The sequence below is a fragment of the Seriola dumerili genome, unplaced genomic scaffold, assembly GCF_002260705.1.
Source record: "Seriola dumerili isolate Sdu_G_001 unplaced genomic scaffold, Sdu_1.0 BDQW01000219.1, whole genome shotgun sequence".
In the NCBI taxonomy this organism is placed as follows: Eukaryota; Metazoa; Chordata; class Actinopteri; order Carangiformes; family Carangidae; genus Seriola; species Seriola dumerili.
This window is the reverse complement of record NW_019174474.1, coordinates 5,164,046-5,279,260: the sequence shown is the minus strand read 5'-3', so window position 1 is coordinate 5,279,260 and position 115,215 is coordinate 5,164,046. Positions and strand designations below refer to the sequence as shown.

Sequence of the window (115,215 nt, the reverse complement as noted above, 5' to 3'; positions counted from 1 at the left end):
AACCTTTCCAGGACAACAGCCAATTAGATCCAGCAGAGCTTTAGCCCTGAGATAGTAAATTGTTGAAAATATTCTACCCTATGTCTTTTCTTTTTTTTTTTTTTACATTTGATTGCCATCTACAAATCAGCACCTGTTTTTTTTCAGTCACTCTCCCTTGTTCATGTCGTCAATGCTCTACACTCCTTTCTGTCCCCCTCTCACTCCTTTATTTAATCTATTTTTCCATATCACAGACATCTCAAATCGCAAAGCTGTTTGTAGTGTTAAATCATCCTGCAGAAGCGACAAGTTTTACTTCATTAAGTTGTGGCAGAGTGCACTGCTTCGCTGGAGAGTAAGGGTAAGAGTCTGTCCTCGTGGGCTCTATCAATAACCATTAAGGATCCTCTCTCATTAGACCAAACCTCATAGGCCCCCGGGGCTTGAGAAATGGGCCCTGCCATGTTACGTGACGGAGTACGCTTAGATGGCATCACCACTGTTTGGAAATGTAAATTGCAATACTTACTTTCCCCTGCGGATGATTGCCACCAGTGCTATGTACACAACTTTATTCTCATTCAACCTGTTTGCTTAATCAAGAAGAACCTCACTCCCCTATCAGCAAACCCCAGTTTGCTCCTGAGCTCCTCCCTTTTCCCCCTCTCCATCTTTTCTCACACACACACACACACACACACACTCTCAAACCCATTCAGCGTATCCCAGCCACTGCAGTATGATTATTCATATGGCAATGAGGCTGGATCAAGCTCGCAAGGCTGCCACAGCGTGATGGGAGTGTTTCCAGATGATGACTTAGGAGTCCTGCAGCTTCTCTGCCAAGAGCAGGGAATTCAAACTTAATCAGGGCGAGGACCCCTCCCTCCTCTATCTCCCAGAGAGCTCCATGGGGTTGAGGCCAAAACGGGAATAGAATGAGAGAGACAAAAGTCAAAGTCTAGGCAGCATCATGCACACTCTCTCCTTCTGTTTTCCTCCCAGGGAGCCAGAGGTTTTCTCCCTTGAGCGATGGGTTCATTTTAGGGCTATTGGAGAAACTTTTCTTTCTCACTCAGGGAGGACACATTAGTAAGATTAGCTTTGTTCTACTCTATCAGCCCTATCTTAACTCTTATCTCTCCCACTTTCTCCCTCACACACACACACACACACACACAATGTTCCAGACTTCCCCACACCATGGCTGTTGTCTATCCATCACCCATTTGCACAGCCAGTGTGTTTCACTTAAGCCCAGACAGTGAGCTCTGCAGCAGGCATCCCAGCACTCAGCTCATCCCTGTCCACAGACCATGGTCACACCAAGGGGAGGAGGCAATGATCGGTCCTGATCAATAATACATCGACTGCATTAAAGCTTATGAATAAGTCATGGACAGAAAGAACCCAGTCGTCAGACACACACACATACACACATACACACACACACACACACACACACACACACACACACACACACACACACACAGTGAAGAGTGATCTTTTACTTAGGCCAGGGAAGATGAACAGACAGAAAAAGAGAACAAAGCAAGGGCTTTAACTTGTAGGGAATTTATCACTTACTCACTGACATTTTGTTGCATGTTGAAGCTTCACTCTGTCTTTTCTGTCCCATCCGCTGCCATTCTCTCTCTCCCTCTCTGCCTCTCTCACTCTCAAGTAATGGCCTTTTTCCTGTGGGTAGAATAAATAAGTTATTACATCCATGTGTCCTAAGGCTTAGCACGGACCGTCTGAATATAAATAGTTCATTTGCCTCCATCGTAGAGGCCTTTCTTTGTGCCATATGAATATATTTGTAATTACTTTCTGTTTTTTTTTTTGTTTTTTTCTTTACGAAGAGCAGGGTGACTGTTTTGGTTGACTGGAGATGCAAGATGAAATTGCCTTATACAAATAAGTCTGCCAACGTTTTACCCCAAACACCGTCTCAGACAGGAAGGAGCTGAGTGAGAGCGCAGGGCTTAGCTCAATGCAGCCTTTAGTGTGCTGTGCTGACAACAAAGAGTGAACAGCCTGTGTGATGCTGTAGACAATTTGAATACTGAGTAAAACTTGTGTGGTGGATGAAAGTGCAAGTGGTAACTTTGCCAAGAATGTGAATGGGAACAACACTTTTGAATAATTAATCTCTCAGATAATATAACTATACAGCAAGTAACCCCGTTCGGTGTGTGTGTGTGGGTGTGTGGGTGTGGGTGTGTGTGTATACGCTTTGTCAAGCATTATCATTTATTTTGGCAGTCAGTAAGATGGCACTTGATGCCAAGGTGTGTGATTATGTGTGTTTCCGTTGTTGCCACTAAAAGTTTTGTTTATAGCTTGACCACTATGGACTCCAAAGGCAAACAAGGCTTCCGCTTATAGGTACAGGTGTGCACATTCACGCGTGCACACGTTCGTGGCAGCTCTTTGATGAGATGCCCTGTTGTGAGTTTGTGTTGTGGTGATGTGCTCCTGGAGGAGGTGCAGGAGAGGAAGCGGCTCTTTGTTTCTGCCAGCAGAAGTGTGTCAGACAGGAATACTCAGGGAGCAGGGCTCAGAAAGATATCGCTGCTTACTCACTAACGTGTAGGATTTTTCTCAAAGATTGTGCTGCCTATGACAACGGTAGGGAAAGTGAGACGTCAGAGGTGGAATAGTGTTGAAGTGAGTGTGTTGAGTGTGTGAGAGAAGAGGCAGAGATGGATGGAAATGTTGCCTTGTCTGAGAGATAGGAGATAGAAACACACACACACACACACACACACACACACACACACACACACACACATACAGAATATCATCAGATACCACACACAAAATCAACAGGTTAATCTGGATTTTACTAATTAGCTACTAAGAAGAAGGTTTTCCTTGAATCAAGGATTCTGTAGAGATATTTTCTGATTCTTTCCTCTGGACAACATGATAACCTTTTAATTCAGATATCACATGATAGATTATTAAATAGATAGAAAATTATTACTTTTCATTTCACTCAAGTTTTTAGAAAATATAGTTTGTTTCAGCCAGAACTGGTGTGATGAAACTGTTTGGTGAAGGAAGAGGAGGTTGGGTTGTGTGTAGTTAGCAGTTTTAGTTAAGTTTAACAACTATGAATAATAGAATGCATCTGACAAAACATTTGCATGCATCCCTGTGGGGGACCCTGACAAATGGCTAACCACATTCAACCACTGAATTTAGTTTGAATGCACTAAATGTAAAATATTAGATGTTCTATATGGCTTCATAAACTTTATATATGTTTTTAAAGCTTCAAAGTTTATTCTGAATCCTGGAAGCAGCAGATGTTGACAGTCCCCAGAGGCTGCATCCCAGTACCTGTGATGATTCCTGCGGGGTTCACATGAGGTTCACTTTTGTGGTTTTGAGTGAAATGTATCACCAGCTATGGGATGGATTGCCATGAAATTTTGGTACCCACCTCCATGTTCTCCTCCTCGAGATGAATTGAAATAACTTCAGAGATCCTTTAACTTTTCATCCAGCACCACCATCAGGTCTAAGTTTTGATTTGTCCAATACTTCGCTTTATGACCAAATAACTGCAAACTAATCACATTACCTTCGGCATCAGCTGAACTTTGTGTTTAGTGCGAATAATGTGATGTGTTAGCATTTAGTACAGCCCGACAGAGTCAAACATGGCTCTAGGCTCTAAGTCTTGTTCTAAGCACATTGTGGGAGTTTTATCTTTTTTCATACCTTTGCTCTGAACACTTTACATTCAACTAAAAGTTATAAACCTTCTGGACTGAACTGACTTTTTAGCACCATGGCTAACTATCTCATCTCACTTCTGACTGCTCTTAGAAGCTCTCCAGTCGCTTTACTCATGGTATACTCTTTGTGTGTTTGTATGTGTTCTGCCAATCTTCGTTGTGCTCGTCTTAGAAATGATTCATTCATTTTGTTAACCATTCGTGTAAGAGCAAATACAAATTACCTTTTGCTCCAATGGTTGTCATGAACCACTCTCCCTCCAAATGTTATAACCAGTGAACAAAGCATCTGTGCTGTGGTTACATGCTGTCATTGCTACTTAAAGGCCGACATACACACACGGCTTTATTTTGTGATAATTGCATCGAATCTCACCCTGAACTAGAAGTGTCCCTAATATCATTTTTAAACCAAAAAACTCAGGCAGTCTGTCATAGCAATTAACTTGTCCTTCTTCTCAATTTTGTGCTCTATAAAACTGTATGACACCAGCGATTTATGTGGAATAATCTCTTTGTTGAGCCTTGCTCTGATAGATGACAGTAAATTCATTTCAAAAAATGCAAACTAACTGTCCAAGGTCAAAGGAAGTGACTGTTTTAAAAGACACATTTGAATGGCGAAATGAAATGGCATAACTCTGAAGCGCATTCAATCTCATTGAATTAAACAGCAACCCTATACAGTTAGTGTGTGTTTACAAAAAGCTGACATACAGTCTTTTGAAAATGGATGTGGAACTGAACATTCAGGGGGAAAATCGTAATAAGAAAGATGGAGGGGGGGAATGAGAGAAGTTACAGGAGAGCTGCTTCTGAGGGAGGAGCAGTGCTCTATCACCCTTATGACATTGTCCAATTAGAGCATATGATTAGTGTAGACTGTCTCCAGTGAAAATGAATCTATCAGCTCGGCTCGGATTGCTACAGGTCCCTGCAATTTAGCTACCACTTTGTCTCTGTCACCGCAGAGCTGCTAATATAAAACCGACAGAATGGATGATTTCTACTTAAGGCGTAGCTTGATTGAAGCTGATTACATTTCACAGAGGTTTATTATATTTCCATAATATGTGCGCGTGGTGTAGGGTGTGTGTGTGTGTGTGAGTAGGTTGCATGTTTGTGTGGCTTCATGCGAATGTTTGTGAAAGGAAGGACTGGAAATGATGGGATATGTCTTCTTAATGTGTTTTGTCTCTTCCAGGCTTCCAGAGCCGAGGGCAGACCCCATCGACCCACGGGACTTTGATGACAATGATTCTGGACCATCCATGGACCACGCCCCCTGATTTCAGCGACACCAGACTCTTCCTACATCCAACTGTCCTTCAATGTCTGCTTCAGCCAGCCATCAGCCCCTTTGAGCTGTCAGGCTGGCCCTCGCTCTGTCAGCCTTCCCCCTTTTACCACCCCCTCCCCTCCCGGCGCCTGCTGGCAGAGAACTGACCTTGAAGAAGGCTGCGGTGACAAATATGGATGGCCATGTCTTTTCTGCTCTCAAACTTTTTTAATTCCTCACTCGCTACTAACTTTCTTTAATTGAAGCACACAAGTTATGTGCAATCAATTACCATCAGGCTCAATTTCCACAGCCAGTCAGATCCTTGGCTTACTGGTGAGCCTGGCTGACTCAGAGAGGAAGCCCGGGTAGGCAGCAGAGCGGAGCATCTGTTAAGCCCAACAGATGTCAGGAATGGGAAATTCGGTGACATGGTGCGCTTCACTCTTCATTTATTCGCAATATCATTTCGGTTCTGTTGTTTTGACAAACACTGTGGCCGCTCGCAGACATAGAAAGGGAACATTTGTCAGATGCCACAATGCCTTACATCGTTGAGAGAATATATTATAAGAGCTGTTCTGGGTATGATATTTTTATTGTTTTAAAAAAAAAAAAAAAAATACAGGAAATCTGTGTCTCTAGCTTCTGATCTTTAATGTCGTCTCTGATGCTTTCCATCATCCCGTTGCGTTCACCCCTCCTTCCTCTACATCCCCTGCCTTACCCGCTGATTCTTTATGCTTGTAGATTTGGCACACTTCCTTTTGTGCTTGTCAGATCTATTATCAGAAGCGGGGGACATTTTGACACCTATTGATTGGTGAATGTTGCTGAGTCTTTGTTAGGTGAAAATCGAACTGTAATTTGACTGTGCAAAATAGCACTCCGCAGTATCAGCTCTCTGTGTACTGTAATGTAAAGGCTCATTACTCCTGGCCAATCTGCAGCATATGACGGATTACCGTCCGGACAAGCATATGCACTTTCTACCTTGACCCGCTCAGCCATAGCTTGCATTCATGATGTACCACCGCAAGTCTGTCTGTATCAGCAATTTGTTTTAATATGATTGATTCTGTTGCCTTAAATTTAAAATTGAAAGCTGTGTCACCCATTATACGTGGGACATGTTTGACAACAACATGACTTCACCACACTAAGATGCACTGAGAGTTGTATACTTACCCAAGGGAAATGTTGTTTTGTCAACAGCCTATTGAAATAACTCCAACAGCTCATTCGTTATTCCAGTGTAACAACAGACAGACAGCAGTCTGTCTGTCTGATGTTTCCTTTTGTTTTTATTTGTCTATTTTTTTCTTAAATCTATAAATAAACAACCTGTTTTTTAGATTGGATGCTGAAGAAGACATTCATATTTCTACTTTAGGAACAATTCCTGCATTATCTGTTTCTTGCAAAACACTACAAACACCTGAAAACCATCAGTCATCCTAGACACTATTATCAGAAAACCTTAAAGGCATGTGACGATGAATGGAGACAGGAAGAGAGATGAAGTGGTGTAAAGCGGAAATTCAGGAAGGCGAAGATTTCGGGTTTTCTTTCATCAAAATTCAAAGCAGCAACCCATCAAGATAGGACTGGGAATAGGAGGTTTGGGAACAAAGGGGGGTGATGGAGCAGGAGAACTCTTTAGGGTCTGTGCTTCTCTAAAGATGCATTTAAATGCAGACTGGTTTCACGCCTACAGACCAAGACAAGCCAGAACCCACTTTTCATCAACTCACAGCCACAATCAGAAAGCCTTTGTCTCACCCCCGCTCATTTTTCTTTATCACTTTCCTTCTCGGATTCACACCATGCGGCACACACTGGTCTCAGACCTGCTCTCTACCTGAGCTGCTTCATCAAGCCAAGAATGCTTCCTCAGCATGTCCAGTCTCCCCACATTGAGATATTGACCGAGAGAAACTCATTTAGCCGGTGGTCATTGCTATCTGGGTGGTAACACATCTGGGGTTTGCATTCTCTTGTGAGTTTCCCTTTACAGAAATAATGGGGCTTAATGATTTACCGCAGGAGGCATTGATCCTCAACATTCACTAAGCTACTGCTGACTGACCAAGCACCAGAGCACTCAAACCCCTTTAGAGATTTTTTTTTCTTGTGTATGTTTTAGTGTGGCTGCAACTAAATTGATTTAAGTTAGCTGTGAGGAGGCATAGCCATATACAAGCTCCCGTGCTATCAAAGAGAAGCTGGTTTCGGCGAATAATCGTTATCCCGTCATCTGTCGTGGAGTCCAGCCTGATCAAAGAGATAATAACAAACCTAAGGGGGGGGGGCGCACAATGTGCCTGTTGTCTGGGGAGGAAATGGAGAGGAGAAGATTGTCTGATCTCATTTAGCCAGGAAGACCACAAGGTTCCCTTTTTTTCCACACCCAATTACACCTGCTCTTCCAGGTTCACTTCACTGAACATGTTCACACAGAGGCACAAAGATGTGCAAATAAACACAAGCACATCCGTAAGACCTCCATTTTACTGATGGGCAAAAAGAGACTATTGGTGTATTTGTATTGACATGAATTAATTGCTTCATGGGTTGTGAGATTGAATTAGCTACGTGACATGCTTGCTAGTGGTGATGCAGCTTTGATTGCTGCCTTTAATAGAGCCTATTTCTCTCTGCCATCATTTAAAAGACAGTTGGAGGCTGTGGTTTCACAGTAATGGAACAGCTCCACCACCCATCAGCCCACCATGACATGCCTTAATGATTCTGTTTATTAGCATGCAAGAGAAATAGGAAAATTCTCTAATAACAGACCACGTATTTCCCTAAGACATATGTATGTATGTGTGTGTGTGTGTGTGTGTGTGTGTGTGTGTGTGTGTGTGTGTGTGTGTGTGTGTGTGTGTGTGTGTGTGTGTGTGTGCTGCATGTGTGTCTGTATGTGTGTGCTTCTAAGTATTTGTGAGGATGAGCATTAGCCTGTGAGAAATGACAGTTTATCTGCAGAGACCCACACCTCCGCCCTTGCTCAGATTGCATGTTCTTGTACCATTCAAGAGAATGTATTGCTTGTCTCACAGTAAATGCACTTTCTTATTCATCTTTCCCCTTAGCCCCTTCACACACACACACACACACACACACACACACATACACACACAAAGGAAACAGGCAACCATCAAGGGATGCTAGCCCCAAACTTTTACATTTTCCACCATTTGCCTTGGTTTTAACTACTCGCACGTAACAAAAAAGTGATATTTCATGATTGTTCTTTACATTTTTTGTTTGTATTCTTAGTCACAACCTGCACAACCACCTCCAGCTTGTCTCCATCTCATTTACTATGTTCAACAAAAGGCTAAAGTGAAAGAATAGAAAATATGGGAAGAAAAAAAAAAAATCTCTTCTCAGTTGTCGATTTTTGGCTCATATGAGATCCAGTCGATGAGATTGTGGCAACACAGGTTGTGGACCATCTCAGACTGACTGACAGCAGGCATCTGTCAGAGGTGGCAGGTACAGACAGCTGTCTGGCAGCCCTAGCTCATGAACAATGACTGGGTGGAGACGAGACGGGCCAGGGAATCCATCTCTCCTCTCGACAGCCTCCATCACTCTTACATCCCAGAGTCAGCCAAGACATCTTAGGTCCTCTGTCTCTAACCTCTGTGCAATCTTTTCCTGTCTGAACGTCCTACTTGGACAAGTAAAGAAACTGTAGAGTGGGTAGGGAAAGGAGACTAAGGGGATGTTGTGATCAAAAGAGCAGCAGGTGAACAGGCTCATACCAGGGTTTAGAATGAGGATTAGAGTTTAGAATTAAGTTTGCGGTGGAGAGACATAAAATTGGTCACATGCAAGGTAATAGAGATGGGGATCACGATGGGTTGGATGCAGTGGAAAGGAACCGGGATGCTTGGTTTCCTCCAGCTGATAATGGAACGTGCCTCAATAAAATGAACATCCCGCCTAGATAACACCCAATGCGCTTCCTTTTGCGAGCTGTAACACATTATGCTCCCTCTGTCACAGATGTGATGAATCATCCACACAACAAGGATGAATGTTGAATGTAGAGGAGTGGGCGGCAAAATATAGCATTTACAGGCTGGCTCTGCAAAATCTCTGCCCAAAGGTACGTGGAAGCAAAAACAATATATGTCTATAATGTAATATCAAGACAGAATATTAAATTTTGTTGACACAAATGTGTGAGTGTGTATGACATCCAAATAAGATGTATTACATTAGAGATGTGAGGTGTGAGTTTCTATGTTTCACAAAAGTTTGACATCCACCCACGCTCGCTATTCACTAAAACCCTGCCAACCTGACTTGATCCACTCTAGTTTTCCGTCCCATCTCTGCGTCGCTCCCCATCCCTCCTCATGCCTCTCATCATTCATGCTGTGTACACAGTCTGTCCCTTTCTGGTTGCCCAGGCTCCTCCGGAGCTTGTTAATTGCGTTGGTGACACAGGTCTGTGTGTGAAGCAGCAGTAGTAATTGCTCTGGCCTGGCCTGAGAAGAGGAAGGGGTGCGGCCGTCTGGCCGCCGGGTCTGCCCCAAGGCTACGAGATTAGATACATGCTTCCATGTTTGATGAGATGGATAGCATTAGCAGTTTTATCAGGGACATAACTCGTACTGCTGCCCTAATTAGGTTTTCTATACCTCACATACTGTATAAATGTGGTATATGTTTTTCCTTTGCTGTTTAGTTCACCAGTGGCTGGAAAGCACTTTGTACAATACTATGATAACCTTTAAATTACTGCTGGGACACTGCATTATCCATTCAGTTTCTTTGTTTCACATCACCCTTATACAGCGAGATCAAATGCCAGCACTTTGCATAATTTGTAGACCCAAATGCACAAGAGTGGCAGACTTAAATGCCTGCTGTTGTACAAATAGCTTTCTTGCAGTTAGTAGCTTCGTGTCAGTGGCCCCCATTCATCAGGCTGCTCTGGGAAAGACTGTAGATTCTACCCAGCATATTATCCTAAATAAATCGAAAACAGCATTCGGAGGGAAAGCAGTGAAATAAATTGACCATTTATATATAAAACACCCCAAAATGTTGCAGTTTGATTTATGAAAGAAAGGCTTGGCACTGGAAAATACATAAACCTATATATATATATATATATATATATATACACACACAGTTGATGTTGAAATTTATTCTAGTACATGTTGATGGAGCTGCTGTGTAGTTTGGGTTCTGGCACAGTTTCACTCACTTGCAATGTGAATGAGACCTGGCACAGTAGCTCAGTGGTTAGCAGTGTATCTTCGCAACAGGAAGCCCTGGGATTGAACCCTTCCAAGCCCGAGTGGGATGTGTCCTCAAATAACAAGGTATTAGGAATGTACCTAACTTTACCGTTGACCAACACACCGGCCTTAGGACTGGATTTGGTTCCTTTGGGGCTGTAACACAGCTGCCCACTGCTGCTAAGTACTCTGCATGGGTCGGATACAGAGGACAATTTCCTCACAGTGATTAATGAAGCATAACATAAAAGGTGTTGCTTCAGTTGCTGCCAGGATTAGTGAGAATGTAAGAAGCTATTATATTATCACTCAGCTTTGTTTTAACTAAGAGGTAACTCCAGCATACTTGTCTTGAAAATTAGATATGCAAATGTGAAATTATAACCTATCATTCCATATCCTTACCATTCTCGGCTGTATTTCACAGTCTGCCATACAGTTCTAGGCACCCTGTAGTGTGGAATAACAAACTGAAATTTACATGTACTTGTTCAGCAAGTCAGGAGGAATATGCCAAACACCCACCCAGAGAGAGGGAGAGAGAGAGAGAGAGGCGTAGAGAGCTCGTTCATCTCTTGCGTGAAGCCTGCGAGAAGTCAGGTATGTAGAAGTTGCTTTTCTTATTGTGTTAGATTAAACAGTTTGAAACCAGTCTGGTACAGTATATGTTTGCTTGACATGACTCAGGTTCATGGCCTGTAGAATACAATGGCTGTTTATACAACCGTTAACCAGGTTGTGGCTTCGTGGGTGTGCCCTGATATCAGCCAGTGCTCATGGGTTACACTGTGCAATCAAACATTTAAAAAAAAGAAAAATAGCAGCCTATAAAGCCAGGAATTCTAGTAGTTATCGTTGCACAAATCAGCCACTTTGCTCTTTGAAGTTAGTGTGAGCAATTTCCAAGCAAATGTGATTGTGATTTGCATGGTCATTTGTAAGATCAGATTTGATTGTACAGAAGTAACAATGTGCTCTAATGCTTCTCTCATAATATTTTCTAGTTAGATATACAACACATTTATTGTTGTATTGTATATAAATTGATGTATACTACAAAGTGTTTTCACAAGAGCATTATTTCTTTATGACGGGCAATGGCTTAGACAGCGAATTAGAAAGCATATATAGAAAATAGACATGCGGGAATGTAAATAGCAGTAAGAATTTGTACAGTAAACAAGATTTTATCCATGTAGTTCTCTAATGACATGTTGTATTACTCTCTGTCCTTGTACTTCCCTCCTACACAAAATGTTTCTTCAGCCGGCTCCCCATGGTGACCGCTTAATCAAGATGACAAGCATCTTAAATATCAGATCCTAATTCGATGCAGTGATGATAAGATATTAACTAAACATGCACTCTTTTATATATTTCCCAAAAAAAAAAATTTCTCTCCCACAACAAGAGTTTTTTTTTTTTCCCTCCCTCAACTAAAACCTCCTCTCAGCTGGAAGTTCTGTAGAGCTGAATACAAAAGGAGAATTACTACGTGAATTTATTTGAACCTGTTCAGCCTCTTCTGTCATAACCACACACACAAACATCTCTCACTTTCCTGTTTTTTCTTGATGTGTCTGTCACCTCTTTGGTTGTTGATACTCCGAGGCACCTTACACGTATAGAACCGACACTTGCAGGTGTGGCAGATTTGCTAATGACCTCTGTTCAGCAAGACGAAGAGACTGAACCTTCTGCCTCTGCAGCAGCATCAACACCTCAACACTTCCTCTGCATAGAAATCCAGACATTGCTCATGATAGTGTTGCTGAGAGACTACAATCAATAGTCTACAATGTTTGATAGTATTTCTAGATGGCTAATACCGTAGCCCATAAACTCCCAATAGACATCTGTTCACTACATTTTAAAAAGCATGAGCCACAAGAAGAGAAATCAAAAGCAACGAATGAGAAATGGTGATTTTTTTTTTTTTTTTGCTTTTACCAAGGGAGACTGATGGATTTCTCCTAAACTGGAGCGGCAAATTGTCAGAATGGATATTTCACTCTGTTATGTTTGTGATGTTGCTTCTCCTTTTTTTTTAAGGGAGACAATATAGGTGTGGTCTCGTGGGGTGACATTTTTTCTGCAGCAAAAGACAGAGCTACATTACAGGCAGAGAGACGCATAATAAATGGCGTGTGAACTGAGGTGCAGTTTGAAAGGCAGGAAAAGTGGAGAAATAACAAACCGTAAACAAGGCATGAGGCCGATTCTGCGCCCGCATCAGAATGCTGTTTCAGATGGAAAATGTCATGTGATGCGTAGAAAAACCGAAAAAGCATAAATACAGGTGTTATTGCATTCAAGAATCGGGTTGAGTCAATTTCCTTTACCAGTTATAGGCAGCGATATTTCTGCAGGTACCACAGGAGCGTGTATTCATTCAATCATCCTTTAGCATTATTGATGCATCATGTATTTGCAGAAGAAGAAATGTGACATGGTACTTAACAAATGGCAGACAGTGGAGTGGAGATGGAGCAGAATAAAAAGTAATTGTATTCTCCAAATTGATCGCAGTAAACTGACACATCAGGGCTATAGTGAAACAACGGTGGGAAGCGAGCTTTACTTTCAAGGCTAAGAAGAGGCTGTTGTTGAATTAAAATCATGGATAATACACACGGCAGGACAGAGAGGATTAAACGTGTTTGTATTTTTCACTCAGGTCCACGTACGCCACAGGAGCCCGAAATCCTGTCTTTCTTCGATTTCATTGTCTCTCCAAAACAGGCTAACATCCATTAGCGCTGTGGCAGGCAGGGGATTGAGATGAATGTGTTCCAATTTTAACCACCCCTCTGAGTGCCCTGCAGGGTCTCACAGTATACAGGAGGACTGTGAAGTGAGAGCTAGAGCCATCCCAAGGTAGCTTGGACTGTTCCTGAGTGGCCTTACGATCTCTAACTGTGGGTGGAATACCAAAAAATGCACATCTATGAATGCTTTCTGCCTCCTCTCTCATATACACACAGACTGTATCCCCCTGGGAAGACTCCACCAACAAAGGTCAGTCTCTATGAATGTATCACTTCAGATGTAACCACTCCATTACCATGGGCCTGCATGGCAGATAATGGGCCAAAAGATGGCAAGCGAACAGGCTCACTGCGAGACCCATCTGATAACACAGAGGGAAAGAAATAACCAGCTTGTCTCTGACAGCCAGTATCTGTTTATCCACACTGCACTTGAGTCACAGTCTCACTGTATACACAATCTTTTCCTCATGAAAGCTTTGTGTATGACTGAGTGGAATAATGAGTGGATACAATAAAAGCTTCTCCTCTCCCCCATATTTAACTTCTACTTTCCGTCTTTGGTGATGATGTTATGAGCATCTGGCTGCCAATCAGAGCGGTCATTTAACCCCGTGCCGACTTCACCACACTCGGACGCCACAAGTTTTTGAACAAGGACTGACTTTAACCATGATATATGAGTTGCCATTAAGATAATAAAATGGCCGCCTGATTAAACGAGCTTGCAGTCATGTTAATTGTTCTCATAAGGTCAGGCGCTGCATGTGTCTGAGCCCGGGCACCACCAAGCAGTGGTATTTAATCAGACTTTCTCAATTAAATTATCCACAGGGAAACAAAGATGGAGGCCAGCGCTTACTGCTCCCTCCTGACATTTATAGGACACGCTGGGTCTCACAGGGATGTTAGAAGGCAGTTTGTCACCCCATCAAATGTTATGGAGGGTGGATTCCTCCCCAAAGTTCTTAAAAAGTCATCATCACAAACACCTCATGTACATAAATAATCCATTTTAAGTGTGTGCAGTTAAGCCATTGTATTAGCACTGTACAACACACAAACATGCACCGACACTCCCCCTTTTTCCTAAATGCTGGATTTGGCTTTCCCCTGCCGACATGGTGAGGTCCCCCCCCCCCTTTGAGGATTAGAAACGATCAAAGCTATGCTCATTCCACGTTCCCATTTCCTCCCCTACTAACAGCAGGCAGGAAACCCCCATCGGCCCACACACACACACACACACACACACACACACCTCTGTATCAGCCAGCAGGGTAAGCTTCAGGCAAGCAAGAGCAGGCTGGGAGATACACATCCAAATACTTTATGGAAACTTTCTACTACTGCTCATAAATTCTCAAGATGTTTCAGTGTGTTTTGTTGCCACGTTCTGTGATTGTCAGGGGACTCGTTTATAGGTGAATCATGTTGCATTTCTACCTTGTTTTGAATTTGAGCAGCTCCCTCCATGTCACTCAGTCAGAGACATATTTATAAGTTATCTCCACACTTCAAAAGATGTCCTATATTTCAACTATGCTCCACTTTTCCACTTGCTATTGTTTAGATGCATCTGATGGCCGCCCTCTTTTGCAATCTCAGTGTGTCAGTGCTGGCTGACATAAATATACATATATATATATTTGTGTGTGTGCAGACTGGCATCACCCTGTTACTGTGTGTCACAGTCCCGTAGTTCCTCCCATCCCACAGTGGTGATTCTAATGAGAGGTCGCCCAAGGCAAGGCAAGAGAACAGAGCGATTTATTTGTTCGTGCGTGTCTGTCAGTGTGTCAGCTATGTGTGTGGATTTCTGTCTGTGTGCGTGCCAATAAATGAATCAGAGATGTGCAGCGAGAAAGGGGTTGATTTTTGAATGTGAACATTTCCCGTGGTGCTTTGGGGCTGGGGTCCAGCAGCAGTAGGCACTGAGCTGGTAATTCTTCACCCTGTGATCAAAGGCCGGGTTCTCAGCAAGCTCCCCTACCAGCCTTTCTCCGTTCCCCTTATTTTCCCTTCCCTCCCATCCCCTCGCTGCTCCAATCAGAGCATAGAGCAGCCAGGCGTGAGTTATAACCCCATGGCAGTGTTTCTTATTATCCCTGAGTCTTGCAGATCTTACTGGTCCCTCCCGACTGGTAAGCCCGCTCACTGTGCAGACTCTTACCCCTACAACCCCAACTACCACCTCTCATGGTAAATCTTCATGGTCTAGCTGCACCCGGACTTAAACAATTTCTTTCAGTTCTGGCCTTTGTGGAAACCTTTAGACAGCCCACAGTGCTGCTCCCTCTCACCATGGACTGTTTTAGCCTATTGAACAGTTTTGATCTCCACACATGATGCAGTCTGTCATGCCCTTGACAAAATCTTTCTTAACACCCATAACTTTCAGTTTAGTTAAGATATTTCATGCTCCCTTTCCTCCTAACCCCCTTTTCAAACACCCATCTATATTTATGCACTTGACTGCTGAATCTTAAGTATGAACCAATTCTTTCTTCCCTGTTTGCTCCAACTTTCTTTTGTTCTCAAATGCTGTTCACTGCTCCTTCTATTCTAATTCACACTTCAATAGCTCACGCATGTCACTCACACATTGCCGTTATGTATATTCGTTCATTCTGGCATCTCGTAGACACGCAGCGCTGTTGTAATATTCTCAAGGTTACCTTCAATGTTACCCTCCTGCAAATCTGGGTCTTTTTATCTGACACAAATATAGCCTGAAGCACTGAGCAGTCTGATGAAAAATGCAGAATAGGGCCAGGGCATGGCGGGGAGGCAAGGAATGAGTGGCCCACTTTGGCCCATAAAAAAAAACACCTGCGACAGTTGGTGGTCCACTAAATGAAGGCAGCCTGCGGGTGTGAGCACTGGGCCAAACCAAAATGACTGCCATGAAACAGGCCAGGCCTGCTGGGAGCGCTGGTGCCTCTTTTCATCGTGGCCTCACTCCATCACACGACCTTCTGGCCCTGATGCTCTCATATCTCCTTCTGTTTTCCTCTTCTATCTATCTGTCTTTCTCTCTCTCTCTCTCTCTCTCTCTCTCTCTCTCTGTCTCACACTTGCTGTGATATTCCTACTCCCTCTATTCTTCAATATTTTATTAGATTTTGTCTGTGTTGTTGGTCGTGTGTGCCCAGACTCACGTACAATGGGGAGTGAAGCAAAATTGACAAGGTTCAGTTCTTTAATTCTGTTCAATGCCAGGCCCATTTTAATGTCGCCTTTGATAACCAGTTATTGACTTTAAAGTGAACACCCTTTTTGATAGATGACACAAGCAACACCTTGGAGAGGCAAAAGAAAAAGAGATAGAATTCAAGAGGTAGACATTATGCACCCAACACACAACACACTGTTTTTTTTTTTTTTAAAGCATGTATTTTACAGTGTATGGATGCAGGATATGGAAGGCTAAGGTGGCGTATATGAGCTGCTAAACCAGGAGGGGTTTTGACTAAAAAATCATCTTTCATTTCATTTCTGATCAGTAAACAGTTTTTTTTTCTGATCTGATGCCTCTACTCGCAGGACAATTTTGCTTTGTCAGTTCCTTTGAAAATGATGTGACCATGACCATGAAATGTGCCTTTTTCTGATTTGCCCCCTTTATTGCTAAACTACTTTGTTAATGTTAAAAGAAACCCATGCTCAGTGTTTAGAGTCGGGGTCACCACTTTGACACACGCCCAATTGATCTCCTCTCGCAGAGGTTTTGCATGGTTTTGGATGGATTGCCACAAACTTTAGTGTAGACATTCATGGTCCCCTTAATGAACCCTTAAGATTTCCCTTGACTTAGCACCATGAGGTTAACCATTTTGGTTTCGTGTGAAATGGCTCATCAACAGGTGAATGGCTGGGCGATAAAACAATCTCAATAATTATCATGAAAAAAAAATCCCACAATAATGATGATGATGAACTGGTGAATGATTAATCATAAATGTATCTGTTCTACATCTGGGCCAAACCTCATCTGCACAGTCCAATTACTCTATAACCCAATTAGGCTTCAGCAATATGCGTACATAGTTGACACATGTAGGGCACAAACATGAACGCATACACATTGTGGGAAACATAAAAATGAGCAACCGTTACATGGAAATTGTGCCGAACAGAGGTCACACAGCACTGGTGATTATGACTGCTTTAGATCTTTAAAGCTGGATGAACAGCAGAGTGATGTCTATTGTAAAGTATGCAGGCGACCTATGCCGACGAAGACAGGAAACACAACAATTCCAGGTACCATCCTGTCGACTACACAGAAAGCTGTGCTCTGTGGTTCCAAGCTGGCAGTAGCACCCAGGATCGCAAACTCGCCTCTTATTGTGGTGCAAGTTCAAACCTAATGAGTTATGTTTATATTCAGTGCTATTTACTAAAATACTTTTTTGTGTATGCTTGAGGTCAAACATGTGTTGAATGCATTTCCTTCCTAATTAATGGTATCGATAATTATAGATATTGGTTATTACGAAAAATATATATTTTTGGCCGCCTCACCCAGCCATAGTTGAGGGGAACGTTACATACTTTATATTGAGGTTCCCAGACGATGAACCCTATGACTTTGGCGATCCCCTGTCAGGTCAAAGTCTTCAATTATCCAGTAAAATATCTTCACATCTACTAGATTGATTGGCACCCAGACAGTCTTTGGTGACCCCCACCCCCACCCCCACCCCCTGCTTTTCATCTGGCATCACCGGCAGGCTGACAGTTTTAGTTCAGCGTGAAATGTCACAATAGTTGGGTTTCAGTGATGTTTGATACAGACATTTATGCTTCGCACATGATGATATGTAATGACTTTGACTATGCCCTGACTTTTCATCTAGTGCCATCATCAGGTCAGAATTCTAATTTGTCTAATGCTTTGGTTTATGACCTAATACCTGTGAAACTAATTACACTCCCAGCAGCCTCAGCTCTACTCTATGCTGCATGTAGCTCAGAGAGCCACTGTGCCTAAACAGAGCCTCACAGAGGACAGTCTCATTCTGACATGCTGATGTGCTGAATCTCCTCTCTCTAATTAGCCATTGTTTAAACTCAATTGGAAATAATTTAACCATTTAGAGTGACAATTATGATTGCATATAAGCAACTGTTTACTTTATATTCGGCCTAAAGAGAGGGACAAAATCTGTGTGATGCAGCCCTGATGAGTGCTCACAGTTAGCCTCCGTCTACTAATTACGTGTGAGCATAAAGTGCCCGTTGCTCAGCCTGACTCGACCTTGTTTAAGGCTGTTATTTAGAAATGCCACCACCTGTTGTTTAGAAACCAGATGTGATGATGGACTGCTGCGGCCTTGAGGGCTGATTCACCAAAGAGAGTAGTCCCCAGTAAAACCACTATGTAGTTCTGTTTTTCCTATGTATGTATTACTGTTATGATGGTGTGAATGTAAATCATTACATTTAATTGATAAAATATTATTGCTCATAGTGGTATAATTAACTTCTGTATTGAGGGACCATTATTACTTCTGAAATTTACTAAGCTGGTTTTAATGAACATTTGCCATTAACAGACACAGCAGTGGAAGCAACAAGCTTTTATTTTACTAATAAAGCCCAGGGATTGATCTTATTTTCTTGATATTCACATCCCTGTATTCTGCCTTTACAATAATGTTATGCTAATGCTAATTTTGTTATTATCATCCTTGGGCTTTGCACTTTTATGTGTAACTCATTCCAATCAGTTTGTCTAGATTAATTAAGAAAGTAATTGTTGGTGCTTCAGGCATTTCTCACTCAAATGGTTATTGGTCCCTGTGTCTGAAATCCTAAATCAATGTCTGTTCCTCATTTGATTCTCAGCCTGGGCCTTATAGATTGACAGTCACACACACACACACAGTCACACACCAACAAGCAACACTTTCAACCGCCCTCTGAAATCAATTGTCGATGCCTATCTGATGTCCCTGTAGTGCCGGCAGGCAAGACATCAACTTTGTTAACTAATGTCAAAGGAACAAGGCATTGATCACATAATTGAATGATTATTCAATTAATGCATTTGAAGGAGCATGAAGGAGACTCTCAGTGAACATGAGTGAGGGCCAAGTTCTGCAAGTATGCATCAATATATAACTCAATATACAACTATTTGTATTTGTGTTTGTTTCCATACGACTGGTCACATAAGCCTGGATGTGAGTGTGTGGTGTTGTTCACAGAGAGGTTGTGTGCAGCTCAGAATATTCGCCACCAAAGTCAACTTCTTAATGGGTCAGCAGAAACATTTGCTAAAATTATTAACGTGTTGTCCCTTGTCTCTCACATCAAGGGGCTGACACACACACACACACACACACAAACAAAGATGTCCTTCACATCGGAACACTGGTTATTAAATGTAAGATGAATGTCAAGAGGCTCACACCAGAGAGTGAAACAGCCACTACCAGTCCTTTAGGGGCCTTGGCATTTCAAAGCTACCTCGACAGCAGTCTGACATGACAAGGACATGTCATCCTGAAGCTCTCATGAGTTGTATTATTGCTCTCTCTCCCCCTCATTTCACCCACTTGTTAGATAGAATGATATATCAGCAAAGCTCTCGGTGACACTGGACTCAGCTACTCTCATTTACTTTCAGAAATACGCTACAGCTTGCATCAGTAATAAGGCAATACCTTTAGTATTAAGGAAGATTTTGTTCAGCTACATTTTTCCTATCTCTTTCTATTATAATATCTCCCCGTGACTTTTTCTTTTATTCACACACCTTCTGTTTCACCTTCATTTCTTGGTTTCCTCATCCACCTCCATGTACTTTTCTTGCCCTTGGCTTCCTTACTCATTCTCCTTCCCGACTTGCTCTGTAAGTGTTGTTTTCTCTCTCTACACCCACACATACACACACTCACAGAGACTCCCTTTGTGTTATGCGTTCCCTTACCTCTCTCTACATCTCTGGCTGAATCTCACTCCATCTTTCTCTCAAAGCCACCACTCACCCACAGACAAAGTCACCCCCCCCCCCCCCCCCCCCCCCCCCCCCTTCGCCAATCAGATCGTCTCACTACCTCAGAGTCATTTTACAAATTTGGCCACTAATTGGGTTTCTCCTGCGATTAAGTCAATAACAACCTTCATATTAGAGTTTAATGTCCCCTAATGAGTCCATTTGTTGGCCGGCGGCTAATTAGGTCCAGGCTGTTTATAGATAGCCTGAACTAAATGATGGGCATTACTGAAACACTGTGTGTCGATCAGTAATGTAGTTGAGCCCATTTCTGCTTTTAGCTTGTAGCCTACAGAGCCCCCAAAAACAGATTATACCGTTCTGGTTCATGGATCCGGCTGTATAATTTGTGAGACAGCTCAGCATTAACATTAATGATAACTCCAGGGGAGCAGAATAAAATCCATTTAACATTGACTGACAAATCTTCTTCCTCCTCAACAAGCATTTAGTTTTATTAGTGTTGATTGTATTCAGGATTTGCATTGAGGAGACTTCTGTCTCCTTTTGTTAACTCTGGCAATCATTAAAATATTCATATCTGCCAACTGCAGACTTTTTCAAGAGTGGTTACGCAGTGCACTTGCACAACCATCTACCATCAGGACTCATCATAACAGACTGAAATACATAAGACCCTACAGGCAATAGTGGAAGGGGGGGGGGGGGGGGGGGGGGGGGGGGGGGGGGTATGAGGACAACAGGCCCCTGCAGAAGCTATCGAGCTGGAATCTTTGACAAAGTTTTAACAGATCCGACTGACATGCCAAGACCCTCCCCTGGAGTTTGAGTCTGCACGAGGCTTTGGCTTGATAAGGCAGTGTGTGGATGAATATAAAGTGAGCTGGAAGAGTCTGATATTGGGACTCATCCCAATCATATGCCTCCAGGTTAGCACACTATCAAAAGGAGGGGTTTGTTTGAAGCGAGGTTGTCTGTCTGCACACAGCTGCAGTTCTATGATAAAGAGGAGAGGTTTGATAGGTGAAGCCTCCTGTCCCTCCATACCGCTCTCTGTCTCTCTCTAATTCAGTTCAACTTAAATTGGCATGAAAACACCAACATGAACTATCTTCCGTACTCTCTCCCTCATCTCTGTATGTACGCTTTGTGGGTCAGTGCCTGGACAGTGCTTTATTTGAGTTGTTAAATATTAAATTCTTCACCCTGTGAGGTTACTATAGAGCCGAGTTTGTATAGGAACACCAGAAATACAATGGAAAAGAAGGAACTGATCTCCGTGTGTATATTTCCCATTCTCTGTGCCAACACCAAAAGTTCTTTCATGCTTTGATTTTCTACAAGTATTTGCCTCTTTTAAGTTTCATCAAGGCAAACCATCTGTGAAAAGATTGCTCTAAACAGTTTTCCCCTGTGCCATCTGCTGCCTCCATATCTAATTTTTTTATAGTTTCACTTTTTAGTTCCAAAATATTTTCATTTCTACGGAAAACACAGTAGGCCTAAAGGGTTTCATCACATTTCTTAAAGAAAGTGCCATACACTGACTTTATAGCCTTTTTTGTGCCCACTTGCTATTAAATATTAGGTTATAACATTCTTACAATATGGGCTAGTATTGTTTACATCATCCAAATGATGTGATTCACAGTGAGATTATTATCATTTGTTAATGCTGCTATCTGTTACCTTTCGCATTTTTTTTTTTATTAATCTCATACAAAGTTTGATCAGTTAGTTCTGAATGAATCTATAAAACGTCCTCATCCAAGCCGCCATACTCAAATCAAGAAGTTTGACCGTCATTTTGTAGTTGGAGGTTTTGTCCTGGCAAACCTGTCCCCAGTTTTATTTTTCTTTCCCTTTAAGTGGCTGAGATAACCGTGCAGCTGTTAGCTAACTTTGCTCTGACCAAGTAACGGTGGAATCAAATAACTCCCGGTTTTGCTGGAGGAGACCGTTAACGGTCCCATGCCCGCAGTTTGGAAACCGCTGTCCCGGAGTGGCCGACCTCTGCTCTCCGGCTCTCTGCCTCCGACTCCGCCTCTCTCAGCACCAACACACGAGCGACTGACTCCCCCAGCCAGCCTGCCGCCACCCCGAAGCCCCTTACAGCTCCAGCCTGTGTAGCCTCCCCCCCCCCATTTCCCCAAACCGGACTCTGCATCGCTGTCCCAACGCGAACCCACCCACCCACACCTCTCACGCGAAATGCACGTCTGATTTTTTATTTTCCGGAAGACACAAAAACAGAGTCAAACTTGAAAAGTACAATAGGAAGGAGAAGCTACATCGGAGAAGTTTTTCCTCTTTGCCCACAAGCTTTTGGCCCCGCGGCGGGGCAAGACAGCAAGGGTAGGCCGGGAGGGGTGAAAGGAGACCATATGATGTGGATCTGGTACCTTCTGCTTGGTTCGGGGTCAGGCTCAAGGACTGTTGGTAAGTTTTGTTTTTTTTAAAGCACACGGAAACTACTGTTGTGACGGCGCGGACATGCTTCAGTGTACGGGTGGGTTAGAGGGAGGAGGGGGAGGGAAGGGGTGCAATGTAAAATCTGCTGGAAGCCTACAGCTACAATGCTCTGATATTTTTTCCTCTTCGGTGAGTTTGCTCTTGAACTTATTGGAGCAACCTGTATGAAAAGAAGTTATCCCACTTCTCATTTCCATCGACTGAACGGCTTTTTTTGTCTGTAAAATTGGGAACTGGAGCAGCCGGAGCAGCAGTTTCAGAGTTTTTCGTGCATGTCCAATGCATTGAACTGAGTGCATGTCCTCTTCACTTCTGTGTGAGAATATATATATATATATATATCCTTTTTGGTTACAGACACCCATATCATCCACTATTTGTTTTACAGATATGAGGTTGTAGTCTCCTCCGGGCTAGGTTATGACCGAGAGGTTGTTGACAGGGCAGTGTTGACAAGTCAATCTGTTCTCCAGCCCCGCCATGGCAGCTGGGGCCCTGTGGAGGACACTTCTGCAGGAGTTTATACATAGGACAGCCAGTTGGCACTTTACCCCTTTTAACCATGCAGCTGTAGCTTTGAGCTGGTATTCTAATAAATAGCATCTATACACTGATTACAGTGTGCTGAAAAACTGTACTGCCCATCCCAGTGGTGGTCTGATAAGTTAAAGAGTTAACTTATCAAGCATTAAATTTAAGACTTGAGGCCTACTATTAACGTCTTTTATGGGACCTTTTATTGAGTGTATCAGTGAAAGATGCCACTTTTTTGTCAACCTGCTTTGATATAAACTCACATCTACAGTATATTGTGTGTATCCTGATGTGCCATATTGCAGGTGCATTAAATGGGAATAACTAAAAAACACCCTCTTCATACCATAGACCCGTTTAACAGAATACATTTAGACATGTCACAGTAGGAAACACACAGGTGTAAATAATAATAAAAAGTAATAAACAAGCACAAGAGCCCTGAACACTTGATTTTGAGCACAGGAAACACACACCTAGTTAGTGTGTATTTTCCTCCAAAAGGCACCGGTTTAACCACATGCATATGAATATGAGTTTGTCAATGTCAGCGAGAGTGAAGTATAAATATCATTATATTAGGTGTGGAGCAGTGATTTAGCCTGTGCTGCCAAACCCCACCCTCGTTTTCTCTATGGGAGAAAAGGAGCTTGTACACATGATTGATGTCAGAAATTTTCTCCCAGAATATTACTGTAGTTTGTTTACTTCAGTACTGCTTACGTGTTGTCAGCTTTGAATAAACAAATTGTGCTTCGTTTTTTTATTAGCTCGTAGCCTGACAAGGATAGTAATAATGTCAGCTAGACTTTGTGTTATATTGGTGTCCAGGTCTGTATATCAGTGAGAGCATAGATATTACCAGCCAATTTTGTAGTCTCACAGGACATTACTATTGGTTAGCATTCTAGCTTCCATACAAACCATTAACATTAGATCTAAATTGTGTGTTCTGTCATAATAATTTGCATTTAATTTGACACAAAGGTCTAATGCATTTCAAAATCTATTTGGTTCTTTGGAGCTGTATTAAAATGATAATCACAATATTGACATATGAAGATATTACAATTGACACTGGCAGAATTCCCCACCCCACACAGAGTCCGTGCTCTAAATAATAAGGGAAATAAAATATGTATGAATGGAGTAGAATTTCCATCTTAGGTGCGCTTTGTGCACAAGCTTCAGTGTTTTTCCAAATGCGCACCACAGAATCGAAACATTTTGCCACCTACCATATAATTGCAGCCTTGAATGTAGCAGATCTGCCAACACTCAGATGATATGTGAGCGCTATTAATGTCCTTCACACACTTCACCACACAAGAGGAGTATGGCGAAGGTGTCGTTTGGAATCTAGGAATCACAACACAGTAAATGTTGTTTGCCAGGGTCAGTCATAGAAACACCCAGCAGAATATTCATTAATTGTGATAAGTACAGAACACTCACACAGTGTTTGAATTCTGCCACAAATATCTCAGTGAGTTGCACAGCCTCAGAATATTTCCAATTTTTCATCTAAGCAAATGTCCCTCCTATTTCCCTATTAGTAATTTATATCTGTTTGCTTTGGGTTAATAAAACCTTCCATTGCGTGCGGCAACTGTTCCATGGTAATTATGAAATAAAAATCTAGTGAAGAAGAGCACTCCTTATACTCCCTCTCATTGGATGCTAAGAGACTTTGTAGATGAATTGGCATTGCACTGGACCATACTCATAGCCTTGCAGCCTTGCAGCCTTGCAGCCTGGCACTCGCCTACGGAGCTCCATGAGATAAATCGGTGCTATTATGTAATGTGAGATTTAGCCACACGATCCACTGACAATGGAATGTTGCAATGCAGTTACAAACGGGGATAGTTTATGGTGGGATGGTGTGCAGCCTGAAAATATATTTAAACTGTTCAGCTGGTCTGCTCAGCCTTGCACCAGGGGAATTATTGATATAAATACATTGAGGCAGAAAGATGGGAAAGATGAATTAGCTTTGTATCTGTTCTGTATTTGTATTATATATATATTTAGCTTTGTATTTCCCTCTACACCTGAGGATGATTGTTGCTTGTTAAGAATCAACATTGTGATATGTGTGCCAACTTTATAAATGTTTGATTGCATTAATCTAGCATCCAGGGGTGCTGGTGTCAACTTGGTCTTTTACAGATATGTGTGTGGTGATCAAATACATTATACATTTTCTTTAATTGGATGATATATTATGTTTCAACTTCTTGTTCCCTTCAATCCCTCAGTGTATGCATGTTCCTGCCTGTCGCTTTGTGCTTGTATATGAGTACACAGAATGACAGCTGGACCATTTCCTTTTGATTTATATGCACCAATAAGATGCAGGAACACGTTCAGCTTGTTTGCATGTGTTCAAGAATTAAAACGACTTTACCATTTGTATTATCATTATCTCATGACTATTTTCCACCTTTCATGAATAAGTCAACTCACAGGGCTGTCAAAGCCCAAGTCTTCCTTCAGTGAGGAATTCTGGATGAAACTAACAGAGCTAATATCCAAGTGACTTTCTTTTCCCAGTGTCTTGTGAGGATGAAAAACAAAACATACCTATTATCTCCTCAATCAACATAAATGTGCGCTCCATTACCTACCCTGTGTTACCAGGCCACACACACACACACACACACACACACACACACACACACACACACACACACACACACACACGCAGGCCAGGTGGTAGGATATTTTCATTCATAACCAAACACAGACTATTCGGGTCATTTCTCCCACTGAACAGGGAGACAGAATCACATTGTCTCCCGCTTATTGTGCTTTGTATTTCTGCACCGTGGCTTCCCAGAGACAGTCCAGTTGGCCCAATAAGCCGCTGTGTGTCTGTGCTTATCTTTGCGTGTCTTTGGAACGGGGAAAGAGAGAGAGAGAGAGCGAGGGAAAGAGAAAGAGATGTTGCGCTGGCTGACATGGTTGATATGCTTCCAGCCATGGTCGAAAAGAGAAGGCCAGGGTTTAAGGAGGGCCAGTGCGGCTTTAGTTGCCAGAGTTGTTAAACAAAACCACATGACTGGAGTCATGTTTCAGACCTTGGTAACAGCGCAGCATTAACTAATGTAAGCAGATATTGTGTGGATTCTGTGTCATTATTTATCAGTCAAATGTAAGTACACATTAGGCCTGACCAGTAAAGCAGATGTGTATATTGTAGGATCTTTGACCATTATGTGTAAATCATATTGTATTACCTTCTGTGCGGGATGTAGGTTCACTGTCTATTCTCTCTGAGCATCTTTGATCTAGAAGTCACGTGTGTTTACATGCGTATTAGTGTCCCGGATATAAGTCTTATCCTGGTTTTGATCATATTCAGCTATGGCCTTGATATGGAGGTAATATATCCAGGTTTGCTCATAACCGGGATACAAGTGTGCATGTAAACACACTCAATGTTTCATGAACCCTGGATCGAAGGAGACAGAGAGAAACAGAGGGGTAAAATGCACTGGAAAAAGTTAGTGGACAGCTCATTACATATTGATTTTGGATTGATCTTAACTAATTTGCCATGCAGAGATGTGGAGGCTTTGTTAATCCCTGATGGTTGCTTTGTATTGATCCACCATGTCCTTGGTTGCCAAGATCAAACCTTGGATGAATCTGCTTATTTACTGAATAGAGTTGTTTTTTTAGAATACTAGCCATTACATTTTCTCAACTTATGAGTAAGTGTAACTTTGCTTTTCACCAAAATGATTACTCAGTACTTCTACCCAGCACATTCTATACTATGTATACATAGTTATCCCCAGTGGAGTTAACCATGAGGACAGTGTGTGCCAGACATTGATTTTAACTGTCTACACTGCCAGATCCACAGGGTGACCTGAGACATGCTGAGAAGTTTGTTTTCAAGTAAAGCTCAAGCAGAGAATGTTTTTGGAGAATTTGTAAGTGTTTCAGTCTCTCAGGGTTGCAACACATGCAGATGCGCACATACACACATTGCCTAAATACTGTATAAGTAAGTTTCACCAATCAGTGTCAAGTTTTACAGTGGACTTTTTTAGATTAGGAAAATGGTGAACTCCACATCCACTCTATTTCCAGTTTTAACTGGAGGATAGAAGGCTGAACTTAAAAACCCTGTGCTTTTTTTTTTTTTTTACAAAATCCCTCTTATCAATCCAAACAGCCTCTCTCTCCCTAACTGATATCCCATTGTTTTACAGTTAAGAATAATCCTTTTGGGTAAAGACACCCTGTACACAGCGAGCTAGGCGGAGCGGCAGCATCCCATTCATCGTCTTACAGCAGTAAACCACTCACAAGAAGTATCAAGTCATGATCAGGCAGAGCAGAAGGAAAAATTCCTTTAAATGAACTGTGACTGAAAGAGCTGGAAAATCACAATGCAGTAACCAACCACATCTGACATCTATTGTGTATTAAATACGAATTAAGTCATTTTACTGCTGAAAATAATAACCCAGTTCAAATGTAGCTTCAGATGCAGCGGCTGAACTCATCTGTATCATTTGTGAATAGAAACTGCAACAACAAGCTGTAAACTGCATGATTGAGTGAAGGTTTGTGGGATGTATCGGCAACCTGACAACTTGGCCATTGTGTATGTATGCAAACCCAGGACCTTCAATACCTTCATTACTGAACAGTAACAAACGTTATACATTTTCAAATGCCAGGGTATAAGCTCTGCCTCGACTCGGGGGCTGGATCCACTGCAGGACAGTCAGTGATGAAGTTTAATTAACCTCTCCCGACAGGTGCATGAGATGTTCATTATGGACTAAAGCTTTTATTTGTGCCGTTAAGCTTTTGGATATACTCAGATTCTGCATATAAATTATCAAGGTTATTGAACACTCAATTGTTTATGATGTTGCTGTATTTTATAGTTGGTGGAAGCCTATCCAAAGTTGTTAAGCAGGTCTTAGCTCAAGTCTCTCCCAGTGGACTGTAATTACAAGAATCTTGCAAGCTGTGATGAGACTCCAGCCATTGTATCTGACTGGGACTGGGCAGTCAGCAGCAAACTGGTGTGTATTGTGGAGGTGGAGGCCTTTGAAAAGGTTGACCTTGAAGTTTGACCTCTTATGATGTATTCAGTCTAGTGATGCAGACTTTGGAGGATCCAAACCCTGAATCGCAACACAGCTATAAAGTTGTGGATTATTTTGTTTACACAGCACGTTTGCTCAATTTTTGCCCTGCCCAGTCACCTTGGTTTCCCCACTTTTATCTTCATCCGCGGTGTCTCCTCAGAGAGGAGAATGACCCGCTGTATGTGTCCCCTGTGTTGCTTTGCCTGCTGTCAGACAGGGAACGGACCCTGGCAGGCTGACAGCTGGCGCCCCTGCTGTCCCCCGTGATCAGCAGTCATTTGCTGTACTGTGTCTCACAGCCATCGCGCCAGCCAGTGTGGACACTGACTGCTATTTTGGACTGAAATTCCAACATCCCTCTGTCAAACCAAACAAGCACTACCTTAAAGGTCAACAAAAACGCAGAGAGAAACGCAGACAACATCAGGGCAGCTGATCCTCTGGTTGTTTGTCGACCCAGGTGAAAGTATAGGTGGTGGTGTAAGTGGATCTTCACATGACTCTGATTTGTCCCTTAAAATGACTATGACCTTGAAGATGGACATTTTCAAGAAACTCAAAAAATCATTCAAACGCTTAAGATAATAATGAATGCTGAAAATATTTGGGATACTTATTCATGTTGTGAAGTTACGAGGTGAACTCTGGCAAGATAAATCGACTCTCATTGATCAACTGTGAAGTCTCTATCAGCCACAAAGGATACGGATTAGATACAGAGAAGCAAACAAGTGAAGTAAATTGAAACCTTTGAAGCAAGTCAGATGGTGACTGTGTAAAAAAAGTGCTACAGCTCAACAACTGTCCTTAATATTTTGTACACTCACAGATCATTCAGTGCCATTGCTTCATCATCTGCATTGGGAGTTGTATTTATTGGCTGCCAAATGCCTGTGGCGATGATTATGCTGCACTAAACCTTCATGTGGACATACCTTTAGCCTCATGCATAATTGTTTTGTAATAGTGATACAGCTCCGGCATTTTCAGCCTTCCAGTGAATGGCCCGACTCCATCCACTGGCTTTGGATGGTGTAATTAGATGCAATTTTCCAAACATCTAATCATAATAAAAACGGTTATTTTGACCAGACACAGTTGTTTGATTGCAATCACACAGACATTTGTCTTCCATGTTTCTCCCCTTTTGCGTGCCAAGTGTGAGTACGTTAGGACTCAAGTGTTTCATGTGTGATGAATATGCAAATTGTCTTAGCAATTCATTGTAGGTGAGGCCGGTTTTTGGAAGCACAGTGTTGATGCGAATGCATTTATCTGCAGGATTAGATGAATCTTTAGGATTATGGAGACCTTTAGTGGAACTCTTTTCTGCCTCTATTACACAACACAGTGATTTAGGATTCTTCCATAGGTCAGCACAGTAGATTCTAAGTCCGTCCGGGACTCGCACGCGAGAAATGCTGGCTCATGAAACAATCCATTTGCTGAGATGAAACTCAAAATTATAATTGAGGTGCTGCAGAGTGTGAAATTTCAGTAATGTGCAGACCGCACTTAATTTCCTTTCCCCCTCTCTGAACATGGTATAGCTGTATGTCTTACTGATAGTGATCTGACAGATTTTTTAAGGTTAAAGTATGCCATATTTATGCCTTGGAGATATTTGCATGCCCTTATGTGCCTTATTTCAGTAACCTAATTCTGAGAGCAAGGGTGTTTGGCCAGGCATGACGGAGCAAGAGTAGCAGACAGCTAAAACCTCAGTTGCTGTGATATCACCCTGTCCATGGGGAAAAGTACACGGCAGAGATGTGACCCGCCCTTCTCTTCGCACCAGATTGACATTTAGTTGACAGTGCCACTGGAATTCTCTTCACCTATTTATTTCATGCTCACTCACACGGACACACGTTTGATTTAGCAACCTCTCAGGTGAAATTGCAATCAAGGGACGTAAAAGCTATTATGCACTTGATGCTACTCCTCCAGGCGAGTGCATAAATGAACAAATAAGATCAATCTCAATTCGGCTGACTTGAAATAATTGCCTATTTGTCACAATTAATTTCAGAGCTTTGACTCAAGACCCCTTGATATTGATATTGAATTTCCCATTATTACATACCTGAAAACCTGCACATTAAATGGAGCTGAATCCAAAGAATTAGACTGTGTGTTTAATGGATGATAAGTGGGTCAAGACAGGCAGGGATAATTTCCCTGTTTGTCTAAAGGAGAAGAGGTGGCGTAATGCAGAAGCTGGAAGATAATGTGTGGAGAAGACATGCGACACGGAGGTGGAGACCTCTGTCATGTCACAAACATGACTTAACCCCTTGAGCTCTCGCTTCAAGTGCGCGCGCTCTTTGATTCCCCGGCGCTTGATCTCTTTCCTCTCCAGCAGAGATCATGCCTTTGAGTGAGCGAATTTGTGTGTGTGTTTGTGCATGTATAAGGTGCACTGTGTATGCACAATATGTATAAAGGGTAATCCTCTCTTGGACAGGGACCAGGGGAGGCGAGGCGCTCATCTTCACAGGAACTAATCACCCGATCCCGCCTGCTGTTTACAGAGGCAGTCTCGCCAGCCAAAATCAAATGCAAAGCCCATGTTAATTGCCTTAATGCTGCCTCCCTGTCAACCATGGCTTGGCAGCAGCCCCCAGCGCCGGGCCACAAAATGAATTCTTTTCACTTGTTCAATGAATACCAAAAACAAATAGGAAGTTCTTGCACCTCTTTTTTTTTTGCATCCATTTTTACCCTATGATATTTTGACTCAGGACGAGCAGAGGAGTGGCATGGGAGGGCAAATGAAAGTTAGTTGTGGAGAAGGCGGGAGGGCAGGAAGTTCAGCCCTGGCTCAGGTCATTACTGGGCGAGAACTATTAGTCTTGCCGGGGTCTAGTGTGTCAGAAATGGTAATTGAGTCTGTCACTGTGCAGCCTGTTCTAATGAGAAACTGAAGGCCTAAGATGTGACTAATTTCTTATATGCCCAGGACGATTCGTCGGCCTGGCCATCCTGCGCCTAATGACTCCCGATACTTAATGAAGGATCGGTGGGATTTCCAAAGAGTTGGATGGAGCTTTGTATTAATGTACTTCAAGAGTTAGTGCACTCTGGAGACGTGTTTAATGACATTCCAAGGCTTTTGATGTCCTGACATGGCGCCACTGATCAAACGTCATGTTTTATTTCTGTTTGTATTTACACCGGTATTTCTGTAGGATGAGTATATTTTAATGATTCCTGACTGTTTTTTTTTTCAGTGGCAGATATATAATTAACCATGTCATATAGGCTTCTAAACAAATGAGAAGACAGCAGAGCAACTAGTCCTGACTTTGTAAAGATGTTAATGGACAGCTGAGCACTGCCAAATGCTCTGCTCACTCCTCATTCCAGTGCAAGTAGGAATATCTTCCTCCAAATCAAAAGAAACTCTTGTAAAAGGAAGAATTACTTATTAAATGTAAATCAATGCAGTGTAATGTTATTTAACTTGATTCTTATGGGTGTTGATTAATTAGAGGTAGCTAATTATACTAAAACAAAATTGCCAAAATGCACAAATCGTATATGCATTTACATTTTGCTTATTCTTAATAAGCAATAATTCTCACACTGTCATCCCAACATCAGGCTGGTGATATGATCTTTCAGATGCAGCTACATTTCAATAAATGTGCGTTCCTTGGCGAATATGTGCACAAAAAAACATCCTTCGCCCACTCAATATTCACATGTTTATGTAGATGCTTTGACCTGCTTGTGTTGTCTACATAGCTTCCAACAGAGTTGAAAATATCTTATACAGAAATCAGTCAAGCTGGTAAACATCACATTTCACCCTCATGTGATTCTCATCTCCACCGTGTCCGCCACGGGTCAGGAGCTCATGTGTCCTGAAGGAACAGCACAGCAGCTGATTATGATGGATTATGATAGATTCCTCCTTGACTGACCTCTGCAGCCACTCACACACTCCTCACTCCACTTGCACAGACCCACACATGTATATACTCATACATTTATGACCACAGACACGCTTAAATGTTGGTACCTATAAGTGCGCACATTTGCAGAGAACTGCATGTTCATGCCAACCAAGGACGGGCGTACAGTCACATATGGACACATTGTGAGTTCAGTCTGCACACATACATGCATACACACGCGTGAGAACATGAGACTATGCAGTGCCACGCGGTGTTGCTTGTAACTGACCTTCCCGTAGGTTCGCTCCGATCAGTACCAGTTAGAGCATTGAACAAACCCCAGTTAACTCACTACAAACTCGCATGAAAGCAAATAAACCCGCTAGAAAAAATAAAAATAGATAAATAAATAGAACTTCTAAAACCAAGCCCCAGAGAGTGGGAGCTGCTTTCAGAGCAGGCCATTTGTTTTCATTTGGTTTGGTGTCTTTACTGGTGCCGTGCAGAGCACTTTGAGCAGTGTGTCTCTGTCAGACCAGCCACCTCCACCTCCTCCCACAACCACCGCCATACTTCCATATAACCACAGATGATTCTGGTGTAGCAGCAGTGAGGAGAAATGAAGTGGATGGCGTTTAAGCGCTGTTGCTGACTGATGCACATTCAGTCACCTGGTTAGCAAAGCGCTGCTCTCTGCATTTTCTGATGTTTTGATGTGGACAAAAGGGCACCAGAAACAATGGCTAAAGTGGAGGAATATCAGAGTAGATGCTGATATTGACCCAGGGGAGGGCAAACGGAGGCTTCAACGCGCCGCAGCTCAGAGCGTGAGTCTGCATGTGATAAGGAGCATCAGGAGCACTGATGTCATGCAGTGCGAAGGAAACGGTCAGCTTTCATAACATGAGCTCTATGAGCGTATGAAGCTTTTTCTCAATGCAGCGTGAGAGTACTTTTTAGCCATTACCATGACAACACAGAGGTCTAGGGCTCCGTATGTGAGTGAGTGTAACAGAATTAACGGGTCTGAGTAATGCAGCTGATCTCTCAGAGGAAGGAAGTGAAGCCAGATGATGCTGGCTCACACACAGCAAAGAAGAATGAAGTGTCAGCCAGGAGAAAAAGAGCGGTCCATCGATACTGTGATTATGTCGAGATAGATTTAGATGAGCAAATAGGTGCGTGCACCTGCTGAAACACCCGGTCAAGTACATGAACGCACAGGGTGACACACAAATTAACATCTCCCACGCATCCACTTTCTATCACACGGAGGAAAGAGAAAAGCTTTACGGAGAGTATGAGAAAGTGAGATGTCTCTATGGTATGAACTCATTGCCCCTGACTGTAATTAACAGTTGGAAAAAAATTGGTCACCTAATGCTCTCGTGACCTTTCTCATCACTGTTCATGTCTTTTCTTGTCACGTTACCTCTATGTCTAAGTTGGCCTTTTACGGATAGCACACAGACTGAAAGCTTATTGGGAATGACCTTTAGTTACAACATCAGCTGCCACGGTGAGAACTATTCATACACCGGCTACCTTTTAAACCAAGGCCCTCCATTTGACTTATTACCATTTTGACTCATTACCATTCAGTTGAGTAGATATTATATTATACAGAGCGATAGAGGGAGAGGAGACAGACATAGGGAAAGAGGCAGAGAGCACAGGCAGGGGCCACTGGCACTCTTCTCCCTCATCTGCATTCTGTCGAAGCAAAAAATTTCCATTGTAATGCCCCCATCATTCCCCCTTTGCCCCGTCTCCTTAATGTAGTGTCTCTATCTCACATCTCTTTATTTCTTCCTCCACTCACCTTGTGCTCTCTCCCTCTGTTCCTCTATGGCTCTCTTTGCCCCGGTGCTTTTGGCAGATACAGTTCATTCCCACTGCTTTTCAACCCCTGCAGTGACTCCATGGCCTGGCTACACAATTAGGAGCTCATTACTTGCTAATACACAGACTAGAAGACAAAGGCAGTCTGTGCCTTCTTTGTTGTGCGCTCCCTCCTTCCATCATTTTATCTCTCTCTCACCCTCTCTCTCTCCCCAGGCTCTTTTTAAGTAAAAGGGTGCAATTTCTCTTCCTTCTCCTTCTCACTCCTCTCATCATACCCTCTGCCACAGTACATCTTCTCCGCGGTGCATAATGAACCTGTGAGTGCTAAGAAGAATTAATCGTTCAATTTCCATCTCATAAGCATTGTTTTTATTAAATTAAATGTACTCTCAACCCTAGTGACATTTGAGTTTCTGCATGTCATTTTCTGGCTCATTTAGCATCAAGTAAGCTTAAAGTGCTTTATGAATTTTGTTTACCTTATAGTAAAGAATGTGTTTTTTTAAGAATTTGATGCCTTTATTTGTAGCTGTTTTCTCCCTGTCCCGTTCAGAGCTCAGGCTGTGCGGCTGGAAGCAAAACTGCAAAACATGAGTCTCACAGGTGTAACATAAGGTCAGCTCTGGCAGCTTCCCTCCGTGCCACTGTCTGCATCATTTCCCGCTATCTGGCTGGCGCTGAGGAAATGCCAATTTGCTCGGTAAGGGGTCTCGCGGCGTAGCGGTGGATGAAGGGTGTGTGCTTTTTACTGGTGTGCTGTGCGACAGCCGACCGCATGATGAAAGGGACGCAGGGGAGTGTTGACATTTAGTTTTGTGCCGCTGATGGGCCAATGCGGGGAATCTGAATTAATGGGATAGATGTGTTTGTTTGACAGGAGAAGCTTCCTCCTCAGGACTGATGAGGAATTCAAGCCAGTAATGAAAAAATGTGTCTGGCTGGCATTGTTTGTACTTGAGCGCCCATCGCTGTGGTCCCACTCTCTGTGCATTCTTTTCTATTTTTGTCCGCCTGTGTGTCAAACAATGCTGCTTTTTGTCTGATGTTGAGTGGTGAGCAGCCTGCCCGCAGTGCCAACAACTAAATCTCATTTTAGTCACCGTTCTCCTCCTCATCCTTTGTCCCCTCCCTATCTCCATCAGCTCCTCCTCTCTGTCAAGGTAATCCCAAGGTGATGTTAATAGGGTGGGATGCTGTTGAAAACGCCACTGTCATCTCTTTGAGGATTAGTTGGACAATTGCTTCCCTGAAACCCAAGCCAAGTGGTTAAAAGAAACTGCAACAAAACAACTTTTCTGAAAGTGCCTTATACCACCACTGTGCTTTTGTTTTGTTTTTTTAACAGTACCACGTTGGATTTTATGTCCTCAGTGTTGAGTTTGCATTGTAATGCATTTATGTTCTGATCTCCATTTTAATTTAAACCACAGATGGACTCATAAACAGCCAGAATAAACCGCTGCTATGGGATTATAGGCTCAGTGTGATATGTGATCCCAGATTAATGGAGGAGCAATGTGTGATTAATGGGGCCTTGTTTTGCCAAGCCAGGCTAATTTGGCCAGTCACCGTTCCAAAGAACCAAAGGCAGTATGAGGCAGTCATTGCAAGGCTTATTTGATAAAGGAGAGGCTGCTAAATGAATGCATAATAATAAGGCAGAGGCTAATGAAACAACCAGTGTTGTGCTCATGTTGCCCGAGAGCTGTGTGGGCTTGTTTGTTTGCAAAGTATGCATCTTTATGTTTCCATTAACCTCTGTGGAGCCATACGTAGGAAATAGCTTCAGGGAATCAGTTGCAGGAAATAATTACTTGAACAGACAGCTGTATGTTTTCTAGTACAAGCGTATACTGTATACAGCTACTACTTTCTGCAGCTGCATTCAGAGGAGAAAAAGGCGCATTTATTCTCTCCACAAACCTGTTACCCTGCATGAGTTTTGTTATACCTTTATCTTTTTTAGAGTGCGTTTAAAACCACTAGTGGATTTGAAAATGTATTTAAACTTTAAATCTAAACACACCGATTTAGTTGATATTTTATGATCAAAATTACACTTCCATTGTGCCTTAATAATATTTGAGGGCTGGGTAGAAATTGCCCAGTGTGTATGTGTATAAAAATTATTTTGGTTTTCTGCTTTGGATTAGTAGTTATATTATGTTTCAATTGAGTGTGCAAATGAGTGCACATTAAGCAGCTGGTCTTTGTTCAAAATCACGGTTTCTCTCTCCGACATTGGTTTGCCTTTTCAAGCTGGTATTCTCTTTCTCTCTCACGTTGTCTCTCTGTCTCGCTCCGCTCACTCTGGTGCTATTTCAGCCCACAGATGCACTATCAATAATGCAGCCTCTTTAACAAGGCAGAGGCTTTTAAGAGGGTTTGTCAGTGCCCCTCCCTTTCAAGAGCACTGCTCGTCGCTGAGTGGCCACATCCTACTGGAAAAAGTCTTCGATTTTTGTGCTGAAACCGGAAATAAACCAGACATTTTAGACTTTATTTTTATCATTATCAAGGTTTTCTCCTCTGAACCTCCACAATGCTGAAAAGCACTTAATACTGGAAGGGCAAAAAGTCGCTGTCTCGCCAGGGATGTAAAGAACTGAGCACTGACTGCATAGCTGCAGGCAAAAAAGAAATGGGAGCTAAAGGAAACACAACTGCTCTGTCGCTCTATAAAAGTTCATATTCTACTTGAACATGTTTTGTTTGCATTTCTTTGCAGACAACAGAATAGCTTCAGCGTCATGCCGCACTGTCACTGAAATATCTTTTCAGGCAAAAAACCCATGCAGTACAGCCTGCTTAATTTTGTGTGTGTGTGTGTGTGTGTGTGTGTGTGTGTGTGTGTGTGTGTGTGTGTGTGTGTGTGTGTTTGCGTTAGTTAGGAGGGGGTCTTGAGGAAAGAGAGGCTGTTTGTTTTCTGAGTAATGGTCTCTCAAATCACGGTTATCCCTCAATGTCTGTGATAATGCCATAAACTATAGGAGGTTAGAAAACTTCCATTTATTCTGGCATATCGACTGAAAACAGCACCGTGTTTGACGTTGAGTCCAACAGAGTAGATCGAGTGCAGAAAAAAATAAAATAGCATCTGTAGAATATTTACTCCTGGATAATGATTGTGCCCTGATGTTGCCATATTATCCGTATTTTCGTTAAAAAAAAAAGAAAAGAAAAGAATTACACGAAGGCAATGACTGCCATTTATTGTCCAATAAAGCAATGGGATTGTTGCCAAACCTCACAAACATATTGTCTTTTATGTTGCAAACAAAGAAAAAATGATAAAACTTCACGTTATGTTGGTCTCAATATTATGTCTAATTACACAACATGGCTCATATCCTCTTATGCCTTCCTTTAAATACAATTTTGGTCACATTAGGAACAACAAACTATACTGAGATTCAGTAGAAGTATGAGCAAAGTGTAAGAGTATTCTGTGTTCCTGCCAGTGTCCTTATTTCATTAAACACAGAATGCTAAGTCCTACAGCCAAACAATTGCGTCATGATCTGTTGCATGGACGGTGGCTAATCCTCCTTAAGCCTGTGCAGAGGACAAGCTTGTGGACCATTGTTTGTTCCTCTCATAATGCAAGCAGGGGGAGTAGGGCCGATGTCCGACCTGTGAGAGCTGACCACTGATGTGGCCGATGCTGTTGAAAGTGAACCATCTCCTTCTCAGGTTGCTGCTAAAGACATTTTAGATTTGGTCTGACAGTGGGTGGTTTTTTTGGGACACCCTTGGTTTCTCATTCTTTTCCCCCGGGTGGTGAAGTCAGCTGGCAGCAATCAGCCGGGTTGTTTTGATCTGCTCATGACGTCATGTTTTCATTTTGGCCAGACAAGTGTTAAACCTTTCCTGCTGTTGCTGTTGATGCAAGTGGAGGTTTCTTTTGCCTCATTTTTCCTCCTTTTACACTTTCGAACTTGGACTAAACATAGAGACGGAAGCAAATGTATTTGGTTAAGCTCCCCTCCAGAGACGCTTTAATACATGTAAAAACACTCAGCACTGAATAATATTTTTCCTTATGTTTTCTTCCACAAAAACACGTTCAATAAACTACTGCAAAGGATTAAAAGTACATCTATTCCTTAGCCCTCATCAAAAATTCAAAAATAAATGAATATGCAAAAATAGAGACACCTCCAGGCGCTGTGGCGCGTCGCATCACGCCCACCACCGTAGTGTCGCTGGCCCGATTACACTCTGAGCACAGTCAGTCAGCTAACATAGTCAGACAAACCACAGATTTCATTCTAAAGATGATGTTTAACTTGTGCTTCTGTGCATGTGTGTATCTGATTGTTTAGCATTACATTCAGAAGGATAAGTGGGTGGGAAAAAGTTCCTTTTTGATTAATGGCAGTTTCCTCAGGATGTTGGCATATGGGGATGGAAACGTTCATGCATTAGTTGTGCAGAAAAATGTTTATGGCTCAGAAAGCATAGTTCTGTCTTGTCATTTGAATATATTGAATGTCATGTGAAATGTGGAAAGCGCAAGATTGCTACAGCTCTGACTTTAATTATGGAGAAATCTTAAACATTATTTTGCTCTCTTCAGTAGTTACTATGCTGCTTTTGCTTAACTATCTTGCATAGAATCCCTCCTCCGCTCTGTCTATATCGCTGTCTGGCTCTGTGTGTACGGCACCCTGATAGAAAGAAAATGTATGAATGTAACTAGACATTTCCATTTCACAGGAATGCTCTACTTCTATGTCAAACACAGAAAAGGAAATATTCAAAACTATATATTGTGTCACTGTGCCAACGAGCAACATCAGGTTCACCCACAAAGCATATACAGTATGTGTATGATGTTATGCCCACAGTGTGCCGTTGCTCAGTTTACACAATACAACTGAGAAAACTGTTTAAACGAGAGAGAGCAGTACAGTTTTAAATTTCAATACACTACAAATAAGCAGCTGCACCACCATGGGTCATACTGCCGCCCACTCCAGATCAACAGTAGGGTTAGGCAGAAATTATAATTTCTTTGCGTTATCAGCAGTACACTCTTGTTGCATCAACACAACCTTTTTGTACATGATTAATTGTATCCTGTAAGCCTATCAAACTTGTTACGCCTGAATCTAACTTACGCTGTACTGACGAGCTGCAGGATAAGTTGATGACCGTATGGATATCAGTTTAGCATTTAAGCTAATTGTGAAAGACTGAGATAGACCATGGATATCTTGTAAGATGGAACATGCCCTTCAGAACCACACTGACATTATGGACATTTAGGGAAACATTTTAGATATCTAATGCAGGTATTTGTCTTCTCTGTGCTACCTCTTCATTACTCAAAAAGCATGAACAAAATCTGAATCCTCATCAGCGGGAAAGTGCATCACAAATTAAGTGGAGCTGTCTCGCTGACTTCATTTTACTTCCTCAGTAAACAAAACAAGTGATGATGTCCAGATGAGAGATCAATACATCTCTTTTTCACTAATCCCCCTAAAAAGACCGGCAGCTTCAGAAGTGATTTAAAACGAAAAAAACATGCTGCCACTGAGCCGCAGCACTTTCTCATTTGCGCACTTTTAGGATAATACTAAATGGGATTACATAACAAACTGCTCACAACTGTCACTTGAAACCGTAGGCAAAGATGAGTCTCGTTACTGTTCGATGGGTTTGGTGACCAATGGTAACCCTTTTATTTTCTTCTTCTTCTTCTCTTTATACGAACTATATCTTCACAGTGTTTGCCGTCATTCTTGCTGATGATAACAAATCCCACTACTGAAATCCCAACACGATGACAGATGTAAGAGAATTGAGTGGATGGTCAAAAGTATGACGATTGTACAAGTGTATAATTAATGTAAAAAAAATGGAATGCGAAGGTAGAAAAATGTAAATTTCCCTTCCCGGATGAGGATGAAGTTTTATTTAGGTCTGATTGTGATGTAGACGTCAGAGGAATATCAGAAGAATGTGGAGCAGGGAAGATGTTAGCTTTCCTGGCCTCTCATATCTACGTTTCTGTACGCTGGGAACAACAGAGGCTGTCGCAGTAAGACTGACTCACATCTACGCCCTGACTATTTTTCCCTTTTGGGGAAGTCTTATTTTAGGAGTGTGCTACACAGTAAAAGCTACAATAAAAGATATGGCCTATATATCAAGTATGCCAGACACACTACAAAGTAAACATACACGGCATCGTCAACACGGCATTAAAGAAGTGAGAATATGGGAATACAGCGTCATGCATACATTCAAATTGGAACATACGGGAGGTCATTATTGTGCATACATGACAAATGAGAGCATTTTTCTAAATTATAGAGGCCTTAATTATTAATTAATACTATTACTAGTTAATACTATTAATTAATAGTTCATGATTGTAGCTTAATGGTAGATTCCTTAGCAGTTGCGTTATTATTTTTCATATATAGCAGAGAATAGGAGAAAACCATTGTATTATTCACAAATTAACTTATTTTTGAGAAACATTGGAGGTTAAGCTCAACTGTCTGCAGCTAAACTGTATGCTGAGAGCAAGCTCACAAATAGAGAAGCCACAATCACACACCGGACACACTGTATATTTATCTGTGCTATTATACTGAATGCCATGTCCACACCCAGCAAATCACCAGCCATTATTTTGCTTGCTGGTAATTATACCAAATTTTGTTTATCACTGTGTCTCTGTACTAACTGATTATCCAGAATGTGAATTATAAAATCCTCACAGAGATGGACTGTTCACTTTCTCCTCTGCAGTTTATTTATTTTTTAGTTTTTTTATTTAGTTTTCTTCATAAACAAAAGAAAACAGTATAAGAAGGTTTGATTTGTCTCCCCTAGTTTCATGCTTTTCTTCAGCTCATTCGCATTTCCTCTTATTTTTTTTACTACTCTTTCTTTAAAATGTCCTTAATTTGCATGTTTATGGGAATTTGCCAGGAGTCTGAGGCACAAATTGATTAATTCTGTAAATTATTTACTGAATATTGAAGCACAATCGGTTGACAATTAGATTTCTGCTATGGCAACAAGGGATGCGGGGCATGATAACGCATTACCCCACTGCACCAACTCTATTACGTGTGAGTTTAATAAGGACCTAATGATCAAATATGAAAAATGTCTAATAAGAATATTTTCATAAAGATCTGTCACAGCTTAGTAGCCCACAGTTTACAGTTTAGATCGTCACACATGGCACGAGCATCACTAGAAAATAAATTTCATGCAGTTTATTTTCAAGAATAGCCAATCTGCATCTACAAAATGAACTTTTGCGCTATTGTTTAAGTATATTAATGTTAAGCAAGTGTTTGCCTTCTAGGGTTTAAGATCTGCTTAATGACTTAAGATTTTTTCACTTTATTTTAATCCTAATTGTATTCATAATCAGCTTTTGTTTTGTATTTTCTTCATCGGGAATTTAAGCTCTGTTGTGGATTTTCTGGGGATTTAATTATTGATTGATATGAGTGAGGAGCATTTTTGTGATGATAATAAACTAACGTTACCTTCACCTTTCCTCAGAGCTGTTATCTTCTCTTACAATTAAAGAATAAAATGAACCGTGGGACTTGCTCAGTTACTCATTTAGTCTTGTTGAAATGCACTTAACGGTGCAGAGTTGACCCCACAGATAGAGTAACTAGCAGGTGATGTCTAAATGCACAGATGTACAGAACCCCCTCCCAGATATTTTCCATGTGGTTGTTAGTGGCTGCAAAAGGCTGAAAAACGGTTGAATGAGGCAGATGCCTAAATGTAGCCAGTATCACATTATTCTGGGTTTGTTGACTGTTTCCATGCATGACTGCCCTTTTCTTCATCGTTCCCCATTAAGGCCTGGCTTGCTCTGTTGCTCTGAGCTTATGCTGCCCTGCCTGTGTGTCTGTGTCGCTGCAGGGTGTCTTTAATTGATGCAGACCAGGTTCTTTACACTTGCGCTTATTTATATGGGGCGCTTCAGTGAGCCGAAGGAACAAGATGGGAAATCCTTTCCTCTTTCTGGGACGCTCTCCCTCTCTCTCTCTCTCTCTCTCTCTCTGTCTCACACACCCACACACAATGAAAGAGACAGCCAAATCACCTCCACCCACCTTCTATACCTCACAACATGCTTGTATAGCCAGCGCATTAAGAGTAGTGCGTAAATGAAAAATACGTTTCTGTCCTTGAACCTGAAAAAGTTTGTTTTTATTCCAAGTTAGGCCGTATCGATTCACTCCTCCCTTATCCTCCAACACAAGCAGACATATTTGTATTGACATCAGGCTGTAATGCGGTTTGACTTGCTCTTTTTCAGCTTCAAACAGAATTTGACATAATACACTTGAGACTGTTTTACCCAGCATGGTGTATTATTGAAGACAAATAGCTGACGTTAAGGGATGGATGATGAGAATGTGTGATTATTTATGAATAAAAACTTTGTTTTTTTATTTTTATCTCTGGAGAGCTCAACAGCTCCCCTCTATAAACAATTTATTATGATACCTCTTCTATAGCCTCGGTTTAACTTTCACTTTTACTCTAGCTCACAAAGCATACAAAGACAGCCCAATCAATTTTTTGGTGCTGCTTCGATTGGAGCCTCAACCTTTCACCTGAGGCTAATCAATGCAGGTCAGATATATAAGCCTGCTGAGGAAGGTGGGGTTAAAGCAGTAACAGCCAAGCCAATAGTCATCTCAGATACAGATTTATATCAGTGACCTTTCATGCGCAGAGCACAGGGAATAGAACTTGCTTAAGGCGGTTATTACTCGGACTCTGAGGGTAGAAAATGCTGTTACTGTCCACCTTTCTGTTTCTTTTTTATTACCTCTACCTTTTTCTCCCACAATTGTTCCATGTAACTGTTGTCAGGCTGTATCTTGATCTTCCATCACCTCCCATTTGTTCCCTCTCACCCGCTCATCTTTTTCTCCCCTTTTCCTTAGTGAGTTGTCAGTCTTTACATGTTCTCCCTACACGCTGTAATGTTAGCTCCTCATTGCATCTTTTTTTTTTTTTGGTCCCTCTCCCTCCCACCACACACTACTTTCCACTGTCTCCCTGTTGAGTATTAGAGCAGCATTCAATGTGGTGCTTCCAGTAGCACAACCCAAGGTCCAGACATACCCCAAAGGGTCTTAAAGGGGAGGCCATCTATGCGCTTTAAGATTTATTAAATTTTCAATAGCCCCTGTCGAGAGTAATATAGATTTTATTACCAAATTAGCTGTCCAACATTGGGGCGGCATGCTGACATTTGGTATGAAAATATTCATAAGAGCTGGGAGACAGTGGCAGATGTGGGTGGCTGGACCATAGGCCGCCGTTGCTCTGCCCGTCTTTGCATATTCAGAGAATTGCTTAGGGTGCACCGAAGTCTCCAGGCTGCCATTTTCAGAATCATTATGTATGAAGTGTAGCCATGGAAAATCTTGGAATGAAAGTTGGAAGCCTGCCATTTGTGCATTGACTTGATTTCTGCTCGTTTTAATGGGCAACAGTGGTCAAAGATGTTGAATAATTGACAGCCCTTTTAAGAGGTTGTGGGTACACAGTCCCCAGATCTCTCTAATTCCATGTCCACAACATTTTAATTTCACAATTTTATTTGCATGTGGGATAACTTTGATTTTTTGTTTCCTCGCTTGTGACATTCCTCAAGGTCTAATTTAACCCAGAAGTGTCTGTTTTGGTTAAAGCTGCCCTATTGAGTTGTCTTATAAAAACAATTTTTTTCACTCACCCTAAAACATTGTGTGTACCCTTCAGGCCTAACAAACATTGAGCGCACGTCCTCCTTCCTCATAAAACATTTACAAAGCCAATTGTTGAATCCTGCATTGTTTACATCCTCGTTTGCTAGCTTGCAGAAAGCTTTGTGTCTCTGTGCATTACCACAAGCGAATGTCGAGGAGTGGAATAGAGTGAAATTAGCAGCGGAAATGTGTATTGCATCCCCGTGTGTGTGTACAATACGAACAAAACAGGGACCCAAGTGGTAAAAGCATAGTACTGCTAGTGGTCAGAAACTCCACAAGGTATCTTTAAAGTCCCCCACCACCACCACCACCACCACCACCACAATCTCCCGACTCAAAAATAAATGTGTTTTGCTTACTGTAACTTCACCTGGACTTTTACTGTGGGACGTCACAAAGGATGATGTATGAGCAGAGTTTGACACTGGAAGGTTGTTTTCAAATTCCGCTGATGCTGGAAAGTTTCTCCGCGCTCATCTTAAATCTGAGTTGGCGTGAGCATATGAGCATGATTATGTGACATCACAGCTAGTTTGGAGGACAACCGTGGTCCAGTGTGTAACTTCCCACAATGATGTGGGAACTTGAAACCTCCAGTGCTCACACACTGAAAATAGACTTCCAGTAAAGTGGGAGAAACCTTGTGCTCTGCAGTTCGTTTTCTGAAATAAAACAACATTTAGACATTCATAGATGCTGATTTCCTTTGAGTGAGAATGGGGTAGATGTAATTTTAAGAATATTTAAAGAAAAAAAGTTAAACTTTTTTGTTGAAAGAAACTCAAATTATTATTTTAATTGGAGTGTTTTTATGTCTTAAAACCTGAGGGGATCTTTAAACTTTGTGTAAATATGAGAGATATTTGCTTCCATTAGTGCCCTTGTGTTTTGAATATAGACTTACACAGCACAGCAGTCGTGCCCATATTGCATGTCACTCATGACTTAACAGGAGACAAAGAAAAGAATATTACAAAAAAATTCCAAATTTAAATTCAGTATTATTCAGAACCTCTGGGAAATTAGAGTAGTGTTCATGCTGGGAGTTCATTTTTATTTCAAATTATAATTGAGACAAGAGGGGTGCACTCTATACAGTACCAGCAACAGCAGCTGTGCTGAAATATGGAGAGGGAAGAATTTCACCCTGAGTGAACCAATGAAACTTTCTGGAAGTAGTGCAAACACAAAATGTAAATGCTAATTAAAAAAGTACCCAGCCGATGCTTGAAAGGTCCTACGCTCTGTGATTTAACAGTCTAAATAGGGGCCCTGGTGGACACAGCTATGGTTGAGGGTGGGAAAGGGTGGGAGGCAGAGGGATGGGTTTGCAGAGGCAAGGATAGTATAGTCAATATTTACCCTGAGTAATTGGGCCACACTTCTCCCAGCTAGATACACAGGCGTCCAGCGTCATCCCTGCCTTATCTCCTCCAGTTCTCCCTCACCCGCTCACTGTCTGACCACAGTTGTTACACAGCAGTGTTGTGCAGCTGTGGATAATGCCCCTCAGCTATCCACAACATAATAGTTAAAAGCATATATAGGAGTGAGTGAGGTGCTGTGCATGGATGCTGTCATGTCCATTAAAATTCTCCAGGTCACCTTGGGAGTGTTGCAGTGCCCACAGAGAACTGTAGTGAGTTATTATTCTGTTAACAAGCTCATAGAGCAGTCTGTAATGAGCTGTGTAGCCACACTTACTGTGGTAATGAGGTGGGCTTGTTCGTTACCTCAATGGCAAACCACTGTAAGAATTCTGGGTTATTACCGTATCGATAGAATGACAAGGGCATTGGAATAAGATGTGTGGAGTCTGCCAAAAGAGGGACTCGCAACCTGGATGCAAGAAGTGCCGCAGAACGTTTGCTATTGGCAGTTTTAGAGACTCATGGGAAGAGATGAGCTGCCTGTCAACCTTTTTCTTCTTCACTCTTTTTGGCCCTCTGTCAAACGCACACACACACACACAGCACACACAGTCCTCTCTGTCCTTTCTCTCTTTCTCTCACATACTCTCAAAGCAACTCTCCAATTAACCTGATGCCTCTCGTACCGCCGGCTCTTTGAAGTCCTTTTGCACAGCACTCTCCTGCGCTAGTTGTGTGTTCTTTAAACTCTCATAAAGGCTGCTGGCTGCTGAGGCGTCTTTAGTATAAGAAGTGGGAAGAGTATACAAATTATGGCTCCATCATGAAGATCAAGTCTGATAGAGCTGGTAAACAAGAGTGTAGATTAGGATTTGCGATATTTACCTTTTGTATGTGATGTGACCCTTATGAGTCAGGGCAGGAGCAGTCTGCACACTGGCCTGAAAGATGGTCTGTTACATATATCAAAAGGAAAACATCTAATTCCCCAAGTGTCAGCTTTGTAATAATATGATCATTAATTGCGTTAAGTATTTTATGCTATCTTTTCCTGTAATATATTTCATTACATTTTTCAGTAAAATTAGTAGCCTAACTGTATCTTAAAGGACCTATTTGTAAGTTTTGCTATTGCTGCAATAGCGAGCTATTGCTTCAGCCATTGTTGAATTTACAATACAAGAAATTATAATGCAAGCAGCTCTACTTCTTCAGGACAGCCTGGACGCTACAGTAAAAAGTGACAAGACAGTCTGACCGGACCGAGGCTAGCTGGTTAGCATGCTAACTTCTGTAAAAGAAAAGAAGTGATAGAAACAGAAGCAAAACAAAAGGATTCCTTTACACCACTGAGGACAACTCCTGGCGAGTAAAGTTTGTTGCTGTCCTGGCTCTAGACAAGTGAGTAAACAGCTATTAATTGGCTAATATTGGCTATGTAGCAATAGCAAAACTTACAAATAGCTCCTTTAAGCCTTTCCAACTGCTATGGCTTGTAAAAAGAAAAAAGGAAAAAAAAAACTCCAAAGTCTTCCAGCGTTACTGTTTCAGTTTACCTTTCTCTCTTATTCTCTCCATGTTTGTGTTGATTCCTTTGTCAGAAAGAACTGAACAAACAGGGGTGGCAGGGGAAGAGCCAGGGGAGATAGTGTGAAGATGGTGTTGTTTCCTCAAATATAAAACAAAAAAAATTATATTTGGCAGTTTTCAAACATACCTGGATATATATCCAAGAGGCTCACCATTACAAAGTGCTGTATACAAGAGAAGGTCTCTGCACCATAATTTGGGATTGGCATAAATATATTTACTGAAATATCATATCACAGGTACAAAAACAGTCTACTATTTTGTTTTGTGAAGGTAGTAATCAGTCAATTTTCATTGCATCTTTTTATCAGCCGTTGCATTTGGCAGGTCCTCCAACCAATGAAAAAAATGATGCTTTACAGTAAGGGTGGGCAAAATCGTAGCAGGATCTTTTTAACACAATTTACTCATTTGGCAGACACTTTTATCCAGAGCGACTTACAAGTGCAGGACATCACTGAAGCGTCAGTGCAGTAGGAGACCTTGGCATACGTACTAAGTACTACATCTATTCAATAAGTGCAAGGAGAAGTGCACCGAAAGTGCATAGTAAGTGCTAGTTAGGCATGCTAGGGTGTTAGAGGTGTTAGGAGAGGAGTTGCTCTCTCTTCGACAGATTCTTGAAGATGGAGAGGGACGCCTCTGCTCTGATAGCATTCGGTAGATTGGACCACAAACAAGAACAGTCTGGACTGCAATTGCCTTGAGTGCAGGGATGGCAATGTCAGACGACATTCCCTTGGAGGAATGCAGTGGCCAAGAAGGACTATGGTTCAGTTCAAGTAGGCGGGTGCAGACCCAGAACTCACTCTGAAGCATTAGTGATTTGAATTTGATTCGGACGGCCATGGGTTGCCAGTGTAGGTCGATGAGTAGCAAAGTGACATGTTCCTTCTTGGGCTAATTGAAGACCAGACGGGCTGCTGTAGTCTGGACCATCTGTAGGGGTTTCACTGTACGTGAAGGGAGGCCCGCCAAGTTCAGTTGCAGTCTTCCTTACAAATTTGAAATGTACTGTTCAGAGTATCCAGAATCATGCAAGTCTATGGACTTATCTGTTTGCATTAGTTAAAACACAATATTGTATTGAAGACACTGTTTTCAAAAATGGTCATGCGCATCAGTGTCTTAGATGCCATGTTGTCCACAACGGTGAAGAATACCATGTCCTTACCTAGATAGACTGTGACTTATATGCTTTTATCATATTTTTTCGACTGCTCTAATGCAGTAGATCAGTGTTAACTGTTAATGTTTCAAGACCTTGTGATGCAGAAGAGTCAGGTTGTACCGACCTCAGTGAAACACTCCGCATGTTCCTTTGGAAGTTCACAGATAACTTTGCTTTGAGAAATAACTGACTATGCATACACAGTATTGGTGTCGAGTCGACCCTCCCCTCATTAATATATCATGCATGAAAGAGACCATGTGATAGAGACCAATCAGCACAGCCATCTTTTGGGCAATCACTCTTTTGGTCCGTGAACCCAGCGCGTATCCATGTTATTAAGGTAGACCAGGCACAGTTGGTACAATGGTAAAATGTCATGATCTCTATGATTCACTTGAAAAGGAGATCAGGGACGTCTTCAAGATCGATCATGATGTAAAATCGTCAGATTTCATGCCGCTACTTTCCAGTCCTCATAAATTACAAGAGCCTTTTTTGTCTTGATCCCTCACTTCCCCTTTTCTATATTGCTAGAGGCAAAAGAGTGGTTTGCATCATCTCCGCAGAGGATCAGAAGGGCCGTGCTGTCTCATTTAAGAGAGGATCTATACGTGGTTTCCTGAGCCTGCTGCGTTAAAAGGGCAGCAAGAGAAGGATGATGTAAAAACAGATGATTCCTACGTGCCAGTTATTCAGCTGTACTCAGGAAAGTGGCTACATCTACTATCTGAATATCAACTAACTGTGTTAAACCTGTGAGCTCTGGTTATGAATTCACAGGCATTCAAAGGGCAAAGTATTCTATTTGTATCAGAGTATTATAGATTCTGCCTTGTCTTTGTAATGATTAAATAGAGAAAACAAACCCTGTTTCTTCTGCGCAAAGTGAAATCATCATTTATCTGATTTATTCAGAAATATTGGAGGAACAGAAGCAGCATAGTAGTATCCCTTTGTATCCCTATGGAATGTGACATGTTTAAATGTTTGCAATATTTGTAGAATACTAACATTAATATCTAACACTGATGTTTACATTTAATAAACTGCTAGGTCAGGCATTGCAGGAAATGTTCCAACTCATGTAACCCACGAAGGAAGGGCGGATGTACAGCACAGACCTTGAGCGAGTTTTTTTGCAAAGGCAGGAATTATTTTGACACTCACAGAAAAAAATCTGCTCCAACACAATCATCCTCTTCGGTAAAAAAAAAACAGATGTGTTCGCAGTTATCTGTGGGATGGGGTTTACAGAAGTCTCATATTTGAGTCAGTCGCAAAAACCTCTTGTATCAGTTGATCCCTCTGTCAGTATGAGATAGAGGCTACCCCAGCCTTGTTTAGAGTAATTAAGCCCCAGTATACAAGTTCAGTTGGTAATGATAATGAAATGTTTCTAATGTTCATATCACTGCTCTTCACAATAGGAGTTATTTAAGAAAGACCTTCAGCGCGACCCAATCACTCACTGTTTGGGCAAACCACACCGTCACTTAAGGCTTAAAGGTCCACACCTCCTGGCAGCAGGTGCAGCTCCTGCGTTCCTGCTCTCGAGTGTAATGAAGTGGCCGACCAGCTGAACCCAGTTTCAGCTCTGCAGCATGAAAATGTTCCCCCGGTCTGTCGGGACTCCTCATTACTGCCCTATGGTTTTGTTTACGAGCTAAACTGCTCACTGCATAGTGTCAAACCTCAGCCAAAAGGCCATGTCTCACATTCCAGCCCATTATGCCGCAGCTGCACTGCGTCAACCAGAAATGCCCCGAACTAGTTCAGGGCACATGTTTGTGCTGATTGTGTTTATTTCTGGTCTGCATTTGTGTGTGTGTGTTTGTTTGTGTGTGTGTGTGTGTGTGTGTGTGTGTGTGTGTGTGTGTGTGTGTGTGTGTGTGTATGTGTGTGTGTGTGTGTGTGTGTGTATGTGTGTGTGTTTGCATCTATGTCCAATGTATAAATATATGCTGTGCTTGTACTGCATGTGAGTATTCTTTCGTGTTTGCATCCTAATCTTCCCTATTATGATATTGCCCAGCTTTATAGTGACGCTTACACCCACATTACTGTTAACACTGAATGACCTCCTCTGCTTTTGTATTCATGAGATGGTCCTCTGTTTATTTGCCCATAGATTGATATGGCGTTTTAAATAGAGCCAGTGCCCTTAATATTTTTCTATCTTGAGAGAATGGAGATAATAAGGGCCTCCCATTTTGACTGTTGTGATGAATATTGCTGCAATCCACCTGTCTGCTTTTGTTATGAAGTGAGATTGTAATAGTTTGTCCTCTCTCTTGTTGTCCTCCTCTCCCCTTCTCCTCTGTCCGTTTATCCATCAGAGAGCCAGCTGCTTCCAGGGAATAACTTCACCACAGAGTGCAACATCCCTGGAAACTTCATGTGTGGAGATGGGAAGTGTGTCCCAGGCGGATGGCAGTGTGACGGATTGCCCGACTGCTTTGACAAGAGCGACGAGAAGGGCTGTCGTAAGTCCAGTTTAGGTTCCATTATCGAATCTTTTTTTAGCTCTTAGCTGTGCCTTAAAGGAATGTATCCAGATAGCCAGTTTAGTCATGTCTTCTCAACTCCTGAACTCCTCGTGCTGTGCAGAATTGCAGTCGAAGTTCTCCCTTCCCTATCCGTAGAGCCATAAGGGCCATTTAAACCTAATTCTCTGCCAGCTTAAATGAAGTCCCCTCCTCGCTCTCCCCCACAGCATGCATCCCTCCTCCTCCTCCTCCTCCTCCTCTCTGCGAGACCCTCGGCCCCAGTTTAGCACCAGGGCAAAACTTAATACCATCAAAGCAAAGGCCGATTACTTCTATGTGCAGGAATAGTAGCGCATGCATAATTCCACTGTAAGGCTACAGTAATAGTTCAGTTTTGATCCTCACTCTTAGTTGGGTTTGATCTTTCTGGTCTGCTGCTCCTCCTTCTCCCCCTCCCGTCTCAGCCAGAGCTCCACACAAAGATGGGATTGCTGATGAAGATTGACTTTGAGGCCCTGCCACACTGAATGGAAACACCCATCTCCCGATATATTCATCTCTCTAAATGTCTCGCGCTCCCGTTTTTCCTCCTCTCCGTGCCTTCCCTCTTTATCTCATCTGATGATTTTTGGCTTTTGGCTTGTAATTTGCTTCACAGAGACTTGTTTTCAATTAGAAAAGCATAACACGCATCTTGCCGAGATTTTTATTTTTTATTTATTTTCCGGCTAATTCTCTGCCAGAAAAAAATCACCCATGGTTTCTCATCCATTCTGTCACCTCTCCTTATTTCTAGCTCTTCTCCTCCTCCTCCTCCTTCTCCTCCTCCTCCTCTCCTCCAGCAGTCACTTTCTCTCACTGTTCTCACTTGTTGGCAGCCCAGGGAACAGTCAGAGTACTCTTGACAAACTTGTGTCCCATGGCGTACCAGCACACACAGACACACACCCTATATAGCCAAACTTTGTAATCATCAATCTTTTTAGTTTGTAATGCCTGGGTCATTTAAGTTAGAGAAATTTGGTTTCCTAGGCTATCTTCTTTAGTACGCCTTTACTAATGACATTCCTGTAAGTCTGTTGCATGAATAAACTACTTATATAGATGGGTTGTGTGCCCCAGATTCTCATCGCTCTGTGACCTTAAACTGTCAACAACTGTCAGACCTGGAAAAATCATATTCAGATGCGTTTAGACATATTGCATCAGTATTAAATACATGAAGAGTTCCTGTTTTATCTAATCACAGAGTTCAGAGGTCACTTTGGTCAGATGTGTTCAATCAAGTTCACCACATTTTTTTGTCAGTGGCTGACAGTACATGTGATACCACGATAGATAAAAGCAAGTTATCATCAAGCATCACACTCAGCCAGCCTCTCCGGATGTGTTTGTTGTTGACGTCTACATTATCTGCTCTGGCATAAGTGGGCCTTATTATCCTCAAATAGATGGCTAGTTGTCAGTCGATATCTCCGGCGACTGCTTCACAAAAGTCCCCAGACAAACCTCTGGCTCCATTAGAGGCTCTGCAGGGACAGACTGACAGACAGAGGGAGGGGAAACAATGGAGTGAGGGAAGGAAGGGAGGTAAAGAGGAGGACTCATTATAGTGGCTACAGCAGGAGTTCTGTCTGAATGTCTGTTATCTGAGGAGGAACACACTGCCTGGAAACTTAAAGACTGGGTTCTTTGCAAGTAGAATCATAATTAGTCACCCCCCTCTATATCTACATATATGAAACATGTATTTCAATGCAAACTCCTCAGAAATACTGCTCTCAGACTGACTTTATATAACCAAGTAGGAAATCACACAGGGTATCTATACCACTGTCCTTTGCAATCGCAGCCATTACCATGGAGGCAGAGCAGTGTTGACCACCACCACAGGATATTAAATTTCCTTCCATCTGTAATATGAGCAGTTGGCTTCTGCCAGGAGGTTTCCAGGAACATGTGGTTTAATTGACCATCAATATGGATGTTTACAATTTTTTTTTATTTATTTTTTTTATACTTTGACCACTTCTTTCATTAATTAGTCAGTTTTAAGGTACAGCGGATGAGACTGCTAGACCATTAAAACATTTTATTTTTAGCAACCCTCCCCTGCTTCTCTCTCTAGACCTCTGTTAGGCATGGACAGTTTGTGCTTTGCGTGCAGGCATATATGCACAATATCCTTTTGTATTTATGGCATATATGTGTGAACATATATAATTCTCTGGTACCTTTTTGCTGAAGGACCTGTGCCTATTTTTACCACATGAATTTGCACCAGAAGACAGCTGTAGTTAGAGAGTAGATCCTCCTGTAAGCCCATGCTGTTTAGCCAGCAGATTGTGCTGATGTGTGTGTCTCTGATCCAAGGAATACTTATGCAGAGCCCGAGATAAAGGTCATATGTGGCGATGTCTCCCTGGTGTCTCATTAATGAGAATTTTGTTTTTTTGGAAACCATGTAGCTAATGGGGAAACACAAAGGAGAACAAATCAATTTGGACTTGCAAATTACTTGGTGGGATATGTAAACAATAACTTTCTTTTGAATCTGTGTGAAATTTGAACACACTCACTCTGTACATATGGGGATGTAAGCGTCCAATTAGCACAGAAGTGTTTTTGCAAGACAGAAGCACCCGCACACGAACTTAAGATTTTTTTACCAGCAGTTACTTTACCTCAGCTTTTTTTTTTTTTTTTGACCCGCCTATACTTTATTCCAGTACATCAGTGGGTGAGGAGGTTCAGAAGAGAATAATGCAAACCTCGTCCACATTTGCCTGCCTCTGTTCTTTATTTATTTACTTATTGTTCCAGTCTGTTCCAGTCTGCTACACTTCATAGGCGAGGAATTGTCTCTCAAATGGTCAGGGAATTTTTATTCACCTAGAAAAGACAGGCTTTTCCCTTCCTCCCAGGCCCCACTGCTCTTCTCTTGTTTGTTCTTCCGGTCCCCCCTGGCACAAGGGTCAACTTCAGTCATGTAAATACTTTTTGCTGCCTCTTAAATAACAGTCTGGACTGAGAGAAGAGAGGCAGTCGCTCCAGCCTGAATCTTATTGCATTAAAGACGCAGCTTATTGTATTAGTGTCCTGCTGCGCGAGGCTAGGACCCTCTACAGATCCTTTTTATGAAGTCCAGTTTATTATGAAGTGGATCCTCTGCTTTTGCTGCACATAAATTTAACTGAATTTCAGATGGAAAAAAAATATGTGTCGTTTTTTTTCTTTTTTGCAATATCTCCATCTGCTCAATGTGCTTGTATGTGCGTATGTGTTGGCAAGTCTGAGGGGTCTTCAAGCAATGATTCAGAGACAGGCTTCTGACTAATTCCTCACACAAAGAGGTCAAAAGTACCATCCTGTTCTCTGGTGTCCATAACGACAGCCTGGGAGAGTGTTAGACGAAATGGATACTGACAGAGGAGAGAAGGAGGAGAGCTGACTGAGCTTACTGGACCTCAGAGCCAGGATTAGCCTCTTTGCCCTTGTCTGGGCAGGGCATGAGCAGGCGAGAGAGGAGAGATACGTGGTAGGGCCGAAAGGGTGAGTGGATATGATGTATAAAGCAAGAAGTGAGGAATCAAAGATGGGGGGGACACAAATGGAGTTGGGAATGAGAGAAACGACAGAGAGGCACATTTCAAAGAAACGACTGTTCTGAACTAGCAGTCCTGCAGGCTGAGGCCATGGCCTCTTTGTGTGTGCAAGAATGAAGTCAGAATTCTTCACTGACAAACTTCTGAGAAACTTCAACTTTTACTTTGGTTTAAATTAGAAGGGCCATCAGCAGGGCCAGTGGCTCTGAAAGAGCAAGGATCAGAACACATCAACTACACGAAAGGGTTGCTCATCTCCTCATACACTGCTCAACTCGAGTTGTTTTCATGTCAGCATGTGTCTAATCCCAGACTACTGTGCCTCAGTATCTAAATGACATGTCTTTTGTGTTGTATTTTCCATTCAGCAGAACACGTTTCCTTTAAAAAAAAAAAAAAAAGTCTCATACACGATGTTGCTGCCTGACCCTGTTTCCTTCAGGACAATCATTCCCAACCTGGGGGTCACAGGATAAATCTGAGGGGTCACAAAAGGATGGGCGATATTCAAAAACATTTTTCCCATACACAAAATGTATTTATTCTTTTCTTCTCTAACAATTTTTTCTTATGAAATACTGGATAGTTTTAGTCTTTTGGGCTTTAAAGCAAAAACTATAAAACTTTTGAAAGAAAAAATTAATACTTCCACTTCAAATGATGCTGAATCCATAAGCAGTAAAATGCACACTTTCTCTCTTAAATACACTCTGAGGTTTGACTGCGCCAGCCTCATTTGGTATAGTATATCTAGAAGCTTATGGTGGATAACTTTAGATGACATTGCAGAGTTTACTGTCTTGATGACTCTTCTTTACTTGAGCTGCACATTGTAGTTTTAAACTGAGCACACAACCGCTCACCAGTCACAGACATATTAAACCAGTGTCCTGTGCCATGAAGCAAACTGTCTTCATACCGTAACATTTAATGCAAGATCAGATCTATCAGTACATGTTGAATGCACTGTACAGCCCAATACTGGCTGTGACTCCAGGCCTGTTTTATTCAATCATTGGGGGAGAGAAAATTGGCGACTCACACAAGGGCTGATGTTTTGTCAGTTAGTTTAAAAGTCTATCAATACTTTGCAACAGTGAACCATTTGGTGTTTTCATTACCTGATGCACTGTTTATTGATCCTGTTAGCTCCTCACAACAATTAGGAGCGAAATAAATTCAGTTTAGCGGATTACTCGAATATTATCGCATCATCGCTTCCCGCAGTCATAACACAACCTAAAGCCTGGAGCGACATCAGTGGTGCTTTTTGTTTTGTTTTGTTTTTTTTTTTCTTGTGTACTGACCTCCGCAAAATGCCCATGAGTTACTGAACTCAAAAGAGCAACTATATGCTTATCAACAACAAAGTTCTGCTGGGCAGCAGGGGTGGAAATAGCTAAAAAGACTCCAGAGACAGATTGGTCATGATTTAGATATCAAGGCTCACACACTGCCAATTCGTTACCAAACCCACCCTGGGTAAGGGAAGGGTTGCTGAGATTAGGAGTGTGTGTTTATATGATAAGAGCAATGACCAATGCACTGACTCGAACACAAAGAGCCATATGCTGCTGACAGATGTTTGGTTTTTTTTTCCCTTCTTCTTCTTCTTCTTCTTCATCTTCTTATTCTTCTTCTTCTTCTTCCTCTTCTTCTTCTTCTGTCGTCGTCTGTTCACGCTTGGTTCTGCTATGCTTCATTATGCGTAAGGTGTTCCTTTCCCTGCGTGTGTTCATGTCTCTGACGTGGACTGGAGCATGTCAAGAAAATGGAGAGAGACTATACGGGGCAATAACGGCAGAAAAAGTAAGGAAAGCGGAGGAAGATTTAATGGGACTGAGTCTGGTGCATCCCATGTGCTTAATGGTTGACTGATCAATGAGCTGGTGTAATTAATGTCAAGGAACATGGATGAAATATTGATTAGGGTGTCTCACTCTGATTCCGTCTCTCGCCGTCTTTGTCTCTCCTAGTTTTCTCTTTTAGGTTGAATTCTATCCTTGTTCCATCGATGGGCACAAATTAGGCGAAAATGATTGCTTCGAAATCTTCAAAGGAAGAAGAAGTGCTGCCTCGTCATTTTACAATACAATGTTGGCTGCTATCAGTTCAAACAAGGCGATTTTAGCAGCAAGTAGCTTTCTATGATGAATATTGCAGCAGGGTTATTATCTGACAGATCACTCGCTGCTTTTTCACTATATGCCCTTGCTTGCTTTCCCCTTTTATTGGAAGTTGTTGAAATATTACTGATATTTTGCACATGCGCCTGCTTGTACGGTACTCGGGCCGCTCTTGCTTCCTCATCTAGCATGAAGTTTGATGGCTTTGCAGAACGCCAGTGGCCCGTAAACGCTTGGCCCTTGAGATGGAGGCAGCTCTATAATGTTGCGATTCCTCATCCTGCACAGAAGGTTATTGTACAACGAGAGCGCAGGGCTTAGACAGTGAATTGTACGGAATAATTATTTTGATCCCAAAATCCTCCAGACTGAATCTACCCCTGCCCTTCTTGCTTACACCTTGAGTCCATATTGATTTCCTCCCTTCAGAAATGCTCAGCAAGGTCAGAGAAACCTTTGAAGTTGTCGGTTGTCTCTACTCTTCCTTGGCCTCTACTCTCCCGCTCTCATTTTTCCTCTGTTTTCTTTCTTGTTAGTCTCTTCCTCCGGTCCTTCTCCACACTCTGTCAATCATGCATGCCCATCACGAGCAAGCCTACCTGTGCCGAACAAGTTATTCCGTTCTCTGGGGAGTCGAGGAGAGGGAGAAAAGGGGAGAAGTGTGGAGAAGGGCATAAGGGTGCACGTTGGGGAAGAGCAAAGCATACTATATGCAACAGGAACTCTGCTGTCGGATACAGGCTGACATGAATGCTGAAGCCTCAGGGGAGATAAAGACGAGGAAGGAGAGACAAACAGTAGCATTCTGTTTCAACTTCATGTCAGATTATCAAATGATTTACTATTAAACCCAAAATATGTCGTGGATTTGAACTTTGTTTTGCTTTAGATATTGAAAATAAGTTGAAATATTTAAGTCTTGTTTCTTTTTCTGTATCTTAAAATGTTCTTGAGGAAAGAAATTTTGGGCTCCTGTCAAAAATAGGCGCCTCAATATATAGTGTGTGCGCCTGTAATTGTATAGGAGATAGTAACAAAGAGTTTTGTGTATTTTATTTTTTCCGTGCCTTTCTTTGAGCGTCCTCCAACTGTGCATTTCGGTTTGATCCAGCCATGTTTTTCTGCTAGTGATAGTCTTACCTCAAGGAATCAGCTCGACTGCTAACCTCATTCGTTTTCATTTGTGCTGCTCAGTGAACACTGGAACTAAGTTTGGAAGGCGTCCAACACCCTGCCTGTTTTACGTAAACAACTTCTACAAAGGCTCAGAGAAGAGAAAGAAGATTTGGCAAGAAACTAAATCAGTTCAAACCGAGAAACAGAAGGACTGGAGACAGGATGACATTCGCGGTTGTAGGTTGAAGAGCAAGGCTGATGGAATGAATCAGCATTACCTGGAAATGTGAACAGTAAAAGTCCTGGCCGTGGAATAAACCTTCAGAGAATTATTAAAGGAAACTTAATAAGTCTGTGTTTATACCAGCTCTTACACCCCTCAACTTGCTCCTTCTAATTAATTTTTTTTTGTCTTGCTTGTCTTGCATCCCCAAAACACAGCTAAGCACATTAGCTCTATCCTTCCAACCAGCACTGTCTCTCCCCACCCACGAATTTCCCCTCATGAGCTTGTCCTTCAAGTGACTTTTGAGCTAATTTGGAACACAAACACTGGGTCAGATGAATCCTGCCAGCAGTAGAAGTGTAATGAGGATTCGGATGAGGGAGGAAGTGAATGAGGAATCGCAGAGCAATAACAGAGCTGTCTTTCTAGCCAAGCCTGCCAAGCAACTAAAAAAAAAAAAAGCAGCCAGGATCCATGGCTATACAGAGGAGAAGGAAGTTGTATTTTCCAAGAAGAAACTCTATATGTCTCCAAAAAACCAGAGCATGTTTCCATTAATTCCCACAACAGGTTCAAAACAAAGGAATCTAGAAATATAGAAGAATCCAAGACATGCAAAATAAATAAAACTAAAGAATAAAAGATGATGTTGCCTTTGTTTGTGACCAGATGAATTTCAATGTACCCCCTCCACAGCGAGATGTTTTTGTAGCTTTTCTTTTATGTGTTGCTACAGCTCGAAGCCATGTCTGTTTTTCTCCCTGGACTCTAATGATTGTGATATACCATGCAAAATGAGCTTTGGGTGGTAAGAGCCTCCGCTGCCCAGGTAAACAAAGGCTTCCCAGACTATAGACACAGAAATCGGGCACTATCCCAGCTTCCTCCCGCGTTCAGCGGATTAAATTTCATCCTGGAGACGGGCGCTCCAAACCCTCGTGGTTGTTATGCCTAGCCCTCCCCCCTCGCTACACATAAGCTTGAAAGAGCTCATAAATCAGCCTACCACAATATATTGTAGAGGGAAAAATGTGCGCCCCTGGCATTTGAGATGGCACAATGCCAACCTATGAGCAGGCCAATTCCACCCTTTGTATTCAGTATAGAGAGAAAAAAAAAAAACAGAAAGACTGTTTGGTGGCTTGCATTTCAGATGCACTCATTTAATGCAGTCATTTGAATGTGCGGGTCGTTCCATCCTATTGTAGTTTCGTAGTATTTAATACAATGTTTATAATGATATTCGCTCACTGGCATTAACATCTAGTCTTATTTAACTAATATTATAACAATGTCTAAGCTGTAATTGATAGCTTTTCCTTTCTCTGTCTCCAGTAACCACTGTTACAACAGCAGTTGCTCTCACACAAAGCCAAATTTACAAGTTTAAGCTTTTGTATTATAATGCAAATTACTGGAAGGGAATAATCCATGACTATAGTTTAACAAAAGCCAGAATAGAGGAAAAAAAAAAAGGTCTGCGAGATAACACTGTGTTTCACACAGATGTGGCTCATTATTACAAACTGTAAATACATTACCAGTGGCTTTAGTGCCATGTCTTTTTTTTTAATGTCTTTTCTTGTTGCCATCAGGCTTTAAAACTTTAACTTCAAAGCGATCGAGTCAAAGCGAGGTCCTTTATCTTCTGTTTTCTACTTGTTTTCTACCTGCTGTCTTGTTTTTCTCCTTCTGCCAAGGAAGACCAATGTGTTTGAATTAAAACTCGGGGGTTTGCACTAAACGGAGCACGCCAGGCATTGATGTTCTGCAGGCTCGTCACTCAGTCTCAGGCCTGTCCTGGGAGATAAGACCCGTTGGCCCGCTTAGGCTGATCAATGGCAGAATCCATACAAACACTCTCCCACACGATTTGCTCTCTTTGTCTTTGTCATTAACTTGTTTTCTTCTCCTATCAGTACTTTGTGCTTGGGATCCTACCCTTTACTTGTCATACTTAAGAGAACTTAAAGATAAGCATTACAGAACAAAATGAGCTGGATAATTAATTGGTCTCTATTACACAGCAGCTGCTTGACTGTTTGAACCTTTGTTGAATGGTTTACTGTTTTAATTTTTAATTCACATTTGTGTGTGTTACATTATTACCATAAAAATAAAAAAAAAACTTTAAAACTTTAACTTTATTGATGGGTTCTTCCCTCCCCTTGTGCATCACAGCCAAGGCTAATTCTGTCATAAAACATGATGTATTGCTTTAGAAATCGCTGCATCATCTTCTCATCACCCACAGACTAATCCATTGTTCTACTCTTCCTCCACTTCCCCCAACCTCCCATCTGTCCTTAGCTAAGGTCAAGTCGAAGTGTGCTCCCACGTTCTTCGCCTGCGCTAATGGCGTCCACTGCATCATCGGACGCTTCCGCTGTAACGGCTTCAGCGACTGTCCTGACGGGAGCGATGAGGAGAACTGCAGTGAGTCTCACAGCATGGCAACCAAATCCAATAAGAGCAATTGGTCTCATGCCATGGTCACCAGTGATGTACTGTCCTCCAGTCATAACAGTTTGTTATTGCTACAGCCACTCATCATACCAGTGGATGGTAGAGGATGAATATGTACTTTACTGATGTAAAAGCACAAATGTTCCTGTAAAGGCCGAGCAAGGAATTAAAGGGGCATTCCAGCAATTTCACACATTAAGGTCAGTTTCCTTATCATGTACTCAGGTCTGAGAAATTAACCCTGATGACGTCATAGTGATGTCAACAGGGTTATCTCAGCTTGGGCATATACAATGAAATAAACATACAGAAAGACCGAATTACAAACTTGGGGTGTGGAGTTTGAAAGATAAGGGTGTTAACCTGGCAGGGAGAGAGGCCTAACCAAAAGGTAGGTAGGTAGGTTGCAACGTGGCAAATGTAGGATCAAGTGCTTATGGAGCTTGACCCGTACTGAGGAATAAAAGTGAGGATATTTCAGCCTCTGCTGTGTCATTATATTTTTTTTAATCAGCTTCCTTTGAGTCCTCCAATGTAATAGAAATGCTATACTAAATTGCTGTAGTACCCCTTCAAGCAACATATCGGCTTCATCAGTAAACTACAAAAAGAACAAATTACTTGAACAGACCAGTGCAGAATAATGGGAAAAAACAACACTTAGTAATAAAAATGCAATCGATTCATTTAATCTAGGAGCTAACAGGAGGAGTCAGACAAATACAGATAACAATCACCACACATCAATACATGTTGCGCATGTCGCACATTTCTTTGTCTCGTCGCGTCTATTCTTCCCTCCTTCTGCTTTCAGTTTGTAAACAAGTAAATGAAAAGACCTTGCTCAAAATACTAAAATGCAATCATCAACATCGTTACTTTGCTGTGCTTTAGCTTTTCCTAGTGGCAGTACAGTGTTTCCTTCTAAAGTGTAAAGCTGTTATGCTTTATATCCCATCTTGCAGAGGAAAATGAAAGAGCGTGTCATTTTATAAAGAATGTAATTTCTATACCGCTCCACTGTCCCCTCCACTCCTTTTCAAGTTATATCACTTTTTTGCATTGTAACTCCTGACTGTGCTCCCTTGGGTTTGGTTTGGTTTGGTTTTTTTTTTTTTTTTTGCTTAAAATATCTATACATCAGTAGACAGGTTGTTGTTGTTGTTGTTGTTGTTCTGCTGTTCTGTTCTTGGTCTGTATTATCACATTCTCCTCACATGACCCCATCACTGCTAGAACGTGCATCAAACCAATCACTCACCATTGTCAGAGGCAGTGTTCCTAGCCTGCAGGGGCCCACACTCACAAATCTAATCTAGCCATTTAAATGGGGCTATGCTCTACGCTCCCAGCACATACTGCGTCACGACTGTGTAATTGTCTGGATCTTCTCACAAGATAATTCTGCCTCATTTTGAAAAAGCTGGAACAAAGACAAATGAGAAAGTGTGCTAATAAGAAGTGGTAGGGCTGGACAGCTTTTTTTTTTTTCTTTATTTCTTTCTTTTGAGTTTCAGTTTGATTTTTTATCAGACTCATGAGATCAAATGCTTCACTGACTCACACCGTTTTAAATGTTTAATTTCTTCTCTGAAAATCCCCATGAACCTGTAACACCCATGTTTTTCTTTTAAATTTACTGATATCAGCGTGTTGTAGATGGGATGAGAGCAACAAGTTTACAAAATCGACTTCTAACAAATTACACAAACGACCTCTGCAGAATAGTAATGCAATTTGCTTTGAAATCATTTCTTTATGCACTGAAGTTTGTTTCTTAGAGGAAAGGTTACACAGGTGCTCCTGTGACTCTTTGAGCTTTGAACTGAAAACCTTTCTACGACCTAACACTTGACCTTTGACCTCTGCTCTGACTTCACCACAGCAGGCAACCCACTGGTGTGCTCCGAGTCTCGCTTCAAGTGTCGAAATGGCCGCTGCGTAGACCGCAGTTTCCTGTGTAACGGCCAGGACAACTGCCAGGACAACAGTGACGAGGAGCTCTGCCTGACAACAGCAGGTACGTCGCTAAATCACACATGAGGTTGTCATGAAAGCAGGCAAATGAACATTTTTAATTTGAGGGGGTAAAAATTGAAACTTTAAATTGGTGGCTTGAATATGTACCAGTGACACGACTTCAAAATCAGACTTGGTGTGGAGTTGCCAATGACAATGAGGCGTCCCTTTCACATGTACTGTAATTACACAGAACCAAGAATGGTCGTGTAGATACATTTTTTGAGTTTTGGAGAGATTGGTTTTGTGATTGGGTTTGTCAGAAATAGCTGCAGAGAGCAATTATGAGTGAATGAGTTAGATAAGTTTTCCTCTCACAGTTATAAGGGAAAGTCTTGAAATAGCCATCTCTATCTTCATTCAGTTAATTCCCTCTATTCAGAGTTCATTCGTACCGTAACACAAATATGACAAACTGGAGTTTGTTCAGTTAATCAGGACATAATCGTCTGAAATATTGGCAGTGAACTTCAGAACAGGTGGTAGCCTGTAGATGCAGTATTTAGCTTTTCTATTAAACTGGATACAATGATGATAGACAGGTTGGAAGATTCTTTCACTCAATATGTCACATCATCTGATATTTCTGGAGACTTCACTTAGGAAATATATAGTACAGTCTGTGCTTCATGAAGATACAGCAAAGCCACTGACAGATGAAACTTAAAGAAGACATAAGCTGCTTTTATTCTCCTAACTCCGAAAAGAACATTCCTCCCAGTGTCTGTTTAATACACACAAACACGCCGTGGCATCATTAGCATAATGTTACAAAATACAGTGCTGTTGATGGCATTCTGGTGAGTTTGCATTGTAGTAGCAGTAGGATCATCCCTGACAGTGAGTCTGATGTCTTCTGTTTATAAAAATGTCTTATACACTGGCAGGTACCACTTACATCTGGCATGCCATTCTTATTCCACTGGCAGCTTCACTTCTCACAAGCAGCTGCCGCCACTACGGCACAACAGTCAGCTTCTGTCATCACTTCAGCTGTACTTTCACTGGCAAGCTGACACCACTCCTGCCAGCAGGCCAGCCCTGATGTGCATATAACCCCCCAGGCAAAGAAATGTGGACCACCGGCAGAGTTTTTTATATTGCTTCACAAAAAGATATCCCTTGTCGAAAGGCTGCGTATGGACTTACTCCGTTGGAAAAAAAAGAAGTCTGTCAAAAATAACAAAACAAAGCTGACAATAACCCGTCAGCATCTAGCCCACAATACGGTAACGTTATTACCAGTACTGACATAGGCAAAGTCAGCAGAAACTTGATCGAAACACGAGAGGCAGAACATTTCTGATAAACTGGGGGTGGAGCTGTGCAGCAGTCACACCGTACAGTCCAAAATATGAACACTAAATCGGGGCAAAACATTTCAACACCGTTTATTTATTCTTCCTTCCTCAGCTGCAGAAAATTGCTGTGCTCTGGCACTACAGGCAAACTACAGATCAGATAATGATTGCAGGAGATAATTATTCTACTTATTATAATTTAGCCTATTGATGTATTTCCTAAAAAAACTATATGTAATATGCTATAATTAGTTAACCATTTAAAAAAATATATGTTCCTAATTAGTGAAAATGATCTTGTGAGATTCTCATTATTTTTTTTTTTTTTTACCTGCATGTGTTGCAGTGAGAGAGAGAGACATAGAAACAAAGAGAGTCCATCCATCATCACGAGCCGAGCTCACACAACTCAGAGCCACAGATTGCTGAATAGAACTGTAGAGTGATGCAGAAATATTGATTGATATCTGTGTCCACTGCACTCCATTTCCTTGTTGACAAGTAAACAATACCGACTCCAGGACCGGCTTGCGGAATGTAAGTGTGCGTCGTTATGGCGTCTGAGCCATTAGATCTCAGAGAGCAGCCTTCACATTATCAACTGGCTGCTGTATGAAGAGCTGAAACGACCAAAAAGCTCACTGTTAGTGGAAAACAATAACGTGGGGTGAATTTGAAAATACAATTGACAATCAAGTTAGACGTAGAATTAATTAATAGCTATCTGGTAGGTCTTTTCCTTACTGTTTTCACAAAATGTTTATGCACCTTAATATGGGCTCAGTGAATACCTAGGGAAAGCTTGATGATACTTCATACTGCCCGTCCTGAGTACAATTATTTTACTCCGTTCCCTTCAAAGAGAAAGTGTTCTGCTTTGCAGCGGTTTTATTAAAAGGCCTGCTATGGTTGACTGAGAGGCTCCTCAGACTGCCTTCATCTCTGAAATGTTTCCAGGGGTCTAGTAATAGAGAACCAAGTTTTGTCTTTTTTCTCATCATAAAAATGCATGATTTTTTCAGCTATCCAGCAGAGCAGATTGGATGTGTTCAATTCACAGAAATGTGTCAGTGCTACTACTTGTAACCTGAGTCTGTTTGGACGTGTTGTTATATTCCCGAAGACTCCCTGTCAGTGCTGATTTTATAGTAGTATTTGTATGTATGGAGCACAAGTGCCCCAAATGTTCCCCTGCTTATTTTTGCTGCTATAGAGTACAAGTGCTGAGAAGTTGTGAGGAGTTGTGAGCTCCGTGTTGCTGTGGCCTTCAGAACAGATCAAGGAAGAGAAGCTCGGTTTTGTTTTGTTTTTTTTTCTTTTCTTTCTTTTTTTTTTTTTTTTTTATCATCACCCTTTGTGCCTCAGAGGAAGTGAAGGCACCGCTGCAGTTTGACTCCCTGCATTTCTTTCCTGTTTGCACACACACACACACACACACACACACACATCTAACATTTTGCTCTGACTTTCCCTCTCTCTATAATAAGCACAGACCTGCAGGTGACAGATAAGGCATACAATATCCGCTCTAAGCCACCTGAGCACGGCATCTCCTTCCTTACTTTCTCTCCTGCACCTCCACCACTCTCCCTCTGTTCAGCCCCTCTTCCTCCTTACCCATAATTACTTGCTTCACTGTCTCCACATTTGCTTTCTCTATTTGAATGATCTAGTGAGATATCAGCACGCAACTTGTCAGCGGACACATCATTATGGCATTTATAGACTAGCAATTGGTTATCTTGCCCAAGGTGTCAGACAGCTAGATCTACAGAAACCATCCTCCTGGCTTCTTTACACCCCCAGTGTCTTTATTTCCCATTAAACACTTTGGCACATTTAGACACAAACAGGGCTGCAGAGAGCTGCTTTTACTGTTTATCTTTTTATTTGATGGATAATTGATTTTTGAAATAGCAGAGAGGTGGCAAAGTGGCAAACAGTGCAATGTAACAATACACAATCTTCTATAAATGCAGTGGTGCAATCTTCGCACAGTGAGATAGAAGGAGTGGGATGGGGAGTCTGTAACGGATAACAGAGATAAAGAAATGGAAAGCGCACCACATAAACATAATATAGTGAGCCAGAGAGGGAGTCGCGAGGAGCAATGAATAGCAATGGGCAGGAAGATGGAGGTAAGGAAAGAGAGTTAGGTGATTTAGAAGAGAAAGGCAGGGATTTGGATAGAAGTGAGTGAGGGGTAGCGATAAGCAGGAGAGGATGAGAGCAGCATCCATCTCAAGTCGAGCCCCGAGGCCGAGCAGTGTAACTCTAGAAACAGAAATAACATGAAAGCTAGTTTTGCAAAGCTGAGGTTGTGTCTTCTCTCCCCCGGTCTTCCAGTCTTTGCTTATAGCAGGAAATAGAGAGCGCAGTGACACAACGCATGTTTGCCCCTGCAACGAATTGTTGTTGAAACACCGCCAAAGGGCGCACAGCACTTGGCCAGATGCTGGGGGGAGCCCTCGCTGAGAACAAGAGAGCCACTCTGCATATCCAAGGAAGCATGTGCATGACTGCATGAGCACAGATACACACAGTCAGACAAACACTCCAAGAGTCACAGTGCATCTGGCAGTGATTGTTCTGCATATTTAATTGCAAAAGAAAAGAAAAAAACTCTTTACTTTAATTTCCTGAAGAAACTTTCTGAAGGTCATGGCTCTGACAAGTTTAGAAAAAGTGATGAGCACAGTAGCTAACGCATTTTAGAAAGAGTTAGAGAATCCCCTTGGAGTCGTTCAAGAAAAGTAATTGATTTAAAATCCACACATCAGCGTCTCTCATTACGCATTAATTAACACAAGTAGACAAAGTATCAGATGGTGTGGTGACTGTGGGAGAGTGATAGCGATTAATTCTCACGTCCATCTCAAAGAAGCGCCTTCCTGGCCGTCTTCTCCTTAAGTGAAGTTGTTGTGAGAGGAAAAGTAAACACAGGGGAAGTGTGACTGGTGTGAAGGTGGGAACAGAGCGACAGAGGATAGTTCGAAGGCTTCAATAGCTCTAAACCGGCTTTGTGCATTTTTGAAGATAAGGTATGCTTTTTGCGTGGACACAAGCATGAAAGGCATTTGTTTTGGCGATGAGTCTGTGTGCACATAATTCAACGTGCATTTGTTCTTTCAATTGGCAACACACAAATAATTCAAAATTTTGTTATGTTCTCATAAAAACCATATGAAGTTGTGACAGTAATGCTCTACAGCATCGTGCATTAAGTTTCACGGTGCACTGTAGCTTTCCCAACATCACACGAGGAAGATTTATGCTCTCGCTGCTGCGTCTCCTCCAGACTCCATTTATTTTCATATCAGTGAAATAATTGGCCAAATAAAAGGCAAATAAATCCTTAAGCTCATAAAAACTGCAAAAGCCTTTAGTTCACAAACACTTTGAAAGCCTCACATCATCAATTAGGCTTCTTTGAACAAAAGGCCCGACATCAATTCTCCAGACCAACGGGGTTCAGAAGTGTTGACATTCCCGACGCATCTTGGAATACATTTACGCTGTTCGCTGGATGAATCCATTAACATGTGATTTAAATTACAATGCATTGTAAACAAAAAATTATTTATAGTTTGTCTGCTCAAGGGTATCTTGTACCACTCTTACAATGAAGGGACTGCACCCAAGGGTAGGCCTTGTGTGTTTACACACTGCCTGAATGTGTGCCGTATCATTACCTATACATATTCTGTAATGTCCAGACACCTGTAGAGACAGGCAGGCAGTCCCATAGCAAACTGAACATGGCTCATCCTGTGTGGTCCAGTAAACACAACTGTCACAATCTTTTTTGTTTTATTAGGGCTTTAACGAGTGACCCCGTCAGAGAAATAATCGGCCTACAGGTCCTCAGAGAAGTGTCAGTCACAGTGAGATGTTGGGCAACAATCTGACAATTAACATTATCTGCTACATGAGTATACTGTCAAAACACTGGCAGCTGACATCGCCTCTGACCCCGATTGGTTTGATGAAAATTAGCCCATCGACTAAAAACAGCCCAAAGTCCGCAAAATGAAGTGGCACCACGACTTTATGGAGAACATGACTGTGTATAATTAAACAACGTGCCTCTCAGCAAGAATCACACTGCTTGTCAGGGGAATTTGACTTATTGTAACAATGGCTGTTCAACTAAAACACTAATATGCTCGTAAGCTTCATTTTGGCCAACATCACCACATATTCACAAATACTCTCGTTTCTCACCAGCAGCGCAATAAGCAGTTTTAACCTTCTGGTTTGTGTATATGGAGCTTCCCTCCCTGAGAAGTCAAATCCCTCATTTTAAACTCCAGGGATGCTCCCCTCCTACAGAGAGTAATCTGCAGCTTTCTATTTGTTATATCCTCCTAAGGCTGCGTAAGAATTACTCAATAGATCAACTAGCACTGCATCTGCTGTTTTGCATAAGCACTATGTATTCAACAACCAGTCCTCACAGCCCTGCCATTTACAGGCCCTATAAACACTAGTAAATCAGACATGGCTGTATATACAGTGACTGTCTGCTGACACCTAGCAGTAACTCTTGCCTTCCATTAGCATCGCCACTAAACTAGGCATTAATATATGTTGTGTGTCTGATATATAAAGAACAAAGGATGTCAGAGTGATTAAAAGTCCCATGGTCTATATTCACTATTTGTATCCTTTTAGCTTGCTAATAGCTTCTCGCACCACCACGTCCTCCCCCATTGATTGCTGCCAGACTTTGGGGCCGAATATTATATGTGCCATAGATTAAAATGACAAGTTAATCCATGTGCAATTTTTGTGGTAGAGACGTGTGCGACGTGTGAGATGTTGGTCTGTTCATGCCCTTCGTCAGTAGCACTCTGAGAGCGCTGGCAGAGAGAGAAAGGTGTGGGAGGGAGCGTGAAATGGCGTAGGGGAATATAATGGCAGTAGACTGAGGTGTGGGAGAGGAATGTAATAGTGCCAGTTTATCAGAGCCAACACACACTTGACAGGCACAAATAGGGGAGGTTGCACATGTCACCGCCCATGGATTTGAACTCTGGAAAAGTTTCAAAAGGTTTTTGCTTTTGTCAGCCTAAAGCACATTCACAAAGCAGTGCTGAGGGGCTCTCGGCTGTTGGTCTGCAGGAGAAGACGTCCGAGCAGTTGGCAACATGCTGCTCGCTGCTTCTGGCATGGTTGAACTGAGGGGATGCAGCTTCGTAGTTTCTTGATTTAAATAGTAAATAAAAATTGTTTTCTAGCATTGTAAGAGTGCATTTTAAAGGGGGAGGTCTGGCAGTGGCCTGTGGAATCTATACTGTTGTTATCCGTGTGTTCTCATGCGGAAATGAATACCGCAGATCATGTTTATCCATCCATCTTCTGTGTGCATCCTACTTTGTGTGTTTTCTCTGCTTTATCTGAGAATATATCCACACTTTGTTTCATCTTTCCTTCACCTCCCTCTCTCCCACTCACCAAGTGTCAGTCCTCTCAGAGCTTCTGTTGTTTAAGGGCCTTGTTGCCATTGGCTATGGCCGCACAGGGGGGTCTCTTCCGGGACCAGAGTCTGCATGAATCATCCCCCGTCCTTGAATCAGGACCAGTCAGCCGTTGCTGTTCAGGCTCCTATAAATTAACAACTATTCCCTCCTAAACCTCTCCTCATTCAGTCGCCATGGTGATGGTGGTCAAGTGACGACCTGCACCCACAGACTAGAGGAGGAATTTCACTCAGAACAATAGCTGTACTGTTGCTATTGGGTAGAGTTGTACTTTTAGCAAGGGTGCTTATTTTTATTTGTGTGCTTTCATGTATGTTCCAACATGTGTTTGTGTGGGTGTTTGTGTGTAGTAGTGATTGTTTACCATCACTTCTTGAAACCACTCTTTCTACACTTCTACTTAAATAGCTTCTTGGCCAGATTAGACCAAAGTGAGTCCAGGTTTGCCGTTAATAAGTGACACAGCACAAGTGTCAATCTCCAATTGAGCTGGCTTGTTCTGTGATGTCCATACACCAGCCAAAAGGACTGAATCATGTTCACTGGTCTGATATTGAACCATTAGATTGCTTAAGTGACACCATAAAATGGAAATCCCCAAAGAGGATAAAAACAAGCTCATTAGCTCACTGATTTGTGCTTCTTCGAGCATCACATTTGCATTAGAGTGTGTTAAGCTTGGCCTCGACTGCAGCGTTTCCCTGTTCCATCGACACTTGGCTTGGAAAGACGTGCCCCCTCTCTGGCCCCCCAGAGCACACTCACTGGTTGGCTGACAGCAGAAAGGAGGTGAGATCACAGTGTAAAGTGTGCAGTGCTTGGATGAGGCTCTCTCTCTCTTTAAGTATTTTCCTTCCTTCCATCTCTGCATTTCAGTCATTTACAACACCTCCACTCCACTTCACAGTACACTAGGTTTTTTTTTTTTTTAGAAAAATGTGCTTGTCTACTCTGTATTGTGCAAACTCCAATGAGGCTCACGAAGCCATTATCTTTCCTGAAGAATATCACATTAAAGAAGAACCAAAAGGTGTTGAGGCTGCACCAATACCAGATATCAACTGCTCATTAGTCACTCTGCTAAAAGTCCTCACTAGCTGCAAAGTGGTGGCAGATACTTTGACTACTTCTTTGCAAAAGTTTAGAGAGTATTAATTAAGTCTTTAATAGGTTCAGCATGCTGTAAAAGGAACTTAAAAGGAAAATTTAATCACTCCTCGTTTTCGGTTCCTCTTAGAAATGTTTCCTTACGTTTGCACAACAGACTTTTTTTTTTTTTTTTTTTTTTATCTCTGCTCCTGGCCTCGTTGTGGCCCAAGAGAAGAGAAAAATGCTGTTTTTGCATTTTTAAATTGCATTGAGTTCAAAATGGAGAAAATTATTAAATCAGAGCAAAGAGCTGCACTGAAATGGATTTCATTCTCTTGGATAACTTTGATGAATGTTGGCGAAATTTAGATACAGTACTTTTAAGAGATGGTTATGTGCCCAGAGCTCCATTTAATTTCGCCCACACAATTTTTTTTGACCACATTATCTTTTCTTCAGGCATATCTAAGGCACCCATCCATGAGTAGCAGAATCACTTAGTAGCATTACAAACTCTTGTCTGCTGGGGTAAATCATAATGTTTGACCAGAATTGGCATCTGAGTTCTGCAGAGGTTGAAAGGCGGGTGTGTTAAAGTGAGCAAGACTTGATAAAATATGAATTTAAAATTAAAGCAATCAGTACAGGCATCAGGTCCTCTATTGCATCTAATAAAAAGGAGTGGGTCCCTAAATGCCTCTCCTTTAGGCTGTGAAATCCCACTGATTGGCTGTCAGGTTGCTAGGAGTTATTTGGGAATGGAACACATCTTTCTTGGGGCTGAATACTTCAATATCTTTCCGTGCTTGATTTCTCCATGATGTGTATTTATTTATTGGTTAGTCTGACACTCACTAATGCAAGATTAATTATTACTAAGGGGCAGCATTATCCCCATAGAACTACTCACATGGCAATGGGCCAAAATGGTATGCAGCTATTAGGAGTAAACAGATATATAGCCTCGAGTGATGCATTAGGTGTCAGTCAGCTCTCACTCTAATGGGCTGGGTTATTTTCTGCAAATGCGTTTTCTGACAATACTGTAAGTGCGCATTCACCCATGATGCAGTTGAGCTGAAGGTCTTGCTCGACAGAGAAAGAGCCACGGCAATTATTAAGGTGTGATAGAATGCAGATGTGTGTTTGAGTGGTGATAAAGGTGAGGGTGCAGTGGTGTGTGTGTGTGTGTGTGTGTGTGTGTGTGTGTGTGTGTGTGTGTGTGTGTGTGTGTGTCTTTTGGAGGTTTGAGGATCCACGCATGTACTTGGTGTGTATGTTGTGTGTGTGTGTATGTGTCCATCAGGGAAATACAAAAAGAAGGAAGGCTTAAGTGGAACACAGGAAAAAGAAGAGTGCCTTGGAGAGAGAAAAGAGGGATTGCATGTCAGAGGGTGCGAGAGTCAGAAATGTGAGAGGGCGATGAGGGGTGGGAGGGGTGATTTGGGGGAGGGGGAATATGAAAAAAAAGAGTAAAATGTGAGTGTGAAGACGGTGGAGTGGAAGAGGGGAGGAATGCACGAGGGAGAGAGTGATAGAGAGTGTAAGGGAAGCTGATGGAGATGAGGGATTAGGGAGAGTGGCAAAGCCATTGAGGAAAAAAAGATAAAACCCTCTGGATTCATTGTGTAGAAAGACAGGGAATCAAGAGGGAGGACAAAGAAGCAGCGGCGATGGAAATGGTAGCTGGGGATGGGGGTCATGGGTGCTGGTGGAGAGAGAAAAACCACTAAAGGAGGGTAAAGAGAAGAGCCAAGTGGAGGAAAAGAAAGCAGGACATAAGACATCTGCAGAGATGGGGAATAAGCAGGAAGAAACCTGAGAGACAGGTGCAGGAAGCGAACGGAAGAGCAGAACAGAGAGGAGCACTGGGGAATGGGAAATAACAAAGTGAGTAATCAGGATGACTGAAGTTAAGCCAGAGGGGTAAGGTGGGAATGAAACAAAGCAGGGAGAAAGTGGGGATGAAAACAGCAAACAAAAATGAAGAACAAGAGTGTGGATGATGACAGGAGAGTGGAGGGATGAGAGAAGAACCACAGGATAGGATATTTCAGTAGGGGTCATACTTGAAGCTCAGAAACTGAACGGGGGGTGTAGATTAGTCCCTGCATGCAACAGTGGTCTCATTCATTACTGGATTCCGCATCATCTTTCTCATTTGCGGCCTCTCCTTTTTTTTCTTATTGCTCTCTCTCTCTCTCTCCTCTGTCTGTCTGAGTCACTCTGCTCATGTACCATTAACCTCCCATCAACTTCTCTCAGTTTTGATGTTTGGCTGCCATTTCCACCCTTTTCCCTTCACTTCTTTTTACCGTTTCACCTCCTCATCCCCCCACTGTCATGTTTCCTCTCATCATGTGCTTTCTGCTCTCGCCTCTGTTCTCTGCTGTTGCTTCCTCTGGCAGTCTGTGGTCACTTTGTTCAGTTGGGCAAGGTGTAAATGCAACATCAGAGATGGTAATGCCACTCTCTTCCTGCAGTGATGTTTTGTTTTTTACATCTATATATATATTTTTTTATCATCCTTTCTAACATCCCCCTCATCCTTTTTTTTCTCTCTCTCTCTCTCTCTCTCTGCATCTGCATCTGCCTCGCCCAGCCTTTCCCTTCCCATTGTTTGATAATCTCATATGGACGCCCACATGCAAGAGGCATGTTGAAGCCATGCTGGAGATTGAGAGAGCCAGCGGATAGGGAGAAAAAAGGAAAGAGATACAGTGAACAATAGGGAGAGATCTTTGTGATGAGTTCCACCTTTGCGCCGTCTCTTAAGCAGCTTTCTTTGGTGGAGAGAATGTGTAGAAAGTGAGGACAAGTACACCTGCAGGACAAATGTACATGCAAAGCTGTAGTAAAAGTTACTGTAGGTGCTTGGTAGTTGCACTTTAAGTTTACGGTTGCTACAGATATGGAGAGAGGAAAAAATACAACTCTATAAGTATTAAGTTTTACTTCAAACACTGTACTTTATAAAATACAAATCTTTTATTGATTGACAAAACAATGGACAACAGTATGAACCCATATGGAAGTGTCAAACTGTATTGACTGTACTTCATTTGTTCCCTCTTATACTGTATGTAAAATTACAAAACAAGCATTTGAAATCCAGAAAGTACTTTCATGCATATCAGTGACATTTTTATAGTTGACACATTTTCCTTTACATTGCTTTTAACTCGAGGCTGAACATACATATACCATTTGTAGCAGTAGCTTATCGGTGATCAGTACAGCATGACGGTTATATTTTGGTCTGCATGGTCCGCTGTTATAATAATCTTCCTAACTGCTTGGGTTTTTTATCTGAAAAACACATCACAAGCTTTTCTGACGCTGAGATAAGCCCAAATCCTGAAGCATGTAGCAATACATGTAGCGTTGATTTCAATGTGCTGCCTGGTGAGAACGACTGGAACATGGGTTTTGAAGTGCTCTCAGATTACAGATCATAATTTCAAGAAGATTGGAAGATAGATTTCAAGATTTCAAGATAAATTCCATTGCAAAACAAATGCGGTCAATATGTTTTGCATAACATTTTCAACATGATAAATGGATGAAACCCTAAACAGCTAAACACAGTGCTCTGAATCACTTCTACATTTTATTGGCTGAGTTTGACGTTTGATACCCAATCAGTGAAGGATATCGATGTTGATTGGCTAATCTACAAATTAACTTTGACCTTCCTAAACCTCTGGTGGGCCCCATGTTAGCTAACTGATTTCTTTTGATGTTTTCATTTTAATTGTCAGTGGAGCAGAGCCAACAATGACATCTCACTCAACGTCAGAATCAGAGTCAGAAATCACTTTGAACAATAAATCTTGTGGAATTTCCTTGGGTGTTGATGGTGGGTGGTGCAGGAAGAGCTGAATATGCAGTATGAATACATTTGCAACTCCCTTTGCCAGTGTTTAAATTGAAGGAATAGAAAAGCAGAAAATTGCTCTCATCTGCTTTACAGCTATCTTTCTTTCCTCTGTCGTTCTTTCTATTTATTTATTCATTCATCCATGTGTATGTGTTTGAGTATGCGTGTGTGGATGCTGTGCACTTCCAATGCTACTCTGATTGACATTACTGAGAATTTTGAATGTGCATTGTAACAATTGACACACTTGAATTTGGTAAGTAGTCATTTCAGTTGTCAGTGCATGGGGTTGCAGGGTCGCAGTACTTCATTTCATTTGCGTTTCAGGCCTGAGAAATACTCAAGAAAAACAACCTACAAGTGACCATCTCTGCTGGGGGATTTACCAAAGTAGAGTGAAATTTCTGCCCTGTGTGAGAAATACTTGCATAGCTGTCGTCCAGAAAGCAACCAGTATCTCGGATGAAAGCACACGAAGATCCGATTATAACAAGGAAAGTGTACAACCTTTGTCTTTGTCTTCAAACTGCAGGATTATTGCATTTGGAAGAATAGCTCCTTTTCACATGTTTAGATAAGACAGAAAAGCAGAGTGAAGCCTTCACACTTCTTTAAAGAATGTTCTTTCATCACGGTCACCGCCATTCAGTATTTGCACTGGCTTTCTGTCTGTGAAGGCTCATTACGAGGTCATAATGTGCATTTATTTACTTTTGTAATTATGAAACACTTCTTTATGTGCCTTTATTTTGTATGCACTGCGCTATAGGCGATTTCCTTGTAGACTATGCACAATAGACATGTTTAGACCAACTGGGTGTATTCCTGAGGGATGGCTTTCGAGTGATGTTTTATCGTAGCTAGCCTAGTTTCTCAAAGCAGCATTTTCCAGTTCTGCCAGTGTACTGGGAAACCTTTTAGCAGTGTTGGTATTCAGAGAAAGATCTTCAAAACTCATGGATGTGATTTCCTTTAAGTTGTTTTTTTCTTTCTTATTAAATTTAATTTCTTCTCCAAGAATTGAAACATTATAGTTACTTCTAAAAAAAAACAGAACTGTTTTTACTACTAAGTACTGAAAGGTGTCAGTAATTTACCTTTTAGAGAGTGGTAATTTTTTTTCATTTATTTACCTTATTGATACCATTCTTTTCACTTTGTTTCATTCCATCCTTTCAGTGCAGCACTGTGGTTCAAAGTAAAATACCCCAGATGGATCGCTATTAGATTTGGTAGGGACATCCTTTTCCCCAAAGGTTTGTTTGTTTGTTTGTTTGTTTGTTTGTTTGTTTGTTTGCTTAAGAAAATGGAGGTGCTAATTATTGCTTGAAAAAGATTGAGTGAAGTTGGTGAGATAGCTTCAAAAAGATGGAGGAAGGCAAACATAAAGCATTAAGTATTTGAGAAAACACTTTTGTGTTGTTTATTGGGGATTCAGTTTTTGAAAGAGCGGAAAAAAAACTAGGAATTCTATGAAGACAAATGTTTATATAATGTATAGTTTTAGCTTTAGTACTTCCCATGGTTTTTTGTGCTTGTAATAGCGGCTGTGTAAGTTGTGCCTCAACACAAACACCCTCCTCAGTAGAGCTACATGATAACCCTTTCTAACACAGTATCATACAGCTCCCTCAGGCTACAGATGATGCATAGCTGGAAGCTGCATTATTAATTAGATGGGCAAGTTGACTCACTTGCGCTGTGTGCCGCAGCTTGATGTGTGGTCTGTCTCATCTGCGGCTGCGTGGGCGAGATATTGTGTTTCTGTGCTACAGAATATGTGCATGCCCGCCTGAGCCTGGCGCTGATGGATGGGATCATCAATTAATGTGCATATTTTCAAAAGCAATAATCACAGGGAAGAAACAAATGTGTGTGAGCATCAATTACATTGGAAATGATGCAGCTCTGTATGTTAACGTACACTGCAGCTGGCTGTTATTGATTCGGGGGAACCCATTAATGTGGATGTCTAACCCATTAAAAGAGGCTCCTGCTGAGAATAAGGCGAATAAAGGATCAGCAGGCTTAAAGAAACTGAGTTGTTTGATACAACAAAGGCATCAGGGAGGGAGGGAGCAAAACAAACATTCATTGAGCTTTTAGTGATCAAATGATGGAAAGAATGACATCAATAAAGATGGACAAATAACTCATGAGACCACAACAGAAGGAATGAGCCAAAGATATTGAACAAGAAAGCCATACAGCAAGGGTAGAGGAAGAAAAAAGCCTGCCTTTCCCACTAATAAAGGTTAAACACACACTGAGCCCCACTGCTTCAATTCAGTCAATACGCCAATGGTCTGTTGTGGATACAGTAAATATACCGTATAGCAGCGCTTCTCAAGCATGCTTAGATGGCCTCAGAGCGCCATCTAGTTGGCCCGTGGAGGCAGGGGTATGCATAATTTTCATAATGTCAATGACCAGTTACGTTTGAATATCACCATGTTAATCACGACATATCATCAGGTAGAGGCAAACTGTTGGCTAACATTCCCTTAGATGCATCAACACAAAATCGATTGGTGTTTGAAATGAGAAAGTGATGTGGGAGGCAACCCCCTTACCAGCAAAAGCTCCAAAAAGTGCGCTGAGCAAAAATGAAAAAGTTTTGAAAAGTTTGGATTCATAATGGCAGGCAGTGATGCTGAGCTGAAAGCACAGTGTGTTGAATGTGGTGAAATCCTGTCAATTTAGGCAGTAACACCATCGAATCTCCAGAGCTCCCGGGATGTGTTGGGAAGCCAAAAGGATATTTCCTAAGGAATAGGGATGATCTTCAGGCACAACAGAAAATCTTCACAACATTAACAACTCGGTCAAAAGCCATTTTGAAAGCTAGCTATACAGTTTCTGCTTGTGTTGCAAGAAACCCTTAACGATGCCCAGCGCTGTGGATGTGTGCTGAGAGTTACTGGGGGTGTGGGGGGGCAGCTTCAACTGAAACTCAGTGAATACCAATCCCCAGTAGAGCCAAGAGCAGAAGAATTGTTGACACGAGTGATGACATTGAATGCCAACTTGTGGAAAGAATAAAGCCAAACCCAGAATGACGTTAGAAATGCCACTTCATTGTTGCAAAAAGCTTCCCACAAGAATGGCAGAGAATGTTATGTGCTACCTTGATCATTACCTCGCCAAAAAAGGTCTTGATTGGAAATACAGGTGTTTGCACAGACAACAATGCAGCAGTGACAGGAATACATCCTGCGTTGTTTCTTACATAGGGAACAGTAACAGAGATAATGTCACCAGAATTAAACAAAGTCATGAGCATATCTGCAAAAACTGTTAATTATATTTAAAAGAAAGGCATTCAACCCAAGGTGTTTTGCTGCTCTGTGTGAAGGACTTGATGCAGATCATGTGCGGCCCTTGTACCACAGTGAAGTGAAGTGACTTTCAAGAGGACGTGTGCTTCATCACCTTTTTGAACTAAGAAAAAGATGTGCACATATTTCTGGAAGAGTAGCACTCCCATCTTGCTGAGCATTACACTGATGGTAACTTTGGTGCAAAACTGGCCTACATATCAAATATATTCAAGAAAAAATATATAATATTATTTGCAACAAAAGAGTCAAGGAAGGACGATTCGACATATTTTCCCTCCTAAGTAAAACTTTGGAAGCTGTTGGAGTATTTTTGCCTCAGTTGTCACAAAAGTTTGACTACTTCCCAGAGGACCCACGACATGGAAACCTTTGCATTTTGGAACCTTTCTCTGTGGATCCTGCATCAGAAGACTTGGCTCTATCCACTGTGTTTATAAAAGTGAACTGATGGAACTATCAGCACACAGCAGCCCGAAGCTTCAGCTCACACAAGTTGACCTTGCTTCATTCTGGAAACTGGCTGCCAGTCAATATCCCCCTCTGTCAAAACAAGGCAATCAAATTTCTGTTGCCCTTCACCACCACCTACTTATGAGAGCCAGGGTTTTGCACTGTGATGGTCACAAAATCAAAGGCAAGGAACAAACTAAAAGCAACTTTGAATGATATTGTGGATGTCAACATCTCACCACGACTTGGTCTCATTATTTCCCAGAAGCAAGCCTAAATGTCTCACTGGGTGTAAACAGAATATTTATTTTCAGCTGACAGTGACATAACACATACAGTATTTACAGCCCAGTTTATTTATATATTTTGTTATCTTATGTTTTTTTTTTTCAGAAAAAAAATCGGGCCTGTATAGTACATGCACAATTGATTTTAAGAAGCATCGATTCTAATTGGCTGTGTTGTGCAAAAGCCTCTCCCTTCAGCGACAAGAGGAGTTTTGTTCTATTTTCTTGTGGTTAATGAAGCTGTGGTGTTATAAATAGCCAGGAGAAGAGGTGCCAAGGAATGCTGTTTACCACATCTTCACAATTTATCGAACATTGCCGTTCAGTCTTTTTGGTCTTCAAGAAGACGTCAGTCAGCTATTTCCAGCTGTGCACTTCGCTTGATGTGCAAGAAGATGCAAATGGAAGTGCAGGGAGAGAAGAAGAGAGTGAGAGACAAGAGAAAGATTGAGATGCAGTAATAGCTAGCATGTGTGCAGAAGACTATACTATGCTAGATGTAGCAGGTGCGCTGTTCCTCGCCCCTCCTAGTGCAGCGCTGTGGTTTTCGTCCCCCTGATTGCTCGGCGGTGCCACACCTTTTATATACGGGTCTGGTTCCATCCGCCTCCCTGTCTCTTGTCATCCGGGGCCATTCGTCCACTGTGGTGGTGTGGTGTGGTGTGGCTAGTGCAGGTGTGAGGAGCCATTGTGGTGTGGCTGTGCGCACACCGGAGCGCTGTTTGGCGTGTTGGCCATCGTGGCGCACGCTCGTTCTGCTGTGTACAGGTGTCGGATTACTGTCGCGGTGGGGACCGGGCTGCCCCGCTGGAAGCCCCTTGTGTGGGTTTGTGCATCCTCGTGTTTGGTCCAGGCAGAAGTCGGGGAGTAACTCCGCTGCTTGGCCTGCTGTGACGCTGCGTCGGTGAGGTCGATTCGGAAACTGTTTCACCGCCACGGCTCGCTGGACGGCGTTGCTGTTTTGGCTCTATCGGTCTACATGATTTTACTATTTGTTTTATTGTTTGTTTGATTTTACTAGTACCTGCTTCCGCTGTCTAATTACTGCTGTGTCGATGCGGCTGTCGTAGCCGCTGTCTTGTTTATTGGTTTATACAAGTATTTAGTTATTTTGAACATTGATTTAATTTCATTTGATTTCTTTTGTATTGTTGTTTGTATTCTATTTGAGATTTAATTCTTTTTGTTTTGTTAAGACGATTATTCATTTGAGTACCGTTTCACTGAGTTTGATTTCTTTTGTAGATTGTTAATTGCCTGTCATATTATATTTGAGAAGTTAGATTATTTTGTTATTTACTTTATTACTTATTGTTTGGTGTGTGTGTGTGTGTGTGTGTGTGTAGTGGTAAGGTGTGGCCATTTTATTGTTCTTTCTCTCCCTGTGGACAGGTGCTGTGGGCTCCGGGTGGCTACCCAATCCCTGGTGGTGGTTCTTCACGTTTTCAGTTTGTGTGTGTGCAGTGTCACAGGTGTTTTAGTTTCCCCCCTCCCTCATTGGTTTCGGGCCGCCGAGGTAACCCAGCACTGTCCATTCCCCCTTCTCCTTTGGCCCTGTGTCTAACATTATATGCTTTAGACAGCATTTATGGAACATTCTTTTAGTAATCATTGTTTTATAAAGTTTGTATTATGAACATTGTCTTTTGCCCCGTGGTGATTACGAACTTACGTAGCTTTTAGCTTTTGTTTATAAATATTTGTTATTATTTCCTGGAGTGCAATTCCCCAGGTGGTGTTGTTCGGCAACAAACTCATCCTATGACCGCCACTTTGCCACATATACTTAGCATGCCTTCTGGTGAGGCAAACTAAGGTTCCTGCGGAGATTTTGTTATGTCCCCTCCGGCTCCTAATTGTTCGTGCAGACCGCACAGTGTTCTTCACAGATCGGCTCCACCTTGCCCTCCCATACGTAAAAGGTCATGACTTCAAATACTTATCTCAGACAACGCTCTGGGACCAGCCTTATCTCTGACCTCCAGGTACCAGCCTCCCTTTAGGCCCTGATCCCCAATCTTTCCATGCTTCCTCAACCCTAGCTGTCACACTCAAGAGTAAATATGTACAAGCTGCACAACTGACCATCATGCTCCACTTCTTATCACTCAGACAGAGCCCATTGATTCCACTCTAGCTGAACACAGAGATATGCGCAGGAGCCATGGACCTTCAGCGATGGGCTGTGTTGTTCTGTTGTTTGACTGTGATAAAAGACGCAGCGGCTCCTTATGCTTCCACCAGCCTGACCAGGTCTATTGTTCAGGAGAAGGGATTAGATGGTGGAATAAGCATCAGGGGTCTTGCTCTGTTTCTTTACCAGGAGAAGAATGGGGCAGAAGCACAGCCAAGGGAAGACAGGCATTGTAAGTGGGCACTGATATTTTGTGTGTGTGTGCGCATGCGTGTGTATGCATGGCTGCAAAAGACATTCATGCTCATTGCAGACATTTTGTCATATGTTTGCGTGCGTGCGTGTGTGTGTGTGTGTGTGTCTCTGCCATATGTATTGTATGTGTTCATATGTGTGTGTCTTTGCAAGGTTTATCCCACTTGATCTGAAGCCAGATCCTGGCCTGACTTCCCTTTGCCCCTCTCCCCTCTGAGCTCAGACTTATTGTAGCGTGGGCTGCCAGGATAAAGTGGGCCTGCGGTGTGGGGGCGGGGGAGCTGCTGCTCACTGTACCTTTAACAGATAAGTCTTGAGCAGGCTGTCAATGCTGCCCTTTGGCCTTGAATGTCATTTCCTGGCCCTTGTGCATACTAATGGATGCACACATATACCGTGTACACAGATTACTAAACCAAGGTTTTGCCTGTTTGTGTTTTTCATTTCCATCTTCTTTTTTATCTCCTTACCCATAGTACTAAACAGGCCAGATTATGCAGCAATATATGAAAGCGGCAGTCAACCTTAAAATCTGCCGCTGGCGGGTATGAGCTACATGTATGGTAAACTCTTCAGTGATTGAAGTGCTAACATTTTGGGAAATTAATCCTGGTAGAAAATAGCTGAAATTATTCTATAACTGTCCATTTTCTACATTGTAATTAAGAAAGTGATCTCTACACACTTTAATTAATCCTGTCTGTGTCACTATCATATCTGCGCTGATAACTAAATCAAGTGCTTTCAACTGGAACCTCACTCACTGAAACACAGTCTCCTGTCACCACCGTTTCTCAGTAGATAAGGTTACCAAGAGGAATGTACTGCTTGTGTGCTCACGCAGGTTCTCGTGTGTGTGTGTGTTTGTGAGTGTGTGTGGTACTTGTGAGTGCACAGTTGCCGTCAAAGATAAACTTCAGAGTGCTGCAGCATTTACTTATAGTACTATGAAAATCCTGTATAGAAATTTGTCTTAACTTTTTTATTCCATGTTACTGCTCTCTCAGAACACATTATCTGTGTATTTGGAATGGGAACATTAAGTGCTCTGCTTTTGACACATCCCGAAATGCGGTTACATTAATTTACTCTGAACGATATGAAAATAATTGGATTTTAACTCGCAGCTCAAAGTATTGCAACTTTCTATACAAGCAGAAAAAAAGATGTCAACTAATGCTTACAAATGGATTATTTTTTAACAGAATCCAATGCTGTATAGATATTTTTTTTTTTTTTTAAAAAGACAGTGCATCTTTACATGTCATCATTTCAACACTGATACAATAAGCTGCACCACAGCAGCCTCTTTTAACCAGCTTAAACCTCCTCTGTAGCCCTGCCTGCCACCAGGGCACTTTGGGACAAACTCAGCAGGTGAAACTGTGAGTGCAAGGCCAGACCAAGGCATATCCGAACTAAGCAGCTGCTTAGGGCCCCTGTGGCCACCAGGGATGATATTTTTTTGACTCACTATACTATGACGTTTTTTATGCCATACTATACTATGATGTTTTCTACCATTATTATAACATGGTGGTACAGTGGATAAAACTGTTGCCTCAAACTGCGAAGGTTGTGGGTTTGAATCCCGGCCATAGGGCCTTTCTGTGTGGAGTTTACGTGTTCTCCCTGTTTATGCAACATATGTCTATGGTATATACCTACAATATAAACAGACCTACTAAAATACATGTTTCTATTAGCTAGACATATATGACAATATAAGTTATTGATCCAATTTCTAACAGGTTTCACACGTAATATTTACATAAATAGGCTATACTTTATATACAAGTATTATTTTACTTCATGTGTACATATATGCAGATTCAACACATGTACATACTGTATATTACATTTGGGTATGGGCATTTCTAAATTTAAATTCAGATCTTGTATGTTAATAAACTGTTTGGTTGACGGCATTAAAAACTCAATCTCTATGTTTTGGACGGGTGGCGGGATTGTTGCATCCCTACCAATGTTGAGACCATACCTACGCCCTTGGCCAAATTAAATTCTGCTTAGGGCCCCATAAAGGCTTGGGCCGGTTCTGTGTGAGTTGCAGCTTGGGGAATGACTGATGTTTTAACTGCCACTTGTGTGATCAATAAAGCTGACATCTACACTCGACATTCGCACAATCACCTGAAAGCAAACAACAATAACCATGCACTAGTTTGATCGCTAGTGGGGGTTTGGCTAAGCACTCACAGTCTAACTCACACATACACAAGGATATTGTAACACCACTGACAGCTACAGTATGTGCAGCAAGTTTTTTTTTTAGATAGGATAGATGTTTTTCCAATCTGTAGAATTTGTCCTGCACACCATCCTTCCTTATTTGTGCATTCTAGGACGCTATGACATTGGGGATTTGAGAATTAGCGACTGAAATGCAAATGTTTTAATGGGAGAAGTGAGAAATGTTCCTTTTCATGTTATCTCTATAGGATTCTTCCAGGCTTTGCCTCCCAACAGCACAGAATATAAATGCCTGTCACGTTTCAAATTTTTTTGAAGTCTCATAACAAAATTCAGGTGCCCACATGAACATTAAAGCAGCTTTTTTCTCGCTGCAATCATTCTTCCAATTAATGCTTGCCATTAAAAGATCTCATCCTAATGTGTTTGAAATGTAAGTGATGGGGGAACAAATCTGCAGCCCTCCTTCTATGCAAAGCCATGTGGATATCTTCCAAAGTTAGAGTCTTTTTAGTGCAAAATTCTCTTTTTGTTTACTTCAGCTCAGAGGAGAAACACAGTCCAGGGAAACATTAAGAGGAATTTAACACTAAAAAGACTGTAAGACTGTAATAAGCTTCAGATAAATGTTGGACAGAAATTTCTTTTTGCACAAAACGAGGGCTGTGCATTTTGTCCCTCATCACATAAGAAGAGCTCTTTTAATGGCCAGTATGAACAGGATGAATGATTCAATGAAGTAAATCCTTTAATGCAGCTCTAGAGAGGAAGTTTCAAAACATTCCCCAAGTACAGTTAAATCACCATGCAACAATAGCAAGCAATGACTAAGCAAAGGGAGGGTTCATTATGATGGATTAACAATTTCAAATAAGCTTTCTGTCTCCACAAGTTTATTCTCAGCAGTAACAAGAATGAAACTCAAAGAAGCAGAAATTATTCTGAAACTTTGTATGTTTTGAAAAATATTTGGTAATAAGCGCTAATAGTAGATAATGACTTCAAACACTCAAAACCACTAATGTGATACTTTGAATTCAACACTGTTCAACACTGATGATTTTTTTCCCATTCTCAGAAAAGGTGCGTACTAAGTTGTTGGTTTAGGACAGGAGCACATTTTTCAAGTTGGAAAATCCTTTCAGTCGAAGCGCGTGATGACACACAGACCTCTGAGAGCTTTGAAGAGCTATGAAACAAAGATGCTGGCTGACAGTGAGACTTAAATTAATGGTAAGGAGAACAAAGAAATGAGTGTGAGTGAGCAACATAAGAATTGGGAAATAAGGAACAATGTCATTGATAAAGAGTGAGTACAGCAAGAACAGAGAAGATGTAGGATGCTCGTAGTGCTGTGCAGTCCTCACTACTGTATTACCCAGTTATTACAAGACTACAACTGTGAGAGCACTAACACCCTGCTGCTCCTGCCAGACTCTCAGTAATTGGGCTTAGTTTTAAATAGTCTTTCTCTTTTACTGTGTGCTTCTAAAATAGTCTCCAAATAACCATGTGACGGCATCATTAGCTGATGAGCTCAGCCTTATCCTCCTCTGCATCAAACAATCTCTTTCATCATATTTTTTTGGTCAGGCTGCCTCTGGCACCATTTAACTTCTTATTTGACCTTGTATCTGACTTCTAATAAATCTTCATATTAGACACCAAAGGTAATGGAAAGAAAATATGGTGTTTTACTTGGTGAAAGATGCCCATCCACAGTCCCTACAAAATACCTGTGTATCAATCGTGTCCTCTAGGACAAACAGCAGATAAATGTGAAAGCAGGGCATTTGGATTCAGCACTGTGCTCCCATAATTCTGTTCTCACAGATTTTGACAGATTATGGCCTACTTTAGGGTGTTAGATCATTTTTGTGGCAGGAATATATTTCAACAAAGAAAAAAAAGTACATCCATTTTGTAAGTGATTCGCATTCTGAATTTTCACATTTGAGCTTAATGAACATCCTAGCTAGCACTCTTCTTCAACATCCAACCCCAAATAGTGCTACTTCTGTGTTGTATGAAAGTTTTATAAGTCACTAAAACCAATTCTCTCTCAACAGTCAGTCCTCCTATATCATCCTACTGTCACTCAGGCTGTCAGATGAGTCTGCATGTCCTCTGTGTCTCCTGCATGTCATCCTGCCTGCTGTTTTGTCGGTCTAGCTGCAGGCTACGGTTTATAATAGTCTCCTGTCCCTCCTGAGGGGGCCTGGTTCTTGCCTGCAGATCCCATCCCTGCACACAGGCCTGAATAAGACTCTTAATCTCCACAGTCTTATCACTCATCTCTATCACATCCAGGCTTTGGGCGCTATCTGTGTGTGCGCATGTGTCAGGCGTATGTGAGTTCTGTTTGTGTCCACTCTCCTAACCCACCTTTCAGCCCCAAAGAACAGTTGCCATGGTGACCGCACCCGTCAGGTTTGGTGGGACGGGCTAGTAGTTAAAGCCTTTCAACAATCCCGAGCAACCTCTCACCCTCCCTCTTCTTCCTTTTCCTCCAGGAAAAAAAATAGCCCACCCTTCACCACTATGCTACTCCAATGAAAGGGTTTCTAAAAAAGAAAGAGCTGAACTGAAACTCCCACTTGTGCGCCACCGCTGAAGTACATAACCTGTTACAAATCGAACAATGAGTGACACGTCTTTTTTGCTGCAGCTCCTACTGAGTCTGATTCTCTGTGATACACAAGCAAAAGTGATATTCATAGCCCATTTTTTCACTGGCGTCTGAAGCCTTTTATTCATGAACATACCTTAGAGTATTCCCCACATGTGCATGAACCAATAAAAATACACGAACAGTATGCCCCCTCAGTTTACAACTTAAGAATGTAGCTCCATACAAAAATGAAAATCAAATATTGTACTTAGTGACGTGAGTCTCAAAATTAAGGTTGGTATTAAATAAGACACCTAAGTTGCTGACAGAAAAGAGGCAGAGTGAGGATTTTATATCTATATGCACATTGTCAGGGCCACTGATAATATTCTAATTTTTTTTTGCTGGATGTATCTGAAGGGAGTTAACAGACATCCAGTTTTTCATGTCAAATAGACACTCTTTTATGGTGGACAAGCTAGTGGGGTTTTCAGGCTTTACCGGTACATATATCAGAGTATCATCAGCATAGAAATAGTAGTTAATGTATATAATATAAAAGGAAAAAAAGAATTGGTCCCAAAATGGAGCCCAGGGGCACCCCAGAATGTACTATGGTGGGGGATGAAACATAATCACCAATAGAAATAAAACATTTATGGTTAGAGAAACAAGAGGTAAAGCAGTAGTAGTAATTTGTATTGTTATTGGTTATTAAATCAGTGTTGCTATTAAAAATACTTAGAGTAGTATATCTCACTTCATTCATCAGCCATGCTACTTTCTTAACCCTAACCTTGCTCTCTATTATTTTACAGTCACTATTTATCAGTCACTCGTCTTTCTCTCACCTGCCCTTCAACCTCGCACGTCCTGTCTTTCCCACTGTCCCTCCTTTCTGCTTCTTCCTCTTTGTCCTCTCCCGTGGATGTTCTCCAGATGCTGAAGTCATCCATTAACTCTAACCCACCTCCCTTCCACTCCTCTGGCCGCCCACAGTAAGCTGTGACTGAGTGTTATGGGGGGGTCTGATAGTGGCAAGCAATGGAGCGGACAAGTTATTACAGGACAGGCAAATAGAGGCCCGATGAAGCATGAAAACTTCCCTTCCCCAAAGCGCCACACACACACACATACAGTACATACTGAGGGATATGCAGACTGAAGGACAGAAATGGAGACAGACAAAAACACATGAGTACAACAGAAATATACTTTATGGTTTCTTGGAAGAAGCCATAGAGACATGCAGAAGTTCTTAATGAGAAAAAAGATAGGCAGGCTTATACAGTACTACACACACACATAGAGCCTGCCCATTAATGCCTTCTTTCTTTGTGCATGCTAACGAGAACAGACATATAGTACATGACAGGGCACAGCAACAGGAACAGGGTGACAGCATGGGACATGAATATTAATACTAGGATGCCGAAGGGATCTGGAACAGTCCTGTCGTAGAGCAGTTAACATGCTTTGCTTCCCAGCGTTGCTTGGCAGAGCAGCTTTCAATCAATCAATCTTTCATGTCCCACCAGGGGGAAGTTTGTTGGCAGCAAGGATTTATAAAAACAATAACACATAACAGAGGACAGGGTGATCACACGCTAAAGTGAAGGGTGCAATTCCTAAGGTCTCAAGAGAGTAAAGGCCTAGGATGTAGACGAAAATGCTGAATTAAAGTTCAAACAGTTCAGTTGAATTTTAAAACCAGCCACAATAAATGAAGCTCTCAGTCCTTTGGTTTAAAAATGTTGGCAGCCTGAAATGATTGCATGAAGGCAATTGCTCAAAAGGCTCTGGCATTGGGTGTAGGTCAGAGCGATAAAGTATTTCATTTGCCGCAAATACATTGTGTCAAGCAAGCAGCCACCTAATGAAAAATCCACTGTCCTCAATGGGAGGACACTGGACCTGTACAGACTTTGGTCAAATGTGGTGAAAACTTCAAATGTTTCAAGGTCTCTGTTATATAAAATACACCTTAATGTTTCACAGGTTCTTAGGAGGGATGCCTGCATCAAAAGCCATTTATCAGTGTTCCCTGAGTTACTGCTGGTCTCATCTGTAAGATACAGCACACAAACAAACACCATACATCTCAGGTGCAATAGTGAAAACATGCGAGCGGGGATAGAGGTGAGGCATGGACTCCATTTATGCGTGGAATTAAAGTTTGATCTGTATCTGGGCGTCTTATCTAGGTAAAGAAGATTGGATGTTAATGGAAGGTGCTTGAACACTATCAGAATGTGACTGTGGGAGACAGACCACCTCTGGTGTTGATCAGGCTGGCAGACTGATTGGATTGCAGTAGACAGTGTCCACTCATGGGTTGGAAGTGAAATCACTGCTGGCTCTTGATCTGCTACTAGCCAAGATGATTCACTAAGAAAAGAAAAAAAAAGCACAATTCTCATCTCCAAAATCAACAAGAAAACAATGAAACATTCACAGATGTGGCAAAAAGCAATTGCTGTAACAATCACCTTTTTGTTTTCACATACCTCCTGTAGAGAAGGTCTGTACAGTATCCCCACCTCACCTGCATGTTTTTTGTTGACAATAGATGAACCTCCTGCCTCCTCACCCACTCACCTGCTTTGCATAGTGTGCATAAAAAATGTGACCAAATCGCAATGCAGGCAGAATGCAGGCAAGAAGAAAGGGAAAAATTGCCAGGAGTAAATGCAGTGGAGTGAGTGTGTTATATTCCGGATGCAGACTCAGGTTTCATAGCAGGTGTAAATTGGGTCAGAAAGACAGTAAAAGTGGGATAGTTTCAGTCTTATAATCCTTTTTAGCAAAGTTTATTGCGACCACAACCACCACAGTCACTTTTAAGAGTTTGTTTTTCACCATCTTGATTCCACTCTCTGGTATTGGAGTCTGAAGTGAGTAGAGTGCTCCAAACAACCCACAAGTTGCCGTTTGTAGTCCCCCACCCCCACAATTTTTTTTCAGATTCCTCCACCATGTGGCATGGGTTTAGTTAGCTCACTCTGGACCAGGATGAAAGGATCTCTGGGATTTTGTTTGTATTGCTGTTTTTACGTGTGTGAGCATCAGAAAGCAGTCCGTGTGTGAGTGTGTTTGAACTTTACCTTTGAACTTACTGTAAGGTATGTTCATGAATCTATGTGCCTAGCAGGCGTGCACTCTCTGTGTGACTGTATGTTAATTACACATGTGTGCATCTCTTTGTGGGTATGTTTGAAGCCAGATGGCCCCCAACGCAACACAACACTCAACTCAATACACACCCTCCCCCCTGCTCTGGATGCCCGCCCAATACTAACAGATGAAGTGTGTATGTGTGTGTGTGTGTGTGTGTGTATATATATATATATATATATATATATATATATGTGACCAAGTAAAAATGTGAACTGTCTGCCCCCTAGTGGTTCTCTTCTCTTCTCTTCTCTTCTCTTCTCTTTTCTTCTCTTCTCTTCTCATGTTCCCGTCATCTATATGGAACTTAATGTGCTGTCACTGGTTCTGCACCTCATTTTATCACTCTGTCGTTGTGGGCGTAGCTGTGGCAACAGGGCTGCTAAATCTGCCAAATGATCCAGCAGCCCCACACCTGTAATTAACGTCAGACAAAGTGACTCTGCAATAAGGGGAAGCGTGTGCTGTGACCAACCTCCATCAGCTGAAGACAACCACACTCGACACGTAGCAGCAAATGCTGAAGCCAGGGAATGATTATTTCGCCCACCCCACCCCACCTCCTCACTTTGGACTTTTTTTTAAAGATGGCACTTTGTGAATGTGAAATGAGCCTTCAGTGCATAGGGAAAGTACAGCACATCTGTGCAGCCCCTATCTTTTCCCCCAGGAATGAGCCAGAGGGGGGAAATATCTCCATTCCCTTTATTCAGAGGCGCTTTAAGTGTGGCAATTAAGATATGTGGAGTCTTTTATTAGCCCGATTTCTTTTCATTTTATTTTGCTCATTCATCTTTGAATAAGCGTATTCTGACAGTTGTTAGTTAGCATATTCAGTGGCAGGTAGCCAATCAGGATAAAGGAATGCGCCCCATTTAAAAAAAGAAAAGAAAAAGCTTGTATCTCAGCAACCTAATGGCATGTTTGCTGTTGATCTGCGGCATAGTTTGATTAAAGACAGACAAAGGAGTGCTTCAGAGCTTGTTTTAATCACTACATGCTCAATAGCCTATTGTGCACTAACATCGGCCCTCACTTTGCTTCAGTTGCTGCATACAGTTTTCTGTGTTAGTGGGGCGCGTATGTGTGCACCAGTGTTCTGTCTCATCTTGGTCTGTGTCTCTCAGTGGATTCAATGGATTTCTGTTTTCACTTGACTTCAACTCAGATCTATTGTGATGTGAAAGCTTCCTCTCCTGTTGCTCATGGGCTGTGTAATGTAATCTTGGGGTAGTCTTTAGAAGGTGGTGTTTTCTAAGTTAGTATCAATGAGTAAAACACACACGCACACACACACAAATATTTAGTTATGTATGTAGAGACAGTAATTTAGATATTATCATGTGGACAGTCTCATGAGGAATAAAAAAATAGATACAGTTATTTAATTGAATAATTTGAGTAAGATACTACTTGGATTTTTAAGACAGTTGCCAGGGATCTTAAAGGCGAATAACAATATCAACAACAACAAAAAACACAGATAATGATGTATTTGTTTTTTGACATTGGCATACACCATAACCAAGATGCTCTATTCTGTTTCACTGTGACTTAAAGATGAAGACATGTACACAGTTCCACAGTGGACAAACTACATCATGTAGTTGCCACACACTGTTTCAAAATTACATTTTTGCCTGGTATGACCTCGCTACACCCTGACAACCACAGAACTACGTTTAGCTCCTTTTATTTCACACAGAAGTAGAAGAAAAAAGGAAACTGTCAAAAAAAATGAGGATTTGTTTCCAGGTTTACAAAAGATGGCACAAGAAGAGAAGAGAGCAACACTAAACGGGATGTAGGCAGAAAGAGTGAATTTCTGGTACTGAAGGCATACAGCAGGGGGTCTGGGTGACTCAGCCTCTTTTAATAGATTTAAGGCTAGTTTGGAACAGCGTGTGTGAAGTTAAATGTCTTTAGTCTGCGATTGAGGAGTATGCACATGTAAGTTGAAAAGACATAATATTCATCTCCTTGCTCCCTCTCCCTTTAGACATCCACATCTGTTTCTAGCTTTATCCTCTTCAACTCCTCTCATCTGTCCACTGTTGTGCTGCCTGACCTCTCTGCGTCCCTATAATTCTCTCCTCTCATGCAGGGGTAATAAGATTGATGCAGGCTTGAGATAATGAAATGCAAAAAAAGTGGTAGACTATTGGAGAAAGAAAGGCAGTGAAAGAGGGAACAGGATGGGATTGTGCAAAATGAAAGTAAGAGAAAGTGGAGAAAGATTGAATAGAGATTCAATAGGTTTTTTTCTGCCATTGATAAGCATTCTATTGAGTGCATAATCCAGGCTGAGTGCAGTTGTTGTATATCATAAAGACATGGTACATGTCATCTCCATGTCAGTAAATTACCAACAAGAGGGGAGCAGAGTGGGATAGAGGGAGGAGAGGAGAGGGAAGAGCTCTGGAAAGCACAAAGCCGAGGGGGAGGGAGAGGGAGATATTAGAGGAGAAACAAGAGGGGGAAACAAAAGGCACCAGCCGTGGTGGAGCGGAGGCGAGAGGGGAGGAGAGGGGAGGGGAGGGGAGAGGATGAGATGGAGAGATGTGGAGAGGAGGCACTCTCATGTAATTAAAGTGGCCTAGTTGAAAGGCTGCACCTTGCCCCCCTCCCCAAGCCTCCACATATGGCAGGTTTATGAAGACAGTATAGAAGGGGTGCGGTTAGAGGTGCCAGCGTCCCTGGGAGAACTGCAGAGTTAGGTTTTTAATGTGGAACACAAGTGCATCTATGTGCAGACCCCTTTTTAACAAGCAGCTTCACCCAGAAATACTGGGTGGGGTAATGTTTCCCCCGTCAAGATGTTTTGAAATTCCTGGTAATTTCCCTTTATCTTTCACTGATCCGCCCACAGAACAAAAGCCAAAACTCTCACACGCTGCTAGTATTTTAGAAAAGTTACATAATAATGAACATTGTTATAGACTCAATTCACAACCTTGTTTGTCCCTCCTTTCAAAATCACAGCAGCAAAGTCAACAGTGTAGCAAAACCTCAACAACTTGGTTCAAACTCAAGGCAAAGTCAGGCCATCAAAAGTAGCCCACTGTCATTTAGCTAGACCATGCCCATATTGTTTAAAATATCAATACTGTTATCTTTTTGCATATAACTGAATAGTCAATGTTAGGTCAATATGGTCAAGCTTGCATTATTAGTGAAAGAAGCTTTTAGCTAACTATTGTAACCATTTGTCTAATAACTATGTCATCTGTTTATCAATTAGCTACTACAGCCATTTATTTACTCTCTTAGCTAATTCAACCATTATCCTTGATCTTGTTTTATTAATCATTTATCTGTTACTTTAAGTTTTTAACTATTTCAACAGTTTATTTATCTGTTGAAACTTTTAGCTAGCTTTTTCGACTTTGGAGTTCCTCCAGTCCTCTGTCGACTGCAAAAGTACCCTATGGGGTATTAAGTACCCCTGGTTGGGAATCATTGATCTGCTTCAAAAAGAGTTTGAAATTAAAAGTTTGAAAGTGCATTCAAGTTCATTGATTTGAATCATCTGTCCTATACCTAAGTTAGATTACTCTCTTTGATCTTGAAGTGTGCAGAAATGTTAATCTATAGAATTTGAAATAAAAAGACTGCATCAGACTTTGGAGTGTGTGACTTTTTTTCCCCCTTTTTCCTTTGATGTTACTTAAACACAACATCTGGTCTTGGCTTAGCTATCCAGGACTTTGATGTGTGAATCCATTCTTTACAGAGATGAAATTTACTTTTAAAAGCTAACACCAAGATTCGCAGATAGAAAACTAATAGTTTTATCCTGAGTGCATGTGTCCATAAGGTGCTGGTGTGTGATTCGGTCTCTTTCTCTTTTTCTCCCGGTCTTTTCATCTCTTGTGTGATTTGAAACAGCCTTTCAGGCCTCTATTGCTAATGTACCGAGTAGGCTGCCATTGTTAATGTTACAGCATTATGAGTTCCTTTTGTGTGTGTTACTCTCTGCTCCCAGAGGCCTGCACTGAAACCTGATAGGCAGCATAGGGTGGCAGCGGTGGGATCTCTTTATTTGTGCTTTTTTTTACTAGGTAATTATGGAAATAATTCTTCTTTGTTTTGGCCTTTCTCTGCTGACAGTCCAGTTCATAATTAATTGGTAGCATGAAAGACTGGCCAATTTTAAATCACAAGGGAGGGGTCGAGGGGGCTTGTTTTATTGGCCGGTGCCTGGTTGGGGCGGTGGGCGGGTGGAGCATCTGAATTAGATTAGATTTAATTAAGGCATAGGGCCCCTGACTACACATTGGTTCATAAATAGGCTGTTTGCCAAGCTGGGAATTCAACAGTGTGTGCACACACATACACACACGGCTGAAGACTCCTCAAGGCCTTCAAGGTCAGGTAGACAGGGGAAACATGCAGCATGGTGTCTGGAAGAAAGAGAGAACATGCTGAAAAAAACTCCTCCTCTAATGATAGCTTGCTGGTTTGTCCACACAAATGCTCTGACAAATACTGAGCTTTTAAAATCTCTCTAACCCCCAGCACCTTCTTCTTAAAGGAACAGTTTGATATTTGGGGAAATACACTTAACTCCTGAGAGATAGATAAGAAGACTGATACCACCCTCATGTCTGTCCATTAATTATGAAGCAGCTGGATAGCTTAGCTTAGCATAAAGACTGGAAACAGGGGAAAACAGCTAGCTTCAGTCTGTCAGACGGTGACAAGATATGCTTACAATCACCTCTAGAGCTCACTATATAACATGTTTTATCTCACTTGTTTAATCTGAATTAAAAAGATAGGGTGTCCTCTCATAGGCATTTTATTTGACAATGTAGATCAGACCTGTAACTCCCTTTAACATGGTCACACTGGTTGACTTTTTGCACACGTTCGGTTTGATTCTCTGCAGCCCTGTAGCTCTAGCTTGTACATGTGGAGGGAATCTCTGTGCTAAACACAATATCCCCCAAGAGCCTGTAAGTCTATGTAAGCTTGGAATACTTCAAAAAGCTCCAAAAAGGCTTGCCTGCTTTGCAGTTTCAGGGGATCTAATCCTTACAGATGGAAGCATTTTCAGACTATTGATTCAACCCCGAGATATCTCGTAATGGTCATTTCCTGGCAAGCTTTCTGTGCAATATCCTCAACTGTCAGCGTGATGGCTAGTGGACAGAGATGTGAGTTCTTTTAACTATATTAGCCTTTAATACACACAGTGTGTTGAGGAGCAACACAAAAACCTCAAACACAGAACATAGAAAGTGTCTCAGTGAGTGTTTTGAACCTTTTATGAGGCACACAGAGGTTTGATGTTTATAGGCCCCAGAGGCATTAGTGTAATTTGAAGTGAAACAGCAACTGTAAAATACTTTTATGTAACCCATTCCTCATTAGCACATCCTCTCTGCAGATCCGTAATAAATAGGATTCCTTCCACTCTCCCTCCCTCTCTCTTTAGTGCAACAGTACTGTCTGCCGGTAAGCAGCTGAAACACCATTTACATGAGCGTCACCCCGAGTGCCTGATTGAAATTCTCACACTGTAATATCAGTCAGCGGAAATGTTTAAGCGCTATTCCCTCATCCCATCTGGAATAATAAGATGCAGTGCTCTCTGGCATTACACTAGTCCCTTTCCTCATTTCAGGCCAGCGAGTTGGCTGCTGTGCGTTTCTTACTGCTGGCCACAGCTCTCATCGTGAACATTCCCCGGACTACTAAGTAGTTTGCAGACTCCCCCTTTCCCTGTGACAAACATGGTAATCTGTGACGGCCCCTGGTGTTCCTCTGCCTTCTCTCATCTTCAACGCTGAGCAACTCAAGTCGTGTTTTATCTAAAGCTGCTGTAAGCTGTTTTGCCCTCACAAAGAATTATTTAGCCTCTCTGTTCTTTCTCTTTATTCATAATAAAGAGTGGGGTCCCTACTTTTAAATTGGGTTCCTACTTTTCAAAAGTAGCCTCTGCTCTGTACAAGATGCTGGAGCTCTTGGGGAGAGTCTGTTTGCTGTTTTGCTTATTATGTTGCGCTGTCATCTCCAAGAGAGGCTGCCTCTGCTGAATCACACAGAACACATTTCAAAATGAACCTGAAAACAATTTACTGCTTGATATTCATAACCGTCCACTTCACTCCCGTCTTCATTCCCTTGGCTCTGCAACTCCACAACTCATCCTTCTGTTTCCTCAACCTCCTGTTCCGTTAAATTGTTTACCCCGTCTCCATGCTTCCTTCCTCCATTCCCCTCTGTGTCTCCCACACTACTGACTCTTTTCCCCAAGCTCCGGCATCATCCCATCATCAATTTGCTCGTCATCTCCTTCCTCTCTCCTACAGAAGCTCCTGGACAGGACTTTGTGACACTGGACTACCGTCTGCGCTACTACCCCAGCATCACGTACGCCGTCATCGGCAGCGCCGTCATCTTCGTCCTGGTGGTGGCATTGCTGGCCTTGGTGCTGCATCACCAGAGGAAGCGGAGCGTCCTGCTGCCCAGAGGCGTAAGAGGGAGCTCACATCATCACCACCACCACCACCAGCCCCTGCTGCTGTCCCGTCTGGTCATCTTGGACCGTGGCCACGTACATCCCGGAGGTCCAGGTCTCTCCCCCGGCTCCCCCACCACAGCGGGCCAATACAGCTCAACTCCTCAGGCACTGCAGCTGCTGTCTGGGACCCTGTATCGCTCCGGACTCTCCATGGACTCACCTCCGTCATACTCTCAAGCTGTTCTTGATGCCAGGTGAAAGGAATAATGATTCTAACAGCTGTATGGAAGTTAATAATCTTTTGTCTATAGCCATAAAGATTTGCACTGTGAACCAGGACTAAACCAAATGCAGAAACCATGGTGTTGAAAGTTGCAAATAACAACTCGAGAAAATATAAGCTAATTTAGTATATTAATACAAGATAATAAAAGTGTAATTTCATTCGCTCATTGGCTAATTTGTCTCATACATTTAATTTTCATACATAGTAAAGAATGCTATTTGAAATATCAGCAGGGAAAGCACAAACACAATCAATTAATCCTCTAATCTATTAGTTACTCATTTACTCATATAGTCATTTATTTAACAAACAAGAATGCTGCTGTTTAAAAAGCTCATCATAAGTTACTAAAAAAACAGAAACACATAGTATTTGCTAAAATATCTAAGTAATATTGATGTTGAGCAAGATATTCCTATTTAAAACATCACTATGCTTGCTTTTGTCATGTTCAGAGTTACTCAAAATGAGTAGCAAAGTGAATCATAATATAGTGGGAAAGAAGTCAAATGGAAAAAAAATCATGACTGAAAAAGGTTAAATGAAGATAACTTAATCAAATAAGCAAAAATGAGAATTGCACTGGGTCACAGGTGTCCTTAAATGATGACAGGCTCTTATATAATCAGATTATTTTCTAAGAAAGGGGGGGTACGTCCTCAGTCTTTGCTGTTATATAGTCATTGTTCAGTCCTTATGCAATACCTCATGAACCTGACATCATATCGTTCCTCTATTTCTTTCTTCTGTTTGTCCCCAGTCGGCCTCCCTGGTTTGATCTCCCTCCTCCTCCATACCTCCCTGATGGGGAGCTTCCATCAGAGGGCGAGCTGCCTCAATACGAGGGCCCGCAAGACCCTTCAAGCCGCCCTCCAGCATGTCCCACTGCACCCTCTACACCGCGAACTGTGGCCTCGGGCACACAGCCGAGTTCCAGCTCCAGAGAAGAGTCTGACCAGCTGTAGCCACTCTCTTTTTTAGACTGATAATAGTGAGAACTTAAGAGACCGCAGGACCGAAGGGCCAGGCTGCAGGGTCGCGTGAGACCGGGACAGTCCACAACAAAGACCTGCTGCGCTGTGGAGACTCAACAGGGACTGAGAGACTGAACAGCATCTTCAACTCACTTCCAACACATTGGCTTACTGAAGCACTGGACTGAGACCAGCTTCCCCCTGCTACACTGATCTTGTTTGCTGGCTCCCCCTGCTGGGGTCATGGCTGCACTACACCTTGATCGGTTACATATTCAGTCATCTGTCATCAGTTCAGTGTTCCCGTTGAAGAGGTGCTGTGTATGAGTATGTAACAGTGACTCCAATCCGTGTGTCCAAAGAAGTAGGAGTAAACTGCCACTCATTAACATCATATATGATGAAAGCAAAATGTGGCAGCACCTGAAATGGTCATTCTGTTGTAGTATAATCAAGCTAGAGTGGCAGCACCTGGAGAATTGAATGAAAATGATGCAGCATTTTGTAATACTCCTCACTCTACTTTACTCTACAATGTTTTCCATTGTACGGTTTATAAAAGATTTTTATTGTGTTTAAATTGTAAAGTACCTGAATACTAGATAAAATCTAAACTGTTAAGAATCAGTGGTACATGTGATGATTAACTGTACTAAGAGAATTTTAGCAATGACATGTTGTTACTTGTTGTCACTGATCTTACTCTCACTGAACTTTAAGATTCGTTCAAAATGAAGACAGTACAATGTAAGACTTGTGTTGCGTTTAAGAACTTAACAGAAACACATGCAGCCCAGTCTGAGGTACCCAAACATTTAAACCTGTTTCCTCATTGTTGATGTGAACGGGGGAACTGATTATGTGGCCTGTAAAAAACACATTTTGTGTCTTACTTGGTGGTACTTAAAGCAAGAGACATTTCTAAAAGTCAGTGGAGGTTTTTGTGCTGTTTTTCACAAATTATTTTCACAGTATTTCTTGTTGTCATTTGGTTAAATTCCAGCTAAAAATGTGAGAAGGACCATTGAGATTTCATTAAATGATGCTTGGCAAAGATTACATAAGTATATGGTATATGTCTTTACCAAGTGAGTTTCATCTATCATTCCTCTGAGCAAAAGAAACACCTCTGCTGGCAAAGATAACATTGTTTTATTACATTTCTGTCTGAATAACAGACCAAGAATGTTTTTGGTTTTTTTTGTAAAGACAAAAAGAAGTAAACACAAAGGATTTTGTTGAGGCCTTATTCTGTGCCAGTTTGGCCTTTAGTGCCTTTATATGTGATGTGTTTTTGGGCACAAATAGCTTATTTAAAGCATATATAACATATAAAATGATCTTCTTTCACATCAGATTGTTCAAATTCTGCTGGAGATGTGTTAATGGAATAATTTGTTAACTTTGGCTGCACTTCATTAAGGATTATCATCCTCAGAAGCATTGAACAACAGCTGATGAAATCCATAACTGAAGGATCTGTGTTATAAATGTATGATTGTCTTTTGGTCTTTGCTCATTTCAAAGTGGTTTGTTTGACACTGTACATAGGAGATAGGAAAGTAAAGAAATCTATTTAAAAGTAGAAACGTGCTTAGAGTTTAAAGTGAGAGCTGAATGTGTAACAGTAAAACGTAGTTGTGCTTTGCCTCTTAGTTTTCCTCTAGAGCCAGCAGTGATGATGCTGGCACAAGACAACCAATCAAACCAAAGATAATCATTATTGGCCTTTTCTCCAAGGATATTAGCCTCCAAAGGAATGATTATGTGTCACAACTGTCTGTACCGTTATTGTATTAAAATGTGCAAAGGTTTATTGAGTCAAAAAGAATTCATGTTATTTGCTGTAAAACTGGAAAACATTTCTCAGGAGAAAATTGATGTTCTGTTGTTTATATCTTGGTTTTATTTTAAGGAAAGTTTAAGATCAAATTCCATTTTTTCTTTTCCTGATGTTTCCCATCATTATCTTTTTATCCACTGTACTCTGTACAAAGTAATATAAATTTGTGACTCAGATCTGATGTGTATGAGTCTTCCTGGAGATGTAATGTTAAGTTATCAAAATTTTGTGGCACAAATTTATATTTATATTTTGGACATTTTTCTAATCTTTGTATTTTGTGAAATATTGGTTAATTTAACCCTTTTAAGCCTTGAACTGTTCTGTAAACCAAACCATGAGAGAGGTTTACTGTAGTTAGGTAATCTCTGTCTCTGTGATGGAGCTGTTAACAACTCACAGACGTCTGATACATGAGAATGGAATCAACCAAATGCAGCTTTTATTGTGAAGAGCAAGAGGCTGTAAAGCAATTATCATTTAGTTAGGAACCTCTTGAGTCTCCTAAAGTACCCCTATTTCCCCTCCACACACTACTGTTATATTATGGCAGAGCCTTGCAGTTCTCCATTTCCACCAATAGATGTCACAATGTCACTATAATGGACGAAGCTCAGAGCCGAATCATCTAGTGTGCTAAACTGAAGCTCCTCTTTTCTGTCCTGCTATATTGTATATGTCAAGTTTTGGTTTTGTCAAAAATAGTTACTGATATTGATTTTGATGTAAAAAAAAAACATTCAATCTCATATCTGCATATATGTTGGATTCATGGCAACTATCTACATCCCTGACATCAATTTTTGTGAAAAGATGACTGACTGTGTACTATCTCACTAGTCGCCCCCTATTGTAATTGTAATGTCCCCCCTTCCCCTAAAAGAAACCCTGCATCTCATCTTACCCCTCCCATCCCAATATCCGCATCACATTATGATACATCAGATAACATGTGATACCATCTCTGACAGCACAACACCCATCCCCTCTCCTGTCCTTCCCATCACTCTACCTGCCCCTCGCTTCCTAATAGTCCTTTATCCCGGGCTCATCTTTCATCTTCTCAACCTCACACATCCCGTAATTTTCACCCCGCCCCCTCCTCCATCCTCCAACGTTAGGAGCATTTCTGTCATCACCCCACTCTCCTCTACTTCATCTTAAACTCTGATGCTGGAGGCCCATGTTTGCTTAGCCCGAGCCCTTAACCACACAGACTTTAATTAAAAGCCTGCACGCTTCTCTTTCGGTCTGTCCCTGTCTCTCTCTCTCTCTCTCTCTCTCTCTCTCTCTCTCTCTCTCTCTCTCTGCCCGGCAGCTGGTGAATTGGCAGAAGGGAATTTCTACATGTGTTTTCTGGCCCAGAGGATGCTCTCCCTTCAGTTATGCTCCACAAGAGATGAGACCAGGCCAAAATGAACGTTAAGCCAGTGGACCTTCAGTGGGCACTGACGCAGAGAGCAGTAAACATGATGTGAAAGATGACAATAAGAGAGAGGGGTAATAGCGGTAGTTGTGTTGGGTGTAGTAGCGAGGAAAGCAGTGACGTTAATGTTCATGCAGATGAGGATTATTGTTAACAGACTCCATGGCAATATTCCAAGGTGATGGAGGAGAGAGACTAGTTTTTCTCTCTTGGGGGTCTTTCATTTGGCATTACCGTAGCTGCTAGCTATTGGATACAGTGCAAGTGTGATAAAGCTGGCTAATATCCCACTGATAAAAAAAGACCTTTAATTCTAACTAGTGCTGAATGAGACTCTTGAGGTGACTGAATATTGAATTTGCTCATGTAGTCTCTCATAATGTTTCTTTACCAGAAAAAGAGAAGAGAACTAAAGCTGAAGTAGGGACATAAATACAGATTTAGCTGCATAAGAGGTCCACTGTTCACTTCACTTTTACTCATGCAGCTCTCTCTCAAGGCCACTTTCACTCACACATATACCAACACGCACACTCACTTGGCTGTTGTGCCATAGCTCCAGTGAACTGGAGATAAGACCCAGTGTTTTCACATGTAAATGGTGTGAGCGTGGAGGGGAAGGCGGGTGCATTGTTAGCATGGAGCAGCTCTGAGGGGCTCTGAGGAGCTCCGCTGAGGGTTTGGCCAGCGCGGCCCTTATCAGATGAAGAGCAGGCCTCTGAAGGAAGGAGGGGTCGGCGAGGGACGAGGGCTGGGTAGGGTTGAGGGGGCCAACAGGAGAATAGAACAGCTGGCGGAGTCACGCGTGCAACCCCAAAAACACACAGAGCCCAGACACGCTGAGCACGGTGGGAATCTCCTCAGCTAAGAGATCCACAAACACACGGCCTCTTGTGTTATTATCAGCCACCAGCCAGCAAGTCTGAGCACATAATCACACACACAGCAGCACGGAAAGAGGAGCATTTCACACAATCACCGACACAAATACACCCAAAAACACAATCACTGAGAACAATCACAAATACACATTTCCATACAGGCGTCTTTACACATCATTAGGCTAACACGTACACACAGCAAAAGAAAGAGCGTGGTTACCCCGACACACACATAGCTAAATCGCCATTCAGATATTCGCTTGTTTCACTGACCGAGAAACTCAGCAATAATTTCGACTGCCACCTGGTTTCAACTTCCATTTCTTGTGCCTGTTCACACATTAGGGAGACTGTGATCGCTGCATTCGTCCTGTTTGTCAGCGAGGGTCAAGCCATTCTTTCATGCCATAAAGGCTCTAATCATGCTGATTCTGCACTTCTGACAACAAACAATATGTATTTTTGTTCCCAAATCAGTGCATGTCACAGTCTGATAACTAGGAGCAGGGCTCAACGCATAAGTTCAAAGCCAACCATAAAGTTGAGCTATGGCCTTAAAATCTTAGATTTTTTCATAAATGATAAAGAAACTAACTGGTTATTGAATAAACAAGTTTTACGTGTATAAACTTTGCAATGCAATGCAATTTAACAACATCAAATTTAATCTCAAATAGCAGAGCTGTCATTAAGTCAGTCAGCATACCGATAGTAAGAAAAATTCCTCTCATATGTATGCATGTATGCGTATATATGCATAAGTCAGGCCGGCATTAGCAGCTGAAACAGTAACACTTCCCTGCTTAAGAATAGGCCGGGGTGCTGGCTCTTGTCCTTTCCATTCAGGCCAGTGTTAAACACACAGACTAGCATGCTAATGGGTAATCCCTGAGGACCAGCCACCTTTGTCCCAGCCCTAAGAGGATGTCTCTCTCTGGGCACTGGGTGACAGCCACCAGGCTGCCTGCTACTGGACAACCAGCATGTTGCCAGATAGTGATCTCAGTCGTCCAGAGGGATGCCAGCAGGTTGCCAGGCCTTGATTGGTATCTGATGGGCGGAAGATTGGCGTCTGCCCTGATTTCCTTTTTGTTAGTTTGTTTTTTTTTTGTTTGTTTTTTTCCTGTCTGTGATTCACCGGGAGGAGGTTTTCTATCTTTCTTGGTGAGAGGATAGTGAATATGTGGCGTAGGGGCGCTTTGTCATGCAGCAGGTGGTCTGTATGAGTCGACAAAGAGCTGCAGTTAATCTGATAGACTACAGTGCGAGTGGTATGAGGTTTCTACTTTTACTGTTTGTCTTAAAGCTCCATTCAATGGCCTCAACAATGATCTGAAACATTTCAAACAAGCTTTGGAAACAAATAATTGGTCAACAAGATAAATGAGCAACAACAGCTGATCACAGCTGATGACATTGAATTATCTTTTGCAATTATCCGGCAAATGACAAGAAATTCTGAATTTGAATGCTGTCAGGTGGTAGAATGGGTGTTTGTTTTTTTATGCAAATTGGTGAAAGGTGCTCCTGTGGTTATAAGCACTTGTGTGTGTGTATTTCTATGGATTAGGGCATTCCACATTGCAAGGTGGACAGTAGGAGAGGGAAGCAAGCTGAGAAGCAGGCTGTCATTGATTTGCCAAGAGGAAATTCCATAGTGCAAGGTGCCGTAAGGAAGCTATAGGAGGAGGTTGATCCCTTGGGAATACTAGTAATCCCTGTGATGTGATGAAATAAAGAAGATGTTATGTAGATTACACAAGAAACAGAGGGAAGCTTCAGAATTGATGAGCACATTGTGTACCGTGTGTGTGGTATTATAGGTTGCTGGCCATAGGATAGCCATATGATGATTATTTCAAACAATTTATCCAGCCCTGGTTCTATACTGTCTATGATGAAATATTGTAGCCTCATCCCAGCACTGAGCCCTCATCTGTCTTTTCACCCCCAGAGAACTGAGCTCCACATACAGCAGCACCCAGTATATGTGCACACACACACACATACACAAACACACATTCACACTACAAGCACATATGCACACACAGGTTACTCAGTGGAAAGCACAAGTCTCGTCTCTTTTCCTATTAAAATATAGATTCCTTTTATTTTCATCATCCGAATGTAATGGCAATTGATAGATCATGAAGATATTTGACATTTAAGTGCATCATATAAACATTGTTGAATTTTTACAATGGTGGCCAATGTTTATCAGCTTGAGAACAGATGTGCTGGTGTAAGACTTTTCTTGCAGATTCATCAGGGAGCTGGATCCCACACGATGCTCAAAAGTGATTCTTTTTCCTCAACATCCTCCTTCATCTCCAGCAATTCCCCACCCGCAGCTACATCGTTCTTCACGTACTTCCTCAACTATATATACGGCATGGGCCCTCGCGTCCCTTACACACTTCTTCTCACCAAGGCTTGTGCCCTCCCCCCCTGTTTCCATCCACACTCCAACGACATAGAAAACCATAAGCCCCCCCCGGCCCAAGTACGCCTACCACCCAGGGCCACCCCATGCCTCGCACGTTCCTCTCAGACAGGGAGCACGACACTGGGCCCCTCCATCCCCGTCTTCCCTGTGGCCCCCCCAGCATGTTCGTACCCCCCAGTTCCATCCATCATATCTGCCCCCCGGCCTCCATCACGTCCCCACAAAGGCAGCTAACCCAAAGAAAAGAAAAGGCAAAAAAAAGAGGGGAGAAGAATACAGCCGCTACCATGCAGAACAGTGCTGGACGGAGGACCGTCTTTTGTCCCGGGCCCTGCCTCTCCTCGCCTGGTCTCTCCTGCAAACACACCCTCTTCTCTGGGGGAACAACAGCCCGGAGGCTTGGGGGATGGAACCGGGGTGTGGTTCGATCTAAAGCAGTATAGTATGGCCCCCTCGATGGCCCCCTGGTCACCAGCAGACCCTGTGTGTTGAGCTGTCAAACGGGGCCGCCCTGGCCCTCCCCTTGCGTCCACGGGCACTCCCTCTGGGGGGCAGTAGGGGCCCTGAACTCCTGACTCAGGGGCCCACAAGCCGAGGCTCACCGTGGTCTGCTGACCTGACCACTGATAATCTGTGAAGTGGAACAGTAACACTCAGGTGAGGAGGGGGACTGAGTGCACATCTGCAGGGAGCTTTTAAAGGGAGATGGATAAAGTCGAGGATTTACATAGGTTGACATCAAAGACACCTTTGACTTTTGTGTGATATGTTCACTCAACTGTACTGCTGCTCGAGCACAGATTTTATTTCTGATAGCACAGAAAAGGAAGAAAGAAAGAGAAAACCCTTTTATAGCAGCGCCTTTGCTGAAAGAAAAGAGAAAAGAAACCAAAAATCAAAAAGAGCTAAGACTGAGGAGGGGAGCGAATAAGTGAATGGGCAGCATCCATTAAGTGCAAACAAAAGCGGGTACCTTTCTGTTGGTGCTGATGTTCTGTTGCAGGCCATCCTGCCTTTGTGACTCAAGGAAGAGAGGGAAGTCCCCGCTTGGTCACGTTCACACCCTCTGCTGATAGAGCACCTCTCACTGCTGGTCATGGACGTTAGAAAGCCCTGCAGCTGCATGGGCACAAATGGAGGTGATGGGGATGAAAGACAGAGACGGGACAGAGGCAGACACAAAAACAGAGTGACATTTAAAAGATGGATTTAAGAGATGGATGAAGAAACACAAGAAAAGACAGAAAAACACACCAATCATCCTCAATTTCCAACTGATATAAAGGAATTAATGAAAGGAGTTGTATAAAAGAGAAAAGTAAAATATATATATATATAAAGAACAAATGAAACAAACCTGGAAACTGTTGAGGAAAAAAGGTTTATGCAGAAAAGGTTAGAAGACAGGGAAATTATTAATGAGGAGAAAGCCCTGGTCGGGGGAAACAAAGCACATGTTGGATTGTCCAAATTCAGTGTGCTAGTTTATGAGACCCCAGAGACTTGTGAGGCAGATAGCAGACTGGTGGAATGAGAGGAGGCTGGGGGGGGTGGAGAGAGGGATCGAATGTGGCACTATACTATTGTTAATTAGGGCCTAGCACCAGCATGAAGAGAGGTGGGGGCCATCACATCTTGTTACATATTCTACGTATCCCACTGATGGCAAGATTGGTCATTTATTAAATATAATATTCAATCTTTGATGATGTTAAAAACAAGGCGTGTAACAGGGAATAACTACAAGACTGGAGAAATTAGACATAATAACACAAGACAACATTAACACAAACACACACACACACACACGCACAAACACACACACACACAAACTTTCACACATCAGTCTTCAAACACACAACACACCCTAATGGAACCGTGACTGACCACGTTCCAGCTCTATTCACTAAAAGGACAATAGTGTGCTGAGGCTGCAAAAACTCAGTTGAATGTGTGTTTCTGGTTTTGTGTGTGTGTGTGTGTGTGTGTGTGTGTGTGCGTGCGTGCGTGCGTGTTTATATACATAGGCCTGTGTGGCCGGTGCACAGATTGTGATTTTCCCAGGTGAACAACACCATACGGAGCACTGCATCTTCAAGCTCATTAAAGACCATTCTAAACCATTAGAAAGCATTCAGCAGGGTGTGCATTCCCCCAGACTCCGGTGTCAGGGCACAGAGCCATGCCCGAAGGCCCCAGGGTGGGGACCTATGCTAAACGGGCCGAGGGAACACACCAGAAGGAGCTGATCCTTTTTCTTCAATGAGCACTGGTTGCTGTGTAGATGGATAGGAAGGGGGGGGGGTTGTAACAGCTTGTTGAGTTCCCTTACTTGGGGAATTCAAAAAAATCAAAGTAACTGTTGAATAGAGTGAAAGATGAGTTTCCAAAAGAATATCTAATTTCATTTTTAAGCATTTAAAAACCAGGGGGAAGAAAGCAGAAAATTCTGGACAATCATTTGTAGAATGATCAATAAAGATTTAACAATGCAACTTTTTCATTTTTTTTTTTTTTACATCTGAATGAATAGGAGATGACATAATGCTGTGGTGACTGTGATGATAGACCAGCAAAGACAAACAGTCCCCCTTGTGGACAGCAGCCAGATCTTCAAGCATCAGCCATCCATTGATTCCGCTGACTATAGAGCTGGACCACGGAGCAGTGTGATGCCATTCAGTGCCGAGCGTTGCTAGGTAGAGTGCAGTAGTCCATAGTTTGTGTGTGTGTGTGTGCGTGTGTGTGTGTGTGTGTGTGTGTGTGTGTGTGAGTGTGTGAGTGATGGAGAGAGAGAGAGAGAGAGAGAGAGAGTGAGTGACACAGAATGAGCTTGGTAGAGAGACAAGGGTGCACCATCCACCCCTGATGGTTATAAATGAGAGTCATGTCAGCAAAGGGACCCCAGACCATCTGTGATACTCACAGATGATCTCATAGTGTGCATACACAGCACACACACACACACACACACACACACACACACACACACACACTCATGTGAAAGTGATCCTCTTGGGAAGCATGTTACAAAAAGGAGAAATATATACACAAGTTTCCCAATCGTCTGTGACAGGGATACCAAAACTTCAGTAAATCTGACAACCTAGTTTCTAAGTTTAGGTTGTTTTTTTTAGGTTAGAGGAAATTTTGGATATTTTTCAACCTGGGTCTTATTCTCATTGGGAATGGGTTTCTACAGCCATACATGGCTGAGATCTGAGACGAGACTGCAAAGGAATGTGGGTAGAAGCGGGGCAGGCTTTAGCAGTGTTTTACTGATAACAGGCTCAAATTTACTGCTGAATAAGAGGTTCTGTAGGATACAGCGGATAGGCCCAAACTTTTTCTAGGTCTCCCAAAAAACATGATCTATGTTCTCTTTAAGTCAATTAATCAGACGGCTTGCCACCCTGTTCCCTCTGGTAAGGAGAGCAGGAATAGGCAGAGCCTCTTCTCACGATGAGGGCTCGAGGAAGGAGAGTCAAATATTTATAGAGCTACACACCAGGATTCATTTCTCTCTTGTGACATTCACTAACTCCTGCTTCAGCGAATAGTGTTTTGGCAGCCTTCTCCAGGTAGATAAATAGCTGAGTGTCCAATCAGATGTGAATTTATTTTAGCTCTTCGAGAAGTCAAATATAAACATCAACCGGCCCATATAAGAGAGTGAATCATGAATCATACCCAGAGGAGAGAAATTAAAAGTCAAAGTGACCTTTTGGGGAGAGTCACTGGTGAATACATGGCCAGAGGAGGAATGCTGCCATTTCCTCCAAACTACAGTAGGGTGGTTAAAAGGAAAGGCAGTTGCCGGGGTAACTTGTGGCGGTATGTTTCGGTGGAGGCCGAGACAAAGCAACACGTGACAGGCTCGCCGTCCCCCTACAGCTGTGACCTGTCTCCCACCCTGGAGAGGGAAAGAGGAACAGGAAGGGAGAAGAGATGGATTGAAAGAAGGAAAGAAGTGGAGGAGAAGTGCCTCTGAAGGAAAAATGGAGAAGAGAAGAAGAAAACTGGACTGAATGACAGAATAGAACCAAGAACAACAAAAAAAAAACAAAACAAAGATGACATCAAATAAAGCAAGAGAAGTCATTTTCAGCATGTCTGGAGCAATACATTTCCCCACCAGCTCAACCAGTCCTGCCCACTGCTACTTCTACCCCTCCCAACAATGAGGAAACAAAGAGATCGTAAAATAGCACAAAGTTGTAAAAGGCAAAGAAATAAAAAAAATAAATAAAAGAGTGGCTTCACACAAAAAAGTGCTGTAACAGTGAGGGGTCACAGTGGCAGGGGGCCGAACTCTTGACCTCCCCAATGACTGAGACTGCCACCCAGTTAAAACAATACACTCAAAATCTCTCCCCCTCTTTCACCGTGTGTGGGTGTGTGTCCGCTTGTCTAGTGCCTATGGATTGAGATACGTCCTGGTAGGCATCTTTTTTTTTTTTAATGTCCTCTTCATCAATAACCATGTCTCCCATCCTCCCACCTTCTGCTCCTTTCCTCCCCCCGAGACCTCCTCCATCGCAGACCCTCTCCAGCTCAGCTCGAGTGGGTTGCCTGCCTCCAACAAAAGACATCTTCCTCTCATCCTCCGAGGAGGAGACAGAGGGATGAGGAGATAGAGGAGTGTCAGCTCATCCCTTTAATCCTGGGTAGACAGAGGGACTCTTCAGTGAAGAGGTGGGAAATCCACTGATCAGGGGCTTAAGATGCAAACTCTACAAAGGACCTGTGGATGCATTTGGGGTCATCGCAGCAGGCCTGGGACACCAATCTGTGTCTGCGCGTTGTGGAGCAGACACTCACGCGGCATTCTCGTTTCAAAGTGTTAATGCACATTATGCAAATACACACATTAACATAGTAACACATGGTGCGACATATTCATACACATACACACAAATATGGATATAGATGGACATTAAGGGAGGACGATTATGGTTTGAATCAATATTACGAAATATGATTCCGATTTTGACACATGGTGAATATTTGTAATATGGCACAAGAGAAAACTGACTTATGTTCAGTGCAGGAAACTGCCATTATAACCAAACCACTGATTGTGTAAGGTCTTAATTACAATGTACTCTGAATCATTAACTGAAAGCTTGCTAATTATTATTGTATTATCACCCAGGATTAATTTGGGATATTCTCATTTTGGTCAATAAGACTTTTGAACACAAAGCACACATGATATGTTCATAAGGTGACACAACATTAGTACAAATTTGTATTTTCAATGGAGTTAATGTTCAAATCTCTGTGATATCTATCTAGTCTAATTTTGGTTTGTAAAGTTATGTTGGTTAACCTTGAGCTCGGTTAGGTTCAGGATGAATTTTTTGGGGGGATTTAACATGTTTGGCTTTGTACAAAAAGGCCTGGTTCAGTCCAAACTGCTCCGACCTTTTGTGTTTATCATATAAACACAGGCTCACACAACTCTGGAGGAATGGTTTTCACACATTATGAAAAGTGAATAATCGTGTAGTTCTTGTAAACCTGCAAGTGCTTGCATTTGTGTATCAGTATGAGCATGCATATCCTTACGTACATGTGTGTGTGTGTGTGTGTGTGTGTGTGTGTGTGTGTGTGTGTGTGTGTGTCATTGTGTTTCCATGTGTGTGCGTGTAAGGCGGCGAGCGAGTGTGTGCCCGCATTCAACATCTCCCTGCAGCTAATGAGTGGCGGCCCACCTCTCCAGCAGGCCTGGCAGTCCTTGGCTATGGGGCTGGAGCTGGCTGTTTTCTCATGGTAATCACACACTTTGTCCCGGGGTGGATAATCCTGCACTGGCTTTGTCTGGGCCCCAGAGGAGAGCCCCACAAGGTCGACCCCGCTTCACAGAGAGCCACAGAGACCCAAATGCAGTAGCAGCACCCCACTCCAGGCCTGCGCTCCTCAACACGCACCCGTACACGCAGACACACACAAAAACTGCATGCTTGCACACAAATGCACACACACCCACCGGCGCACACTCATTAGTTATTCTCGGTTTCAACAGCGAGGCCTGGAGTCATTAAAAACGGACTGCTTGTGCAAAAGCACAGACACACTCACTCTCATACACATATGCACAAACTGAACATGCAGCAGAACATTTTAATACATTTTCAACAGTTTTGTAGGACAAGTTAATTGTGATATTGCGAGCCAGCTGACGATACAGACAGCTATGATACAAGATCATTCTCAGTAGTGTCTACACTCATATAATGTATAAGTCATACCTCTTCGATCAAAACATATTTTTGCAGCCCTTAGCTTCTCCCACCATTGGCTGCATTCCACTCTCTATAACTCTGATGTGTATAAATAGGCTGTATTGCTGGAGGGGAGAAACATGCTCAGGGCTTGGCGTGGCGTCAGGGAGGATCAGCTCACTGAGAATATCTGGAGGGGCAGAGCAAGAAGACGAAGACTGAAGCGAAGGAGTGTGGAAGACAGGCTCCCACAGGTCTCTCTTACACTCCATCTACTCCCGAATCATTAATGAGCTGGCCTGGAAGGAACGAGGATAACAGTGCCGATCTCTCGAAGCATTAGAGCCACCGGTTGCAAACAGCGCTGAACAGCAACTGGAGCTCACTGGTTTAGACTCGGACTTCCCTCAAATGACTTCAGCATCAATATAAGCCTGCAGGCCATTGGCTTTTGAGACAACCTTTCTGTGGTGCTTTAAAAATCCTCTTCAATAAATGGGAATTTATTGCCATACAAAGAAGAAACCAAAGAATTTCCCAGATTTCATGGTAACCAGCCTTTTGGTGTTTAAATGTTTAATGTAAAGGAAATATCAGGGATGAGCCCAGATCTGAGGTCTGTTTGAAGGAATGAATGTGTCTCACTGGGTCATTAGCCAGGGGGAGTGGAGCACTGTGGGCCAGTGTGAAGAGGCAAAGAGAGGGTTTGTAATCCTCTATGGCCAATGGGACACAGCCAAATGTCTGTCTAGGGACACACTAGGACATTTTTGTTCCACCAACAAGTGAGACACACACACACACACACACACACACACACACACACACACACACACACACATATACACACAAATGGCCACACATGCATACATAGACACACACAGAGACACACAACTCTAGAAATCCCACTGTTTCCAGTCTAGTAATCCTCATTGGGTATTCCGACGGAGTTTTGCTGTGGACACCAAGTTGACAGACAGAGTTAGAGAGTAAAAGAGGAACAGAGGGGAGGGAGGAAGGGGAGAGGAAAACAGACAAAAAAAAAAACTTCACCCTTCTCTGCTCTCCCAGCCGTCATTGGTTGATGGCACAGGGTCTTTTCTTTCCTTTTTGCTAATTGGCCACCCAGGCATTGACTCTGGCGTGAGTTGTACCCCAAAACACGTGCATGTCCCTCAGTCCCATGAAACACCCCCTGGCTATTCGCCACTCACCTTGCCATTTAAATGGCTGGTGAGGGGGGTGGGTTGGGGGTGGCTTGTTTCCATGGCAAATGGAGGCAACTCCTAGAGGAGACGGTGAAAACATTTTGCCACAGGTGCAAAAACAGTCATCCTTCACATGAGTTATAATTCTGTCTGCAGCTGTAACTGCAAATATTCATAGTGTGAAACTTTTCACTTGACTGTCACTCCCGTTAATGTGAACAGAATTGATGCCTAAAGAAGTGGAGAGACATAAAGAGACTTCACATTTATCTATTTGTAACATGAATAGGTTTATTATTTCGTGCTGCACAGCCTTTTTCTAAAAAGGGCAAGTTTTTCCATGGAGGTTGGGATGTTTGACCCCCTGAGGGTCTTCACCTTTAGAGCAAGGCATTTCCCCCAGAATTCTTTAGGGCGTGATGGACAAGGGATGATCTCGTTATTTCATTAACTTATTAGGAGCGGCGGAATTTGGTCACCTCTTCCACTTATGCCATCCCTGCCTTGAGGTCTGCGATAATTTCTTTAAGAAAATGAAAGAAGAAAAGACGAAGAGGGGGAGGTGGAAGAAGAGAGGAGAAAAAAGTAATTTGATTGTCTGGAGGCTCCATATGGTTCCATGACTTTTCGGTTCACCCTGGCTGACTGCTAGCAGACTGAGTCCTTTCACTGTTTCAACCCCGATGACAAACTTCCCTATCCTCCCTTCATCCCACTTCTCAATACCCCCCTTCCCCCCTTCAAAAAAAAAAAACCCAAAACACCCTGAATCTGGTTAGGGGAATAATAGAAGAGGCTAACAATGAGGGGGCAGGAGGGGGGTGTTGGAAAAAAGAAGGAGGGGGGGTGTCAAGTGACCCACAGAAAACACTATCAAACAAGACTGGAACTCTAAGGGGTTGACAATGGAGCGGCCTGCTCTTTTCTGTGCTACGCCACTGGTGGGGCGAGATAAGGGAATTCCTCAATACAGCAAAAAGGGAAGAAAGGGGAGCACTGCTTTTGAGAGATTCAGACCTCAAATCCAAACACTCCCCCCATAGATTATAGCTTGTGTGTTTTAAAGGGTGGCTGAAATAAAGCAGCACTTTGTTGGACAAGTTAGCCTTGTTGGTGTTGCTCTGCGCTGCCATTGTGAGAGGTAGTTTTATGCAGTTCTATGCAGATGACAGGGAGATTAGGAACGGCCTGGACTACACAGGGCCTTTAAAGTTTTTATACAGCGATCTATCACAGTAATTCAAAAGGTAACACAATGGCACTAACTGCTGCAGCTGTCTGAATTTATTGAGCCTTAAAACGCTATAGAATAAACAGCGGATTTAGCTGTTGGTCCCATATTCCTTATCAAACCTCTCGGTGCACTCTGTTTGACTTATGTGCTCCGAGCCAGAACGTCTGCTGTGTTTGAAAACCAATGCTACGATAATGTTATAGACTGACTGATCTGAAAGTCAAATAGTGGGCAAGGTAGTAAAGTCGGCTTTGGGCCACATGAAAGGAAACTTGAAGTTGTGGAGAAGTCAGTGTGTCAGAACATTTAGATTTACACTGACGCATCGTCGAAACGCATGCAACCCGGGGCCATGAGAAGAGGCTGGCTGCTCCACGTCAAACAAGGTGAAACATTTCACAGAGGCCTCAACGTGCCAACTAACTGTCACACACACAAACACGCACATACACAGTGCAGAGCACAGTTGCTTTTATTGGCAGAGAAGGAACCGCTGTCTCTCCTGGCACATCATCATAAACTTAAGAAAAGGCATCATTACTACACCACAGTGGTGTGTTACACTGTCCTCTGCTCAGGCTGAGACTGATGGACCTGGACCCCATCCAACCAGCAGACTGACTGATGGTCTTTTTTTTTTTTTTGCTTTTAGGTATAACTCAAAGCATCCCGCGTCTAACCCCACAGGACATTTTGGCGACAGTAAATTAATCAGAGGAGTTTCGGAACTTTCATCTGCAAGTTTCTCTGAAACATAAAGCTTGGGTGGCAGGGCAGGTAAAAGAGAAGAAGGGAGAAGAGAAAAAAGCACAAATAGAGAAGGGAAGAAATGATGATAAAAACTGAGTCTTGCAGCTCCCTACTTTTCTATCATTCTTCAGTGTCTGTTCTGTCATACTCCACTGTCTGTTATCCAGTAAGAGAAAAATGTTATAACTCATCCCGCCCTATCTATCTACAGATACAGGTGCTGATAAGAAAAATTGCTGTGAGATAAGAATTTCACAATTGCCTCTGCAGCAGCATTCAAGTCACTCCCGATGCCAGTATATCCAATGTGATTTGATGTGTTGTGCGGCTCTGATGGAAAACAAAATGGCATGAGAGAGAGCCAAAAAAATTGACCGTTGAGACATTGCTCTCTGAATAAAAACCAAGCCCAATGCTTATCTCAACGTTTGGGGCAGAAGGGGCTTTACTTTGGAGCAGAGCTGCTCAAATATGCGCTATTTGCACAGCGTACAACTTCCCAGTCACTGCGGATTAGGCAAACAATACAGCTCCCCCATACTGCCCCCTCCGCCAAAAAAACCTCCACCCAAATTAGTCTTTCTTTGGCCAGTTATAAAGACCTGAGTATGAATGAGGGCCTCTGTTAGTCCAGGGAAGATAACACACACTCACTCACAGTGAGGGGGAACTAGTGTTGTGTATTCCAGCCTTGCTCAGCATCTGATTGGTGAGAAATGATTTATCTTGACTGACTTCGCTGTCGTGATTCGCTGATGAGCATAACTGACAGCGGCATGGTTTACACCATCCAACTGTTCACTTTCATTGTGTATATTCAGCCATGTCTACATACATGCATGCGTCCTTACACATGTATGTTTGTACCAGAGATGAAAAGCCGTCTGCTACCTCCTGATTAGAGCTCAGAGAGCTTGGTCATTAAGCCATGACAACCTGCCAGACTTGTACCAGACTTGCAGACAGACAGTGGAGTCCGAGCCGAGCCACCACACAAACAACACACACACACACACACACAGAAAAGCCAAATCACCAAAGTTGAATGGCAACAACCAAAATGTCCCTTTTAAGTTCCATTTCTTGAGAAAATTGCTTGTGTGGTTGTCTCAGACATGTACAGTATGTACACAAAACTGTGTGCATGCATGGGTGTTTTGTGGTGCACAATATGGGAGCCACAGGGTTGAGGTGTGGTGAAACGCTCTGATTTATGGAGCTCAGACTTTATCAGCCATATGAGGTTGCAAAAACACCCAGAGCAAATTTCCTGCAGTCAAATAAAGTGTAAGATGCCGTCCACAAATCACTAAGTGGAGGAATAACATGGCCATTTGGCAATACTGCCTGAACTGAGTCATGAGAGAATGTCTTCCAAAAGAATTTGTATGTGTCAGCCAGAGAACAGTAAAAACAAACATTTGAGCAAATGAGGGAGTGACTGACACATATTCAGATGACTTGATTTGCATCGCTGACTGATGGTGCTTTATCAAAACTGTGGTGTGTGTGACGGATGACTGACTGGGGGATGAGGCACAGCCGCGGCCAGGTTAGACGGTAAACATGATGTGCTTTAATTCCACTAGTTGGATGCTGTTGGGGGTAAAAGAGTACCCACATGCGTGTGCATGTCTGAAAGAGAGAAAGAGAGGAAGTGCAAGGTAACACAGCGACACCAAGAATGTTTAATTAAATTCTGGAACAGGCTCTGGGTGCTTGTGCTCTAAATGGCCCTCCAGCTGAAAGGAAGGATTAACACAGAGCACGGACAGGCCTGCAGCCACAGCACGCTCATTACTGCAGGATGGAAAGATAAGTCAGAGAAGAGGGAGAGAGACAGAAGGCGAGAGAGACAGAGAGCAGAGGGACAGTTGAAATGTAAAACGGAGAGATGGTGTGAATTTGACTGAAAATGTGCACGTACAGACTTCTAAACTGTAAGAGAAGGATGTGGGTAACGGTTAGTGACTTGAGGAGCGGAGAGCGGAAACTAACAAGAAATCCTCATATTTTACATCCACAGTTCTCATATATGCAAACCTATTTCTCACCACATTAAAGGAAAATTTCAGCCTATTAAAACTTGGGTCTTAATTTTGTACTTTTCACCATCTTCCTAATGGTAATAAGGAACTTTATTGAAAAGTTGATCAGACATAAACCCCCAGGGTCCATAGGAGTTGACTTGTAAGTTGTGTTTCTATTCTCATCAAAATGTATTGTGTGTATCCTCACAAATTGCACTGAATACTTTACCTTTACACAAAACGTAAAGCCAGTTGTTTCAAATATTGCAAATCTTGCAATAGTTAAATCCATCCTGTCGTCTTCTTCTGTACCTACCATATCATTTGGAACAAATGTATTGTTGCTGTTTTGTTTTTTTTTGTTTTCTACACTCTATTTTTGTCTCTCTGCTGCTGTTAACAGTGAAACAGCATGAAATCATCTGTAGTGTTTCACATCAAGTTGCTGCATGCACATGCACATGATGCAAACAACCACACAGTTTTTCACATGCATTGCAGGATATTATTCATGACATATATGTTTCAGGCTCTCATTTAGAGTTTTACCTCCAAAAAGAATAAATAGATGCAACTAGATAATCTAGCTAACCTGTGGGGTTGTTTACAATCTGTCTGACAGCTCCACCTGCCTGTTTTGTAGTGTTCACACTTCTCAGCAGTGACTCAGAGACTACAAAGTTGCCATTACCAATATAAATTATGGCCAAAACTACAAAAATAAAATTATAAGTTGATAAATTGTAATAAACCAGAATTATCATTTAGCACCATCTCTACATTTATTTAAAAAATTTATCAAGTTGACTTTTTATTGTAAAGTTTCAGTGAAATTATTTGATTATGGTTGAGGTTGATATAATTAGAGTAGATTAATTTGGGCAAATTGTAATAAGGCAATGACATTAAGGCAATAGTATGAACAGACATGACTTCAATGGTGAGCAGAGGAGAAATAAAGGGGAAAAAAAGTCAGTAAAATTTCCATCACTTTTCCAGATGGACATTATGGAGAGTGGGCTCTGGCGTGGCCGCTGCTACAAGGATTAGCGCCCTTAAGCTCAGACATGCAGACAGGCTCTCTCCAGGGCTTCTGAACGACTGGGCAGAGCAGGGTTCGACCCCAAGCCAAGCCCCCTGAGCCCCGGCCATGTCTGCATTATAGCCACAGCCAATCTAACTGTGCTCAGTGTCAACAGCTCACACACTGGACTCACAGGGGGCAGTTTGCTCAACCTGCAGGCTACACCCTCAGACGTCCTGTTGACCCGGCTGCTCCAACTGGCACGCAAATACGCACATTTACACTCTCGCCCACAAACACCACTTCATTAAGCTTCTTGAAACGCTGCAGTGGGAGCGGGTTGTTGGGGAAGTGCAACACAAATAAAAAAC

The 115,215-nt window shown here is 42.2% G+C and overlaps 2 protein-coding genes across 4 annotated transcripts in view; both read left to right on the top strand.

The window, feature by feature from the left end:
• trim44 (tripartite motif containing 44) overlaps window positions 1–6,367 on the top strand; it is a 46,341-nt gene extending 39,974 nt beyond the window's left edge. Inside the window, exon 6 of the mRNA XM_022754527.1 lies at window positions 4,939–6,367. Within this exon, the coding sequence (XP_022610248.1) occupies window positions 4,939–5,023 (85 nt within the window). The 3' untranslated portion in view covers window positions 5,024–6,367. The remainder of the gene's footprint in view (window positions 1–4,938) is intronic.
• A 15,751-nt stretch (window positions 6,368–22,118) lies between these two features.
• ldlrad3 (low density lipoprotein receptor class A domain containing 3) lies at window positions 22,119–97,814 on the top strand. Of its 3 annotated transcripts, none has more exons than XM_022754485.1 (6): window positions 22,119–22,454; window positions 50,123–50,269; window positions 59,656–59,781; window positions 61,700–61,831; window positions 94,364–94,769; window positions 95,562–97,814. In XM_022754485.1, the coding sequence occupies exons 1-6, from the start codon at window positions 22,400–22,402 to the stop codon at window positions 95,764–95,766; spliced, it is 1,071 nt and encodes a 356-aa protein (XP_022610206.1). In that variant the 5' UTR covers window positions 22,119–22,399; the 3' UTR covers window positions 95,767–97,814. The 3 variants fall into 3 exon arrangements, with proteins under 3 accessions (XP_022610206.1, XP_022610207.1, XP_022610205.1); XM_022754486.1 differs by having other exon boundaries at window positions 61,697–61,831; window positions 94,367–94,769; XM_022754484.1 differs by having other exon boundaries at window positions 61,697–61,831.
• Window positions 97,815–115,215: the final 17,401 nt, after the last annotated feature.

Coding starts and splice junctions, on each gene's coding strand:
- ldlrad3 (XM_022754484.1), top strand. CDS start 22,400: ATGATGTGGATCTGGTACCTTCTGCTTGGTTCGGGGTCAGGCTCAAGG. Junction 50,270..59,655: donor GAGCGACGAGAAGGGCTGTC/GTAAGTCCAGTT, acceptor ATCTGTCCTTAG/CTAAGGTCAAGTCGAAGTGT. Junction 59,782..61,696: donor GAGCGATGAGGAGAACTGCA/GTGAGTCTCACA, acceptor ACTTCACCACAG/CAGGCAACCCACTGGTGTGC.